This window comes from Peromyscus leucopus, chromosome 8b, assembly GCF_004664715.2.
Source record: "Peromyscus leucopus breed LL Stock chromosome 8b, UCI_PerLeu_2.1, whole genome shotgun sequence".
Taxonomy (NCBI): domain Eukaryota; kingdom Metazoa; phylum Chordata; class Mammalia; order Rodentia; family Cricetidae; genus Peromyscus; species Peromyscus leucopus.
The window spans coordinates 48556156-48700334 of NC_051086.1; the positions used below are offsets into that span (position 1 = coordinate 48556156).

At 40.7% G+C, this 144179-nt stretch overlaps 2 protein-coding genes and 1 pseudogene across 7 annotated transcripts in view; 2 read left to right on the forward strand and 1 right to left on the reverse strand.

Annotated features, from left to right (window-relative positions):
- Positions 1-7740: 7740 nt before the first annotated feature.
- Map2k4 (mitogen-activated protein kinase kinase 4) lies at positions 7741-103262 on the reverse strand. Of its 5 annotated transcripts, XM_028869353.2 has the most exons (12): positions 103042-103262; positions 91172-91204; positions 73081-73183; positions 50545-50719; positions 37908-38027; positions 28794-28913; positions 26292-26343; positions 23967-24094; positions 15780-15857; positions 13394-13542; positions 11268-11313; positions 7741-10215 (listed from the first exon to the last, which is right to left on the reverse strand). In XM_028869353.2, the coding sequence occupies exons 1-12, from the start codon at positions 103151-103153 to the stop codon at positions 10102-10104; spliced, it is 1230 nt and encodes a 409-aa protein (XP_028725186.1). In that variant the 5' UTR covers positions 103154-103262; the 3' UTR covers positions 7741-10101. The 5 variants fall into 5 exon arrangements, with proteins under 5 accessions (XP_028725186.1, XP_028725188.1, XP_028725189.1 ...); XM_028869355.2 differs by lacking the exon at positions 91172-91204; XM_028869356.2 differs by lacking the exons at positions 73081-73183; positions 91172-91204; positions 103042-103262 and adding an exon at positions 60714-61195.
- On the forward strand, positions 67421-68465 carry LOC114693222 (annotated as a pseudogene).
- An 18770-nt stretch (positions 103263-122032) lies between the features above and the next one.
- Positions 122033-144179, forward strand: part of Znf18 (zinc finger protein 18) — a 31089-nt gene continuing 8942 nt past the window's right edge. For both annotated transcript variants that reach the window (XM_028869361.2, XM_028869362.2), the window contains exons 1-4: positions 122033-122117; positions 133419-133912; positions 135013-135202; positions 135575-135666. In XM_028869361.2, the coding sequence (XP_028725194.1) occupies positions 133520-133912; positions 135013-135202; positions 135575-135666 (675 nt within the window). In that variant the 5' untranslated portion in view covers positions 122033-122117; positions 133419-133519. The remainder of the gene's footprint in view (positions 122118-133418; positions 133913-135012; positions 135203-135574; positions 135667-144179) is intronic.

Genomic DNA, 144179 nt, shown 5'->3' on the forward strand with positions numbered 1-144179 from the left:
TGTAAACCTGCTTCATTGTCTCAGTATATCCCAGTTCAGAAGGAAAGAATAAATGCTCGGAGCATTCATTGTCATAGCCTAACCTATGGCTTGATTGACTTGCCGTAGTCCAACAAGTTAGTAATCCGTAGGAAGGGCTGGAGGTCCCTGGCTAGCTGCTGCTTTCTCTGCCAAAGTGCTATCACTGTTGGTTGACTCTGGAGCTGGAGGCAGGAAGCCTTTTCTTCACTGTTGTAATACAGGAAGGGTTTCGGGGCTCACTGTAATGTCCCTCTGGAACAGTAAGCCAAAATAAACTCTTCCTTCTATAACTTGCCTTTGTTATGTAATTTACTACATCAGCAGAAAAGTAACTGATACAGAAAAGTAACCAGGCTAACCTCAAACTCATGGTGATCCTCCTGTCCCATACTGCTGAATGCAGGGATAGTAGGTAGGAATCACCACACCTGGCTCTGACATTGCTTTTAATTCTTTTGGATTTATAACCAGAAGCAGAATTACCAGATCAGATAATTCTCAATTTGTGTGGACATGCCACATGCTTTGTTCCCAGATGCTTACCCAGGCACATAGGTTCATTTCCTTTCTGGTGCTCTTTTGTTATGATAAGTAGCTATTCTAATTGATTTGCATATGTTGGGGCCAGGGTCTTGCAATAATTGGGGACAGACCACCAAAGTCTATTAAACCAGAAGTAAATTTTACTCCAGAAAAAAAACAAGGGGTGGGGGTGGGGGGAATCACGATGGGGCACAGAAGCTTTTCAGGTAGTGTTCGCGATTCTGAGGCTGTGGCAATGGAGGTGGGTTCTGGCCCCCTTTTTATAATAAGGGGGAAAGCAATCAGGCATGGGGTACATTCTAGGAGTCATGTAGAAACATCAGGCATGGGATGCATGCTAGAAGTCACTAGAAACATTAAAAGTTAACTTTGGAGCCGGGCAGTGGTGGCACATGCCTTTAATCCCAGCACTCAGGAGGCAAAGGCAGGCGGATCTCTGTGAGTTCAAAGCCAGCCTGGGTTACAGAGTGAGTTCCAGGAAAGGTGCCAAAGCTACACAGAGAAACCCTGTCTTGAAAAAAAAAAAACAAAAACAAAAATTAACTTTGGTCCAGTAAGTTGTTGGCTAAAAGGGGCAAGGGGGTTAAAAGTTAAGCCCTGGCTGTTGACAGAGGAGCGGGCTGTAAGCAGAGAGCCATTGTTAGCAGTTAACTAGTTAACTTTTAGAGCTGATGATTGTCAGCTTTTTTTTTTTAGGTTTACAATTTTGTATTTCTATATTCCTGGACCCTTCACATATTCTGAATGTTTTTCTAAATTCTTTTTCCTTTTAATCAAGTTGGTTATCTTATTGCTTTTGTTTTAATTTTTTCAAAATATTCCATGTGCTAATTCTTTAAGCTTTAAAATATTTCAATGTTATTTGTGCACATGAGTGATGTGCGTCTGTGGAGGCCAGAAGAGGGCATCAGATGGAGTTACAGGACGCTGTGCACCTCTTACTAAGGCACTGGAACAGAACTCCTCTAGTCCCCTCCAAGAGCAGCAATTTCTTTTAACCACTGAGCCACCCCTCCAAGCACATCTACATATTCTTTATCATATACATACTTTGAAATTTTCTCCCAGCATCATTAAAAAGGTTGTCTTTTCTTTCTTTTTTCCTGGCCTCAAACGCACTGAGATCTGCCTACCTCTATTTCCCCAGTGGTAGGAGTAAAGGCATACACCTCCACCACCAGCTACACCAGCTAAGGCTGCCTTTTCTTACTGGTCTCTTACCAAAAAATCACATTTGTATATTGTACATTTCTGGACTTTGTATACTATTCCATCTATCCATACACACACACACACACACACACACACACACACACACACACACACATTATATCAGCACATACCACTGTTTTTCTTAGATTCTTTCCCCTGCCCCCGACCAATTGTTTCGGCTATTCAAGGTCTTTCTAGATACTGGAGTTCAGGCTGCACCTTTCTTTTAGGTTTTATTTACATATCTGTGTGAGTGTATGCTATATGTATGCATGTCTGTGGAGGACAGAGACAGCAGATCCCTGGCTGCAGCTACTGGTGGTTGTGAGCTGCCTGAGAGTGCTGGGAACCGAACTCAGGTCCTCTGAAAGAGCATCAGGAGCTCCCAACTGCTGAGCCTTCGATAGGCTGAGCTTTCCTATTTGTAAATACAAGTGCCATTGAGATTTTACTATTAGCCTTGAATCTATACTGTTTAGGGGAATGTTGACTTTATGAATGGAACTACATATATGGAAATAAAGGGAGGTGGCTTGTAATATTTAGCAAAGAGTGCCTCCAAATTGAATTGAGAAAACTGTAATGGAAATGTATAGGTTTTTTGTAAAACTAGGTAGTTTCTTTTAAAAGTATGCAGATAAGCTGGACATGGTAGCTCATGCCTTTATTCCCAGCTCTTGGGAGGCAGAGGCAGGCAGATCTCTGCGAGTTTGAGGCTAGGGAAGTCTACACTCTGTTCTCTCTTCCACCATATAAGTCCTAGGGAATGAACTCAGGTCATCAGGCTTGGTGGCCAAGTGCCTGTACTTGTCCAGTCATCTTACAGGCTTGTAACTTATTATGTATCCTACTAATTTCATAAACTCCATTATCAACTTTAATAGATTTTATGTGAAATCTTTTGGGGGTTTTTATATATGATCATATCACCTAAAAAGAGATATTACTTATTTTCAACATAGTTGCCTTTTCTTCCCCTAATTACTGCCTGTGATTTCCAGCATCATACTAATATTAAGAGGAAGCATTGTTAGCCCTTTTCCTTGGAGAATGATGCTGTTTTTGTTTGAGACAGGGTCACATGTGGCCTATGCTGGTCTCCATCTCCCTATATAGCTGAGGATGATCTTGAACTCCTGGCCTTCCTACTTCTACCTGGACTGTTGGGGTTCCAGGCATATACGACCACACTGGCCTTTCACTGTGGGTGTTTTTAATACGGTTTTCACTATGCTGCATGTTCTCATCTACAGAGGTTGGAAGGGAGGCTCCTGGTCCCTTACATCTCTTGAAAAAAAAAAAACACACACTTCAGTGGAGTGAACAGGCTTACAACAGAGGCAAATAGTGTAAGGACATCTCAGTGACCTAAAGCATCGACCCTGCAAAAAGAAATTTCTCTTCCTATGGGAAATGTGTGGTCAGGCATGTCTTAGTAGGAGATATAGAAAAGGCCAGTTCGGATCAGTATAGCAGACAAGCACAGTGAAGGCCAATTTTCCTTGAAGTGGCCTGTCAAGAAAATTCCAACTCGTGTGCATGGTGGGGCATCTAAAATAAAATTTACAATCAGTGTCAGGATCCAACCCATTCCTGCTCCAAGACTGGCTCCTCCCTCCACCTGGGCTCATTAAAAAAGAAGCCCAGAAAAGGACTCAGGGCTCTTGAGCTATGTGCTTTCTGTATCCTACTCCCATTCTATCCTGTGGAGCACATTCAAGAACCTTCTATACTTTATTCTTATGTTTAATAAAGCTGTACTTTAGCAGGGCGGTGGTGGCACACGCCTTTAATCCCACTCAGGAGGCCAAGGCAGGTGGATCTCTGAGTTCAAGGCCAGGCTGGTCTACAGAATAAGTTCCAGGATAGTCTCCAAAGCTACAAAGAAACCCTGTCTTGAAAAACCAAAAATAAATAAATAAATGAAATGAAGCTATACGTTCACTGTGTCTTCTTCAATATTTTCTCCAAGACACAAAGAACCTGGACATCACACTGCAGTGAGGTCCGAGACCCCTCCAGTATCACAACAGTGAAGAAACAGCTTCCTGCCTCCAGCTCCTGAGTCAACCCAGAGTGACAGCGGCGCTCTGCTCCTCGATGTTAAAATCAGGGCTCTTTTTGCTCCCCTGGCTCCATTCTCACCTTTCTAATCACTGTGGTACTGGCAGTCACAGCCAGAGTAACAACACTGGGCAAGTTAAATTGATGATTAAAGAAGGAAATAAAGTATTATTTGTAGGTGACTTGACCACATAAATGCAAACCTGAAAACTATCAGTCAATTATTAGAGGCAAAAGCAGAAGTGAGGGAGGGAACAGAGGGAAGATTAACATCAAAATTCAGCTTCTTTACATAAAAATCACATTTATATTAATGCCCGATAATATAAGTATCTGATAATAATCTTATTTTGTGCTACATCTCCATAGAAAAACTGTAATTGTATTAAAATAGTAAAGATTTCAGAAAACAGAAGAGATTGCAGATGGAAAAAAATAAATTTCATGAAAATAATCCAGCTCATTACTAAAAGGAAACAGGCAAATAACCAGTATTCCCAACATTAGGAAGCGTGGGGAGGGTGCGTGCATGATTATGTATGACTCTCTATGTACCACCCAGCAGAAAGGGAAATAGGCATAACAAAGTAAACTCTCTAGGAATCACTGGAATTTAGTGTAAACCTGAAGTTGATTACATTTAATGTGCATATACTAAACCCCAGAGTAGCCACGTGAAAAAAATCTGAGTCTACATGGTAAGAAATCAGCACAGAAATTTAAATGCTATGTTAGAATATAATGTAAATCAGAAAGATGGGGAGACTCAAACCTGCATTTATAGGTAACATTATTTTGTACGTAAAGAGCCTAAAAGGATCTACTTTAATACTATGAGGATAAATTAGTTCAGTAGGGTGGCAAGATATAAGATCTATGGGAAAACAGATTATAACCCATGTACTTACAATCAGTATTTGAAATTTAGGCCAAGAAAACAATCCTGCTCATAAGACCATCAAAAAGTATGCAGAAATAAATCTAACAAATTCAAAGTACAAAACACTGTTTAGAATGAAATGGAAGACTTAAAGAAACTAGAAAACATTCCCATTCATAGAAGTCAAAGCTTTAAGAGGTAAACTGATCCCCACACATTCATCTACTCGTGGAGGACCACCCCTGTGAGGTCCTCAGGAAACTTCTCTGCAGAAATTGCAAAGCACCTGATGCTAACATCTGTATGGAGTTGATGAGGTACAAAGGACCCTGAAAAGGAAAAGAGCAAAGTCAAAAGTTACTGCAAAGCGGTGGCAGTCAAGACAGAGAGGCCAAGCAAAGGATCTGAGGTTAGTCTAAATGCCTGTGACTAGAAAGTTGTCAGCAAGAGCACTAAGAGTGCTCAATGATGAGGAAAAAATGACCTCAGCAGAGGTGCCCGGACAGTGGGATGTCACAGATCAAAGTATGAAGTATAAAGTGATCTCTTCATTCACGCCATCCAACAAAGGTGGAAAGTGGGCCGAGATGTAAAGATATGAACTATAACAACCAAACTCTTGAAGTGGGACTATTCAATGATGTAAAGGTCTGGCAGCTATTCAAACCATCAGTAAGGTCAGGCCCAGAGCCTTCAGGTTTAGAGAGATAAAACACATGCACACACACACACACAGGAGTATGCAGGTGAACAGTTATAAAAGGTGGAATACAAACATTCAAAAAAACAGAGAAACAAGAAGCGACATGCTTATATAATGGCTGTTAATGAGTACCAGAAAGGCTTATTTCACATTTCCTGGAGACAGACTCTTAGTCAATAATCTAGGCTGGCCTTGAATTTAAGATCCTCCTGCTTCAGTCTCTTCAGTGATGGTACTACCACATCCAGCACACTTCAGATCTTGAGACCATGAGGATCACTGGTGTTCTATACATTTTTTCAGTGTGTGTGTGTGTGTGTGTGTGTGTGTGTGTGTGTGTGTGTGTGTGTGAAGTGCACACATGTGGAAGCTGCCAAGGTTGACACAAGATGTCTTCCTCAATACTCTTCACACTCATTTATCTCCTCCCTTCCAGCATCCCAAGGACAGATGTGTGTGCTGCACTTAAGTCTTTTTTCTAACATGGGATCTAGAGAGTCAGACTCAGGTCCTCATGCTTGGCAAGCAAGGCCTTCTATGACTGAGCCATCCCCCCAGCACTGACACTATTTTAAATTATCAATTAAACAGTCACAGTAATCATTCTGCAAACTGCTTAATGTAAAATTTCTACACATGTAGGTAAGAACTGTGGGGCAGGACCTGTAGTTTTCAGTCCTTGTAAGTGATGTAATGTGAACACAACTCTGTGGTAGACAGGGAAGGATGGTATTGCTGCCTCAGACTTACACGGAGCTTAACTGTACTAAACAATGGATGACTTGTCTGATGTAAAATATCAAAAAGGTAACTGGCTAAGAACTAGGGATAAACCACTGCTAGGCCTTCCAACAGGCTGGGCAGCAGCCAGGATTGCAAACGTGCCCTCACGGCCGGTGTCTGTAATCTCCACATTGCAGCTCCACGGCTGGGTAGTTATCAATCCAAACTCTCAAAGGACAGCTGGAAGCTCCTCTTCTGCACGTCATGCTGGTGAAAGGCAATCTCTTACACTGAACCCCCTAAGTGCTGTACTTAATAAAAGGACCCAGAGTTCTCAGATAACCTCATACCTGCCCATATATGTGTGACCAAATCCACTAAGCCCACAGAACCTCTACCTTCAACTCATTTCACAACAGAGCAGGTCCTGGGGAGGTTTACCAGCACAGGACCTCCGACAACTTTTCAGTGGCACACTTCTTTCTTTCAAGGTAGTGGGGGTTTTATTATTGGTATGGGGGTGGGGGCCCATGCCACTGCATACCTGTGGAGGTCAGAGGACAATTTGCAGGAGTTGGTTATCCCTTTCTATTATGTGGGCCCTGGAGACTGAATTCGGGTCATCGGGCTTGGTGTTGAGTTCCATTGTCTACTGAGCCATCTTGCCTGCCCCAGGTAGTGGCTTTAAATTAACATTTGTTTTATAATCTTGGGTTAGACTCTCCCAGCTCTCTGTTCACTACTATTACCTGAGCTAGATCTTCTCCAACCCCTTTTATTTCTCCTGTCCAGAAAGGGCGACTGTCCTACCACCTGATTTTGGTGGGATGCACTCAGAATCAAGAGATGAACAAACATAACGTGGAGTTCTATGAAACCTGGAGTGCACTCTGTCCCTCCAGCCAACCTGAGCTCAAGTGGAATGTGAAACTCTGAGGTATTGTTTCCCTCAGCAGCTGACACTTAGATGAGGAGCAGACATGGGAGGACACAGGATGCAGCGCTGAACTACTACTGTATGATCAAGTAGGCATTGACTCCTGTGGTAACATAACAGAGAAATTCAGCACCTGGAAATGCTTCCCGCCATTTCCAAGCTCCTATGGCTTTTTGTTCACCTTCATTACCACACCCCCCACCCCATATGCTCCCCAGGCACGACCCCTGTAACTCTTTTTAAACTACAAGTCCCCTTACCCTGCTCTCTTCTCAGGTAGTAGTGAGAGATTACAACTGACCTCTCACCTGGGAGTCACAGCACCAGGAGCCTGGCTGGTAACACGGCTTAGGGTGACACCTGTCAACTCTGAGACAGACAGAACTGCACCTGCTTCTTGCAGCATTTTACATCAAGGTGGGGTCAGTAAGCAACCAAGCGCAAGCTCGAAAAGAATGCAGCACAGCTGCTGAAAGAAAAAGCGAGCTGTGCCACACTGTTACCTCAAAGACAAGCACTGAAAGAGGAGGAAAAGAAAAGAGCCAGAAACTTCCAGAAGGAGAAAATGTCCTTCCATATGAAATGCACAGATAATTTAATGTCTTTTTTTTTTTTTTACTTTCTCAGGGTATGACTGCAGAAAATCAAATTACAAGGTCATCATCACATCCTAGATTTATTACAACTGACCTGCAGGCAAAAGGTAGACTATTCCATAAACATGTGGATTCCATGGCTATGTCTTAAATAGAGGAGGGATTCAAACAATACAGGATAAAATATTCCAAAGCTCCAAGAAGCAGTTATGTTACTGAGCTACATTTTTACAGACAAATAAGGCAAAATCCCTGCACATCAGCTTTTTTGATATTTTTTATATACTTTCATATGGTACAAGAGAAAAATAACCAGAGCTCACAATGTACAGTTCTTACACTATTTTCACAGTTTGTGAACACTATACACCCTTTTGTTTTAATAAAGATACATTGTAATAAACTCCTTGCCCTTAAGTTTATAGTTTATAATAATCTATGATTAATACACTAAAATTGCCTTTTTTTTATGTGGTCACCCACACAGCAGAAAGTGAGATAGCTCCTGGACAGTCAGAATTGCTTTGATCTCCATTTGCATAATGGCAGAGTGAGGCTATACTAAGCCAGACAGAAGCTGACAGCAGAGAAACAAATTCCTCTTGAGTCCTGGGAGCAATGGAGGACGATGGCTTGGTACAGCTTAAGGAAGACATCCAGTAATGTCTCCTAGTGAAACTCAAGAGAACCTAAGGGTTAGGGGGCCAGGGGTAGAAAATGGAGAAATTAGGCAAGTGGACCAAGAGATAAACCATTTTAAAATTCTGCAATGAATAGGGATGTAACTTTGAACAGCACCATTCTCCCTTTATTGTTTTATATATTGATGAGTGCCACTCTGGGAGACGCGGCAGTACCTACCAGGGCTTGATTCTGTAAGGGCATCACCTGCGTCTCAGGGCACCTTCTAGTGCTGGCTAACTGCTATGCAAAACCTGATGCTCAGTGCCTGGCTAGAGGGTAAGTGAGGACGAGCAGCACATGAGATAAAGCGGCTTACTTTATGTTTTACCTGGGGGGGGGGCGGGCGGGGGGAGCGGAGATGGGAAAAATTTCACATCCAAGGGAGACAATGAACTGGTAGAGGCCCCAACAGGTGACACACCTATCTGAAAGGCTGCCATTTCAGATCTTCATTCCGCTCAAAGTGCCTCTCCAACAGACTGCCTCTTTCTTACCTACCATATCAACTGAGGCCGGCTGTCTCAGCTTTTCAAACGTTAGAGCACAGGAGAGATGCAGGGCTACAAGTCCTCGGTAAGTAGCATCCCTGGTTATGTTAGGGTTCCAAATGTAAAAAACAAGGGGAAATACTGGATTGAGCAAAAGTCCTGTGGTGACAACAGATTATGGGGAAGGGAAAGAATTAGAAACTGAAGACCTGGCCCATGCTGGCAAGAAGCAGAGAATTGTGATTTGGTGTTTTGCTGCCTTCAGAAATCTTCATCTAATCATCAAGGCACATTGCTACTAGCTACTTCTCCCTGTTAGTGAGTTATAATGGCTCAAGTACCAGGCTTGGGGCCAAGGGAAAATCTATAGCTGCTACACACTGTTCTGGAGAAGACTCCAGAATCAAAAACATTTGTAAACTTTGCCCTCAGTACTGCTTCCTTCGTTCAGTCCTGGCAGTCGGTGGCAGGCAGAGCATCAAGTTGGCAGCACCCTTCTATGACAAGTGGCAGTCTCCTGTACCTTCCCAGTGAAGAGCAGGGCTGGAAAAGGACAAAGAACACATTCTGTCCCGTCTCAGTATTTTAATGTTCACCTCTCTGAAAGCAACAAGGTTTTTGGTAAAGATAGATTCATTCTAATTTAACATGATTATTTTGAACAGGAAATTTGGCTGAGCACATTGATCCCCAAACATCAACTGTGACTGTAAAGCAACAGAATATCAGATCAGGAAATCTATTGCACTTGGTGAAAAAAAGGAAATCCCTCCTTTGTCTCCCAGCTCCAGAAGGCAATGTGTCTCACTGGCTGTGCAAGCTCTTCTCACTCAAGCCCAAGTCTCTATGTTCAGACAGTACATCCACCACTGTGTCCTTCCAGGCATTGGAAGTCTGACGAAACACAATTCCAGTAGCTGCGTCTCCAGGTTTTGAGTCTAGAAATGAATTTAAGGTGTGATCTAATCACAGTCAACAATTTGATCGTACTGACTTCCACACGTCATGAGTATGTTCATCACAAAAGAGCAGGATGAGGTCTCTGACCAGCACTAACACTGTGATCAGTCAGGAATTACAGGGATGCATATTCTAGGTGACAGAAGTATACAGACATGATGGAAACGAACACCAATCTTATTGCACATGGTGTCTGGGCGAGCAATAAAAACACTGTGATACAGGATGAAAACTCTTTACGTCTTGCTTCCTCTCAGCCCTTTTTTCTAAAGTCTGATGTAGCAGCGGTATCAGTCGACATACATGGGAGAGCTGGGAGTAGCTGGCATCTGATCCAGGATTTTACAAACATAGCATGCGACCTCTACAGTACGTTCTTCATACATCAAAATAAAGGGATGTTTCTGCAAGAAAATTGAACAGAGAAAAGCATCAAACATTTATATTAGAGCCCTAACTCAACCTTTCTCAGTTTCTATATAGCACAGAACTAAAAGCTCCCACCCACATAGAGCTTCTGCATATCATCGGAGAGGCATTTATCACATGCACATTTCATTGGATGTAGATACCCTAGATGTGACATACTAGGTTCCCATCTGGAGGTTACACCCTGGCAGTGAGGTCTCAAAACTTAGCTGTATACAGAGAGCATTCACTGAGGAAGAGACGGAGTTGTTTGTCCCTCAGCATGCAAGAACCGCGTGAGAACCAAGAACGACAGGCCTCTCAGTCCAGCTTCTCAGGACGCCAGAGGAGATCACAAGCCTCCACTTCCCCCATTGGCAGCTTACAAGGATCTTTCAAAGAGGTATTCAGTTTCAAACTTTCTGATTTCTACTCAAAAAGAGGGCAAAACAGACTTTCCCTGTGTTTTCCAGAGCCCATAGCCTGGAATCTGCTTCATCAAGCCCTTTTTGTCCTCTGTCAACATAAACAACAATTTTTCCTACAATTTCTCTGGTTATAGCACCTGAGTATCTTTATAGTCATTGCTGGGTTGACCACAAGTTTGGCTTGACAGCCTTGGAAAACGCTAAATGTGATAAGCAATCTAACCTTGTCTTAAAACAGTCCCACACCATTGGACCACAGGCAATACTTTCTTCTCTGCTCAGAGGAAAGCCACACAAAGGAGACTGCTTCTCATGAGATGAAGGGGAACTCCTCTGGCAGAGTGATACACATTAGCAGAGGGAGAGTATGCACAATGAATGAAGTTCCCACTGACTTTCTTACATATACTAAAGACTATGCAATGAAATGCTTTAGGGGAGTTTTCTGACACGTTAAGTGCAAATTCTTTTTATGAGAAATGAGCTAGTAAATTATAAAGAAAATTATAACCACCAAGTTTTCTCTGAGTAAAGTCTGTTGTCTGAAACACTCTGCAAGGCCAAGCCTTTCTATGGAGACATATGCTGCTTAGTGAACTAACTATGGGGTCCATACTCACCAGAAGCTCTTTATACTTTGGCCTTTTGGATTCGTCCTTTGTAAGGCTAAAATAACATGAAAGTAACAGTGTTAAGATGAAGTCACATTGATCCAATTATTTTGCTTTTTACAAATGAAAGGCAGGACCAGGTCAAGATCATCTTTGGCTATATAGAAAGTTCAAGGTTAGACTGGGTTATATAAGGCTTTAAACAAAGCTCTTATGAGGGCAGATATCCTTCAACTGTAGATATAATTATTTAGACAGCAATTTTGACATACTAAGAAACAAAAAACATGGGACACATATTCACCACTGCTGCCTACTGTGCCACAGAGGAAAACAAGAAGAAAATGTAACATAAGCACCACACACACATATATAAAAATAAAACCACAAGGAGGTCTAGGAACCAAAACAAAGCAGAACTGGGGAAATCTCTCAGTGGGGGAAAGCAGTGTCCTGAAAGCCTGCTGCCTTCAATCCAGATCTCTAGAAGCCAGGTAAAAAAGTCAGATGCAGTAGTGTACATGTGCAATCCCTATACTCCCAAGAGATGGGAGACAGAGGCAGTCTGTGGATCAGCCAGTCTGGAATACACCACACAGTGGCAGAAACATGAGACCCATCTCACAAAGCAAGGTAGAAGGTGAGAACGAACTCCCAAAAGTTGTTCTCTGACCTCCACATATGTAAGCCTGGCACACAACACATACATAAAAATTTAAATGTTTGTGATAAATGCTTGATTCTTTAAGCAAGTATTCATTAAAATGGAATATACCGAAAGATCAAGTTTATGGAATTATACAACTGCATATAATATGTGCAGATTGATAAAGAACAGACTGCTTTTCAGTGAGGAGAGGGAACCAGCCAATTGTCATCCACAAGCTTTCTTCTATCTAGTTCTTGAGGCACTCTTTTCCCTTTCTGAAAGATCACAAGAGGCAGAATTTGGTCAGAGAAGATGAAAGAGACTTGAAAACTCCAGTCACCAAATGTTTTCTCATTATTCAGAAAGAAGACAATGTTAGAGCCTGCACTAGAAGTCTTATAAAACCCAGAGAGAGTACATACAGAGAGATGGCATTCCTAAAGCATGCTCAAGAGTAAATAAGGCATCTTTAAATCATGCTGAATAAAATGAGCAATTATCAAAACTGTCTAAATGCTAACCTAAAAATGCTATTTAAAACAGAATATAGTACTACCAGTCGTATCCATATACATTTATTCTTTGCCTGTGGTCTGCAAGCATATACGTATGCATGCTCACATGTGTGTGGGTGCATGTGCACACAATTGTGTGTGGAGGGCAGAGGTTGACATACTTTTTCCTCAATCATTATCTACTTCATTTATTGAGGAAGACCTCTCTCTGAATCCAGGGCTCCCTGACTCTGTTGTCTAGTTGGCCAGTTTGCCCTGTCTGCACAGAGAAGTGCCGGCAGGACAAGCAGGCCACCTTGCCCACCTGGCTTTCAGTGGGTTCTGGGATTAAACAGAGCTCCAGTGGCAGTTCTATCTGCAAAGCAAGGGCTTCACCCACGGAGCCATCTCCCTCGCCCTACACACTTGTGTTCTTAGGTGCCAATCACATAGAAAAGAACTGCTAGACTAGACAACATGTCAGACATGGAGCTCGTGCCTTCTTTGGAACAGGATTACAAAGAGCCAATGGATACATTTTAATCAATTAAGCTTTGGGCTTGACCTTACTACTCCTACCCATACCCAGCTATGCTCTAGGTTTTATCAGAGCAGAGATCCATACCTTAAAGCCTGGTCTGGTGAGTTAATGAGTAGTAAAAGCATTCAGATAATCCTGGCACAACTTTATCATGATAAGATTACCAATCTCACCTAGACATTTAACCTGGTAACTTATACCAGGAACTGGTGATTTGGACCAGCTGCTTCTCCAGCACCCACAGCTGCTTATCACCAATACCTGTAGTAGAATAAGAGGGTGATGCCTCCTCAGGCTGGCTGGAATTTCCACACAGCAGTGAGCCATAGGCCTAGCTAGAGGTAATGTAACAAAGGACCTTTTTCCCTATATAAAGTATCCATGTAACTGAGATTAAGTTGCCTGACTTGCCCACCACGTGGGTCTGAACACTGGTGAATAGAGTACTTACCACAAGTTGACAAAGTTGATGAAACTGGGAGAGAACTCCCTTTCTTCGGAATTACTTAGTTGTGGAGGGTCTCCTTTTACCACTTGTGTTAGCTGATCAAATACACTATTCCACTTTGGATAAGGAAATCGGCCTGTGGCCAACTCGTACTAAAGAGAACAAAAACAAAGACACTAGGCATGATTTACTACTCCCTATCAAAAGCGTGATGTCAATCCAAACATCCAGCAAAACTTTTTTAAGCCCTCCCTCAAACTCTGTCAAGTTAGGGAGGAATCCTTGAATCCTAAGGCTAAGTGGAGGACATAATGTAGAGAAGTGTGCCTCGACCAAACTCAAGGACTTGAACTACAGCCGAATGCCAAACTCTGAATCTAGGGTCAATTATACCTCCATAACGCAGGCCCAAGCCCTTTGTATGAAAGGCTCTGAGAGGCTTAGTCTAGTCTTCTACAGCAAACAATTTCACACTCTGTAGTCACCTGCATAGGAGTTCTCAGTCCAAACAGTGGCCAGATTCCTTTATGAAGTAAAAAGAACATTTAACAAACGAAGACCCAGTCTGAATTCAGAGGCAACAGTAAGCGAATCCTAGAGTTACTTCAACTGCAGCCAGACTTTATAATTACTGAAGAAACCAAGTCAGGCTTGAAGAGCCAATAAAGGGCACACACCAATGTCATCAAAGACACAATACATATCTAAAGAGTACTATGGCCCTAAAACATTTGCTAACAAATGTATGTGCTTTGACAAAAGACTGATAGATGAGGCTGAGGCTCTAAATTTGTACAGAGAATGGTTCCTAAGAAGGAACATTCTTAGACAATCAGTTCCACTTTCTCCTCAAAACAGCTGTCAGCTCACTGGTGTCTCCACTTAGACACCAGTGCACAGAGAAGTGAGAAGCCGAAATGCAGGCATACACAGGGGAGGGCAGGGTTACAGCTTTGGCTGAAGTTTCTTTTCAGTAAAGGTGGAAATGCTTTGAAAGGCTAACCCTTACCTATGAGGAATAACCTCCCTATGCTCACTCTGGAGGACAGGCTAGATAAGAAGTCTGTGGGTTCTATGGTAAAGGACTACTTACTTTAAGATTATCCTAGGAAAGTCAGCAATGAGAAGATTCTAAGTACTGAAACACTGTTTCTAAACAAAGCTTTGCTGAGGCAGCTTCATGGAACCTGTGTAAATGTTTCTCTACTACAACCTTACACGGGTCTGGGGTGCCTATCATTCAGTGACAGAACTCTCACCTATTATGCCTAAGGCCACATGGACATGTTTGTGAATACCTGCCCCTGCCTTCTCAACTCTAGCATCACAAATGCAGCCATTATGCCTGGCTTTTTTGCTCAGGGAGGTACTAGGCAGGCATTTCTGAATTTAAAGTATGAATTACATGCAAAACATCCCCTAAAAGTGAGAGCAACAGGTCTGCCTATAGTCTGTGACTGTTTCATGACAAGAAAAAGGGGAGACAGCTGTAGACCTGCAGAGGCAAACTGGAGAGTCTCCCCTCTATAGGAGAGAATCCATTAGTCTGTCAACGGTTCTCACCAAAATTAACAAGGATATATGTCAATCTGATTACAGGAAGAAATTCCAATTTTAAAAGATGAGACTGGTGAGCTATAAAAAGCCCATTACTCTAGATCTGAACTAAGGGGTTTTGGCTCAAATTGAAAATGGGAGGAAAATGTAAGCAAAGGCATTTTATGTTGTCTACCTCATAGAACCCATGTGGGACAGAAACTTCACAGATAATGTAGAAGCTACAGAAGCCATTCAAAACCAGAAACAACAACAATCCTAGCATGATCTAGAACAACAGTAAACACAAGAAAATCAACTTTGGAGAAGAAGAAATGAGTACATAAAAAAGTACGGCTTAGACTATGTCCCCTCAAAGTCCTTATGTAGAAGCCAAGACCCAAGGTGAAAGCCTCACAAGAGAGGGCTTGAGGAAGTGACTAGGTCACCAGAGAGCTTAGTGCCTCGCAAACAGGATTAGTGCACTTACAAGACAGACCTTAGACAGCCATGTCCCTCACCCCTTTGCTATGTGAGAACAAGAAAGACATCAGTTCACTGTATAAAGTATGTCAAACCCTTGATCTCAGACTTCCAAGTCTCCAGAACTGCAAGAAATGCATTCCCAGTCTTACTAAGATAACCATCTTACAGTATTTTGCTAAAGCACTCCAAACTAAGGCAGATACATTTAAAATTAAACCAAAATTTCAATAGTGTCTCTAGGTAAAAATGAACAGTTTCTGCTTGTTACAAATCATGAAGTTTCTCATCATCCCTTTTCAACATTTTTTTACCACTTAATCTCTTATTGTTTCATTACTATGACAAAGCTGTGCCAGCAGAAACATACCAATGTGATCCCCAAACTCCAGACATCAGAGCGGACATCATATCCTTGTCGTGACGCACTTGGGTCTATTCTTTCAGGCTGGAATACAAAGATAAGTCAAAGTCATTTATTATGTGAATCCTAAAGATGCAGGTGAATGGAAGTAGTAACTGGGAAGGGAGATAAAAAACTTAGCATCTTCCTAGAAGAATTCATGTCCAAGGCCATGCTGGGAGTAACAGGGAAACATCACTGTGTTAGAAACAACCAGCAAAAGACTGCATTGAGGTCAATGGCTAAGTCAGAAAGTCTGTGCTGTCTAGTCTTATGTTATCTTGACACAAGCTAGAGTCATCAGAGAGAAGGGAGCCTCAGTTGAAAAATGCCTCCATAAGATCTGGCATTTCCTTTCCTTTTCTTTCTTTTTTTTTTTTAAGATTATTTATTTGTTATGTATACAGTGTTCTGCCTGCATGTGTCCCTGTGCAGGCCAGAAGAAGGCACCAGATCTCATTACAGATGGTTGTGAGCCACCATGTGGTTGCTGGGAATTGAACTCAGGACCTCTGGTAGAACAGTCAGTGCTCTTAACTTCTGAGCTATCTCTCCAGTCTGGCATTTTCTTAATTAGTGATCAAGGGGGGAGGGCCCAGCCCATGGTGAGTGGTGCCATCCTTGGACTGGTTCTCCTGGGTTCTATAAGGCAGACTGAGCAAGTCATTGGAAACAAGCCAGTAAGCAGCACTCCTCATGGCCTCTGCATCAACTCCTGCCTCCAGGTTTCTGCCATGTTTGAGTTCCTGTCCTGACTTCCTTCAGTGATGAACATCGATGTGGAAGTGAATAAACCCTTTCCTCACCTACTTGCTTTTGGTCATAGTGTTTCATCACAGCACTAGTAACCCTAACTAACATGGGGACTATAAAACAGTCCTTCTGAATTTCTCCCCTAAATACTCAAGCACCAGCAAAGCTGAAGCAAATGAGGTAAATAGGAAGGAGCAGGAGGAAGGCAATGGCAGCATTCTGATTCTCTCAGCCTTTGCTCAGTGAGTAAGACAGATCACAAGGTACTTGAGATAAAAAAAGCAAAGCAGGAACTGCCATCACTGTACTATCCCACCCTTTAATTCTTCTCAATAAGGTTAAATTTATTACTTGAATTACCTTTAAAGATACATGCCTATGAATCATTTTAGCCAAATTAAAGCACATCATATAATATATCATCTATGAACAGTAGAACAAACAAACAAAAATTTTAGTAACTTCTATGAAGGGAACATTTTTCTAAGTCCTTGAAATTAGGTACCATTTTTACAGAGTGTGTCAATGGATGCAGAGGAACAGCAGTATATCAGTGGCTTGGAGTTAACAATGGGTTATTCCTAAAGGCTCACAGTAACTGCTACTAAAAGAAACATCTCAAAAGTGTGATAGTTGTACTATACCACTAATTTGGAGACATGCATTTTAATTTGAAAACAAGTACTGTGCTGCAACAATATTCATTGAAAGCTATTTACATTTTGTTATAAATATCATTATTTTACTGAAAATGATACATACTACATAAAAACACTGCCTATTCAACCACAGGAGAAAACATTGTCCCAGCATCACTAATCCACACTAGTACAGACCTAGTGTTCTGAGGCATGACACATACCTTCTTATGTAGAATGGCAATGCATAGCACACACTGAGATGATGAGATGATGAGATAAACTAGAAATCATGAGTACCTTCAAACCCTAACCCTATCTTTGAATATCACCAAATATTTACAGAGGAACAAAAAACATCCTAAGTAACATGTGGATTAAAGGAGTCTCAAGAAGCAGTAAAAATCTATTTTGAACTACATAAAAACGAGATACCAGCTTAGCATGCGTTGCAGAATGTGGCTGAGTCTTACTCAGAGGGAAATCATCTCCTTAAAGCAAATAATGGAGAAGATGTCTCAGATCATAACCAAGCTGTACAGATTAAGGAACTAGAAAACCAAACATCAAAGAAACACAACAGCAACAATAACCTCAAAAAGAAGAAATCAGACCCAAGGAACTGAGCATCAGGAAGTAGCAAAGACAGTGAGTTAAATGAAATAAAATTAAAAAAAAAAAAAAAAAGAAGTCAACAAAGCCACAGCACTTCTTGTGCAACAGCAAAATCACACAGTGAAGGCCAGAGCTAAGCAGACCAAGAGAACAAGAAAGCCTTGACATTTCTAAGATTGAAGGCTAGGAAATCCTATTCATCTGAAAGAAACAAACAGATGAACCTCTCTGATATGAGATGGGAGAGGTGCCATATAAGCCTTCATGTGGAACTGAGGAGCTAGTGACAGCTGCTGGCTACTGGGGGAGAGAAGGACAGACCTTTAGGAGGGCGTGGCCCCTGATAGGCCAGCCACACTCCAGTGGATGATGGCTGCACATCTAGGAGGATATGGTCAGCACAAACTGGACTTGGTGAGCCATTTACAGAAAAAGAGGATCTGAAGTTCAGAGCAGGTGAGAGAGTGGGTCCAAGAGGAACTGGGGGAAGATAGAGGGGTGAATATGATCCAAAGCACTATGAAATTCTAAAAGAAATAACAAAAATGTATTTTTAAAAGGAAAATGAAAGCCTATCAAGACAATAAAGAAATACAAATAACCTTAGAAGTATAATTTTAATGACTTTATCATTAAAAACCTTCCCACAAGCTGGGTGTCATGCTCACACCTATAATCCCAATACTGGGGAGGCCAAGGCAGGAGGGTTATCATACGTTCAAGGTATGCTTGGGCTACATAGCAGGTACCATGATAGTCTGGACTACAGTGAAAGACCCTGTCTTAAAAGAAAAATGGAAAAACAATGAACAAAAAACCCACCTTCCCAGAAACAGGCTGACATTAAGATGGGTTCACTGAGCCCTTTCAAATCTCCAAGGAAGAAATACCAGCCATCTTATACAAATTTTATTTCAAAAGATGAAAGGAAGGGAGGGAAGGAGGGAAGGAGGGAGAGAGGAGGAGGGAGGGAGGGAGGGAGGGAGGGAGGGAGGGAGGGGAAAGGGAGGGAGGAGGGAGGAGAGGGAGAGAGAGAGAGAGAGAGAGAGAGAGAGAGAGAGAGAGAGAGAGAGAGAGAGAGAGAGAGAGGAGAAAGGCAGACAGACGGACAAGACAGACAGGGTTTCAAACTCATTCCAAGAGGCCAGCTCTTAGGAAAACCTGACACCGACAGTGCAAGACAATGTCTCCCTACACAAAGGTACAGAACTCACTAGCAACACGAGTAAATCCAACCCAACCACAGAAGAGCTAATGCATTAGAACCAGTGCATTCTGTCTCAGGAATGCATATGAGCCTTATACACGTAACATGAATGGAATACATATTCATATAATGGGGAAAATCTGTATGACCAATAACTTTAGCTTCTGACAAAACTCAAATGAAACCCAGTAATAATGGCAAGAATAGCAACAAGTCTTAGCATATTAAGAATAGATAAAAGTGCTCATTTCATCAAAAAAATTCAAAGCAACCTAGAGTTAATTCTGGAGACAACACTTTCTAATGGAAATGTTCACCCCTGCTATTTCAGCACTGGGTTCCAGCTAGGGCAACAAAATCAAGGTAGAGGTGGTGCTCTTATACAGAGACATTCAAATTTCTACAACTCTCTCTACACAGGAAATCCCTATTAAAACTACCAGGGGATACTAAATTAGCAAGGTCACCAAGATACAGTGCCAACATAAGCCAACTATTGGTATTTCCACATAACAACAGTGAAATGTTAAAAAATGTTCATTCCATTCTCAGTAATATTATCCAAACCCATGAATTCTTTTTGTTTGTTTGGTTGGTTTTTTGAGACAAGGTCTTACCATGCAGCTGTAGCTGTCCTGGAACTTACTATGTAGACCAAGCTGGCCTCAAATTCACAGAGATTTGCCTGACTCTGCCTCTGCATCCTGAGCACTGGGATTAAAGGTATGTGCCACTACTGGCCAAACCCATGAACTCTTTAGGAGTTTAAATGATTTCATACTAAACTCTATGAATACCACTGAGAACAAAAATATTTAAATGAATAGGGAAAGTGAACTTTTAAAGAAGATATAACAGATACACTATACACCAAATAGTAGGGCCATGCAATTTATGAAGTAAACAGTGACAGAACAGAGAAAAGCTTTGATAATAACATATTTCAAAAAGTACTTCTTTAAAGTGTATCCTTTCTTTCACCAATGATCTAGCACCATTTTATATACTGTATAGAAAGGTGTCTATAACACAAGAAGACACACAAGAGGAAAAGACAGAAAAAGGAAGCTGAGGTGACTTTTATTCACATATTTTGTATCTCTGTGTATGTGCATATCTGTGTGCATATGCCTTGTGTATGTGGGTGCTCACAGAGACCAAGGTATGCAGTCCCATGGGGCTGAAGTTGTAAGCCACCCAACATGAGAGCTGGGAATTAAATTTAAATTTAAATGAAACTTAGGTCCTCTGGAAGAGCAACAGATGTTCTTAATCCATGAACCATCTCTCTAGCCCCTGTAGTAACTTTCTAGAAGTCACTGTGTTGAAGGGTAATAGAAGGATGAGATATCTTCTGGAATTTAGATCATCAGGTGTGTTCAAGAGAAGAAAAAGTAAATCAAAGAAAGAGGACACTACTTTGCAACTGTTCCCATGGTCTTTCAAGTGTTCTAAGTAGTCATCATGATGTGCTTTGTCATATGGTGTAATATAAAGCAGACAACATCTATGAAGTTGGCATCCTAAAACAATCTATGGTCTGAATCTAATCACCTGGGGGACCTGGACTCACGAAGAATGCAAACTTCTAAAGCTACATCCAAAAAGGTCAATTCCATGGAGGGGAAAAAAAAAAAGGAATGGTCCAGGTCAGCTTAGACTCAAAAAAAGAATGCAAAAGCTGAAAATGAGGCATCATTTTAAGGTGACTATTTTTCAGATATTTAGGAACTGTAAGTATTGCCAATGTAATAAAACAAAATTCTTGACTATTTTATTCATTTAACGTTATTGTGTTCATGTAAAAGAATGTACATCTTGGAAAAGGGACACCTGAGTGTTTAGAATAAAATGGTTCAGCAAGCATGCAAGTGTACAACGCACACATGCATACATTCACATATTTATATGTGGGGAAAGAGAGCTTGGCAAACTGTAAACCATTTCCATATAAAACATTATGCAAAAATTCTATATTTCAGATCTTCCTTACATTCAACAAGTTAAAGAGTAATTCTAGCTTCTCTAGGCTGAGAAAAAAACTCTAAAAGCCTACCATATGGAATTTCGGGTGATTCCAGTCCTTATAAAATGGAGGTTGAAGTAGGAAGATTCCAAATTTGAAGCCAGCCTGGGCTTCATTAGACCTTGTTTCAAAAATACAAGCAAAGGGCATTTCTGATATGTTACAATATATCCAGGAGAGTTAAGCTACTTCCAGGCTTTCAAAATTAATGCTCTTGTCTATGTACTAATGTCAGCCTCTGTAAACCAATTAATAGGACTATTTCATTTGATCCAGCAATATCAGAGCTGCAGAGGTTACAGTTGGCCTGTAGGATAAAGTTGTAGGATAGGATAGGCCTGTAGGATACAGTTGTCCTAGAGTTGGGTAAAGTCAGGAAGAACATTGAGTCCTTAGGCTCCTTTTCTTGGTGGCCTCAGAACAATATCTCTACGCAAGAACACGGCCTGTTTGTTTCTTTAAAAGTTATCTGAATTCAGAACAGTTGGCTATATCTGGACCATAGCTACATCTTTAAGACTTGCATGAATCAAAAGCAATTCTTTTTTTTTTTAATTAATTTATTTTTTTCTTTGCCCTGGAGGAGATGAGAATGGGGGTAGGCTGGGGGGGAAGGCCAGGGATGGGGAGGGGGGAAGACAGGGGAATCCGTGGCTGATATGTAAAATTAAATTAAACTATAAAATTAAAAAAAAAAAAAAAAGCAATTCTTAAGGAACATCATACTGTGCTAATGTTTGGGTATGTCTTGTTCCTAAGTGTTCTGGTGCTAGAGGCTTGGTCCCCAAGATGTCAGTAGTAAGACAGTCAATTATTTAGACAACAGACCATTAAGAGGTGAGGCTTCTAAAGAAGTTAGCTGGTCAAAGGGGGACTCAGAAAGGATTGGTGATGGGCTCTTAAGTCAGGTCTCCTGGGAAGAGGTTGTTATAAAACAGGGCCCTTTAGCCCTCTCTGCATGCAGACAATTCCCTTTCCATTTCTCTACCATACTGTGGTAAAGCTGAAGGCTCTCACCAGAAGCAAACAGATGAGAGCCACTCAGTCTTCAACTTTCAGCCTCTAAAACTACAAGTTTAACATTCCTTCCCTACAAGTACTCAGCTTTAGGTGTTCTGTTATCACAAGAACAACAATAAAACCATATTGTTACAGAGAACATTGTTCCAGCTAATCTTCGCACTAAACCAGCTCTGAGCCAGGTAACATGCTTAGTTATTCTCTGGGCTGTATGCTTACTGAATGTGTCAGTTATGGCAGTTACCAAATGTGTCCAATCATTCTGATTTCTTGTCTTTAAATCTGCTATGCCATTTGTTCCTAATTAACATGATGAAAATAGGATTTTGTAAATTGTATCTATCGAGTGAGACAACATTCACAAAGCTCAGATTCTAAAAGAAAATGTCTTTCTACACACACACACACACACACACACACACACACACTCTTACATTTTCATTTGTAGAAAAAGTGAATCAAAGAATCTAATAAACAGGGTACTGACAATGCAACGATTCTAAAGTACTGTCAATACTGAAACATTTCATATGCAACGCTTTCCAAACACGAAGCCCGTGTATACCAAGCAACAGAACACATGTAAAGAACAGGCAGCACTGTGTTCCACATGATCACACACTGAAGTAAGAAACAGAATTGAAGGCAAACTGATTTCCAAGTAATGTAGGGAAGAAAATGTATTCAAGGTTTTAAATGAATATGAAATCTGAAGAAACACCAGGCCCATTCATCCAGAGCATGTCAGAAAATCTTGAACATCCAGCTTGTGATTATTCTGACTAAAAACTTTTGTGACACTTATAGAAGCAATCATGAAGGAAACAAAGGAGGACAAACTATATTTTAATTCTTGGAGGCATGATAGCTCAGTGAGTAAAGGCGCTTGTTAAGTGAGACTGGTAACGTTGGTTCAATTCTTGGAATCTATTATGTAAAGGTGGGAGGAGAGAACTGACTCCATGAAGGTGCCCTCTGACCTCCACACATGCACCACGGCACACATGCCCCCATGCCTCCATCAAAGAGGAGGTTTTAAAAAGTCTCCAGTACTGAAACAGATTGAGAGAAAAGGCTCAATCAACACCAGCAAACCTTATCATCACTTATAGGAGTATGCTGCTCTCCTTTAAAGGACCATGGACACTAAAAGAAGAAACTGGTGGTGGCGGGGGTGTGAGGGGGTGTGTGTGGGGGTGTTAAAATATAGACACCAAACACCAATCAAATGCAGTTCAAAATCTGGCCTGTGGAATAGGCCATGCAAATATACAGGGATATAGCAAACAGGGAAGCTCTGAAAGGAGAGTGTCCATCTGTCTTCCTGAGGTAAAAGCTGCTTCCTGCTAAATGCCTAAGGTCTCTAGCTTTGCATTTATTGCTATGTTCCATCCATCCCTGAAGTAAGAAATCACAATTGGAGCACAGCTTCTGACTCTGCAAGACACACTGCATTCTGCCAGGGACTGTGTTCCTGTACCAAGTTACTCTTACTGAACTTCTAATAGCATCCTTCAGCAGCCTAGAATATGTATCTCTCAACTGATACTGATTATCTATTATGGCCAAGAAAGTACAAGAGATAGAAAGAACACAAAGACATGGACCATTTATCACCTGGTTGACTGGGTGAGTTGAATACAATGAAAACAAAAATCAGGAAAGACCGTAAATCCTAAATGCCAAACAAGAGGATTAATGTGTATAAGGAGCACACTGAAATAATTTAGCAATGTTTCCAGAAGTTAAAACTTAAGCTTGGAAATGCTTAGGGAGAGAGATATTCTAGCACAGTGAAGCTACATGGCTGAAGGCAGATTCCTTATACCTAGCACCAAATGGCACAGACTCTCTATGCAATGACTGCCAAGCAAGAGACTTGGCTGCACACTTACTGCCATATATGGCCTACACCCAGCATCTCTTGTCTTGGCAATGGAGTCCACAAGCTGTCCACTGATGCCGAAATCACAGAGCTTAATATTTCCACTTCTGTCCAGAAGAATATTGGAAGGTTTGATATCTGCAAGAGATGCATGCCATTCAGTATACAACTGATCAATCAAGCAACTCCAAAGTACTGCAGTCGAAACTACTGAAAATTTCGAGTCCTTAAATTGAGATATACAAGAAACAAAACTTCACTTAGCACATGCAATCATTTATTTATGTTTTAAACACACATCAATAACTAAGACCAAAAGTGGTAGCTTATTCCTGTAATCCCAGCACTTGTGACACTGCTGGGGGAACATTGCCAAGAGTTTGAGGCCAACCTGGGCTACAGAGTAAGACTTTGTCCATGAAACTAAAAAGAGACTAGGACTGTAATATAACAGGCCAACTCCTTTCACCACTATAATTTAACAAGCTAGAAGATATAACATCTTCACATGTATAAAACACAAACAAATCATGGTTTTCAGCAGTCAGAATGAGGAATGAACTTTATCAGATAATAGACTAAGACTAAGCTAATTTTCAAAAAATGTCAACAATTACAAAACAAAGTATAAGGTATACCAACCTAGCATGAACCAACAATTTCATTAAGTATTGCTTTAATTTATGAAAGTGTTATTTTAAAGGAAGAAATTATTTATTTTCAAAAAATGCAGTTATTTCTAAGAGATTTTTTTTTTAGGATTGATTTTTATTCGTGTGTGTGTGTGTGTGTGTGTGTGTGTGTGTGTGCGTGTGTGTCTGTGCGTGCGCGCGCCAAAGTGTAGGCTGAGACCCTGGTAGGTCGGAAGCTATCAGATCCCCTGGAGCTAGAGTACAGGAGGCTGTGAACCACCCAGGGTAGGTGCTGGGAACAGAATTTGGGTCCTGTGAAGAGCAGCAAGCACTTTTTAACTGCGGAACCAATTCTCTAGCCCCTCTCAGGGTCTTTTGATCTTAAATGGCTTTCTCCAGTTTCTCCCAACCAACTTTCCCTTTGACTCATTTCTCTGACTTTCAGAACTATTGTGCCTTGTTCAGCATGCAAACAGCCAAAGGTCCTCCTCATTGATAATCACTACCAATGTGCCAATAAGCTGACTGTCAAAATTTCCCCTATGCTGTCCAATTTCTCTATTTCTATCACAATCCTTCTATCTATTTCATTACCAGTGTCATGGAAAACTTAATAAATTAAGACACAGAAAACATCGATATATCATTCCAAAAGTCTAGAAAAGCTCCCCTATGTTAACAGACCCAGAAGATCACCTCTTAAAAACACCCATTCCTAATCCTCCCATCCCAGGTTTCTCGTGGAATCTGCATCTTGTCAAGGCTTCTATCCACACTTCTAAACGTGGCTCCTGGCTAGTCTCAGCTTTATCAGGATAAGTCTCTTGTTCTTAGAGCAGGGGACAATTCTAGTGAATGTGACATAGAACACAAACATGAAAAAAAAAAAATGTTCCTGCTGCTAAAAAAGTCATCCAGGAAGTGAGAGTCCTTTCTTCAGTATTGCTTCTGTTGGGTCTAGAAGTAATACTTGGAGCTGAAATGGTCATTAATGCCACACAATCAATGCTTTTACAAACGGGTCATGTTTTAGGGGAGTTTCAGTTTATAATGTGAATTTTAAGTCTCTTTTACAAACACATGCTCTAAAGTAAGAAACATTTCATAGGAGAAATACCATGGCTTTAAAATGCTTGAGTATAGGGACTAGGAGTGTAGCTAAGTGGTAGGGAGCACTTGTCAGGCATGCACAAGAACCTGGGTTCAATTTCCAGCAACGGGGGTGGGGGGGATGCCTTAAGGTACTGTCTCCTCAGATTCTTCTTTGAATGTCTGCATGGCCACTCTGATGCTCTGACCATATGCAGTCATCAATTATACTGGGCAATGAGTGATTTATTTTTAGCCATTTATGTTTCCCTTTTATCAATTTTATTGGTACATCTGAACTGTACAAAAGGTTTCATTATCAACAGTAACTATTTCTAACTAAGATCAAGAATCTGCAGCAAAATGTAATTGTAAATCTAAAACACTTACTCAGTTAGATGGACATTTAAAGAACCCCTGATGCTAGAAGGTATACACCACCTGGGGTTTCTCTGTGTTTGTTTGGTAAGTTGGGTTTCTTGTTTTGTTGGCCACAAACACAAATATTCCATGAAAGTTTATATAGTATTATGGTAGTTTTCATTAAAAAATGTTTTAACCAATTTAAGGAGAAAAAGTTGACTCCTAATCCACAGAAAGCAATCCATACCCACCTCTGTGAATAATTTTCAAGTTTTCTTTTAAGTGGTTTAGTGCTTTCACAGTCTAGGGAGAAAAAGAAGAGGTGGGATAAAGATTTTTGTGTTTTTAAGAAAATAGCCCAACCACCTATCACAAGCAATAGCCTGCATGCCCTCTGTATGCTTTCTCAGCTTAGCATTTCAAATGCTATCTTCTGTATTTTGAATGACAATGGCATACAATTTTACATTGGAAAGTTGCCTTTTCATGGTCCTCTCTGACCGTTAAGAAAACAGTAACATGACTTACATATTAAGTCACTAAAAAGTTGTATATAGTTTTTGTACCTCAAGCCTGTACAATCATAAAAATAGCACAAGTTCACTGGACTGGTTCTACTATCCATGATGGTGATAATTTCCATAAATCCTCAGTTCCTCACACTCATTCACTAAACCCTTGATGTAAGTTCTGCAGATCTGGCATATCTGCTCAGCCAGCAGCAACTTATCCTGTCATGGGTCACACTACTCATGATTAGAAATCATAGGCTTCTTCAGAAAGGGAGGCAACAGAGACTTGACAACAGGCCAGTACATTTGCTGTTTAAAATAAGGAGAAAGGAAAGAAAAAGGAAAGACAGAAAGAAAAAGAAGTCAAGTCTTTGCTGTCAGAGGAATTATAAGAAAAATGTAGAAATTACCACCTTGTATTATCTGTAAAACCCTTCCTGTGTGTTCACTGGTCAATTAATTAGCAAGAGATTTTACAGAAAGTAATTTAAAATGTGCTTAATATATAAGGTGATCACCTAGTCTAAAAAACACAAACACACATACTAATTAAGCTATTCATGTACATACTATATACATTACAATACATGATAAAATAATTTTATATTTGTTTTCCAAATTTCACAGCTATCCTGTTATGCTGTAGTTAAGTGGGATTATGAGATCAGGCTATGGAGGTTTTGATCATCAACAACTTAAAACTGTAAATACCAAGGCAAATTAATATTTCAATGCTTTTGGATTTACCATCTATAAAAATGGGATATACTTACCATAGAGTTACCAAGAAAATTATGTTATAAAATCTTGGCTCAACACAAATAATATTCACTCACCATTAACTACTATATTAATTCTATTATTGTATGGTGCTGCAGTACTATTCTACTGTATAGTAATATTGAATTCTAATACTGTGAACAGTGGTGAACAGTGGCAAGTTCTAAGACAACAGTAGCTTGGTACAATGGAGGGGTGCTAAATCAATGTAAGATTTACATACTCATCTGAGCAATCAATAAGTTTTTAGTTCAACTCAGTTTATAGTATTATATGAAAATATATCTTAGGTTAGCTAGCTAATGAAAAATTTTAAATTTAATCATTAATTTGGCAGTGACAAAATTTTAACAAAATTATCCATCTTAAAGTAACTTATTAACTATGGTTTAACCAAAAATTTAGGCCGGGCAGTGCATGCCTTTAATCCCAGAACTAGGGAGCAGAGCCAGGCGGATCTCTGTGAATTCAAGGCCAGCTTGGTCTACAGAGCAAGATCCAGGACAGGCACCAAAACTACACAGAGAAACCCTATCTTGAAAAACCAAAAAAAAAAAAAAAAAAGTTTCAAAAATTTAAGTCTACTAAATGCACACATCTTTTACAACTGAAATAGAGTCCAGAAATTATGTTTTTAAATCAGTTTCATTAGCTTTAGAAATCAATAAACTGGCAACTGAGAAACTAGCTTGGGGAAGGGACTGATTCAAATAAATCAGAAGTAACATGCAACCACAGTATGATTTAGCTCACACACCAACTAACTAGACAAGTATATCTGGCTCAGGTTCTCAGGGATTCTAATGTCTTATCAGTTTTGCTTTATAAAAAATAAGTTGCCTTTTCCACTGTAAAATAAAATGTACACACTCATCAAATAAAAGACGAGAACAAGAAAGAAAGTTATTGTGAATCCAGTTTTCAAACCATAACACATATTCCCAAGAGAACTCTTTCCCTTTTTGGTCTTCTAGTAAAAGTGAAGTGATCAAATTAATCATTGCTGGCTACTAAGATTGCAAATCAACTTTTTTAAGATGGTTTAAATTGAATAATCCTCAATCTTAAACTACAGCAAAACATACCTTGTCGAAAAGCTTCAATTAAGGGGCTTCAAAAAGACTTCTGCCACTCTGATTAGCTTAGGGATATAATCTACTTAAGATAGTTAAAACAACAAGGGAAACAAATATAAAATTGCATTTCTAGTTTTACTTAAGCCAGTCTCTTATAGCTCGTTGAGATTTGAATAAACACAACAATGTAATACTCACAGATCATATTTTGAAAAGTGTTCCTCAGACCTATTATGTTAATTATGGCACAGAAATGACTTTATCTCTTATCCTACTAAAAATGATTTTCCCAGAGAGGCAAGAAGACCAATAGCTTGTGCATTCAGAAACACCAGCAACTTCTTCACCCAGTTACACATCAGTGGTGTGAAAGCCAGATACTTACTGCTAAAGTGATTTTGCCTAAGATCTCTTCCGGAATAACGTCATCTAACACACTATATACATATTTGTAAAACTTATCGAACGAGGTAGACATGAGCTCCATACAGATCCAACAGTCGCCCTGTAAAACAACAGAAGCTTGTCACCACTAAAATCCTAATATTAAGCACCGGTGCCTCCCCTAGTTAGGAGAGAAACAGAATCCAGAAGGAAGACATCTTGCTCTGCTTTTACACTGAACCTCCAACTCATGATCATTTTTTATTCACCATTAAGGATCCGGGAATAATAGCCTACCTGCATTTAAATATAATTATGTGACTAAAGCCTGTTTTACCCACTCTTTTTTTTTTTTTTTTGTATTTTTAAATTTATTCATTTTTTTCAAGTATGTCTGTGTGTGGGAGAGTGCAGTACCCTCAGAGGCCAAGGGAGGATGTCAAATCCCCTGAGACTAGGGCTGCATACAGGTAATTGTGTGTTGGAAACTGAACCCGGGGCCTTTACAAGAGCAGTCAGTGCTTCTAATGGCTGAGCCATCTCTTCAGCACTATTTTATCCACTCTTAACTTACACAGAAAACTTTTTGTACTTTGATAAAAATTTCAAATTTTGCCATAACTGAGCAAAAAATTGGGAAATATATGGAAAACTATCCTTTCTCCTTGACAAAAGAGTTTATCTTGAGAAACTACTAAAACTTCTCAAACTAGAAGGCTAGAAAGGAATAGCAAATGCCACCTCATTCAGACCAGAAGTCTTCTTGGTGAGGTGAGTCAGCTTGCTCAGTGTTCCTTTTCCCTGTCTCCTCCATGCAGCAGGTACCACTGTCTACTGCAGCACAACTGTATTTTTTTTTTTTGCTTGTCTTCAGGAAATCAGTGCTGGCAACCATGAAGACAGGGTAGGAAAACAATTTTATCATAGAGAAGCAGGAAAAAGTTCCTGCTTTCCTGCAGTCACTGTGATCTGATAACAGCACAACCAGTGTTCTAGTGATAAACAATTCCTAAGTTTCAAATTGTGTGTTTACCTCCATAGGTGAGAACACCCTGTGATGTCCTACCCCATGCCACCACTGATGGGAGTCAGCATTTCACCCTATGTAGCCGTGTTTTCTATAGTACCTAGTATACATGTAGCCATTTTTCTACAGTAACCACACTAGTTATTAGACCAACTGTCACAGTAGTTGTGCTTCAAGTAACCCTAAGGTATTATAACTACTACACCTTATGATTGGTATAATTATGATTATCACTTACTGTGTCAATATTATGTTGAATTTTTTCACTGGTATATGTGCAGGAAAAAACAATATAAGAATTTGGTAATATCAGAGGTGTCAGGCTTCCACTGGATACACCTTGGGATGTACCTCCTGCAAATAAGGGGAGCCTACTGTAGCCAGACTGACATTTGATAGAATCACCCCATGAATAGGAATACATCTTTAATATTCCATAAGCTACGGAAACTAAACAAGTCAAACTGAAAATGGTGTACCACACTGAGAGAGTATCTTAAGTTCCTTTCCTTGACACCGTGGTCATAGAGGTAGGCAGGAAAGGTAGAAGAAAGCGCAGGGCCTTAGCAGGAAAGGAACTAGCAGCTGCGTCCATGGGAACAGGGTACACAGCACTGACCAAAGGAGAAAAGCTACCATCAGAGATAATGCTGAAAATCATCTTCAACAACTTTGATGCTGCCACTAATTTATGGAGACAGTTGTAGTTTCAAAGGTTTTCTACCCAGTAACCTCTTAACTCTCAAGCCTGTTCTAGACTAAGGAAGTTAATGCCCCTTAAGGGAAAATCATTCACTAGTGACTGAGCTTTGCACTAGAGAATGCAGCTTCCCTGAGTCTTTTCTTCAGTTAGGCCTCATAGCACAAGCACATTCACCTCACAAGTGTGAAGAGCATACACTGAAGAACACTGAGATGAGTAATGGGACTAGAACATTTATGTCACTAAATGACTGGGGAGCATTTTTAATGCGTATTTGACATAATAAACCTTTACATTTCCTTTCTTCTCAATGTTAACTTTCTACAGTATTCTCAGAGAATAGTTCACACAGAAAAATCAAAACTCTCCACCAAAAACACACACAATTTTATTGTCTTCTAAAGACACCTCTCAGTAGATTTACTATATCTTTCTATTAGAGAAAACTACAGTGCACTCAGACCCCCATCATCAAATAAGTAATTTTGGGGTGGAAAGATCCCTCCTGCTGAGAGCCTGGGAGGCCTGCCACTTTCTGTTTATGTAGGCCTAGGCCTCCTCCCTGCTCCTCTATGAAATGAGACTGCCCACTACCGTCTATGGACTGTAATAAAGGTCCTGTGAGTTAGCACAGGTAAAACATAAAGTGCCTTGCATGTGGATGGTGAGGGGTTGGGGGGTGGAGGTGTGTGGTCAGAGCAGACCACCACCAGGAGGGAAGAAGGAACTGAGAACTGAGGATGAGATGGAAAGACAGCAAGCAGCTGCAGAAGGACATCCCTGCAGGTTCTAAGGGACACAACCAAGTTCTACCCCTCTGCCATCCCCTGTTGTCCATAGCTACAAACAGACCAAAGCCATGAGCCAGGCTTGAAGAAGGAACAGGAAGGAGGGGTAAGAATGGGAGGAAACCACCTGCGCTACCAGAAAGAGCAGTGACAGTGACAGCCTGTCATGTTCAGCCAAAGGTGCCTGGAACACACAACAGAAGAAGGGAGGTGGGCGGGGAGGTGGGGGGAGAAGACCTGTGGTTGGTATGTAAAATGAACAAAAAATTTCTTAATTAAAAAAAAAGAAAGAAAATGGAAAAAAAAAAGAAATTCCTGAATGTGAATTTATTGGGAAACAAAAGCAGAAGATGATAAAATACTGAATTAACAAGATGAGATGTCAAAGAAAAAATTCCTAAAGATAAAAATTCCTAAAGATGAAATCTAGATAAACTCAACAACATAGTTATACACCAACAACAACCATTTAAAAAATAAAATATTTATACATACATCATTGACAACAGAAAGTAAAGCAATAAGGCACACAGGAACGAGTCTAATGAGACAGGAAAAAGACTTACACAACAACCAACTATAAAATGTTGCCAAAGACCCTAACAGGTCAAGCAAATGAAGACTATATCATGGATAAAATGAACTTAGTAGGTATCTCTAGAATCTTCCATACAACAGATATGGAATCTGAGCAGCCCAGTGAACCTTCTTTATGACTGGACACATTCTAATTTACAAGCAAGTGTTCACAAAACAAATAAACAAATCAAAATAACAACCCAGACCTTATCAAATCAGTAGAAAAACTAATAAACTATCAATAGCCGGAAAAATCACAAAATCAAACAAACACCCAAGAGACTGAACAATTCTTTCTGGAATGAACAGTGTACCAATAAAGAAATTAGGAAGAAAACCAGATGTTTTTCAGAACCAAATGAAAATGAAAGCAGTTTGCCAGAACTTCAATATACACCTACTGCTCTTCTAAGAGGAAAATACATCGCTATGAGTACTTACACTAGAAGAAAAATCAGAGCAATCACTAATAAGAGCCTAATACATTCCAAGAACATTATTCATTCATGAATAATGAAAGTCAAGGCAAAAATTACTGAAAGAGAGACAAAAAGAATTATACACAGAAGCAATCAAAGAAAAAGTTGGTTTTGCCTGGTATGGTGGCCACACCATTTGTAGTAGCACTTCAGGAAGCAGAGGCATGCAAATCTCTGAGTCTGAGGTCAGACTGGTCTACAGAGTGAGTTCCATGTCAGCCAGGGCTACACAGACAGAACCTGTCTAAAAGAGACAGTCAGACAGACAGACAGACAGACAGACAGACACACACACACACACACGAAAGAAAAGAAAAAGTTGGTGCTCTAATAAACAAAACTGGTACACCCCCTAGTCAATCTAACTAGAGAAAATTAAAATTAATAGAATTGGAAAGGGGTATATTACAACATATGCCAATGATAGAGGATCACTAGGAATTGCTTTCAAAATACATATTTTTTTTTCTTTCTCAAGACAGAGTTTCTCTGTGTACAGCCCTAGCTGTCCTGGAACTCTCTTTGTAGACCAGGCTGGCCTTGAACTCACAGAGATCCACCTGCCTCTGCCTCTGCCTCCTAAGTGCTGGGATTAAAAGCATGCACTATTACCACCTGGCTAAAAATATATTCTTAAAAGACTAGAAAATCTAGGAAAGATAAATTTATAGACATATACAGCTTAACAAAATAAAGTCAAGAAGATAAAAGCAACTAAGCAGATCCACAAGGAGCAATAAAATTAAAGTGGTAATAAAATCCCCCAATAAGGAAAAGCCCAGGAGCAGAAAGACTGACAAATGAATTTGACCAGGTTTTTCCAGAAGAGCCAGCACCAACATCCCAACATCCTCAGACTGCTCCATAAAATAGAAAGGAAGGATCACTATTCTACAAAGTTGCCATTACAATAACACCAAACCCACACACGCACAGGGCATTTCAACAAAATACTTGCAAAACAAATTCAAGAACCCATAAATATCAAATCAAGCTGGTTTCATTCCAGTAATGTAAGGATTGTTTCACACATACACTTATGCATACTACTTTTCTGTAACCATAACAAAGGCAACTCTTAGAAGTTTATTTGGACCTATGGGTCTAGAAGGATAAGAACCCATCATGGTGGGACGGTATGGTGGCAAGCAGCAGCAGGAACAGGAAACCAAATGTTTTTATCTTTAAGTACAAGCACAAAGCTGAGAATGAACTATAGGTCGAATGTGAAGATATACTTTCAAAGCTTGTCCCAGTACAATACTTACTCCAGGAAGGCCATACCTCTTAAAACTCTCCAAACAGTGCCACCAACTGGAACTGGGGACCAAGTATCAAATGCCTGAGCCTATGGGGGACATTTTTCATTCAAGTCACCTCATACAATAAAATAATGCAGCACATTAATAAAACTCAAGGAGAGAATCGCATGATCATCTCAATAGATACAGACAAGGCTTTTGACAAAGTGTAACATTCCTTCAGGATGAAAGCCCTAAAGAAATTAAGGTTAGAAGCACACATAGCAAACTTATAGTCTAGACTACCGTGAATTAAGAGAACTGAAGGCATTTGCTCTGACATCAGAAAAGAAACAAGGGTGTCCCCTTTTATTTGACATAATGTTCAATGAGCAATGAGACAAGAGAAAGAAATTTAAAAGGATACAAATAATAAAAAAAAGAAGTCAAACAATCCCTATTTACAGATGCCATAATCCCTTTTCTTTCTTACTTTCTTTTTTTGAGACTAGGTTTGTCTGTGTAGTCCTGGCTGTCCTAAAACTCAATTTGTAGACCAGGCTGGCCTCGAACTCACAGACGTCAGCCTGCCTCTGCCTCCCGAGTGCTGGGATTAAAGGCATGCACCATCATGCCTGGCTGACATGATCCTATTTTTGAAAGACCCTACAGACTCTATCAGAAAACTCTAGATGTGGTAACCACAGTAAAGTAGCTGTGGTGGTCTGAATAAGAATGGTCCTTATAGGCTCAGATATTTAAATACTTGGTCCCCAGTTAGTGGGGGAAGGATTATTTGGGAAGGATTAGGAGGTGTGGCCTTGTTGGAGGAAATGTGTCATTGGGGGTGGTCTCTGAGGTTTCAAAAGCCCACACCATTCCCAGTAAGCTCTCTCTGCCCTTCTGTCCGCTGCCGTGCTCCCCACTGTGATGGTCATGGACTCACCCTCTGAAACTGCAAGCCTCAATAAACCCTTTCTTCTCTAAGTTGTCTTGGTCATGGTGTCTCTTCACAGCAAAAGGTAAGTAACTAAGACAGAAACTGTATTTATATCTACTACAAATATAAAACTCAGTAGCCTTTCCATATACAAACAATGAACTTGCCCAGAAAGAAATTGGGGGGTGGGGAGAAGGGACCAAACAAACAAAAGCAAAACAAAATAAAACAAAAAAAAAACAAACCCTTCATTCATCAGTTTCAAAAACTAAGTAAAATACCTAGGAAAACCCTAACTAGGAGGGTAAAACTGTAAAGCCTGGAAGGAAGAAACTGAAGAATATACTAAAAGATGGAAAGACCTCTAAAGCACGAATGAATAGAATTAACATTGTGATAATTGGATATGGCCCAAAGCAACCTACAGGCTCAGCACAGTCCCTGTTCTGGCTAGTTTTCTGTCACTTTTACACAAGCTAGAGTCATCAGAGGAGGGAGCCTCAATTGAGAAAACGCCTCTGTAAGACTGGGCTATAAACAAGTTTGCAAGGCATTTTCTGGATTAGTGATTGATTGAGGAGGGCCCAGTCCGTTGTGGGTAGGGTACCCCTGGGCTGGTGGTCCTGGGTTCTATAAGGAAGCAGGTTGAACAAGCCAGTATTAAGCAGCATCCCTTCATGGCCTCTACATCAGTTCCTACCTCCATGCTATTGCCCTTCTTGAGTTCCTGAACTCACTGCTTTTGATGATGAACTGTTCTATGGAACCGTGAGTGAAATAAACCCTTTCCTTCCCGAGTTGCTTTTTGGTCATGGTGTTGCATCACAGCAATAGTAACCCTAACCAAGACAGTCCCATCCAAATTTCAGTGGGATTCCACATAGAACTAGAAAGAAAAGCAAAATAAAAATCAAACAAATGAATACTAAGCAATACTAAAAAGAAGAAACAATACTGGAGGCATCATAATACCTGATCTGAAACTATATCAACCAGAGACACACAATGGCAGAAATAGTGGTGGTACAGCACAGAGACCAATGGTATACAAAACAGGACCTAGAAATGACTCTAGAAAGCTACAGCCACGAAATCTTAGACAAATGTGTTAAAAATATAGTTACAAAAGAAACCTCTTCAACAAATAGTGCTAGTAAACTGGATATTTAACATAAAAGAAGGGAAATAGGTCCGTATCTTCTTACACACACACACACACACACACACACACACACACACACACACAAATCCAATATTGACTAGAACAAAAACCTTAATCTAAGACCTACAGTTGCTAGAGAAAAACAAGTAGAACATTCCAAGCAGAGGTGCAGGCAAGGCCTTTTTAAAAGGACTTCAACAGCATGTAAGCAATTCTAGGAGAACTGACAAATGGGATTACATGAAATTAAAAAGTTTCTATATGCCAAAAAACAAAAACAGGAACAGAGCAAAGTAACTACCTACAGAATAGGGGGAAGTCTTTGCCAGCGATATAACTGACAAAGGATTAATATCTAGAATCTATAAAGAACTACAAGTTAAACACAACAAAATAAAATCTGATCATCCAATCAATAAGTAAGCTAATGAATAGACAATTCTCAAAGGAAGAAATACAAATGCCTAAGAAACATTTGAAAAAGGGTTTTCAAAATGCTTAGCAATCAAAGAAATAAAAACTAAAACTGCTCTAAGATTGCATCTCACCTTGTCAAAATGGCTCTCATAAAGAAAACAAATGTCGATGGAGATTAGGAAGAGAGTAACCCTTATAAACTGCTGGTAGGAGTGTAAACTTGTACGGTCACTATGGAAATCAGTATGGAGGCCCTCAAAAACGCTAAAAGTAGAACTATCATATGATACAGCCATAGCCACTCTTAGGTACACATGTGAAGATCTGAATCAACCTATCAGATATGCTACCACATTCACATCTGTTGTACATTCACAGTCAAAGTACAGAACCAGCCTCAATGTCTACCAACAGATGAATGGTCTTTTAAAAATATGGTGCAAATACACAATGGAATTTTATTCTTTTGTAAAGAATAAAATCATATCCTTTGCAGGAAAATGGATGAAACAAGAAACAATCATATGAAGCAAAATGAGCCAGATTCAGAAAGATAAAAACTGCATATTTTATGCCACATGCAGAATATATAATACACACACACACACACATACACACGCATATAGACATATGTATGTATACATGTATATATACACAGAAATGACATGAAAGTAAATTAGGATCTGAGAGGGGAGGAAGAAGTCTGAAGGGGGGAATAAAGTGAATAAGAAGGGGTACTAACTACTGACATGAGAGCAGAAAAGGAGACAGTTAAAAAATGGAAGGTACTCAGCAACAGGGAATGTGGTGGGTTGAAAGAAAATGGCCCCCAAAGGGAGTGACACTATTAGGAGGTGTAGCCTTGTTGGAGGAAGTGTGTCACTGTGGGGGTGGGCTTTGAGGTCTCTTTTGCTCAAGATTCACTTAGTGTGACAGTCAGTCGACTTCCTGCAGCCTTTTGGTCAAGATGTAGCCAGCATCACACCTGCTTGCATGCCTCCATGCTTCCCATCATGATGATAATGGACTGAACCTCTGAACTGTAAGCTGCCACCTCAATGAAATGTTTTCCTTTATAAGAGTTGCCATGGTCATGGTGTCTCTTCACAGCAATAGAAACCCTAACTAAAACAGGGAGGAAGAAAAACAAGGAAGGGCAGGTGGGTGGGGCAAATAATAAAAAAGTGTAATGAAAGATACACATAAAGGGGGCTAGAGGAAGAAAAGGGAAGGGAAAAGTAATACAAGTTTATTTTAATTAAAAATTTACTTTTTAAAAAAAATAAAGGTGTCATCATGACACCAATTTCATTACTAACCAAAAAAATTTAAATATAATAATTCTTTAAAAAATCTACACTGAAGTACTGATACACAGATGTGTCACATTCTTAATAGAAAACATATTAATATAAGCATTCTTAATAGAAAACATATGGGATTCAGAACTAACAACTACAAATATACAGAACTATTCACATTTGTATAGAAGATAATCATCCTTTAATGTAAGAAGCTGTGAGTCCAAATTTCACTGGAGTTCCTCCCTAGAACTAGTAAGGAAAGCATAACAAAACAAACCAATGAGTGGCCAAAGCAATCCTAAGCAGAAAGAACAACCTACAGGTTAACTTGGATGGCTCTGTACTACAATAATGAGAGACAACTTCCTTGTTAATGGGTCACTTTGCTGAAGATCAGAATTTAATCCTGCCATCTTCTTACTCATCCAAATTAAATATGCATTTATCAGCTAAAAGCCAAATAGTTTACCCGTACCTCTCTGAAGAGTGCACCATAGAACTGAACAATGTATGGGCAATCACTACTCCGCATTACTACATCCAAATCCATGAGAAGTTGTTTTTGTTCTTTTTCATCCACAGTTGACCGTATTCTCTGGAAAAGAATGATAACAGATGTCATACAAACAGAATAGTTTCAGAAACTTGAGTAAAACTTTACCACAGCACTGAAAATTACCAAACTTCATAATATTAACCAGACAGGAAAATTACCATATTTCTTTTACTTTATATTTGTAAGTTTGATCAGAGAACATTTAACAAAAAGCACTCAGGAATTCTTTTAAGGGCACAGGACTCTGGATCACACATTCACTGATGATAATGGGGGTTACACAACAATGCTCTTAGGCTCTGAGAATTACACCCACATGCAAATACAAAGAAAATCATAGAGTATAGAAGTTTTCATATAAATAATTATAGGCAGCTTCACAACATATATTTTTAACCATCATCTCAGAATTGTATAGGCTCTAGCATCCAATGCAACACACAGCCTTAACTACCTAGGAAATTTATTCACTGGATTGTGATGGAAAACAGTCTGGGACAGAAAAAGTGAGGACCAGTATGGGGAGCATAGAGATGAGAATCCAAGCTTTTCAAAGCCTGATGGGGGTCTTCCTTCACTGAACTTCCTCTACATTAAAAACAGGAAGTTCTCCCTGGCTTTCTGTTAATGGTTTGGCATGCAGGTCAGCGGAGGGGAGGGGAAGGGGGAGAAGAAGACACAGGACACGACCCCAAAATGGAGCAACAACAGAGGGCTCCTTTTGCCTGTTCCTAAGCTGAAAAGTGAGTCCTCTGTACACTACAGATCTGGGGCAGAGTCCTAACCAAACTGTACAACTCTGCACATTTCTAAGACTGTCAGAAAACATCTATACTCCGCCTCCCAACCAGAACACTATAAAATACATAGGCTTCAGCTGAACACTCCCTACTACACTATTAAGATAGAACAGAATCAAGTTCAGAAAATATAAGACATTAATAACAGAAGTACAGTTTAACATTAAAGCATGCAAAGAACTTTTATTCTCATAAAAAAGTTCACAATGTCACACTGTGTCACTGTACACAACACAAAGCACATACTTACAAGGTAAGTTAGTATCAAAAAATACACAAGGTAGCATTTTGTCCTCCAAGACTTCAAGGTATCTGTCCTCAATGTTCTTGCAAGGGGTGAAGGCAGTCAATTAAATTCTTGAGCCCATTTTACAGAAGAGAAGCCAGAGGCAGAGATACAAAAGAGTATTCCATGTGACACGAGAACAAGCAGTTAAAGAACAGAAGTGGGTTCTCTCAGTTTTATGGTTTGACACTATACCAGGCATCCATCCCATATACTCCAAATATATTTTTAAACTGTATTTCATTAAAATGCATACCTTGCTAGCTACAGTGTTTCATACAAAAGGAAATGTCTTGACTTTAATTTAGAATGTTACATTGACTATCAATGTCATAGAAATAAAAATAAAAGTAAGAATGAGAGACAGAAGAGACAAGCAGCCCCCTTAGAGGTGAGAACAGTTTCCTTCTTTTCTCTTAATTTCTCATTTTTCATAGTTTGAGAATAACTTTGCTTCTAAATCAACATTACCATCTTGCTGCAAAAGGAAACCTGGTAAAAGTCTAAGTAAGCAGACATGTGATTTGTGTTTGTTCAAAACACAAACATGGCAAAGATAATTTTAAGTAATTTTAATTAATAATCAGTAATTATTTGAATTAACATTTATTTCTATTTTAACAATGTAATTTCAATGTGTGGCTGTAAAAAGTCAATGTGATTTTTAAAAGAATTTTATTATTTCCACATATCAGAATTTAAAACAAAGAGCTGATAACGAGAGAGAGAGAGAGAGAGAGAGAGAGAGAGAGAGAGAGAGAGAGAGAGAACTCAAACTACTCTTAGATTGAGACTTCTATGTAGTAGCTTATGTATTCTCACTATTCAGGCTTTTTTTAATGATTACTTTTCTATCTTTCCTACATATGTATATTAGTAAATATAACTATACTAACATACATGATTAGAAAACATGATTTTTAAATTTTGTTTTCCTGAGTTTTCTAAGTTTATATTTTTACAAAGTTTATCTAAGTCTAAAAAAGAACATTACAGTGAAAAACCAGAACAGTTCATATCCATGTCTGACTTCTGGAGGCAGATTTCCAAAACTTGGCCATAGCTAAAGCAAGGAAGCGTGCTGCTCCACAGTGTTGAGGCCCAGCTGAAATCCCTAGCAACACTGTTACTAACTAGAATGTGGGGACAGTTCCTGGGCAGCTCTAGGCTTTGGCAAGAGAACTGTACACAGTTCACTTCTGTACATAAAGGAACACCACCACTGATGGCTTCAGGTCCAACGTGACAGTGGTGTGCCTGGGACTCTGCACTAGACTAACACCTCCTTATGTTCTCACTCTGTTCAAGAAGCACTGTGGGTAGAGGTGAGCAGCCAGCTGCTGGGATTCCACCTGAATGATTCTGGACTGAGTACGCATAGCTCAATAACTACAGTAAAGTTCTGAGGTTGAGTTGTAACATTTATCTCAGTGAACACTTTATAAACTAAACCAATTCAAGAGGCCTAACGTTCCTCCCAAAAGAGAATTAACTACAAGTATATACCTAGATTAACAGTATATTCAAGTTGATGACTCTAATTCAGGACCTTGATAAATAACTCAAGTTAGAGAATACCTACGGATTATGAGTACTGTAAAACTGGTTGTAACACAGTCACTACCAGGACACTTGCCTATGGATATCAGAATAGTAGCATGGGAAAAGCTTCCACCATTTGCAACAAATAAGGCCAATGTGGGCTAATACCAAGCAGAACCCCAAAAAGCTGAACATGTCAGTAAGAACCTTTCCTTCCCTTCCCTTCCCAGTCTGTCCTTATTCCCAGCCACAGGCGAACAGAAATGCAAAGATAAAATAACACTCACCATGCTCAGAGGCTGAACCAGGGAATGCATGCATTGGTTTCTAAGAAATGCTCACTTACTTACATCTTAAATTGAAGCTGAGTGGGAGTGCTATTAGTTTGGGTAGCACAAGCCTTTATCTTTTTCTTCTCTTCTTTTTTTCTTACTCAAAGAGTAGGGGAAATGTCCATAAGAGACCATGAAACACTTTAAAAAGTCATCTCATGATTGAACAAGTTTCATTTACAATCAAATATAGGGAAATTCCACAAAATTTTTTATTCTAGGCTTTCCATTGGTCACTATTCTATTAACCATGTTTAGTTAACACATGCCCCTGGGAAAATAGCTGTCATTCTTGAAAAGCAATTCACATCTCTTTCTAATACAAAAGTATCTTTGAACTATTTCTATTTTTACTTTAACTGAATGTAACATAGTTTAAATAAACATCTAAAATAATAATGGAAAATTATAACTTTCGTATACAATTTTTCAGTGAAGAAATTATATTCATGGAGCAGCAAAAATAATTTAATTGTCCAAATTTGTATTCAAGGTCATTCAAGCATCTGGTAAGACTTTAAAAGCAGGAAAACATCAAACAACTAAGCATGTAGGTATGATCAGAAATGCCAAGTGGTTCCACCAGCATCACAGAGGAAAGATAATAAGTTAAATGTGTAGCTCTCTAGCTTTTGGAATAGTGCTTTATTTTATGGTTCTTTTTTTTTTTTTTTTTTTTTTTTTTCTTTTTGGTTTTTCAAGACAGGGTTTCTCTGTGTAGCTTTGCACCTTTCCTGGAACTCTTGGTAGCCCAGACTGGCCTCAAACTCACAGAGATCCACCTGCCTCTGCCTCCCGAGTGCTGGGATTAAAGGCGTGCGCCACCACTGCCCAGCTATTTTATGGTTCTTTAAAAAAAAAAAAAAAAGACCTTCATTCTTCTAAAACTACTATAATAGCATGTGCCACTAGCTAGAGATGCAAATTCAGGTAAGAAACTAGAAAAGGAGATGCCCTGCACCTGCTACAGTCCCACTACTCCATACAACCTTCCTCTGGGCCACATAAAATCTTAAGAATTTTTATTTTCTGTCTTCTACTGACTCATATTCCTGCTAAACAAGTTCATGCTTAGAGTCTCTATACAGATGACATACTTCAGTTCCTAAGACATTGCATAGCACCATGACCAACAAGGACAAACAGATGGCAATATCATCCAAAATAGACAGGGAAGATGAGGTGTGGGGAGAAGCATGAAACAGATCAAAGATACATTTGTTTTCATGTTCAAAAGTAATAAATTTTATCTATTGAGTATGAAATTATCATGTATTTACAGTTACTAAGTCCAGAAGAAAGGTTGTGAAGTTTAGCTGTAAACTCATGGACCTCTTTTCAATCAATTTATAAAATTCTAGTTTTATCTTCACCAAATTAACAAATTAATATTAGTACTTCCAATTTTTCTCATTGAGGACACTAGAGCCTGATACTTTTATATGTTCTGGCTGTGCACTGAGAACTTGTGAGAATATGTCATATCCAGCCATAGGAAGAGGACAAAGTTAATGAAACACACTTGATAAGCTTGATGAAGGGGCTTCTTCCTCTCCACTAAGCACATCATGTGCATTCAAACAGCATAATACTGACCAGCACTAATGTTTCTAGTTTCTCTCCACTAAGCACATCATGTGCATTCAAACAGCATAATACTGACCAACACTAATGTTTCTAAGGTCTAAAGATCATGTCATCACTCCTGTCCCTATAAAATTAAAAGAGACAATGATCCAAATCTAAAGGATAGCCAGGGGTAAGGTCTCAGATAGCAAGCAATATTAGGAAATATACCAAATGGTAGTTCAGGTGTCCCCATGGAGAGTAAGACATAATAAGCCTAGCATAGCTATGTATGCTGGGATATAATTCAGTATCAGATTCAGATAGGTTTACTAAGCAATGGTCAGTTTCAAAGACTAGATTCAAGTATGACCTGAAAAACACAATGAGTGGTTAAAATTCACCTATAACAAGCATTTCCAAACTTCCTTTGAACTGGTATTCTGAGGGCTTTCAAACTTCTTCCCCCATGATCCCAACACCTTCCCTCTTATTTTATTTGTTTGTTTGTTTCATGGTAAAGACTGAACCCAAGACCTCAGGCATGCTTAAACACATTTACCACTTTCCTATATTCTCAGCCTCTTCTAACCTCTACTGATTTATCTATTTTAGTTACTGAGTTTCATGTAAGATTTTTATAAGAAAGAACCCTTGTTATGAAAGCACTCATTTGAAGCTACAACAGAAAAGGCACAAATGTAATTTGAATGGAGGCAGCTTTGTCGTATCTGGAATTCCCCACTCTTGGGCAGCCTCAGTTTGTACTGTGCATAGGAAATACCACACCTCTAAGCAACACTAGGAAGGTAAAGGCTCAGTCAATCATGGATTTCTTAATTTAGCCACATGATCTAACCAATAAAAAGATCACAAGATAATAAAGATCAAGCAACACAGCCACAAAGTCTGCATCCCTTCCAGATTTACATAATCAAATGTCGTCACTATGGTCTTTCAATTGCCTAATGAGTACTCTGATATCAAAAGGGAACTATCCCATTAAAGTCACCTCTGTCACTATCACATTAGGGCCTTCAGAAGAATATGCAAGATATAAATACAAACACTAAAAGAAACACTCTCCCACAGTGATTACCGGCCACCAATATCTACCAAAACCATTAAGGGATGGAACTTTTAACAGAAGTGTTGGCATAGTCTCCAGAGTGGTGGAGAAACAAGCCAAATTGTACTTTTATAATCCCTGTCTTCCCATATGTTGAAGCATTCTCCCTGGAGGGAAGAGAAAGGTTCACAAGACTCAGGAAGCCCCTGCAGCTCACAAGATTTGTAAGTCGCCCCCCTCCAACACACTTCCACCCTAGGGTTATACAAGCAGTGACAACTGCCAGAGAGGAGGCTCCTGCTGGCTCTGACACCTACAAGTTGTGCAGGGAACTCAAGGAATGCAGCTTCCATGAGTCATCATCCACTCTGGGGTGGGGCTTTCTGTGGTATGGATTCCTCTGAGTCACCAATGCTGCTCTAAGTAATCCCTCACCTAGGTTCCTGTGAGCAGCCCTAATGAACTCAGTAGCTCACCAAGCTACACTTGGGTGAAGCTGTTTCTCTGGTCTGCTGCTGCTGTCCTATCTAGGGTAGATAATTGTTCTCTTCTCCCCAGGCAGAGTAACTCTGGGAGTAAATACTGTTGCCCTGGTTTGGCGCCCTTTCAGCAGCCAGATGTGGCTGACGGCAAAGCAAGGGCTACCCAGAGCTTGTCAGAACTGAGGCACCAGCTCCAGTGACAGACACAAATGTGGCCTTGCTCTCCTGGGATTAAGCCAGGCCAACCAGAATAAGCTGGTCCCACAGAGACCAAGAGGGTGGAGTAAAGCACAGCACCTTAGGTTGGGTCAGTAGATGATTCATGGAAAATGAGTGGATTAGAGTGCCAAATAGGTGGTGTTTCTCATCCATACTGCTGTACCCAACATTGTTTTTTAGTTATATTTTCCTATTTCTTTACTATATTTGCCGTGGAGGGAGGGGTGTGTGCATGTACAAAAGGCAGAGAACCACTGGTGGGAGTTGGCTCTCTTCTTCCCCTATGTTTGTCCCAAGGTCTGAACTATGGCTATCAGGTTGGCAGCGAGGGCCTTTACTGCTGGGCCATCTCATCCACCCAATATGCTCTCATAAGGAAAGATACAAGTGATGAAATCTTTTCATGCTGTACTGGACCTTCAATAGTCTTTCTTTTTAAATATTCTTAGCCATCCAAAAAACTAGTACTTGCTTGGAACAGACAGTAGGCTTTCAGGGATCCTGTCTACCCTCTGTAAAAAGGTGCATTTGATCTAATGCTAACCCTTGAGTATCTCAGAAGCACTGTAAGAGTGGTTAAGGAGTTTAAATGAGAGCACCCTGTTGAGTGGAAGATGGCCCTCTTAGAGCCCGAAGGTTGCTGGCTGAAAAATCAGTACCAGGAGTTGTGCTTCCATTTAGTCAGTTATTGGCCAGGGTGGCCCTAAGCCCCACAAACCATACAATCTATTGCCACTACTATTGGTTACATGTCAGAACTAGAAGTAAAACCCCATGCTGATGACACCACGGCCTTTGACTCAGACATGGAGGGATCAGACTAGGACTGTGATGGAAGTCCCTTCCCTGCTGGCTGACTTGTGTGGTACAGGAGGCACTAAGGTTGCTAGGGGCTGTTATTGACAGTGTTGCTCAGTTATGGACTCTCTGAGCTGTACCACCATGCCAGGTATTACTAACTGGAGTAATAGTGCATTGCACAACTGTCATGGGTGCAACCAACTGCCTTCTGACTGGATTTAAGTCCCTTTACACCAGACAGAACTTGTATCTGCTAAGCCAAAAGCCCACAGTTAGGGAGATAATGGGCCCCAATATGGGGAAAAACAAAGCAAAACTGTTGTTTTGTTAAACAGATATGATATGCCTGTCCAATTACCTTAATATTTGTATCTGCAACCACAGGTTACTGCTGTCAGCCTAGATGACTCATGAAAAGAAACTTCTTCCTTGCAACGGGCAGTGTTTAGTGCAGATTCATAGCCAGTCGAGCTTACGAGAGTAGATGACTGTTGCTGTAGCACAGCAGCCCAATGTTCAGTGATAGGTGGAGTAATCAGATACACCCATTACCCCTTCCACACAACAGAGAATTTGGAGTAAGAGGAAGCAAAAACATTGAGCTGGAGGAAGAGGTAGAACAATGTGCAGCTCTTTCCTTCCCACTGAAGTGTTTTATTTCCAACTGGGAGAGAGGATGGAGGTTAAGGCTCAGAAAACAAATGAAATGCAAAAGGTCCCGGAAACTCTTGAAACTTAAGACTCACATAATCCTGGGGGAATATATAAACAGTAACAACTGCTCTCCACGGCAGGCTGACCTATCTGAAAGATATACAGAGAACACCAGGGATGCAGCTTTCCTAAGTGCTGGGTGGGGCTTTTCTCTAATACAACTGCCCAAGTCCTCCTACTCCTCTAATCTCACCTTACATGCCCCATAAGGAACTCCAATAAATACACTACCTCACTAAGCTAGGCTTGGGTAGGATCCTTTCTTGGGTCTGTCATTGGTGCCCTAGTTCAGGTAAATGTTTGTTTACATCTCCCTGGAAAAATTAGACAACACCACACCTCTACTGTCTGCATCAAGGCAGACATACCTAACCAGTAGATGGTAGGGAAGAGCTGAGCTGCAGGGCTGCTGATACTGTCACCAGAGGAACCTTGTCCTTCCTACCAAGCATCTAGGTTCTAGTTCAAGAACACTGAAGTAAAACTCCAAAGATCAAAGATCAAATGGCCAGTATTGCATTAAAAATAGTTGAATAAAACAAAAAAAAAAAAAAAAAAAAAAAAAAAAAAAAAAAAAAAAGCAAGGGAGCAGAGTTGAGGGTAGAAAAAAAAAATAGGACAAATTAGGCAGATCATCAACAAAAAGAAAATTCCTAAAGCCCTAAAGCACAAACACACCACTCTCAGTCGGGTACAAAATCCAACCTAAACAACTGGCCTGTTTTCCTGATTAGCCCAGATAGCTCCCCAAGCAGAAGGATGAAACACCATCACAATACCCATACTCTCTGGGCATGCAGGACTTACTGTGGAGTAACCTAGGTGGATGACCATCTTCCTTCTCATAGTTAGCGTGTCAGACCATGAGCTGGTTCTTTCTCATCTCCTCTCACATCCCAGGAGTTGCCTTGTCTTTGATTCTGATTTACCTACATCCTGATGCTGCTAGATGTTTCTCCCAGACCTGAATTTCTATAACCCTAACTAAAATATCTAATTCTAATAACTTCTTCATAGACTGGGTTCAAACCTTGAGAGTTACCTACTACAATCACCCTTGAGGACAGCTATGCAGAGAAACCTTCTTTATTACTTAGAGGACAGTGATTTCATGTTTGCTTCATTCAGTGATTACTCCACCATCAAGAAAAATAGGCCAGCAACCTCAAAATTCACTGCAGTGCTGTTCACAGCAGCCACAAATGAAAACAACATGCACATCCACCAGCTAAGAAGTAGATAAAAAGAATGCAGTGCATTCACACTGTGGAATACTATCCATCCATAAAAAAGAACAGAGTCCTGGTCAGAAAGGCATTGTTGGATATTGAATCTACTTTTAAAAGACAATTACTAGTTTTAAATACTTTACATTGGATTGGATTTTTGTAGATTGTATACAAATTATTTACACTGAGATGGATATTGTTGGGAAATGCTGTACGTATATTTCAACAGCAAGCCAGCTGTTGTGCAGGCAAGCTGCACAGTTCATTTGTGGAGCCTGAAAAAGTTTCTCTCAGAAGCTGAGAACACAGTAGTGGATACTGGGGCAGTAGGGGCAAGAGGTTGATCAACAGTTATTACTATAGTTGGAACTTCTAATATGCATTTTATTGAATAGAAATTAATATCTTAATAGAGAATGTGCTGTGTATTTCAAGAAACTAGTTTATATCCACCATAAAAAGTTATAAATTTAAGGTAACTGATATTTTTAAATTAATTTAAGCACTGTGTGTGTGTGTGTGTGTGTGTGTGTGTGTGTGTGTGTGTGTGTGTGTATTGCGGGAGTTGAGAGAATATTTCCTCATTATGACTTTTTGTTTTTATGGATTTGTTCTAGATTTTAATTTAAAAATTTTAATGAGACATTAAATAAATGTCATTTATAGAGAACACTGATCAAAGTCAAGAGTTGACAGCTGCCCTCCTTTTAGAAGCTTCAGGAGACCTCACTGCCAATATTGACTTCTCCCTAGGCAGCTATGGCCCAATCATCCTGGCATGGGTTGACAGGCAAATGGTATTACTCACACTCACTAATGAGCTCTTTGCCCAGTGTGTGCAATTAAAGCTTTGAGATTAAAACTGTCCACATCTGTCTACTAACACATCAAGAACTGTCTAAAGACACATTCTACATGTTCCTTGTTGAATCTGATTTATTACACCTCAGTCAATTTTCAGATTAAATTTTTGAGATAATTATTTCAGGTAAATATGAAGACACCTTTCAACCATTTCTTATACACAGCAAAATCAATCTGGGAAAAGGCATTCTCACAAGGAAAAATGAGAAATCATAACATGAAAAGAAATTCCAGCTCACTTTTGTATGGCTACTCCAAGTAAATTCTGGAGATTTTGTAAGGTAGACCTAATGTCTAATAAAGCAATCCTTCTCCATAGTACCAAACTACATATGCAAATGCCAGCATTGAGCTACTTCAGGAAATGTTTCTCAGTTAACAACAATAAAAAGTTATTCACTGTGTGGCTATCTCTCTTTAAATATAACACACCAAATCTCACTCACCCTTAACCACTCATCACTTCTATATAATTATGCTTGTCAGGGTGGTCTGTGTGCCTACATGATGACATGTGACAAAAGACTCTGTTTCTCTAAAGAAATCAACAATAAATATGTTTGAAATTCTATAGTAGGTAGCATCTATCATTCATCAACTGGTATCAAATTAATTACATGTAATTACAATAATTGATCTTATTCTTCCAATATTAATGATGTCATGGAATCCAATGAAACTCACTCACCTATGTCAAGTTATGCCTTGCTGCTATCCTCTATGTACCAAACTGCTGTGTGTACTCAATGACTTACAGGGACAGTTCAGCTAGGAAGTGTACATCTGATGGCAAAAGGTGTAGGCTCCATAACTGTCTCTGAGCACCTCATATGAGTTGGTTCATATGAGTTCATATTAGCACTCCAATGTAGATCTCAAAACAGTCATTGGTATTATAATAGTATCTATTATGAATGTTGGACAATAATTCAATATTTTCACCCTCAAAACTTGAGTAACCATTATACAATCCCAAATATGACCAAATTAATTACCGAGAAATGTGAAAATGAAGTGCTTTCTTTTCCTTTAAAGTCTTTTACTCATTTTAAAGTTTATCCACATTACTAAGTAACATATGGTGTTGATCACCACAGATGAAGTATATTCAGCACTAAGAAAAAGCAATAATATTTAAAAGTACTTTGCTTCGTACTTAGGAGGCAAATTTAGAACTTGAGCTATCCATGAAGCCTTCCCTTAAGTCCCCGTCAACTGAAGTTGGATGCCACATGCAGACAGTACAAGAACTTAAGGACAACAGAACATTCATCAGAAGCATCTAAATCAAATGACTTCCTTCCTCTCCTTACACTGAAGGAGCACAAGGTAAGAATATAGAAACCATTCTAAGAAACACAGTTTGTTTTGATGGGTATTCTAGAGCAGAAGTCCCAGTCTGTGCATTTTTAGGTCTTTGGACTATCTGCAAAATTTCATGAATGTTCATACTTCTTCCTACCAAAAGCACCTTTCTCTCCACATTATAAAAATATGGTCAAAAACAAGAAACTAGAGAGAAACATAAAATGTTTCTTCAACACTAGTTTAACATTATCCTGATATGACCCAGCAGTGAGGAAACATTTAACTTTGGAGAAAAATAGCATCAAGTAAGATGCTGCTACAACAGGCCTGATAGCATTAAAGTTCTGTGAGACAGACACACTCCCCAATGTCATCTCTTCATGCCATTGTGACAGACTCAAAATAGAGATTAAGAAGATTAAATTAGACTACCTGCAAGGCCACTCTCAACTGTTAAAACTGAGATGTTATTTGTTCTCATAGATATCTTAACTTTAGTGAGAGTATGGCTACATCTTGTTTTTCTTTTAAAATTTTCCCCAAATTGCTGATGTTGCCTTGAATATCTTAAACAGAACATAATACTTTTTAAATATTTGAACAAACAAAGTACAGTTATACAAATCCATTAAGAGTGAGACAAACACTACCAGTTCATCACAAGTACACAGAGGCCTGCTAGATATGGCTTATAGACAAAATCTCTACTTCTGGCCCTTTTTAGGGGAAGGAGGTAAATGAACAAATTAAATGGCACAACACAGTAAGGACAGAATGTGACAGTATTATCACAAGGTACGCATTTATATACAACTTTTAAACCAGGGAACAGGGCAGTACTGAGTAGAGATGGAATAAACCAACAGAAGCCGAGCCGGTCAGGACCGAGTAAGGTTGAGGTTAGTGGCAACAGCATGTGTGTGGTTTCCAGGAAACCTTCAGTAAGACTGCTGTTAGCCCTAGCCCCGCACCTTGCCCAGCCCAGTGTGCTGCTTCTTCCTCCAGCTCCCGCCTGGCCTGGCTCAGAGCAGCACTGCCCTGCTCCCAGGGGTGCAGTGGCCCAGCCTGAACTCACCTTGGCAGTGAAGGGGCCAGAAGTTTAAAACCTGTTAATGCATTATGGCAAAAGTGCAATGAACACGCACACTTCACATACTCACGTTCCAGAGCAAGAAAACACACAACCAATAAGACAAGCTCTACACAAACACCCTCAGGGAAAGCAAAGACAGAATTTGAACACCCATTATTACCACAGAGGTAAGAACAGAGCGGTGGTGTTGCTGCACCACAAAACTTCAGCTAATGGATCAAAGTTCCGAAAGTAATCATGGCGTCACCTACTTTAACTGCCATTATCTGCCCACTTGGTTTGTGGACCATTTTGTTGACAGAACCATAAGCTCCTCGTCCAATTTCTCCAAGGTCTTTCAAGTCCTCTGCAGTGAAATCCCAGTGTTGTTCAGGGGAGATCTTCAGTTTTCCTGATGACTCAATGCTGTGTGTTCTCAGTCTCTCTCTGTTAAAATATTGGGAAGCAATTTTTCCACATTTTAAATAGGTTTTAACTTTTTTTCTTTTAGCTAGCACTGAGTAAGGTGTGGGAGAGCTCTTTAGCTCATAAGGATACAAGCAGCATGATCTCCAGTTCTGGAGCCCTTTGCATCATCTTGCTTTTTACACACTGAATTTTGGCAAAATACATTTAGGTATCCCGAAGGCACAGCTTCAAAGACATTCCTATAACCCAATCTCCTGTTGCTGGTGAAACTAACACTGTCTTCCAGTTTGGATTACTCAACAGTAGACCCTTTTCTAGCCTACAAAACTGTATTACCAAGCAAGAGGCCCAGAGTTGAGAATTCATTTCTACAAAATGCTTACCCTATCACATCCTCTAGCTGGTAAAGCTGTTTACAAAATTTGCTGTGCCTGAGGATAGCAATATCCAAACTCCAAAGCCCAGGAAGCAGCCTATAGCAGTTAAAGCAGAGTGTGTGGGATAAACTGGAAGCATTTCTAAGTATTCCCAGTGGTTTTAGCAACATGTAGGAATGAGTACTTTAATAAACTATCCTGTTATTATTTATACTGTGCTGGAGTGGGTAAGAGATAAACAAGTGCCAGCTAACTAAAAGGAAGTCTGTACTGTCTTATTCAAACCTTTCAACCTCTGTTCAACAGCAAGAGTAATGGGCTGAAAAGGGAGTTGGTTACTAGAAAAAGCAGAGGTCACATTGCATTAAATACCACACCCAAATCCCAACACAGAAACTACAGTTTCCTTTCTCCTGTCCCTCTCCCCACATATGAGAACAAGCTATGTCAACCAAGAAAGTGCAACATGTACAGACAACTGAGTATCAACTAACTGGTTTTCAATTTCATACTAAATTACCAGAATCTGTTTCAAAGTCTAGCCTTGTCGTGGAGCAAGGAAGGTTTAGGGGCTTGGTTATCTATTTTGTTATGGCAGAACTCTTGGAATGTCTCCTGTATTTTGTAGATTTTGTTTCCTCTGGCTAATTCTAGGGGTCTCAAAAACTTTAGAATGCTAAAAATCTTTTTTTCCCAAATAGCTATACTGGCTAATGTTAATAATATCAAGATTCAAGAGTATAGTTAAAAGCTTTGTATATTTTATCTAAATGACTTAGGGAAGCCATGCTCCAAATAAGAGGGTCTCACACTGAAGGCTTCAGTCCCAAGACAGCGGCTTCCACTCACACAAATGCTTTTCACTTCCACCCTGCCTTGGCAAGGCTAGTTTCCAATGGCAGAAGCCCAGCAGCAGCAGCCAAGTGACCACTTCAGTCCTGATCAACCAGCACTGATCTCTGAAGATGAGAAATATATTCAGGCAATAACAAAGAGATTTTTCTCAGGAATCTTTCTCCTGATGCAAAGTAAGACAGGAAATACTCTAACTTAAAGAAATTCCATTTATAATGACCGTTGCTCTATAATCATTAGTAATATCAGCTCGATGGCTCATTTTTTTTTTCTTTTTTTTTTTTTTTCGAGACAGGGTTTCTCTGTGTAGCTTTGCGCCTTTCCTGGGACTCACTTGGTAGTCCAGGCTGGCCTCGAACTCACAGAGATCCGCCTGGCTCTGCCTCCCGAGTGCTGGGATTAAAGGCATGCGCCACCACCGCCCGGCACGATGGCTCATTTTAATCATTGATGAAACACAGCACTGGCCTAACAGTTAACATAGCTAGAAAAAGTTAATTGAAATTACTTGTAAATTGGAAGCAATATTTTAAATAATTGCTAACATGAGGGCCACATGGTTGCAAACACTTTTTCCCTCTTGGCCTCAAGCTGTTTTCAGATTTCTCTTTTTGGAGGGGCTGATCTGTGACTTGCTTTGAACCAACAGAATATGGTAGAGATCATGGGATACCACTTCATGGCTGCATGATATCACACGCATATGCTACCATCCTTAAGAATGGAAATGAATGCACCACTCTTATATAAAAGCATGGAATAGCAACAGGCATAATGCTCTACAATTTTTAGGGCAAATTTTAGCATTATGGAAAATTATAGCTTTATAGCATTACTTTAGTCAACTATATAGTTTTGAGATTAACCTCTATTTTCTTTTTGAAAGTGAATAGATACAAAATATCTTATTAAGCTAATAAAATGTCCCAAATTGAGTAAACCACCAGATATTCAACTTTTTGTACATACTACAGAATCATAGAGAACATTCCATGGTTATGACATCACCACACCATATTCCCACAACCTTCACTCATGCTGGGCCAACAACCTTTCCAGGAAAACTAAACCTTTAGCAGTTTCCACTTCAAAAACCCAATCTTAATGGTTCCCAAAGAATAGTAAGTATAGCACTAGCTTAGGAAACCTGCCTGAACCCAACCATGAATTCCAGATGTCAGTCAATTTCTGCCCTAAACTACCTTAGAGGCTGTGGTAGTTTGAATGACTATGGTCTCCATAGGCTCGTATATTTGCATGTTTGATTCCCAGTTCTTGAGACTTTTTTGAGAAGGATTAGGGGGTGTGACCTTGTTGAAATGAATGTGGCCTTACTGGAGGATGTGTGTCAATACAAGTAAGTTGTCAAAAGCCCAAATCAGGCCCAGTCTTTCTCTATGTCCTGCCTGTGGATCAGGATATAAGTAAGCTCTTAGTTACTGCTCCAGCACCATGCCTGCCTGCCTTCCTCCATGTTCCTCACCGTGATGGTCATGGACTGACCCTCTGAAACTGCATGTAAGTCACCAGGCAAATGCTTTACTTTATAAATAGCCTTGGTCATGGTGTTTCCTCACAGTAATAGGACAGTACTAAGACTGGGGTCTAGGAAAGAAAGCTTACAAACAACAGAAAGTACATCTATTGGGAAGCTTGGCAAGGGGGCCAGCATTAAGGCTCAGTGGGTAAAGACACTTGCTGCTAAGCCCAACTACCCTGGTTCAATCCCTAGAGCACACATAGGAAGGAGAAAACCGACTTCCACAGGTTGTGCTCTGACCTCAAAAAGCATGTCATGGCATGTATCCATGTACAAATACATACACACACACACACACACACACACACACACACACACACACACACACACACACAGTTGAAAATAAATGGTAAGAAAAAAAACAGAAAAAAATGTTAAGTTCATACTCTTATGACTTCACTCTTGAAGAGGAAGAAAGTACCGACTCTCTAAGATAACCCCCCTTTCTTGAGAAAACTAAAACTAAACTGTTTTATACACACACACACACACACACACACACACACACACACACAAAAAAAAAAATCTCCCCAATAGCCTTCATGTTCTCTTCATAGTTTTCTATAGATCACCCTAAGCTGCCTTCAGTGAATAATCCATAATGTCCCAACTACAAGCCCTTTATTAGCAAGCTGGGAAACTCAGCCAGAGTATGTGGCAGATGTAACCGCCATCCTGCCCAGCACCCATTCTCTTCTCCATCCTTCCTACATGAGGCAGTAATGCTGTATGTTCTGACTGCTTATGAACTAAACTATGTTCCCTCTCAAAACTCACATATGAAAGTATCCCTGGTATGACTGTATTGTAGACAGGGTCTATAAAGAGATAACTAAGGTTAAATGAAGGTTAATAAGTGTGGGGCCTATTCCAACAATATTGGTGATCTTGTAAAAGAAGACACTAGAGAGCTTGCTTCATTCCCACATCCACGAAGAAAAGAGGTCCTATGAGCAGCCAATGAGGTGGTGCTACCTGGAAGCCCTGGGAAGAGACCACTGAATGGAACTATCTTACTAGTAACTCGATCTTGGACTCTCCACCCTCCACAACTGTGAGAAATGGTTTCTGCTATCTAAGCCACATAGTCAATGGTGTGGTTTCAGTTTTTAAGCAGGCCAACCTAAGATACCAACAACCCTTGCAATTAGAAGTGATAAATAGGAATACAGCACTTAAAAGGAGTTGATGCAACTCCCTCCCCTCCTCTGTTGCTACAGGCTCCATTAAGGCCCTTGAGAATGGAAAGAGTATCTTGAGAATGACAGGTGACCACAAAAGCACTCTAGACTTCACCTGTGACAACACAACATGAGCCCTAGCCTACTCTAAATGAATCTATAGAAAGGGGAAGGAAACTATGAGGCTTATGCCATTGTCTCTGTACTTGATGCTTGTATGCACACAAATTTACTCTGAACTTATTTATGAAGTCCCTAATGTTTTCTAGTTCCCAGTGATTCTCAAGAGAGGGAGAGTCCCATATCCCCAGCATCTGGCATGAGAGGAGCAGGAAAGTTCACTCACCATATTGATGCCAGACAACAACCCCAAACATATTCAAACCCACAACAATTCTAGCCAAAAGCTCTGCCTTGAAAGGAATCCTCAACTCAAGTATCTCTGGTTTCTTCAAGACCTAAGTCTTATACATCCTCACATAGAGAAAAACTGACACACTTCATAAAGGTTGGAGAACATACAAGGTTATAAGTGAGACATTTGATATCGAGCTGAAATTCATTCAATACAGGCCTCTGTACATCAATGCACAGAGATTAAAATCTGAAATCACAGGCTTACTTTGTCACCTGAAAATCTGCAAACTGTCCCTTTTGATCCTACAAATTTGTACTGAACTCTTTTCAGATTATTTAGCTTTTGAACAGATACAGCCAACTTGTCCATTTACTATTTAACACTGTGTCTAAGACAGCTATCATCTTTTCACTGACCCATACAGAATCTAAATTTCCCAAAGCCTACAGATTTAAAAAACAAAGAACTGTAACATTGTTATAGAACATTAATCGGACCAAATTAAAAAAAAAAGTTGTATTTGTTTGCTTGCTTGCTTGTTTTTTTGAGACAGGGTTTCTCTGGGTAACCTCAGCTGACTTAGAACTCGCTCTGTAGATCAGTTCAAGGCTTACCTTGAACTCATAGACATCTGCCTCCTTCTGCCTCCCATGTTCTGGGATTAAAGGCATGCACCACCACCACCACCACCACCACACCACCACCACCACCACCACCACCACCAGGCAAAAAGTTGTATTTCCATCCCACGTGACTGATAAAGCTAGCTACCTAGGGATTTCTATACAGGTGGGTAGATTTCATGTTGTTTTCTATGTAGATGGGTAGATGTCACGTTGCTTGTTTTATTTTAAATACAGTGACACAATCAAGAAGTGCCAGCCAGCTCCAGCCGTGCGTGAAACTTCACACTTGCCCTCTGTTAATATTGCAGTGGTGTCTGCTTTGCAAACTCAGCAGCAAGACACGTTTCTGAGCCACTCCTGTGTAACCAGACAGCCTAAGTCAACACCCTTGCCAGAGGGAGAGAGAAGGAAAGCCTCACTCACAATTCGGAAAGAAAACACTTTCTGTTTGTACTTTTCTATACAGCATGTATAAATAACAAAAACTAGTTTACAAAACTTCCACTAAAGTATCTTATTAAATAGCCACATTTTGGTCAGGGCTACACAGCATGGTTGCATGGACTTGGCAACCAACAATACCCACCAGTTAAGAGCACACTTTGCCTTGCATTCTAATTTGAAACAATACTAAGATTAAGTAACTTTCCCCTCGTTTTGAGGCAGGGTCTATACAAACGCCTGAGCCGTTCTCAAACTCTTGCCTCAGCTCCAGGTACTGGGGTTCAGTCATACACCACCAGTGCTGGCTCGCGGTTCTTTCTAATGGCACTTTACCGTGTCACTGGTGCACTTGAACAGTTCTGCTCCTTCTGCTGATAATGAGCATGTCTTGTTCTGTTAACTGCCTGAAAGAGCACCACTGAGACCCACTAGTCCAGGTGTCTGTTTTGTCGTTGGTGCTCTGCCTAACAAGTTCTTTATCAAGAACCATAAATCCTGTCTGTCATAAGTGTTTCACTGACTTTTTTACCTTCTAAATGAACTCAAGAATTTATATATGCAAAAATTCAGTTACTTATGTTTTGAAATCAGCTACTCATTCATCATCTAAACCTAGTCTCACATTTTGATTGTTCAGTCTCATTTTTTATGTATATTTCTTTAATTTTTTTATATTAACTTTTATATATGAGTGCTTTGCCTGCATGTATGTATGTGCACAATGGGCATGCCTAGTGTCCACAATGGCCAGATGAGGGTGTCAGATCCCCTAAAACTGGATTTATGAATAGTTACAAGCTACCATGTGGGTGCTGGGAATTGAACCCAGGTCCTCTTCAAGAGCAGTAAGTGCCATTAACCACTGAGCCATCTCTCTAACCCCTACAAATTCATTTTTTTAACATTATAAAAAAACTAGTCATTGCTAGGGGTGAGGGAAGGAAACTATTTTGAATCTTGAGAACTCTTACTGAGAGATAATTGTTTTCTATCTACTCCTACAAATCCTGTTCCCCTCTCTGTATCAGTGTAGCACCAAGTTTCCCATTATGGAGTATGGAGAGAAGGTTGACTCTCACAACAGAAAAGACAGACACAAGGCATCAGGCATGTAGGTGGTAGTAGGCCCCGAGAGACAAAACATCTGCTACTGTCCTTAGCTGCTGCCTGGAGTACTCAGACTGCTGCAGGGAAAGGAGAGCCGGGAAGGTCTGGCAGTAGCCTTGCGCTGAGGACATGGATCTGGGAGTGTAGGTAGACCAAGGCAACAAGCATTAGCAAAGCAAGGTACACAGAAAAAGCATCTCACAGACATGCAAACCTTCCTTATTCCCTATCACTGCATGTGAGGAATGATACAAGCTATGAGACCCCAGGGCCTGGGGTAGTTAGGAGAATCTCCACTGCTCCAGTGAAAATTCTCCCACCTCTAGTCTCCTTGCTCTTTATACTAATAAACTCTGAACTGACAGCAGAGGATTCTAAAGCATAAATCCTGGTGAAATGAACACAAATCACTGCCACTACAATCTTCTGCTTCCACCAACAATGCTTTACTCATGATGAACCACTTTCCCAGATGTGGATGGATGTGCCCCCATTCTTTTCTCCCCCATGAAGAAAAGAACTGTTATTTTCTGCCAAGAGAAAAGATAAAAAGGGGACTTGGGCAGGGCAGAGGGGGCCACCCTTCCACAGGCAGTCTCTGCTTGAGGAGAAAACCTGGATAGAATTTTTATTTTGGTAGCATTATAATGAGCACAGCTGCCAATGAGAGGTCAGCATGAGAAGTAGGTGTGCTGGTACACACCTGTAAGTACACACCAGGGGCTGAGGCAGGAGGATCACAGATTCCAGACCAGCCTAGGACAGACAACAAAACCTGTCCCAGAAGGAGTAAAGAGTATCTGTAATAAAGCAGCTTAATCTAATCCAGACTGTATGATGAACTTGACTTCATTCTATTTTCTTATCATATTTCTTACCACATACTCATGAAATAAATAAAACTGTTACTGCATTCACGAGAATTTTTATATTTCCAGAAAACTATTTAGGCTTAAGAATATAATTCAACCACATCATAAATGTTTTGATAAAATGAAAAATTTATAATATTCTCATGGTCTTCTACCATCTCAATTTGGCATCCAATATGAACATATTTATAGACTAAAGAATTCAACTAGAAAAGAAGACTTCTTTTTATCTTTTCTCTCTGGGAAACTTTCCCTGGAAATACTGGACTAGGCTTCATGTTTCTTCACTGCATCTATGAATGGAATCAGAACACACTAGTCCTTAGCAGATACTTGATCTATAATCCCAGCAACATTATCCAAAAGTATGGAGTGATCGTTTAGTACTTCCTACTTGTAGATCTTAATTTGGGTCTCCTGCTAATCATCTTTGCTTAATTCTTATGATCACCTCCACAGTTTAACTTAAGGCTATAGGCACTAGCCTATAGATAAGGCTATATATAGATGATATACATATGGATAGATAGATAGATAGATAGATAGATAGATAGATAGATAGATAGATAGATAGATAGATAGATAGATAAGGCTATAGGCATTAGCCCATCAAAATAAATGCAGGAGGGTTTTTTCTCTAGGGCAGCATCCACACTGGAACCCTAGTTTGATGCTTCACCATATATATTCATCCCTTTTCAAACATGCACCCAAATATAGTGATTGAGATTTCTAGGGACAACAAGGGCAGACACCATTATCCTGACTATGGCTCATGAATGTGCCCATTTAGTAAGAAAGAAGCACTGCAGACCTCCCAGGTTACTCAGACACTCCCACAGTAGAGACATCCCAGGAAAAGCCAAGCCTCAGGCTCTTGCACTGGTGTGTTCCTTTGACACTGCCATCTACCATTTGCTTACTTGGTGCTTCTTTTGAATCAGTTTGTTTCCAATGGCACAGCCATGAGTCTCATCCCTCATAACTCAGATTCTTGCTTTGGTTCCCATCATTTTTCATTCACTAAAACTCCAAGTGTGATGGTTACTGTTTGGAGTTTGAGAGCTGCGAGTTGAGGAAAGACGAAAGAGATGAGAAGAAGACATATGAACATTCTGGCACTGTTTTCCGAAGTCCCTGTGAATTCTGGTCCTCTCCCTCTAGATCATCCTAGTGCTCATCTCATCTCCACTGCTGTTCATACCACATGGCCATACTCCATAGTTTATATGGCCCCATACTTGAAAAGTAAGTGCAGGATCTTTCCCAATAGTTCAAGCCTCCTAAAGAGTGTATTCTTTACAGCTGTCCAAAGGAAACTGGCCAGGAACTGACTAGCCGCCTTAACACAGAATATAGTATAAGGAAACAAAACCCAGTTCTTCAATAATCCCCTGTACTCCCCAAATACATGCCTATGCAGAGCCTCAGAATGTCACCTTATCTTTACAAATCTATAGTACAATCACTGAGTGTGGAGGCATATACCTTTAATCTCTGTACTAGGCAGGCAGAGGATCTATGAGTTTGAGACCAGTCTGGCCTACATAACAAGTTCCAGGCCAGCTTGAGTTCTGTGGTCAGATCCTGTCTTAAAATAAAATAGACAAACAAACAGAAAGCCCTAGACTCTTGCTATTCATATACTTGTATGACTTTTCAGACATTTCAAACAGTATGACTTTCCTTAAAAGGAGACAGAGAAGAAGAGAAGGTGTAAAATGAAGACAAAGGCAGAGATTATAGCTCCTCTGAGACAAGGCCAGAAAAGCTTGAACTACCAAAAAGAGGAAGACAGGGAGGGAACCTTCTCTAGAGCCTGCTTGAGAAGCATGGCCCAGTCACCACCTTAATTTTCCATTTCTGGTCTCTAGTACTGTGAGAGAATAAATTGTTATTGCTTTAAAAGACCAACTCTCACAATTAGTTATAACAGACATCAGAATACATTATCAACCTTTTCTGTACAGAACCAGAAAGTAACTACTTCAGGCTTCACAATACAATCTCTGCCGTAAACATGCTACCAGACCATTGTGGCTGTGTTCCAATTAAACTTCACTCACAAGATCAACCTAGCCAGAAGCTACAGCACACTGACTACATGACGTGAATGCTGCCTATCATTTAAGCACCTAAACCACTGTGTATTTTCCTAGATCCCTTTTCTCTTTTAAATTTCTAATCTTATACCATAAGAAAGCCGAATTATCTACTCAGATCCTACAGATTTATTTCCAGAATTTAATCTCAAAATGCATTTGAGGTTTTTTTTTTTGTTTGTTTTTGTTTTTGTTTTTTCCTTAAAAATCTTGCTCCAACATCAACAGGATTAGGGATCTGTTAGCCCTTTCTAGGCTTTCTTATCATTTAGTAAGTGCACTAAGAAGGCAGCAGATCTCCTTACTAGTGTGTTGGGTGCCTCTCTTAGCTACTGTCTTTCAGCAGGTGATAATAATTACCTTGATGGAGTTCTTGCTCAAAATCGGAACCTGATTTCTCAAACATGCTAACACTTTTCTTTTAAAGAGCAAAACCCACCTTCTGTCTAGGCCCACCTTCCCAAAGAGCCTTTCCCTGTCTACTGAAGCAGAAGTGTGCTCCCCGGCTGCTCCCCGGCTTCCTCACTACTCCTCTAAGAGATGCACTTACCTGATTCTCTCCCCACGTTACCAAGCAGATCTTCCTTTCCAAATCACTTTTTCCTTCCTGTCTTTAAGCAAGCTCCAGGTTAATGAACCAGATATACAAAATGCCTCAAAGTTGTTTTACTCTCAGCATACAAACACACACAAACACACATACACACACACACACACACACACACACACACACACTCTCACTCACAAAACTGCCAATGTCCCTTAGACAAGAAAATAAACATGCACATATCCTGATCCACAGCAACTGCTCCTCCCTGCATACGCTGTGAAGCTCTCTAGATGAATACTGCTCTATGCATCCTTCTGCAATGCAGCTCTGTTAATTCCGGAAATTTCCACAGTAAACTCAGCCTGTCGGTTACCATGGAAACTGCCTGCTTCCTGGCATTACTAACAAAATGAGTGTCTTTCCTTAGACCTAAGAAGCAGCAACAGGAAAATCTGAAAAAAGTCAACAAAAAATTTGCTCAAACAATCCAATTAGAAGTACTTACGTTCTAACATTCTTAGTTAGAAAAGAGTAAGAAGCTGGGTGCACTGTCGGCACCTATAACCCCAGCGTTTAGGAGACTGCAGTAGGAGGTTGGAAGTCCTCAGCCAGTCTGGGCTAGGTAGTGAGACCCTGTTTCTTGAAAGGATGGGAAGGAGGAAGAAGGGACAAACTAGAGAAATCTCCAGTAGTTGGGCCAATACTAATTTAAGACGGAAAGATAAATGTTCCTCACCAAGAAAAAAGTGAGGTTAAAGAGGATGAGACAAACATTCCTGCTTATATATTGCTGCTACAGCCAGTGTATTTGCTAAGAGCTGGCCCTCTACCAACCATACTCAAAGCTTATCACTATAGTCATTTCCCTGGGCTATATGTTTCCAACCCGTACCCCCACCACAACACTTAAGAGTACTTAAGGAATTCCACTAAACACTCTCTTGGCATTACACATTGCTAATTGGTCCCTTTCCAACTGCTTCCTTGAAAAATGCTGGGCTGCTATGATATCACACACAACCAGTTCGTCTTCCACCTCTCAAGCATCTTTTCTTATTCTCTGCATGTTCCTTAAGCCTCTACTACATTTCTTTGGAGTTTGGCCCTATGTACCATCTCTCACCAAAATAACATCCTACCTTTTTAACTAAGCACCTTTATTATCACTATCCTGACAAATCTCAGCTTCCTTTAAATCTCAATTTAGTACTTACTTCTCGTCAGGCCCATGGATGTGACCAGGTCACATCACACTCCTACCCACAAAGACACATTTGTTGCCATGATGGAGGTAAACCCTCTGAAAGGACAGATCAAAATCAACCCTCCCTCTTAATTGCTGCTGTCACACACTTGTTACAGTGGAAAGTCCACTGTACATTTTGATAGCTGCTAAGTTTTCCCACAAGAACATATATATGCATATTCTAGTAGGGTTTTTTGGAAAAAGAGGTAGTAGCACAAAGCTTACTATTTTATAATTTTCTGTATCAATGGAATATCCTTTTGTTGTTGTGTTTTTTGAGACAGGGTCTCACTATGTAGTTCTGGCTAACCACTCATTATGTGGACCAGGCTGACCTTGAACTCAAAGAGATCCACCTGCCTCTGCCTCTTAAGTGCTGGGATTAAAGGTGTGCACCACCACATCTGGCCAAATTAGAACATGTATTAACTTTTTAAAGGTGATATGTTCAATCTAAAAGGTAAGATTATACTTATCTATATTAAAAGAATGTGATAACTTTGTTTATTGAGACAGAGTCTAACTATTCTGTCCAGGCTGGCCTTTCTCTTGGGCACACGGGAACTCCCACTTTGGCTTTCTTAGTAGCTGGGACAATAGGCGCAAGACCACATCTAACTCAAAAACACTCTTTTGAAAGTACAATAAAGACAAGTCCCAATGTTATCTAAAGGCAGCCAACAACTCAGGCATACACTAGACTTGGAATGATACAACAAGTGCTCCAGAGTAGACTGAGTACCAGATAATATTTGATACAACTTGATAAAAATTTTCCCTCAGGCTGGAGAGATGTTTCAGTGGCTAAGGGTGCTTAATGCTCTTGCAGAGGACCTATGTTCAGCTCCCAACATCTATATCAGGTAGCAACCACCTGTAACTGTAGTTCTAAGGGGTCCGACACCCTCTTCTGGCCTCCACAGGCATCAGCACACATGGTATACATAAACTTACACAAGCATACCTACATATATGCACATAAACTAAATAAATAAACTTTTACACAAACAAATCCCTCTGTAGCTGGGTCTGCCCAATGGTAGAAACGTTAATAGTAGCTTTTAAGGCCCTAGATGAAATCGCTAGCACTGCTAAATACATTAAATAAATAAATCATTCTACATTTCTTTCAAGCATCTTAGCAAGGGAAATTGAATGAGCAGAAATGACATTTGTCATATACTTCTCTCCTAGCATAAGAAGTGAATTCAACTAAGACCTGTGTTCATATGTTTATCACCAAATATTGAGTGCTGAAATGCGTGTGTGATTTGAGAAAAATGACAGAAAAACTTTTACTGTTGAGTAGGAACAAGCAATCTATCCATATAACTTTATTGTTACTGTTCTGTTTCTTTAAATTATAATACCATTTACATATAGTGAAACATCCAAATCATAACTATGCAGTACATTAAGTTTTGGCAAATTCATACACACTTAGGTATTGAAAGATTTAACAAGACAGAAAACCTGTCACCCTAGGTAGCTCCCTGTGCCATCCTTGTCAATCTCCCAAATCAGATTGTTCTGATCTCAACCGCTACCACTGATTTCAGCCTTGTCGACAGATGAAGACAGATGAACCAGGGTGTGTGCTCTCCTTTGTGCCTAGCTTTGTCTTAGTACTTCTGGATATACATATGCCTATGTGGATCAGTAATTTTTATTGCTTTCTAGTAAGATACAATTTATACATCCATCCTCCCATTACTAGACTTTTGTATTCTTTCTAGTTTTGGGAACCACAATGAACAGTTACTATGAATGTTCAAATGCAATTTTTCATACATTTTTACCATGGGCAATGAATACAAGGCTAGGTCATGTTTAATCCATAAGAAACCATCAAGGAGTTCCCTGAAGTAATTAAACCCTTTTCTATTCCCTCAACAATATATGAGAATTCTGATACCATCCATTTAAGTTTGGGCCATTCTGGCAGGTGAGCAACATCATTCTTATTTTAATCTATCTCTTCTGATCACTAATGTTAAACATGTCTTCCATTTCCATGAATTTATTACCTAGTCCTAAGTTTCTTTGTGAAATGTCCACATAAGCCTAAAACCCAATTTGTAAATGGGGTCATTTGTTCTGAGTAGTTCATTATATATCCAAAAGTCCTTTGTCAGGTAAATGAAGAATTATCTTCTTACTGCATGACTGGCCTATATACTTTCCTAAGAAACTTCTAGTAAGCAGAAATATTATCTTCAGTGAAGTTCAATTTATCTCTGATGGCAATTTACACTACTAAGTATATTCCTCTGTATGTCAATTAAGTCTTTACCTGTGCCAGATAAATACATTAGGATATTTTCCTTCATAAGTTGACTGGAATTTCTTCTCTACCCTTTAAGACAATGCTGTATCTCAAGCACATGATGTGAAATAGGAACTGGGGTTCACTCTGCTATAGATCTCATCCCAGTTTGCTCCATCAACATAAAAGGTCTGTCCTTTACCTAGAACTGTACAGGCACCTTAGACAAAAATTAACAGACTGTACATATGTGCTCAAGTACTGAACTTCTATTCCATCTTATTAATGTATTTGTCTAACCATAATACCATTCTTCTACAATGCTTTAGTTACTGTATCTTCATACTAAACCTTGAAATCAAGTAATGTACATTTTTTATAAAAGTATTTTTCACTATTCTACATCCTTTATATTTCCACATAAATTACATAATCAAAATGGCTCTGTGTGTGTGTGTGTGTGTGTGTGTGTGTGTGTGTGTTGCTAAGTTGCTAAGCTATTCCTGAGTTGAATTAATAATGAATGTGATAAGGACAGCCTAGTGATACTGTACTTTCCAATCCAGGAATACACCATTCCATTGTTTGCGTACACGTACAGTACATGTTAAGGTTTTAAAGGTCCTCTTGAGTTGAATTAATAAATGAAAGTGAGTGATAAGAACAGACAGCATAGTAATCCTGTACTTTTCAACATAGGAATACATTTGTGTGTGCATGTATGTGTGCATGACTGTGTATGGCTGTGGTGATACGGGGACTTGGCACATGCTAGGCAAGCACTTTATCACTGAGCTACATACATGACTAGACCAGAACAAGACATCCTGACCATGTATTCAAGTCTTTCATTTTCTCTCAGTAACTAATGTGTTAGAAATTCTTAATGTGTTTTCTTCAAGTATATCTATAAAGAGTTTGTACTTTTAAGGCCTCTTTATAATCATTCGAACATTTTACTTTCCAGTGTTTATGTATACTAACAGATGGTTATAGAAAGAATTGATTTCATTACCCTGACCCCTTGCTCAAGTCACTTCATAATTTTAGTAATTTTGGTAGATTAAGGTTTTCTACATATGCAATCACATCATCTGTCTGAAAAAAGAATAGTTCGCAATCCAATCTTTAAGTCTTTCTGCTCAGAGACCATAGACAGCACTGAGTCTTTTATCACTATGTGTTCCACAGTGAGTACACTTCCTCAGATGCCACCACTGAGGGAGGAACTACACCCCTAGTTTAACGAAATGTTTTTGATAAGTAATGTCAAATATTTTTCTGTACCTGTTGAAATGCCCATATTTTTCTCCCTTGGCTTATTAATACAGTGAATTATAAGGATCATTTTCAAATACCCAATCAAGATGAATCCAATTTTGTGTTTATGAGGATTTAACTGTGTTTATTAATGCTAGAGTTCCATGGTCTCCTTTGCTTTATAATGTGCTTGTCTGGTTTCTATCAGTGTTATGCTGACTCCAAAGTATGAGCTAAGAAATATTCCTTACTCTGTTGTCTAAAAAGTTCTGTAAACATAATATTGTTTTTTTTTTTTTTTTTTTGGTTTTTTGTTTTGTTTTGTTTTGCTTTGTTGGCTGCTGTTTCTTTCCACCAGGGCCTCACACACATTAGGTAGTGTCACTAACAGACACACTGTGCTGGACCCCACACCTATTCCTTTTTTTATTTGCTCTCAGGTACAGGAAAACCACCAAGGCCCCACATTTCCTTTCTGAGAATGTCTAAAGTACAAATAAATTCAACTTTTTACAAGATGAGGAATTTCTTGAGTCAGCTTTGGTTTTTTATGTCACAAACTAACTCAGCTTGCTAAATTTCTTGTGATTAAATTACTGTATTTCTGTAGTGATAACCCCTCTTTCAATTTTACAGTGGTAGCTTGGAGTTCTTTTTCGTCTCTTTTTTTTATTTATTTCCTTTTAGGAACAACTTTTGAAATGATTGAGTATTCTCTATTATTCATCTATTTCATGTCATCTAAAGTTATGCTATTTTTATCTCCTTTCTCCTAATTTAACACTTGAATTCACTCTTTCCTAGCTCTTCAATGTTACTCATTAATCTTCTAAAGAGACTTTGTGCCTTGCCTAGGTAGTGAGATACTTTGTAACAATATCCTTAGGCACCAGGTGGTGGTAGCACTTGCCTTTTATCATAGCACTTGGGAGGCAGAGGCAAGCGAATCCCAATGAATTTGAAGCTAAACTGGTCAACAAAGTGAGGTCCAGGACAGCCAGAACTGTTACTCAGAGAAATCCTGCCTCGGAAAAACACACACACACACACACACACACACACACACACACACACACACACACACACACACAATATTGCTGTGGGATAATGCTCTTGTATACTGGTTTAATAAAACACCGATTGGCAGGGCAAGCAGAATAGGAGAATGCTGGGAAGAGGCAGGGGAGACTCAGGAGTTGCCAGCCAGACACAGAGGAAGCAAGATGACAAGACAGAACTGAGAAAAGGTACTAAGCCACGTGGCTAAACATAGATAAAAATTACGGTTAATTTAAGTGTTAGAGCTAGTCAGTAATAAGCCTGCACTAATGGCTGAGCAGTTATAATTAATATTAAGCCTCTGAGTGATTATTTTATAAGCAGCTACGGGACCGTGGTGGCCAGGCAGGACCAGAGAAACTTTCGACTACACAGTATCTTTAGTGTTCTTTTTCTGACTCTTTAGAACTTGCATAATTTCTCAGATTGAGTTTAACTGATGCCCATTTCTGGGCGGGGGGGGGGGGCAGATTTGACTTAAGAAACATGTAGGGCCAGGCTTCATGGTATACACCCAGAATCCATACACTTAGGTAGCTGAAGTAAGAGTTTCAATCCAGCCTGGGCTATGTACTCAATTTAAGATCATTCCTAAAATTCTCTTAAACTCTCTATCATTGCAATAAGAAAAGTATTCAGAGATCAGCTTTCAATGGGAACACATCATTCCTTCAATCAAACGGTTTAATTTCAAAGCCCCCACTAATACCAACTTCTAAATAGACATACAGTATCTTCCTTTTGCTCTTCTAACATTAGTGAACAGACGTTTGTGAGGATCATGCTCACAATGTAAAAAAAAAAAAACTAGGAAAGGAGGTAGCACTAGAGAAGAAACAGCAGCTGCCCACACCCCTGGCAGCCAGGTCATCAAGTATGTGTGATGCCTACTGCTCAGTCACATATTGCAAAAACCATGGTAACAGTAAAGAATGGAAGCTGAGTGTTTTGTTAACTCTACATGATAAAGAAAAACTTGAAAAGTGGCTAGAGAATGTGAAATGAGACTCTTGGATTCCCAGTAAGTATCAGTTCCCATGCAGTGTTCATTTAACTCCTGACTCTGTTGATGTCAAATGGGGTATCCTTTATTTAAAGCAAACTACAATTCCAACAGTATTTTTCTTTGCCTGAAGACTGTCAGGAAAAAGATATTTCTTAAAAAAAAAAAAAAAAAAAATACCCAGAGGAAAAAACTGGAACACGAGAAAAAAGTATGCTGAAACCTGAGTCCAAAGGATCATTTGCATCAAATAAAGCAAAAAAAAATGTTTAATAGCAGAGCATACAAAGTAACACATTAACTCTTAAACTAGATACTTTGGCAACATCAAAAATCAAGATTTAATTGTACCTGGGTTTTGTGCATCTTCTGAGAATCTAAATTCTGAAACTGTCACTTTGACAACTTCAAATTCAGAAGATATCATTACCAATCATTACCAATCATCTTGCTAATTCAAACTTTATAAATAATTCTGTGGAAACTGTGTCAGATCAGGAAAATTCATTCCTCTTCAGCACAGTTAAGAATTAAACACAAATAACAAATCTGTTATTGCCATTTTTATACCCATAGAGACTTCAAAAGCTGCAGTTACTCTGTTACACCAGCCCCCAAGTAAGCCATGGAAATGGAGGTTACTGACTTTGACTCCTTAAATAAGGATGCAGAACACAGTGCACAAGTTTTTACAAATTGAACATTCATACTGCAGACAAAACATAAAGAAGGAACATCTTTGGAAAGTTTCTAACCTATATTCAAAGGCTACTCTTCTTCAGCTACAAGAACAACAATCTCTAGCAAGATTGAAGACTTTGGAAGCTAAGACAACTAAGGCAGGAGAACTGGCTATCTGAAGAAAATGTCGAGATAATAGAGAACCATTTCACAACATATGAAGCCACTGTGATGTAAGTTTTAAAAGTTATTATTTTTATATAAGCTTTTTCCAATTAAATCAAAGTGATATGTAGTGAACCTTGTCCTGTAGATAAAGTTCTTAATGAAGCTATGAAAATGCACTAATGTTACAAACAACATCCTGTTCTTATAATGCTCATTATAATAGGGGAAACTAGAAGAGGTGGTTGGCTGAAGAAATGGTTTTATTACTTGATAGTGTCCATAATTAGAGCTAAAACAGTAAGATGTATTTATAAAAAACAATGAACAAAAACACAGTCAAAACTGCCCAGACTGCATCAATCCCAGTTCTGCCACTGGCATATGACTTGAACAAGCTAGTATCTTGACTCTCAAAGGGCTAGGAATGTAACTTGATAGAGAACTTGGCTGGTTGATGCAAGGCCTTAGAGCTCAGTCACCAGTACTGGGGGGGGGGGGAGACTCAGTTACTAATCTGTAAAATAACAGCACTTATTCTATCATTAATAGTCTGTTTCTTTGTAGTTCCTTCCCTTTCTATGAAGATACTTTATCAGAAAAGATAGTTCTACAAGATGATATACACTTATGTAATAGTAGAAGTTGTCTAGAATTTAATATTAACTATTAGATTATCTTCAATATCCTTTGTGTTATGTAACCCATTTGACTTTAATTACACACCTATAATGTTAAGAAAAACATCACTATTAGTATTCTATTTCAGTTGAACTCAGTTGATGTTTTAAACGTGAAAGAGAATATATCTCAGTATTTTATTTATGTGTGTATATATCGCTCACCATTGTAATACAGTCATCTAAGTGCCTGAACATCCTGTATTTGTAAAACTATATTTATAAACCAAAAAGTTTAATCTTAAATATATTTTAGAAATCATAGTTTTGCATCTATTTCTTAATAGGTATGATTTTTTGAAGTATATTTCTATTAATTTTTACATCTAAAATGACAGTATAACACTTAAAACTACATATTCCCTTCTATATATATTTTAGTAAAGCTTATAGGGAAGAAATTATAACTAAATAGCTAAGACTTTATCCAAAGAGAACTGATGATGTTATAAATAAAAATACTGTTAGTATCCATATTGAATTTCAGAGACATAAATTTAAAACTGAAAACTATGGATACAGCACACACAAGAGGAAGAAGTGGCAGGGGCCCTGAGAACAGCCAATAGAACAACTGGATGTGGTACTGCCTGTGGTACTGAGCACAGTCCTGTTAATCTCATTCTCCATTTGTTTGGGGGTTTTGAATTTTGTTTTTGTTGTTGTTTTTAAATGAAATGTAATCATCTATAATATAAAAAAAGATGTCTGGGGACCTAGAAAATAGAAAGTACTCAATAAATATTAGTTCCCCTGAATTATAAATAACTATTTTGTAAGTGGATAGTTATTATTTTTAGCTATATGTCACTTTGCTTCTTCAGGAATAATAAAACTAATTGGTATATTTAACTGTGTTAGATAATATAAAAACACATTATTGTTTTATTAGATGACTATGAAGGAAAATACCCAAAATTAAGTATTCCTGTGTTACATTTTGCTAATAAACAATTTACAGCAGGTCATACAAAAGTGGAGGGGGGAACCTTACATAGAAGTGAAGATCATTCTAATTTCCTATTTTTTAATTATAATTTTTCAGGAATAATGTATATATCTAACTATGTTTCTTTAAACTAAATGGACTAAAATAAGTATTTAAGGTATTTTCTTGATTTGGGTCTAATCAACTGAGAATTTTCTCAATCGAACCCAATTGATCTCTAAAGTTTTATCTGTAGATTCTGACCAATTCATTTTTTTATTTGAACTATTACAAGAGTCTCTTAATCCTGTACATACTGTTAACTACCCTATGTATATAAGCCATAGAGCTAACAGACACTATCATCCACCTACCACAGTTTCCAAGCTCAGAAATGTCAAGTTACTTTCTAATACCTACTAAAATAAAAGCAAAACTTGTTACTCCCCCCCCCCAAAAGGAAGAAAAAATAGTAACAATAAATACTAGGAAGAACAAAATAAAAGTAAGCAGTAACTGAATTAGCAAGGCAGAAAAAACTGAAATGAAGAACTGCCTATGACAGAGGATCAAGAGAGCAGATGAAGGAAGGAAGGAAGGGAGGGAGGGAGGGAGGAGGGAGGGAGGAGGGAGGAAGGGAGGAAGGAAGGGAGGGAGGGAGGGGGGGGGAGGGAGGGAGGGAGGAAGGAAGGGAAGGAAGGAAGGAAGGAAGGAAGGAAGGAAGGAAGGAAGGAAGGAAGGAAGGAAGGAAGGTTGGTTTGCACTGCAGAATATCAAATACAAGAAGCACCAGTGAGGATGCAGAATAGGGTCAATCCCAGAACCTATTTGAACCGATAGGACATAAGAAGTCACAGAGCCTTAGATGATGCCAAGCAAACATGACCCCTTTCTGCTTCAGCAGTGACCTAAGGCACAAGCACAGGGAGGAAAGACATTAGAAGTCTGTAATAGAGATAAACCTCACCTTTCTGCCTAGTTTGAATTCCCAAGTGCAGCAAGCAGCCTCATGCATAAACCTTCCCTCCACAACAGAATCTATTCTCTGCCTATTAAAGGGAGAGAAGGGGACAGAGACAGACTAGACAGAGATCAGGTGTCTTGGGGCTACTTGAGGAATGCAGACAGAGCCCTCTCCCACCTCCAGCTAAAAAGCTCTTTGTCTTTTAGCTGGCAACTTTGTACAGAAGTAAAGAACGCACTTCCACAGAACTTCACTCGCTCTGCCCTCCCACCAGACTCTTCCCACTCTCTCTCTCAATTCACCAAATAAAATAATGAACTGTAGTATTACAGCTCAGAACTGCGCACTACAGCCAAGCCAGAGACAGTGACAGTGCTGAGCAGAAGCCGGCACTTGGTTTCCACCTGCTCAGATCTACAGAAAAAGTTAAAGGCAAAAGTTGGCCAGGTGTGCTGACCCAAGCCTATAATCTCAGCACTGAGGAAGCTGAAGCAGGAGGACTATGGTGAGTTAGAGGCCAATCTGAACCACATAGACTCTGTCTCAAAAAGAAGCTAAAATTTTATACAATGTACCCAACAGTGAATGCTCTTTTCAGTGAAATTTTACTGAGGAAGTGTATTAGAGAATTCAGAGTACTGGAGATTAACATAAGACTTTAAAATGGAATCTTTGTTCCAAGATATCAAACAAAGGGAAATGAGGCCTTGGTCTCAACAAAAGGCCCTGAATTTAAATTGTAGATCCCAGTGCTTAAGCCCCCAAATATCAATACTCATTTATTTTCAGGTTAGTCTAAATATATACTGGGGGAAGGTGGGTGTGAGTGAGTGAGTGTGAGTGGGGGGGTTCACCTGCATGTCTGTTTATGCACCCAGTACCCACAGAGGCCAGAAGAAGGTGTCAAACTCCAGTGAACTGGAGTTACAGATGATTGTGAGACTCTAGCTAAGCTCTTAAGAGATGCTTAACCTGAGTGGATAGCTTTCCCAGACAGCTAACCTTCATTCTAAGATTACTGGCGAAACCCTTAATACATACACACAGTTCTCACTTGTAGACATCACTATGGCAAAAATAAAGTGTTTCAGACACCCCTGTTAAAGGACACTGCACCCACTTGTTACTACTGTTTGCAAAAACAAGGTGTGCCTAACTTCAGAAGAGCACCAGTAACTGTGCCTCTTTGAGAAGACTAGATATATCTGAAGTCCAACAAAGCCTGAATCCAAACATTACTAAATGATTTTTAAATCATCAGATACTCTGTTGCAGCTTTTTAACTGTAACTGTCACCACCTGCTCTCTGCATCTCAACACTAGGACTAGATGAAAATACAAATGGATAAATGTACAGCATCTGGCTGTCATGCTCAGGAAGGTTGGGGGGAAGAGATTACTATTTAATACACCACATCAATTAGACTGAAGGTTTGGTAAATTATTATTTCTGAAGTTATTAGCATGTTCCCAGTATTTTCAGTAAGATACACTACCGTTTCTATCTTTTTAAAATATTGACTAGGGGGCTGGAGAGATGGCTCAGAGGCTAAGAACACTGGCTGTTCTTCCAGAGGTCCTGAGTTCAATTCCCAGCTACCACATGGTGGCTCACAACCATCTGTAATGAGATCTGGTGCCCTCTTCTGGCCTGCAGGGATACGTGCAGACAGAACAATGTATACATAATAAATAAATAAATCTTTTTAAAAAAATTGACTAATAAAAGGCAACACCAACATCTGTACACTAACTTGAACCAACTGATATACCAAACGAATCTTCTAGAAACAAGAATCTATTTCCACTAAGTGAACAGTGGGGATGGAAACAGTGAGAAGACAGCTGAGCTCCTAAATACAACCTGCACTTTAGCTGAAAGCCCAAAGTTTATTAAGAAAGATATAAGTGAGCCTGTGTCTCTGGCTGTATTTTCCAAAGTAAACATTTAAGAAAGAAAACTGTTCAACTTAAGACTACAGAATCAGTAACTTTCTATTTACGTTCAAAGAATGACATTTCAAATTACTGTAAGGAAACAGCAACAGCAGCCCCTTGCTTTGCATCAAGTGCAGCAGTGGGAAAGCTCCGCCCTTAGTCCCTGAGCGTACTCACATGTGTGGGTTCTGGACTCCTGTAGTGTTAGGATGGAGAGTAAACCGTGCTGTCGATTTGACAGGTGGATTGGCAAAATTCAACTTCAGTGCTTTGCGTTTACCTGAGAAATGAGAAACACAAAGTAAAAGTTTCAAATAGTAACCACAAATACATGCAATGATTAAATTCAATTACTTTTTTAACATTCAAGTATTATAAAACTGGTTATTACTTTGAAGGCATGAGAAATTCAGTGAAAGGCAGAGAAACTTGCTTTAATGAATCAGTCACTATAGAACAATGTTTGAAAAGGCAACAAGTATCTTCTAATGAAAAGAAAGTAAACAAAAGCTATCTCATGCCCATGCCCACAAACCACTCTCTGTTGCAGGTCATCAGATGATGCTTGGTGCTTTCTATTCAGAGTCCAGAAGTCTAACACTTGGCAGGAAAAGTACCAGTCTCAGTAGGATTGTCTAACCCACCGTGAGCTCAAACACTGCAGTGTTAGAAGCAGAATGCCTTCAGTTTAACCAAAATCCCCTCCCTCCCTCCCTCCCTTCCTTCCTTCCTTCCTTCCTCCCTCCCTTCCTTCCTTCCTTCCTTCCTTCAGAACAGTGTAAGTGCTGAGTGACAGATCTGAAGCATTCTGAAGCTCTGATAGTAAAAACTGTCACAGCATGGGTCTACCTCAAGCTAACAACACAGGTACCCCAACAGTTACTTCCTTGAAGCAATTTCTTTGAGCTTAAATGCAGGGAAGTATCAGCATTTTTTTTTTTTCTTTTTCGAGACAGGGTTTCTCTGTGTAGCTTTGCGCCTTTCCTGGGACTCACTTGGTAGTCCAGGCTGGCCTCGAACTCACAGAGATCCACCTGGCTCTGCCTCCCGAGTGCTGGGATTAAAGGCGTGCGCCACCACCGCCCAGCTCAGCATTTTTTAATACACAAGTAAACTCTGTCCATTATAGAAAAACCAGAAAATTCAGAGAAAAGTTTTTAAAATGTTAAACATATATGTAATATATAGCATTTATAAAACATGTGTATCCATGTATCACTCCAAAATAACAATTTGTTGCTTTCTGTTGCAAACTGTTTCCCTAAACATAGACAGACAAATGCTTTATCTCAAAATTTCACTCAGGCTATGGTACTGCTTCAACATGCTTTTCTTGCTACCTATATTTCCTTCTGGGTGAATGTCCCACATGGAATCACTTCTTTAGGGTTTCTACACATATTCTGTAACAGAATAGGGCTTTCACTCATTCTGGTTTCGTGTTCATTTTAGGGATATTTTCTCCGGTACTTCTGTCTCCAGAGCTTTTCATACACACGTCTAGCTACTCAGCCAGTCTCTACAATCAACACTTGCCTCAGTCAATTCTACAGGTTTACTAGAACACACCAAGTGAAGATACAAGATTGGGGAGTGAAGCAAGTGATGTCAGACTGACAGCATACAGCTCCTGGGCAGTACTAAGAGCAGCTGTGTGGGATGGGCCTTTGACGATCAGGAAGATACTAGGCACAGCGCTTCAGAAATAAGTATAGTACAGGAGTTTTCCACATGACCTGCTCTTTCAGTTACCAAACTTTGCTTTCAAACCACTTTCATCTTACTCAACTAGGGTCTTTCAAACTATGTGTAAGAGGTGGTCTGTGTACAAGAACATCAGATTTCATTTTAAAAGTATATATTACTAGGGGGTTGGGAAACAAAACATTTTTGATTGTTTGTTTTGATATAGGGTTTCATGAAGCCCACCTGGCCTCAAAGTCACCATGTAACTGAGTAATGAGTTTGATCTGTTAATTCTCCTGTCTCCACCTCCTGAGTGTGAGTGCTAGGATTATAGACATAAATTACCACCCATAGTTTAAAACTTAAAACCAAAACTAGGAAAAATCATTTGGACAAAGCAGCAGGCTAAAGGATGGGTAAAAATTTTTACCAGCTACACATTTGATAGAGGGCTAATATCCAAACTGGACATCAAGAAAACATAATACCATTAAAATGAGGTACATTCTAAACAGAATTCTCAAACAAAACTCAAATGACTGAGAAGCACTTAAAAAATGTTCAACATCCTTATTCATCAGGGAAATGCAAATCAAAACTACTTTGAGATTTCATCTTATATTAATGAGAATGGCAACAAACATGGCTGGTGAGGATATGGTGTAGGGAATTCCCATTGCTGGTGGGAGTATACAGCCACTATAGAAATCAGTTTGGTGATTCTTCAGAAAGATGGGAATCAATTTATCTCAATTTCCAGCCATACCACTCTTGGGCATATATCCAAAGGATGCTTCATCCTACTAGAGAGACTTGCTCAACCACGTTCACTGCTGCTCTATTCATAATAGCCAGAAATTGGAAACAACCTAGATGTCTGTCAATGGATGAAGAAAATGTGGTACATTTATACAATGGAGTATATATTACTAGGGGGTTGCCATTAAAAAAAATAAATAAATAAAATCCTCAAGTTCACAGGTAAATGGATGGAACTAAAAAAAAATCATAAATAAGGTAACTCAGATCCAGAAAGACAAATATGGTGTGTATTCACTTATATGTGGATGTTAGCTGTTACGTCATTGATAAGCAAGCTATAACCCATAGAACCACAGAGGCTAGGTAGAGAGTAGGGGACTGAGGGTGGGGATGGACCTCCCTAGGAAGGTAAATAGAATAGTTGGAGGGTAGACTGGATCAAACAGGAAGGGGGACACAAAAAGGGGACAAGGAAGGGAATATGGCAAGGGACTAAAACTAATTTGAGGGGTCATATGGAAACAGTAGAAGCTTCCTATAATGTATACATATATGAAGGCAATCTAAATGAAATGGCCAGATAATGGGGGAGAGAGAGCCCCAACTGGGCACCTCTCATAACAAAATAAAACTTCCAGTACTGGGAATAGGTTATAGCTAATCAAGTTCTTGGCCAAAGGGATCCCTATGGGAACGCCCAAAAAACCCAGACTATTGCCAAGTCTCCACAAACTGACAGTAAGCCCCTATGGCTGAAGACAACATCTACATAACTCACTGAACTCAGACAGGTCAAGCTGGTGCTTACCTAGAGCCTTCACCCCTATTCATGGTAACAAAGAAGAAAGGTAAATACCAACCCCGCTACAAACCCTTCAATCTACAGGAGTGACCCACCTGCAAGATATGCTGATGCAATAGTGGCACAAAGCTCCTGGGAGTAACCAACCAATATCTACTTTGAGTTAAGGCCAATTCCATGACGTGGACCCCCACACCCAGTGATGCTTGCATGGCCAGGAATCCAGGAGAGAACCAAATGCTACTATTCTGCTACAGGAATGTAGCAATAAAATGACTCCTAATGACATTCTGCTATACTCATAGATCTCTGCCTTGCTCAGCAATCATCAGATAAGCTTCCTCCTGCAGCAAATGAGAACAGATACAGACACCCACAGCCAGACAATATGCAGGGAGTGAGAGACCTTGGAACCCCAGCCCAAAAAGGGAGGTCTCCATCAAATTCTTCCTCTCAGGGATTGGGGACCTCTGTGGAACAGGAGGCAGAAAAAGTGTAAGAGCCAGCATTGATGGTGGACACCAAGGAATCAAGGCCTTCTAGTGACAATGGGGCTGGCACACATATGAACTCACAGAGACTGTGACAACATGCACAGGGCCTGCAGGGGTCTACACCAGATGGTATTCTAGAGCTGAAGGGATAAGTTATCTCTAATTGACAGTCACTTACAAATGAAAAGTTAGTTTTCTCCTAGGGAGTCTCACTGGGGGAAATTACTCTTAAAGGTAGGCCCCATGCCCAGCAGTAGATGGCCAACACAAAATGAACTCAAAAGTATCTGCCCCGGCCAGCAGGGCTTCAACGGGTTCTTGACCACCCTAAGGACGGAATGATATGGACAGGAGATACAAAGGAAATACACCAAGACAATATTCTGATCAAGGTGCCACTTTATTTTTCTCCAGGAGGGTTTATATAGTTCCTGCAGGGTGGGGGAGCAAGAAACTGTTATCTGCATAGAGTGGGGCAAGCTAACAGGATGTTTATGTAGGATGTTAGAGGGTGAAAGGTCAAGGACTCTGACTCAATGTCCTTTTGCTAGGCAACCTGACCGTAAGATGTTCTAGTTCCCTGTCTTATGGGGGCCTGTATTTTTCCACTAACTAGAGATTCTGTCCTTGTCCCTGACAGTATCTTTGGAGATTGTCTCATAATGGTAAGTCAGGGAGGGTTTTATTTTTTGTTTTTATTTCTGTTTTTTTCTCTTACAAAGTCCTTTGTGTATATATTATAATTTCCAGTTTGGGGTTTTTAAGAGTGCATGAGCATGTGTGCCTCTGCATCTATATGTGGTTCTTGTGCTTTTTCTTTGGTTCTTTTTCTTGACTGTTTTGTCATAGCCCAATGTTTTTAAAGTCATCATTGTATTGCACTGTATTGTATTATTATTCCTTAGATGACTGTTAGTTTTCTAAGGGGAGACACAAAGGGCATGGATCTGAATGGGAGGGAAGATGTGGAGAAACTAGAAGTCAGAGGAGGGAAAACCATAATCAGAAAACATTGCATGGAAAAATACATTTTCAATTAAATCAAATCAGCTAAAATGCTTTCCTGGACGTGTGGGGTAGGGAGGGAAACAGTGACAGAGTAACCTCAGCCAAACTGGAGCCTGTTAATATAGACCAGGCTAGCCTGAAACTGACAATGAATAATCCTCTCCCGCTTCTGCCTTTGTGTGCTGGGATTACAGGTGTCACCACCACATGTGGCACTACAAGGTGATCTTTAACATTTAGAAACAAAGCAAGAAACAAACTTGTTGGGTATGGTGGCTTGTGCCATCACACAGGAAGCTGAGGAAAAGGAATTACCTCAGGTATGAGGTCAAGCTGGTCAACACAAGCAAGTTCCAGGCTGCCAGGGCTACACTGTGAGCCTCTATCTCTCTCTCAAGCAAAATAAAACAAATTTGACAAAGAACATTAATATAAACAAGAAGAACTGTGTGAAGTTCTAATACCAGAAACATTCAAGATGTTTTATTTGTTGAAGTGGCCCGTCTTAAGCACAAGCTTGGCTAGAGAACACACTGGTCAGGGTGACTAGGTCAAACCATCACCAACAGAAAATTGCTTTAAAATTCAGCAATATGAAAATATTCTTTTATGAAATTCTCCTTTCTTCTTGAAGAGCTGTCCTTGTGAGTCTCAAAGGCAAGGGATTTGCCCTGATGATACTCGCTGTGTTGGAGTCTAAACAGTTTCTTCTACTTTGTCTTCAGTGAATGGGAACAGTGTTCAAGCCACCCTCTCACCACTGAAGTGTGGAATCAGGCCATTTGTCTTCCAGTTTCCAGGTCCACAAATACAAATTATTGAGCCAGGATGGACAATACACTGAGTCTCACCACTATATGACTGAAATGATCCTGATGATTGTGTTATGTTGTAATGTGATTAAACTCTGGGGATGGTGAAGTAATATACATGTATTTTACACATAAGCTATATATGACCAATTTAGGACAAGAGTGTAGCGGGCTGAATGGTGATCCCTAAAGATACTAATTCCTATTCCCTATAACCTATGAATGTTGGGTTATATAGCAAAGATAGCATTGAAAATTAAAGACGAGCAAGCATGTATCTTAATGAGCTGAAACCCAAAAAGTCCCCAAGTTAAAAGCGAACATCATTTGTCACATGCTGTGCTTAAAAACAACTAACACACACATCATGAATGATCTCTCTAGATGAATAAAAACTGACAAAAGACAGAACAAAGAACTGTTATGAAAGCAAAACACTAAACAACTTTCTCAATTTGTGGGTGAGGGGCCAGAAACAGGCGAACTGCAGGGAATGCTGAAGCAAGCTGCTACAATGAAAGTTCACTTGAGCTTTCTTGATGATAAAGATAGTTAAAGCACACAGAAAAGAGGAATTATTTTTCAGCACTGTAGCTTAACAAAAATCAAATTGAAGGAGAGGGGCTTTAAAGGCAATTTACTTCAAAAACAAACGTACATAGTTCAATACAATGTGATTTATGTTAGTTAGATTTAAACATGGTCTACACTCAATCTGCAAATAAGTATCTTTTCCAACCATTCACTAACAAATATATGAAAGAACTGTAAGTTTTCAGTCTCTCCAGATGCAAAGGTCTCAACTACAAGGAGACTAAGTAAGACCAGTTGTCCTGCCAGCTCTCATGCAGACAACCCTGCCAACCATTAGCTGATGATGAACTTGAAACTAGTCTTGAGGAGGAAAAGGACTTAGGCTGAGGAGACTAAGGCAGGGGAGGAAGAGGGTGGCCTTGCAGACCCAAGATGCTCCTTCCAAACATCCACAGGTAATCAACTTTTCCTTCAAAGCATCCTCTTCCCTCACCCATCAGTGCTGATTCCTCCTTTCCTCAAGTGTCCCCACTGCTGCCATGTATTCAGGTATTTCCTGCTGATGGGTTGATGTTGAAAATGGAACCTGAGGCTTCCTGCACACTAAGGACCAACTCTGACACTGAGCTAGAACCTTGGTTATTTGTAATCACTAAAAATACAAACACACATAACACTACTATGAATTTTTTAAATTAAACTGAAAAGAAAGAAAGAAAGAAAGAAAGAAAGAAAGAAAGAAAGAAAGAAAGAAAGAAAGAAAGAGGGAAAGGGGAAGGGAAGGAAAGAAGAAAAGGAAAGAAAAGAAAAGAAAGGAAAGGAAAAGAAAAGAAAAGAAAAGAAAAGAAAAGAAAAGAAAAGAAAAGAAAAGAAAGGAAAAGAAAAAAGAAAGGAAAAGAAACCAACAGAAGGCTAGAGATGCCTCAGGGATTTCCTATGAGAAGATCAATGCCAGAAAAGGAAAATGATCCCAATGCTTACTGATCTGGGAACATATATGACACACATGGCCCCAGGTAACTCCACTTCAGCTGCTCAAGTAACTGGAGTAGAAATGTGAGTATACATTGCACTCGATGCTTTTGCTTTAAGCATAGATCAGTATATATATTTCCCAAGAACTGCTCTAGATCCCTGTTGGAAACACTGCCTAACTTTGGTTCTCCTCATGGCTTGTGGAAAGTGAGAACATTTGTTAATACTAGAAAAATTAAAATCATGCCTGGCCCACCAGCTGGCCTGGGCAGTTTGGCAGCCCAGGACCCTAAGGACTGAGGGGAGCACCCTCTTGGCACCACTCTTAGAGTTCTGCTGTCCAGTCTGTCTGAGAAGAGAACACCCCACCCACACTGGTCAAAATGAGCTCACTTCACCTACACATTGCTCTCCTCAAAGTTCCCTTAAGAAAGGCACTGTCAACAATAGGGCCATCAAGGTTACTAAGAACCACGAATCTGAAAATTGGGGCTCCAGGAGGAATTAGGGAGGGAGGAGGTGAGTATGATTAAAATACAGTAAATATATTATATGCACATATGAAATTCTCAAAGAATACAATATTTAGAATTCTTCATCCTTTTGCTTAGAGCTAAGTAAAGTTGGGCATATAAAGAACTCTAAATATTCTCCCTGAACTAACCGCTCAAGCAACACAAACCTTTAACACCATGTTCACAATCAGCTTCACATATCTCACAGTTTGGCCCTCCCTTCAAAGACCCTGATGAAGGAGTTGACAGTCTTCTACTCATGTTCTGTATCTACAGTCATGATAATCCAGGCATGAAAACAGCTTCACTCACCTTCTACAGATGAGGAAAACACTCTTTTCCTCATGACTCATTAAGAACAAGCATTGTGTTTGGTTTCAAAATCATCAAAACTGGCTCCATGGGAAAAGTACTTGCTATACAAACATAAGGACCGGAGTTCAGGTCCCCAGTACTCACACAAAAAGCCAAGTGTAGAGGTGCCATCCCATAACCCCAGGATTCCTGGGCTCACTGGGTTATCCAGTCAGTGAATTCCAAGGTTCAGTGAGAAATCCTGTCTCAAAACTGAGGTAAAATGTGTATGAGCAGCATATCCAACATCAACTGCAATGTACATTTGCCTCTACAAATGTACACATAAGAGTGTGCACTGGCTCAAATGCACACATACATCCTCATCTTCAAGTTTGTTCCCAGAGAGACTCTATGCTCACACTGGTCCACCCTGCCTCCCTCTGATCCTCGAGTTTGTTCCTGTGATTCAACTGTTAACCTTCTCTATGTTTAACTATCCTGATTTACCTCTGAAATCTGCAAATGTGCTATACATAATAAATACCTAAAACAAAGGAGTGTTAACAAGCATTTACTGGATTTCAATTTTATTATTTTACTTGCTGGTATCTCAATGTCCTCCAACTCAACCTAACAGGCTTGTTTTTTCTCACTGCATCATAAGAAAGAAGATTCTATTATCCATATGGCCAAACTGGACAACATAAATTCAATCTTGTAAGACTAAAGACCATTTACAATTTATAAAATGTCAGCAAATCCACATATCTCCAACACCACTGATTCAAAAAGTGAGAAGATCATGGTTAATATTTATTACAGTTATAGCCAAAGTCTTCACCGCCTTTAGGGACGTATGTGGCTAAGGGTTGTTATTACTTTCCAAGCCAAAAATCTTTGAACATCTCTGAGTTTTAAGTGAAGTATGTCAGCCCACAGGAATCCGGGATCCAGGTATGCTGTCTACCTAAGAGACTTTCTAAATGAGCACATGCTGAATCCCTTCTCTCTGCTTCCTGTATGAAAAAAGGCGGGGAACTTTCCCTGACACATGCTCCCACTATCACAATGACTTGTCTGCCCAAACACAAGGGGCCAAGCCATCACAAACTAAACATCTGAAACCATGAACCAAAATGAATTTTTCCTCCCCTTACTTTTGTTTCTCTCTGGTCATAACAATAAGAAAAATAAAACAAATTAAAACATTTAATGCCACCAAAAATAAATAGATCCTAGTGTCAATATTAGCAAAAGAATGCAGCAGTAGGCATCCTCTTCAAACTTGCTCAATCTGTAACTATCTGAGAAATGAGTACCTTTCCCACCATAACCATGTCATCTGCCAGGAGGGCAAAAATTCATTTTCTTCTTATCTGTCTCAGCACTTGTTATCATGTCAACCACACTAACCTGCAGCACATTGTCACTACGACTGTAAACTTGTTCAAGTTCCAAAAGGCAGCATGTAGCAAACATTTCAAAATATCTTTAACTAATAACTCCATTTCTACAAAATTATGCTAAGGATATTAAAAAGTATGCAAAGAAGATGTTCAAAGCAGTGATATTTATGCTACATTACGTATAAAAACTGTGGCACATCCATAACTGGAATATTACATTATTGTCAAGAAAAAACACCATTAAAAAACAACAACAAGAGAAAGTGCAGGCATTTGCTATCAAGTCCAATAACATGAGTTTAATTCCCAGGAGCCAAATGGTAGAAGGAGAAACTCCTCTAACCTTCACATGCTTACAATGAGACTACTAGTATATGGATGCATGTGTACACACACACACCATAAAAAAAATGAAACCACTAACATTAGAAATCATCAATGCACTGGAGAGGCAGAGAGAGGACAATGCCTAGGGCTTGCTGGCCAGCCAGCCTAGCCTACTTAGTAAGATCCAGACCAATAGGAAACTGTCTTTGTGGGTTTGTTTGTTTGTTTGTTTTTTTTTCAAACTCACAGAGATCCACCTACCTCTGCCTCCTGAGAGCTGGGATTAAAGGCATGCCCCACCACCCCCAGGCAAGACACTGTCTTAAAAAACAAAGTATATGGAACCTGAGGAATAACACCTGAAGTTGACCTCCAACCTTCACATACACTAACAAATCATGAACATACCTGCACACACATACACACTAACAACTTATTTGCAGGTTTTCTATAATTAGCATTTATTATCACTTATTCCAGATCTTTCTAAAGGAAAACAGTCAGTTCTCTAAACTCAGTCATACTGAGGCCTAAAGAACAAGTTGGGTTTTTAAAGTCCTTAAAAATACAAATATACACATTTTCACTGATCTGCTAGAACAATCTGAACATTCGTGCTTCTATCATTTCTCATGTTTCACAAATGATCCCTGGTGAGTCTCAGTAGTGCCTCAGTTAGATCCAGTGACACTGTCATCATTAATGTAATGGAGACACGTCACCCAACAGTAACTACCAGCCCTAACTCCAAGTATGAATGGTTCAGCAAACAGACTTTACTGGAGTCTAGAGTTGAAACCCCACAGCTATATCATCAACCTATATGATACCAAATAGACACCTAAAAGATAGCAGCTGTTAGTTAGAACATCCCCAGCCTAAGTGCAAGGGAGGAAAGAGGTCTTTATCTTTCCTATGTTTTGTGGTACTGGGGATCAGGCCCAGACCTTACTTAATGGAAAGGGAGGGCTGTACCACTGAGTTCTACCCCACAAAACTCCTCACAGAAAACACTGAGTACCTTCATCACATTTCTTACTATTCTATCAGTATTTTGTCAGTCAATATTATAAAACTGTGTGTGCCATGATGGGATAAAAAGAGTTGTTCAATGCAATGAAGAAAAACAAGAATGCTTGTGGCTGAAGCACATTGGCCTGCAGCTCCATTAAGTCCAAGTAACAGGCCAAGGAGACCTATATGCAGCAAGCAGGTAAAACATTCACAGCAGCACATTAGCTGAGAAGCCACTAAAACCTCCAGTTATGATTTCTCCTCCTTAAGAAGTTTGCTTAAGATATCATTATTAACCATATAAGAAAGTCAGATTCTTGTCAAACGTGAATGTGATCCACTCTTTCCTTATCTGCCCAACTACCATCGGGATTCCCATCAGCCATTAAGTAATTAACTCTTCTGGACTTGCCAATTCCGTAAGAACTTCATTAGCAAACAGAATAGGATAAAGCAAGCTTCAAGATGCAGACAATTCACAGTGAGTGCACCCATTTGCTCAAAGAAAGACAGTACAGTCCAATATTAACTTAAATCTAAATGTGTTATTACCAAGGCAAACAAGAAAGGTGGGAAAGGAGTGAGCTCATCCATGCAAAATTAGTATTATGTATGTACAGTTATCTTAGCACTGTTCTACCTCTTTCCACAATACAAACAGCTTCTTCTGACCCTTATTAAAGGCGTCCTATCTCAGTCACTGTTCTACTGCTGTGAAAAGACACCACAGCCAAGGCAACTCTTATACAAAAAGGCAAGCAAACTCTTAAAAAGAAGGTATGCGTGCTGTTTCAGGGTTTAGTCCATTATCATCATGGCAGGGAACATGGCAGCATGCATGGTGCTGGAGCAGGAGCTGAGAGCTACATCCTGATCAGAAATCAGAGGGGGAGGGGAAGGTAGAAAGACAGAAAGACTGGGTCTGGCATTGGCTTTTGAAACCTCAAAGTCTTCCCACATTGACACACTTCTCCAACAAAACCACATCTACTCCAGCAAGGCCACACCTCTTAATCCTTCTAAAAGAGTGCTACTCCCTGGTGACTCAGCATTAGAACATATGAGCCTATGGGGGCCATTCTTATTCAGACCACATCTTTCATTTCTTAGGAGACACAATTAAGCACTATTTGTTGCCCATAAATATAGTCTATGATATGAACTGATGTCTTTGAAAAGGTTAGATTCCATTAAGAATAGCAAGAAGAAATGGCACTCTACGAGAACATACTGCACCCCACTGCTTCTTATGCATGTAGTACATAAACAGATCCTGACTGACTGACACGTTTCTTTTCTGTCACATACACCCTCAGGACCCAAGAAGGAAAAGCAAAAGATCAAACCACTTTTAGAACATTGTGGGGGGCACACTTTACACTTTCAGAGTCAGTGTGCTAATCAGAGTGTTAAGAAAGAAGTGGAACAGTATTATTGCTGAATTGTGAATGGCACCTGCTGGGTTCTGGGGAAAAAATAAAATAAGAAAATTAAAAAGCTAATCTCTTGATTTAGAAGGCCAGTATTGTTCATGAAAAATGTCTTTTCACTTAATGTGACTTTTAATTAGATTTAGCAACTAAAAGGTATTTTTCTAAAAAAAATTAGGGCACAGAACCTTTGATTAATGAATAGGCCAGGGTGATGAGACCCTGTCTCAAATCATCATCATCATCATCATCATCATCATCATCATCATCATATCATCATCATCATGACCACCACCACCACCAATTATTTCTACCACATATCCTGTATATACATGTCCACTCTAAGAATATAGGGTTCTTCAAAGGGAGCTCTAGATTTATTTCAGCTTCAAAGTCTCCAGCACTCAGACACAAGTATAGGTGGGCCTCAATCATGCAGAGAGTATTGTTATAAAAGCCACTCTAAAGGGGAGATATGCTTGTCTTCACTTAGTCCTCACTTCAGGTTAATGTTTGCTTGGCATTCCCACGTGATAAGATCAATACCAAGACAACAGCCACAAATTTCTGGTGGTACAGCCTACCTCCTTGGACATTTTTGTCTGGATTTGGAAAACACACAGAAAAACCAAGTAGTGGGGATTCTAGCATTTACCACACCTTATGTGAAAACCACCACCCTGAATTTGTAAGCAAACCTGAAGAGCTTTGAACAGTAATGCAGCCAAGACTGGTCCCTGGAACCTTTCCCCATCACTTCTACTCTCATCCACTCAGCCACACAAGTTCTGTCAAACACTTCTCCATAGTCAGTAATAGCAACTGGCACACGAAGGAAAACTGTAATGTGAGAGAATCCCACTTAAATACTTTCCTTAAACGGTCGTTAATGTAACGACCATTAGAAATCTTCCTTCTAGTAACAAAAGTAATTTTCAGGGAGAAGTTGTGTTCTACCAACTTCCAAGGTGGAAGACAATTAGGCAACATCTCTTGTTAAGAGAGAACAAATGGACCTGACTCAGCCCATACATCACAGATACATTTCTGGAGCTTTAGCACAGAAGTGTTTTTGTTCCAAGGAGGATTGTATGCTGGTATTTTATCATGGTCCTCAGAGAAAGTGATGAATATATTGTGTATTAGCCTCTATAGCTTATGGGCCAGCTCTACAAAAATCTCTTTTGTCAACTAACTTCATCATCTATATCAATCTAAATAAACTATACTAATACCCAAAAGCAGTAAATGTATTCATTTTGTTTCCTAAAAAGAAGCTCAGCTGAGGTCAGTAATTTCTAAATGACAAAATTTTAGTCATTAGTTGCAAGACTTTTACTACAAAAAAATACAGATTTAGAAATGTAATCAGCCAGAGCTGGGGAGATGATTCAGCAGTGAAGAGGCCTTACTGCTCTTGCATAGAACTAAGCTCCAGTTCCCAGCACCTACCCATATCAGGCAGCTCACAGTCACCTGTAACTCCAATGCCCTCTTCTGGCTTAGAAGATCCTGTATGTATATGATTCAGACAGACAGACAAGTAGGTATACATACATATATATAAAATAAAAACAAACAAATATTTTTTTAAAGAATGAGTTTTTAAGCCTTTAGTTTATTTAAAACATGAAGAATTGGTCCTCTCTCCTCTACTTCATTTCCCTGGTTCTCTACAATCCCATAAATAAAGCCAAAACACCACCTTTTTTACAGACACTCTTATCAACTCAGCAAACTATGAATATCTAACACAAACTTATGAAAAGATTCAGGAAACAACCTTCCTCCAGTTTTATTATTGCCATTTTATGACCACCAATTTAACACAATAAGAATAATTACTGTAAAAGAAAGGTTTCACAATTCAGGGTACAAGGTACATGCTTGTAATCCTAGCACTCAGAAGCTGAGGCAGGAGGATCATAACCTAAATGAGTTCAAGCTAGCCTAGGCTACATAGTGAGCTACATCCTGGCTCAAAAACTAATTTTTAAAAAAGAGTAAGAAGAAGCCAGGCGGCAGTGGCGAACACCTTTAATCCCAGCACTCGGGAGGCAGAGGCAGGTGGATCTCTGTGAGTTCAAGGCCAACCTGGACTACAGAGTGAGTTCCAGGAAAGGCTCAAAGCTACATAGAGAAACCCTGTCTCAAAAAACCAAAAAAAAAAAAAAAAAAAAAGAGTAAGAAGAACAAGAAAGCCTCTCTTCCACACATAAACCTTTCCCCATTATATCCATGTGCAGCATCACCAAAAATGGCTACCACTGTAGTCTAATGCCCTTAATACTACAGAACAACGCTTACCTCTGGAGCACATACTTTCTACATAACAATTTGGTTGTAAACTAAGAGTTAAAAAACAGGTTTGTAATCCCAGCTTCAAGAGGCTAAAAGCAGGGTTGCAAAACTCCAAGACCAGTCTGAGCTACAAACTGAATTCTAAATCAGCCTAGGTTATAGGTAGAGACACAAAGAGAGGAAGTGGGGGTAATATTCTATTGCTATGCAAACATTCCCAAGTAAAACACTCTTAAAATGAAGACACAAGAAGTTTTTAAAGCCACCAAAAGTGTAAAAGGCAAAGCTACAGAAACCAAATTTTTTTTTTAGAATCCGAGAAGTCTTCTGCTATGGGCTGATAAATACACAGAAATAAAAACTAAATTATTGGACAGCCTCCTAAAAACTCTCAATTTGATTAGCACAGGATTTCAGATATTTTTCTGAGGAAAACCCTATGTCCAGGGATCTGTGATAGCATTGTTCTTATCCCCTAGCCACCCCAAAGTCAGGTGGTTGGCAGACCTCGGGCAAACTTGATATTTGGTTTTTGTTTTGTTTTGTTGTTTTTAAAAAAAAACTTCAAAAATATGTTTCCAAGTAAACCTTTACCTTCACTCCTAGAGATTGGTTTTTATAAAGCAAGCAAATCATACTGTGAAGTTCATCTACTAAAGACAAAAGATTCATTCAAACTTGGTCATAATGAACACATATTTACATGAACAAAGGTACTCTATGAATATGGTTAACCAACAGGCTCTAAATGAAGTTTAGTGTTGGGAATGTAGAAACTGTACATCTAGAACTCTCACAAATGAAAAGGTATTTCTTCCTCAAGTAATTTTATGTTCTGAAAAAAAAAAACAATGATCCCATAGTATTTAAAAAAATATAGTTACCATAAATAACTTGTTTTTATTATCTAAAATATATTATCTTAAATATTTATAAAATCAAAACTCAGACATGCACAGACTGTAATTTATTTAAAAAAAAAAAAAACATGAGGTACAAAGTGAATATTCAATTTCTACCAAATTCTGGACCCCAAATTAAAATTGGAATCTCATACTATCTGTGCATGTGAATATACATATACACATTTCCAATAACCTTTCACTAACTTAAAACAGGCAATCACAAGAATTGATTCGAATAGTGATATAGAAACATAAAGAACAGAAATGTGCATGTCAAACAATGGAACACTAATCTCTCAGAGCTTCCATTAGTCATGATCATCTTAGAACAGTCTTGATTGTGATGGAGAATTGGTTATTGCTGCTTCAAGGACACCTGGAAAATGTCTAATTTTCTGTCCTTTGCTACATTCTCTCCTATAACTACTGTATGATGTATATTTAGTATTAATGAATTAGATTAGTTTCCCCAATTCTGAAATATCCTTTGGCATTTCTGGCAAAGTATGAGCCAACTGGAGAATAACTACTCAAATGATGATTTCAAATTCTTAATTTTAAAGAAATGGTGATTACTTTAACAAACTTAACATTTGCATCTAAAGCAAACTAGAAAACTGCTGCAAACATTACAAATTGTACTTTAAATTTTTAATTTATAAAATCATGGGAAAAGTGTTTACATATAAGCTTATCCTTATCCTAAAATATAATCATTGATTTGTACAAAAACAAATGCTGTTGGCTAAAGGCTGGGCATCCCTACTAACTCTCCAGCTCCCCCTCCTCTCCCTGATATGTGCACTCTTGTCCTGAGTCCTCCAGAGTCAGTCAACACAGACAAGCTAGCTCCACCTAACTCTGAAGTAGGTTAGGCCCACAGCAGGATCCCCAAGCCTCTAGATCTCATTAAGAAAGCAGTAGCTGCAATGGCATAGTGGAATGTACCTACAGTTCCAATTGCTCAGAAGGTTGAGGCAGAAGAACACTTGAGCACCAAGTTCAAGGCCAACCTCAGCAAAGTCAGACTCCCGTCTCAAGGGGGAAAAAAAAAGGAAGGATGGAAGGAGTGAACAAGAGACACAGTGTTCTTAGGCTCGTTCTCTCCTGAAATGAGCAGAAATAAAGTTGCCCTGTACACATCATCTTCTGTAACCATTCTCACCCTGGCTTCAGTTTCTCAGGAGTCTGCATGTAGCATTAGATATTGATAATCAGTGGGGAGTCAACTCTGTCCACTACACTGTGAGCCTGCCAAGGGCAGGTACCTCCTGTTATTCTTTTCTGTACAGGAACCTCACTCACTGTACAGTTTTTAGTATCAATGTGTACTTCATGGAGAAGTGAACATGATGATACTGAATCTCAAAAGGCAGAAAATAAAGAGAAATGGCAAAGACAAAGTGGGAGTTGGCGAAAGTCAGGAGAAAGCAGGACCAGTGAGAAGCAGCATGAAAAAGTGAGTGCAAAAGTGTGTCTGCATATCCCCTCCCACACGATCAATCTCCCAGAGGTTCGGGGGCTCAACCTCTCTAATTATTAGAGTCAGCCATGTCCAGCACATCAGGCAGAGCTGCAGCAGGAGAAGAGGGCAGAGCCACTCACAGCCCCACAGGACTGCTAACCTATCCTCAAAGCTCTTTGCAGCACTACACACATTGTAAACTTAACATAACCATGGGCCTCTTGTTTTATACACACACAGCAGACTAAAGGCAAAGAGAATACAGTGAACACAATAATAAATTCTAAATAGATCAGCCTTAGAATGTATAATATAAATTTTTAATTGCTAAATATTAAGCAAATGTTATGTTAAAAATGTAAAGGAAAGCTAAAAATTACCATGAGTGTATTAAAAATTAGGATATCATAAAATAGAAACCACAACTTCATACCTATATAATTGTAGGTTTGCTATGGGCAGAAACTCATATATACTTTTGGTTTAGTACTTAAGCTAAGAGGATGATAATAGTGTGCCTACTAAAAAAACTTTTATCCTAGTATATTGTTGCCTCGACTCTATCATGTATCACATACTCACATCATGGGTAACCCATTCAAGAAATAAATTTTTGTTCAATGAATTAGAAAGAAAACCACAATGTCCAGCCAATAAAAATTAAGCTTTTTGATCCCTAAAAAAAAAAAACATAAATAAGAAACTTTAATATAACAGAAATGCTTTTCCTCCAGGTTAAACTCTCCCTACAAACTAATTTATTAAGAATGATAGACTTCAAGTGGTCATCATTCTTTCCCAGACATGAAGAAGCAGAAGAGAAAACCATTTCATTTTGGAATGTTTTCATGTAAACTGGAGTAGTCTCCTTGAGATGAGCCTTTTTAAAAAACTGCAATTTTATAATCTGTTTAAAGTTCAAAATATATTTTACTGTTTTATTTAAACAAAATATATGTTTACTGTCTTTTTATTTTACAAAAAATCTATTCTATATTCTATGAACCCAAACATTTTATTTGTTTTTTTATCTGGTGCTGAGACTCAAATCCAGCAGCTAGCAAATACATGGCCAAAAAGCTATGGCTGAACTAAGCCCAGCCCATGAGTCTATGAAGATGAACGTCCTAATGGAGGAAGAGGTGCAGAGACAGACAGACACGACTGCAACAAGATTTGTTTTAAAGAAAAAGAGTAAGAGCATTAAATACTTTTAAATAAAAGACAGTCTTTACATGCAGTCAAGACATTCTGCACCACAATCTTAGAGATGAACTTGCAACTTGTGATTTAAATTTCAGTAAAGCTTGAATACTTCTCTTTCTATACACACCTTTTTCTTATTTGAATTTCAATAAAAACAAGAACAATTTATGGCCAAGAATATAACAAAGAATGGGAAGAAACAGAATGAAAAATGGAAGCTCTTTCAGTGTAAAATCACCATGGTCTGTTAGTTGAAACAACAGTGGACACATTCCCAATACCAAGATGGATATGAAAAAAAGTAACAGAATATCAAAATTTTAGCTTACTTTGTGCCTTTTCACAGAAGTTTATCTGAAAGCCTAAAGTAAAAGAGATAAGTTGCAGTTCATTTGCTGTAAATCAAAGAAACCAAATCAAAACATGACATTGCATCTCTATATTACATTGTGAATAAAACTAATGCAAGAACAGTTCAAACCACTTTACCCCACCATAGACAAGGACAGCAGAGGGCTTCCTGTAAAAACTCAGCTCTTTCAAATGCACTGCAGTACACTCAAAGTTTAATTAAATCATCTTTTAACATTAGTCTTTATTTTTCCCATATAGTCAATAAAAAGTTTTAAAGACTGTCATCAATTTTTTAGCATTTTCAACCTACAAATTCAGATTACAATTTATTTTACTAGCCAAAATTATTGATTTAGAAATGCCCAAGCTAATTATTACCCATGATTAAGAAACTTTAGTAATTCATAAGCTATAAAACTTAAACAAAATTTTCTAAACAATTTGCTAACTTCAAGCAGCAAGAATAAAATCACTGAATAAAAGGTAAAATTCTTCTATAGCAGGTGTGGGGCAGTCCTTGCTAGGTGCAATGGTATGCTTTGTAATTTCAGCACTCATGAGGGATTGTCTCTAGTTTGAGGCCAACCTGGCCTATATAGCAAATGAGACCTTATTCCCCTGCCCCATCGCCGCCCCCCCCCCAAAAAAAAGGTATCCTTGGGAATGCTATGGTAGCGTGGATCATTAGAACTTATAGAAAGAAAATCAGTACCCTCTCATATGAACTTATCTTCAGTTCTCATAGGATCTGGTGATACCCTGTGTATGCACCATATCCATACATCATTATCTGTCAAATGGCCCTGTACAGTAAGTCATTTACAAAGTAAAGCAGCTGCAAGTCTCAGCAGTCAGGACAAAGTGGAGGTTACAAGTTTGAAGCCAGCTAAAGCTACATAGCAAGACCCTGTCTTACAAATCAAAATGAAGCCCAATCCTTAACACTCTAAGAAGATACAATTAACATTTACAATGAATAAAAGCTGGGAAATGCTTATGCAGTTACTTTCACACAACTAAGTAACCTATTGCTGACCATTTAATCTTGAAAATGGTAATCAAAAAGGAGACAGAAATGGAAACTTCAAGAGAACAAAGTCCTGGGAAGGCTGGACAGCAGTGTACTCAAACCCTACATGAAGGTAAGGCGCTGTACCATCAACTATGCAGCAGAAGAGAATACAGGACAAAAACTAGAAATCCAGGGTCTTCACACTGGAGCATCCAAAAGCTAGCCATCCTCTTACTGGGCAAAACGAGCAGAGTCCAAGTCAGGAGGAAAGGGCTCCCTGGAAACAGCACTGGAAGAGAACCCTGAGAGAGACTCCCAAGTTCAGAAGCAAGTTTAGTCATCCCAGCAGAAGAGAGTGGGAAACAAAGTAACAAAAATACTTCAGACAACAGTTAACTTTCTCTTCAAAGCAAATGGCTGTTATGGGGGGAAGGGGGAGGGGGTGAAAGAACCATGAACAAAGTAGCAATGTGAATGGTGGAGCAAGCAGAATAGTTGTACAAGTCTTTAATCCTAGCACAGGGAAGGCAGAGACAAAAGCAAGCAGATCTCTGAGTTAGAGACCAGCCTGACCCGCATATCTACACAGCAAGTTGCAGGCCAGTAATAGCTACACAGTGAGACCCTGCCTCTCTCTCTATATATATATATATGTATATATATATACTTGAAAGGTGCATGTGCATGTAAAAGCATGAGTCAAAATTGAGTACAAGGCTTCACATGCACAAATACACAATAAAGTCTGATAAAAACAAACAAACAAAAAACAGAGGGCTGAGGAGTGGCTCAGTGGAAGAACATTTACCTAGCATGTAAAGAAGCTGGGGCTGAGAATGGCGAACTACCACCAATTATTACTGCTCCACATTAGAACTAACCTAGTTTGAGTGCTAAACAAAATTCCTAAAACTTTAAGTTCTGCCATCAAGCCAGAGTTGTTCAACTGAAGGTTTGAAGGTCTTGATGCAGAGCTATAAACTTGCTCGTTTTACGTAACTATGGATGAGATAACTAAGCGTCTGAATTCTGAACCTTCAATTGTTCACTTCTAAGAATTACTTCTCACTCATGGCAGACATGTGGCCACTGACAGGCAAAGAATAACCAACTACAACACAGTATTTCACCATTTCCTTGATAATTCTACCACTTTTTAAAAACATCAACTAAATATGTTAAAAAAAAAAAAACTATTCTAGCTAAATTATTTTATGCCCCATGTGAAACACTTGTACAAGTCAGGAAGTTAGTGACCAGTGGATCACTGTGCTCATTATACTCAAAGAGCTTGTGCAGCTGGTTGGAGTAAACGGATAAGGAGACCCCAATACCTTCACCTTTGTAGTGTGTGCATTCCCACTAATATACACACATTTGCTCAATCTGAGGCGTCTCCTATCACCTAAACTCTATCCTGCCATTCATCTACACTAAGTCTTCTATCTCAGGAGTGCTAGCTGTCGGTCAATCTTTTGATAGTAACTGATCATGCAAGTCTTCCCTCCGTTCTTTATACTCTTACCTACTCTTTAGGACTCAATTGTATGACCCTCCACTTCACTCTCCCTACTGCATCCAGGGGAAATCCTTCTACTTTCCTGGTCCCAGACAAGTAAACCTTTGCTTTCCTCTAACCAAAGAGGCAGTATCCAGACTCTACAGCACCAAATGCTAATAAGGCTACAAAGGAAATAAAGCTACATGAGGATTTCCCTCTCTCTTGCTCTGGCTCATCCCAGGCTTTCCCCTCATTCTCAACTTCTCCCTTCAAGTATGAGATTTCTTAACAGGCCATTACTGGAAATCTGTAATTTCCTGTAGGGAGATGGTCTATAATACTTTAAAAGCCTGGTCATGCTATAAAATAAAGGCAGAACCCAAGCAGTATTTGACAAGTGGTAAACAAAATGAGGGGCATCATCACACCAGCACTGAAGATGCTCCATTAACAGCTCCAGATTTCTTGTTTATATATAAAGTTAAAATTCCAAACAGGAGGATCTCCATGACAAGGACAACAACAGGATATCTAAGAGGAGCCCCAGGGAGAGCCCATTACTGAAGCTGTACCAGAAACCAGAGGCCTCAAACCAGAGCAGTGACTCATAGAGATGAACACTTTCAAGTAAAGATGTATGGACTAAAGGGTAAACTGTGTGACTCACTGGGCCACACCACAGCTTCTCCAAAATCCTTTTTCATTTTTGTTTTTGTCTTGGTTCTTTGTTTTGTTTGTTTTTTTGGTTTTTTCTTTTAAATTTGGTTTTGTTTTTTTGAGGGAGAGGTTGCAAGGGCAGAGGGCAGATGCGAGGGGACAGGGAGATAAGTGGGATCAGAATGAATGATGTGAAATCAACAAAGAATCAATAAAAACTAAAAAAAAAAAAAAAAAAAAAAAAGAACTGACAAAAAAAAATAATATCCAGTAACCTCTGGGGTTGAAAGTTGTGGTTAAGCCTAGCTTCGGCTGTGTAGGGCCCTTACAGAATTATGCAGTTGTCTCTGCTCTCCTTCCTTTGGGTTGGCAGTATAATACAGTACACATCCTCCTCATCTGAGTATTTTAGGGCTTTGAGTTGCTGAAATACATCACGAAGCCACATTAACGTAAAAGAAATCAGAGACTCCTTACTGGCTCATGCCACAGCCCAAGTACAAATCCTTCCTTCTCGCACAAGCCTGGAGATTATTGTTGCTGGCCACCTTCCAGCTTCCACCTCAAAATCCTGGCACGTCTCTGACAGCACAGCTACGCCCAGCACATCACTATCGCCCTAAAATCAAGCTATCTAGACTTGTCCTAACTTTGTATTTTCACTATACTTCAGAGTAACTTCTACAAGACTTCTTTCCTGATGGGTTGTTTCCTTTTTATTTCTCGTTGTTATCAGAAGGGAGCTTCCCTAATTTAGTAATTCCAGGTTGTCTAACTCACGGAGACTCCAGTCATCAAATTCTTCCCATGATTTTTAAACTCAGGATTTTGTAGTCCATATATGCCCGCTTTTTTTCTCCTTGTGACCAACAGCCACCCTCTCTACTTTGTGAGTGCACAACTGAATACCACATTGTTTCAATGTAGCATCCAGGGTGAACGATTTAAGATTGTGTGACATTAAATAAGGACCTATCTTCCGTCAGATTCAGTAAGATCCAGAGTGTTCTGGGATGATCAAAATGTCTAGTAAAGAAGCCAAATAGAGCAGGTTTTCATTACTGTAGAAACAGTTTTCCTGTTCCCTCCCTTGGATGAGCAACACCAACAGCACCTTCTCTGCCTTTCCAGGTGTTCATCAGAGCAGCTTACACTACTCAAAGTCCATCCTCTTTTTATTCCCAGGAACCTAACAGGATAACAAGGAAGAACTCTCCGCCAACCCCACACCAACATTCTATGCTATGTTTTGGTTTCCACCTACAGTTTTTAGCTGGTAATTCCCTCCCTAAGGCAGGCAGGCCATGGAAATAAGAGTTTCTCTTCCTCAACAGTCTTAAGAGCTCTAATCGTCCTTGACTTCTCAGCCCTGGCACTGAATTTCTCTGGCTGCTAGTGATGCCACCAAAGTGAAATAGCATATGCAATATCCTCTTCTGGCCTTCCAGACACCAGGCATGTTCATGGTATACATACATACATGTACACAAAATACCCATACACATAAAATAAAATAGAATCAGGAGACACTTAATAATGTTACTTCTTGGCAAAGCCACATATTCAATACCTATAAATATGTCATTTATGTGTGTGTGTCCCCAGCCCCATATGCACCCCTGTGCCTGCAGTCAACACACACACACACACACACACACACACACACACACACACACACAGTAGCACTTTCCTTATCCTTCTTAAAAACTGTTTCAGCAATTTTGAGTAAGATGAAATACAGCAGAGCTGTAAAAGGTTCAGGTACTATCCACTTCTGTGCTCTTCCCTAGTGGTGGGTACCATGTGTTGTTCTTGGACAATCAAGCTGCACATGGTCTGTTTTCTCCTTGGAAAGGCCCACCTTGGGCAGTGTTAGCTATTAGCTGATGGCTCCTTGTACTGGTCACCGGTTTAGCTGATCTTAGAGCTCCTTTCACCACACCATCACTCCAAGGAGCATTAGACAAAACGAGAGAAAGTATATATTCTAAAAGAGTATTTCTTACTTAATCTTATTAATTTTGCTCTCACTTTTAAAGGCATATAAGAGAATGTCAACATATGCTTTAGGGGGGAACTAATTTACTACACTGTATTCATACCAGGTCATGTTAAAAAATAATAAAAGAAATGCTGTCTGGGGCTGGGAATAAAGTGCATAGTAAAGTGTTGCCATGTGTGATGGTTAATCTCAGTTGTCAACCTGATGAGATTTAAAACTACCTGGGTGGAAGAGTATCTTGATTAAGTTAAAAGAAGTGAGATGTCCCAAACACACACACACACACACACACACACACACACACACACACACACACACACTCTCTCTCTCTCTCTCTCTCTCTCTCTTTCTCTCTCTCTCTGTGTGTGTGTGTGTGTGTGTGTGTGTGTGTGGTGGTGGGGGGGGCTTAGAGGGGGAACAACATTTCTGGGCTAGGATTCTGGACAGTATATATAAAAAAGAGGAAGTGAACTGAATACAAGCATTCATTGCTCCTTCCTCGTGACTATAGGCACAATGTGGCCATCAACTTCAAACTCCTGCCACCATGACTTCCCTGCATGGCGGACTAAACCCTGGAACTGTGGGCCAAAACAAACCTTCCTTCCTTCCTTGAGTTGCTTCTGCCAAGCCATTTTATCACTGCAACACAAAACGTAACTAAGCCACAGTGCAAACACAAGGTCTCAAGTTCAATAGCTAATATCCATATAAAAGGCCAGGTATAGGTGGCATATGCCTGTAACCCCAGAGCAGGGGTGACAGACAAAGGGCTCCCTGACTCATTAGCTAGCCAGTCTAGATTAAATGAAGGTCCTCAGGTCCCAGGAACACCATTTTTTAAAAGAATGGCTATCTCAAGGCAGATTCCTGACCCCTGCCTCTATGCATCCTTACACACACATATGTACTCACAACTTGTGCACCCCACATGTACACACAAACAAACAGTATTCTAGGACAAACAGGCAACTATAGGATTTGGAACTTTCACTGTCTACAATCAGGATCTATCGTTTGTTGTGAGAGCATACGTGTGTGTGTGTGTGTGTGTGTGTGTGTGTGTGTGTGTGTGTGTGTGTAATAGTCATATATTCCAGGCTAGCCTTGAACCCACTATGTAGTGGAGAATGAAGCTGAGGTTCTGTTCCTTTGGCCTCCACTTCCCAGGGCTGGGTCACCCAGTTGAAACCCTGGGTCATCCAGGGTTTCTTGCATGTTAGGCAACACTCTACCAACTCAGCTACATTCCCAACCCTGAATTCGGTTCTTTAAACCACACACTAAATCAAAGTCAGGTTTTCATGTATGTTTTATACATTTAAATATTGCTGGGAAGAGACAGCACAGTGATCTTAATTCTCTACTTTCTCTTAATAGACACACTTCATGACATTTTAAAGTTTATGTTCCTGCATAAATTTATCATACTTTTACTTTAAGTGGAACATATAAAATGCTCACCTGAGAGCTAAATATGTGGGCATTAATCACATACTATATACCTTCACTTAAGACCTAAGGAGAAAATAAAGAAAAATTGCCTAGATCAACACATTAAGAGAACCTGAGGTACATTTCTGCTTACAGCTACTTGTATAGCAAGTGCTTTACAAATGGCTCAGTGTTTCTCAGAATCAATGGGATTCTAAACTGAACATGCTGGTCCACACCTGTAGTCTCAACCCTTAGAAAGATTACAAGTCTAAGTCCAGCATACAGGGCAAGACCCAATCTAGACAAACAAATAAAAACATGATAAATTATAACTATGCTAACTACTTTGGAAAATAGGCATTTTAAAAGTGAAAGTTCCTAACTATGAGTTTAAGGCTCTATTTTTTTTTTTTAACAGTCTTCTTTAATTTATTGTATATGTGCATCTGTGCATTCAGGTTTGTGTTCATGTAGAAGCCAGAGGTCAACATACACTATCTTCCTCAATTGCTCTCCAACTTACATTTTGAAACAGCATCTCTCACTGAGCCTGCTGGCTGGCAAGCTCCAGAAATCCTTCCGTATTTCACTCCCAGGGCTAGAATTATAGGTGCATGCTGCCATGCCCAGCCTTTCACATGGGCGCTGGGGGTCCAAACTCAGGGCCTCACTGCTGCGCAACAAGCACTTTACAGACTGAGCCATCTCCCCAATGTCCCTAAGCCTTCTTAATAAATTTAACTTCTCACATTTTTAAGAGATCTTTTAAATTCATTACATATTAAATGACTAGCAACTAAAGCAGGTAAATATCATTTCTAATAATCTTTACATATGCAAAATATTTTATGATTTAAGGCATTTTTACATGCAATAACTTAATGTGATTCTTAAAACAGTCTATAAGCTGTGTATTCTCTATTTTAATAGATGAAAACTTACAGGAAATTACACAAATCTGGTAATTTCCCAAGGGTGCAGAGCCTGCATATGGCAGACTCTAAGCCTTGGTTTTTCCTAGTCCAAATCCAGCATTCTCTCAACTTGGATGTCCTGTTTCTAAGACACTGCTCCATGCAAAGGTAAAGCCAGCACAGAAGAAATCATCCTGCTGTGTTTCCAGTGTTGAAATTGCTCACCTCTCAGCTGGCAAGCTTTATTCACCAGAATATTTGTTATTCTCGAACACACCCGTGGTGACTTCATGGAACATTTGGTCCTAGACTTATGCCCAGCTCACCTGAGACTGACCGCCTGACATGCTTCCACTAACTTGGTTAAATACCTAGGCTTTTACAAGCCACCAAGAGAAATGCTCTTGAATATTAAGATGGCAATTGTACATGTGTAAGTTCACTATAAGTTCTTGAGTTAAAGAATTACACTATTACTTAGTACTGTACCATTCAAGAAATCTCTCAGTTAAAATTTGTCTATGATGACAAATTATCAAGGAAATTATTTTTCAAATTCTCAGATTACTGAGGAAATAATTTTTCCAATTCTCAACTAATTATTGAGAATAAAAGCCCATTCACAGTAGCTCATTTGAGTATTTTTTCTTTCTCAAAAAAAAAAAAAAAGCTTATCCTAAAGTCTAATACATTTTTATAATACTATTTACCCAACTTGGTAAGCAGATCTACATTTTGATAGTTTTAGTCACCAAATAATCAAGGAAGGAAAGGTGGGGGGAAAGGCACATTCAGCTTGTAAATGTTTGTCCTTCTGTATATGGGCATAAGGAAATTAAAGAGAAAGAACATGAGTCAGAATGAATGAAGACTCAAATGTATGAGTAATAACAAAATCAGCTACTATTCTCTGTTAGCTAAGACTTTGTGGGAAGAATGCTTTAAAAATGGCCAGATCAGAAATACAACTTCTTTGTGAAAATGTAACTAAATGAACAAATGGTGACTGTTAAGAAGCCAAAGTCACTACAATTCCCATTCCAGCTAACCACAGCCCACAGACTATTTACAGCTACAATAGTACCTCATAACAGCAACATTATCACCATTTGAGACTCTCAGATCCAGAAAACAACAAGGATTTAGTGTTTGAAGTAGAACAAAATATCTTCCCTGGAATTCTAAAACTAGGATCCCTTAATAGTGAAAAACGGTAACATCAATGAGTTAGAATTGTCTAACCTACAGATAATAAAGCTTAGAAAAAGAAATGTGCAAGTTGGGTCATAAGGGACTAGGGACTCATGGGGGAGAGACAGAGATCATCTCAAGTAACAGGATGAGAACTGAGAATACTGATGGTCAACACTCATGGCATTCTTCCAGAATGCCAAGCCCACACTCGGTGTGCATATTCTCCTTGTGCCTGCAAGCAAGCATTATTCTTACTTTCTAAGAAACAGAGGTTTCAAGAGGCTAGGTAATATACTCACAGAAAGCTTAAGTCTTGGTGGAGTGGAGTGAGGATAGGATTCAAACCCAAGACCCCAGAGCTCTGGCCATTAAGCATTACAATATAAAGGAAATAATGTTTCCAGCTTTGGACCACAGTTGACCACAGATGTCAAGTCATGAAACAGTACAAAGTCCTTTGTCAAGCATGGTGCCTATCCTACAGGAGACTGTCCAGTGACTGCTGAAGTGTAATCTATATGCACTAAAACTGAATCTGCTGCTCAGTAGGACCTGATCATGAATGGCTCCAAGAAAAACAGTCTTTTGGATAGCAAGTATATGAAATGGGGGTGAGGGGACAGCCTGGGAAATACAGGAAGACTTCACCTCAAAAAGAATAAGTAAAAATAAATCCAAAGAAGGCCAAAGAATGGGAAGTCTGGCTCAAAACTAGAAAGAAAAAATTATTCGTCTGCTGCTTAAGCTCAAGCTTTCTAATTCAGATTATGCTACACATCATCTTGAACATTTCAAACACTTCTCTTTTCTCTGAGCAATCGAAACCGATTCAAAACACAAGGTATAACTTAGCATGTTCCTCCATCAATCAAAGACTAAAGATTTTTTAAGTAAAGATTTAAAAAAAAAAAAAAAAAAGCAACAACTCAGGGGCCAGAGAACTGGCTCAGGAGTTAAGAACACTTGTTGCTGTTGCAAGGGATCCGGGTTTGATTCCCAGCACCCACATGGCAGCTCACAGCCATCTGGAAAGCCAGTCCCAGGAATCTGATGACCTCTTCTGACCTTTCCAGCACCAGGCATGCATGTGGTGCTTACACAAACACCCATGCAAAACATGCACACACACAAAATAAAATGTCTTCTTAAACATTCAGCCACAATTCAAAGACAGTTTAGGGCCCTTCTCCCTTTTAAAAAGGATTCCAGAAATCAAAAAGCAGAGATAGAGGAGACGAGAGAACACCAGACTGATTCCTGGCCATGTGACTTTGAGTTTCTAGGCGCTCTTCCCGACTGCAGAATCTTCACATTCACTCTTCTCTCTGCCTTGGCCCCATCTCTGTTCTTTCCAGACAGGCTTTCTCCGTCCATCTGATCAAGGAGACTGCCCTGTTACCTTCCATCACAAAACCCAGCTTGCTGCCTTCATTTTTCTTAAGCAACCTGTACTATTTACCTACATGTCTTCCCTTCTCCATTCTCAGAGGGACATGCTCCATCAGACGTGAGATGGCTGTGTTCACAGGTGTCTACACACTCAGAACAGCACTGTGCTGGCTCTAAGCAGTTACTCAATATTTTCTGAACATGAAGAAAAAAAATTAACACAGGTTTTCCAAACTGTCAGCCTCTTCCCTCAAAAAAAGACAAAAACAAACCTTGAAATATATATATATATATATATATACATATATACATATATAATTTTACTGAGTTATTTATTGTGTGTTCAAGTGGAGGTTAGGGGACAACTTGAGGGAATCAGCCCTCTCCCCGCCATGTAGGTCCCAGGGATTGAACTCAGATCAGGCTATGTCTCTACCCTTAAAATATTTTTTAAAAACTTTCAGTCACCCATTGTGGACAAGACACAAGACAAGATAATACTAAATTATCTTAGCAGACAGTAAAAGTATGAGATCAAGAAATCAACCTTAGATTCTATATAATGTAATATGCAGCAGAGCAGGCATCCAATAACTAACTCAATTTGAATTAATTAACTTAGGGGCCGCACAGAATACATCTTCTGAATACTGAGCTCCTCTGTTGATGTGTCTATCATAGTTTAATATATAGACTAAATTTTTCTTACACGGAGGGGATGCAAACACAGATCGTATTTCTGCTGCCTGAATCATGGTATGCGATCACAAACACGAAATATTCAACATACAATCTGTTAACCAGACACAAGAAACCCTTATGGAGAGTTTAATCAAAAAGAAACCATGGTCATACTGATAACAAGGATATCCAAGTGACTCTTAATAATTCAACATGAGTCGTTTGCTAAAGTTATCAAGAGATTTCTGGGTTTGTCTGTTTCAAAAATAGCACTACTATCCCAAATCCCTCCAGTAAACTTAAGATATGGTCCATAATGAGCCCAGGCCTGTATTTTCACATCACCTGTCAAAACCCACATAGAGATACTAAGGCCTCCCAGTGGGGAAAGGCCATTACAGGAGAGCTGTCTCAGATGCCCAGACACGATCACTTTGACCTCTGCCATCCGGTTTCCTGAATCTCTCTCCCTTTCAGCCGATCTCGGTCTTCTATTTTTATCTGATTTTCTTCTCTGCATGCGAGGAGAACACACATCTCCAGCCTGGGTCGAAACGCCTCTCCGGGGCCAACGGCTGTCTCCCCACCTTACAGGTGGCACACAGCCCTTGCGAACCCTCGCCCCTCCCACGCAGACACCCTGCAAAGTTTAGGGGACGGGGGCGCAGCGCAGGGGCCCGGCTCCAGCGACGCCCAGCGAGGCGCAAGATGGCCCTGAGCCGGCCCCACTGCGGCGCGCGGGGGCGGCGGGGCCGAGGGCAGGGACGCGGCCGACCTGCGAGCTAGAGGCCCGGGCCGCGCGCGATCCCGAAGCCCGCGGGCGCCAGGTGAGCGGCGGACGGGGGGCAGCCAGGTGGGCCCGAGCCGGCGAAGCCAGAGCCGCCGCAGCGGGCAACTCACGCCGGGCCCGGGGCGGGAGACCGGGCGAGGCCGGGCCCGGGACGCGGAGCTCGGGCGGCTTCCTCAGACAGCCCCGGGGACGCCGCGGCTCACAGGCCGCGGTTCAGCCGAGCGCCTCGCGAGGGGCCCCGTAGTCTCGGCGCGCCCGCCGTCCTTACCCTGCATGCTGCTGACGGCCGGGTGGCCCGGGGCGGAAGGCCCGATGGGGCCCGGGGTGCCGCCACCGCCCCCGGAGCCGCCGCCGCCGCCGCTCGGGGTCGGAGCCGCCATTGTTGGAAGTGAGGAGCCGAGCGGCGCCGCGGCGGCTGCAATGCAGCAAGCTCGGCCTCTCGCTCCGCTGAGGGCGCGGCGTGCGCCGCCTTGGCCCCGCCCCGGGCACGCCTCCGACACGCCCCCCTCCAGTGCACGCCCCCGCCAGAGCTGACGCGCAGCCTGCAATTCAGGCTGAGCTGCCTGCAGCACCCAGGACTGAGGGCAGGGCCTGCAGTCCTGGATATGGTGACCCTCTACCCTCCAGGGACCCAAAGTAGGTGGCAGAATCAGAAATATTTGTGCATTTGGGGGGAAGGGAGAGACCTACGACCCCAAAGCTTTAGAACTACCTTCTTGGAACCTCAGAACCCAAAATCAGAGCAGTAGCTCTGGAGGTCAGGCTTCCTGTCCAGTCTCTCTGATCCCATCCATCAAAAGAGTCTGCTGTAGCTGTGGTCTCAGGCCAATGCTCTCTGCACTGCTGGAAGCTGGCAGGGGTCTTTGAAGGAAAAAGGAAAAGTTCCAATTTAGGCTTTTCAGCCCAAAATGCATGCTAAATATTTTGTCTATTTATTTATTCTGTGTGGGAAAAGAAGAGCAAACAACAAAAGGAGAGACTGGTGGCTCGCAAGCTTATCTCCTTTTCAAGTGCAGGTGAAAAGGCGGCTTTCTTCGAGGGAGGCTATTTTTTAGTTCCAGGGGAAGAACCAAAATCATAAGGCTGACTGTGGTGATGCATGCCTTTAATTCCAGTACTTAGGAGACAGATCTCTGTGAGTTTGAAGTTAACCTGGTCTATATATTGGTTCCAGGACCTTGTCTTAAAAAAAAAATTAAGGATGAAAAACATCAGATGAAATTCTCCTTCCAAAGCAACTTGTCATATTAGAAAACATGGATGGGTGCAAAAAAATAAAAAAAATACAGTTGTGTATTTCTTTTCACTTGGACACTTCAACACACAAGGGAAAAGGCATCAAAGGCCCCATAATTTGCTAGCAATGACCCAAATACCATATTCTGTCATTACCAGACTCTAACTGCAGTGTGTCGTGATATCTGCCTCACCAGGAGCATTTCCCATCCAGCTCTAACATCACTATGCTGTGTGCTGTGGTGTGTGGTGTCATCTCTGTTCTCAGTTCCAGTTCTTTAGGGTCTGGAGTGATGCCAAGAAATAGTTTGGAGGGATTTAAATTTCCCCATTCCTATAAGCACCATGGGCTTCCCACTCCCACTCTTTGGTGTGAATAATTAATGTGTTCACCGTCTCATGAAAAGTACTTTTGTCAAGCGCCCCCCTTCCAACAGGTACATAGTTCTTTAGTAATAACTTAATATATATGTAGCTATACCAATCTCTTAAAGACATTGCCAGAGTTTGGATGAGTAGCGGAAAATGTATATATCATTGTTTCCAATATTGCCTTAGAGGGTGAATAGGTAGTACAAAAAAGATTTTAATCTATGGGAAATATTGACCCAATATAGGTAGATAAGCATGAATGAGAAAAAATTAACAGAGAAACCTGGGTGTGGTGATATATTTGTAATCTAAAAAATAAAGCTTGCCTGAAGATCAGAGGACAGAGCCAGCCACAGAGTTAACATAGAGGCCAGGCAGTGGTGGCACACACCTTTAATCCTAGCACTCGAGAGACTGGATCTCTGTCTCTCTGTGAGTACAAGCCAGTATGCTGGGCTTCATGAGATTGATCCAGTCTAGGAGAGAAACAGAGCCAGGCAGTTGTGGCACACACCTTTAACCTCAGTTTTGGGAAGCACACACGCCATTAATTCCAGCCCTAGGAAGGTTGAGATAGGAAGTAGAACGGCTGGACGGAGAACGGCATATAAGGTGTGAGGAGACAGGAACTAGAGAGCCTTTCAACTGAGGACTCAGGGGCATTCAGTCAGAGGATTTCTGGAGGAGTTGTCAACTGAAAAAAATGGGTTGTGAGAGGAGTTTGACCCATCCTACCACCAGAAAGCCAAAGCTTCAACCAAAGTAAGATGGCCATTCAGGAGACGTTACAAACTTTAACTGCTAATAATCATGCATCTGTGAAGAACTGCAGGCAAATGCTTATCACGACATTGTTCGTAGCAATAAAAAAGGAAGTATTAAAACTCTAGGTAATTTCCACCCAGGGAAAAGTAATATTGATAGCTCTGGCCATGGTCTGAGTAGATACAAATATACTTCCAAAGGATGTGATTTTATTCTACCAGAACTACATCAACACCCAGTGATCAGAACCTGTGTTCTATTTCTTTAACTTTACTTTTAAAAAGGAGGGAGAGTGGAGCTGAGTGCTGTGTTGTATGTCTGTATCCCAGAACACTAGAAGGAAAGTTAAGGCAGGCAGATTAAGACTTCCCAGCCAGCCTGGGCTACATAAGGAGAAACTGTCTCAAACAGAAGGAGGGGGGTGGAGACTATATGAAAAAGAAGAAAAGGGGAGGGGAGAAGGGAAGAGAGAAAGGAAGAGAGGGAGTGAGGGAGGAAAGAAGACAGGAAGACAAGAAAAGTCAAGTCAAGCGCAGCTCATCATGGCTACATACAGCTGTAATCCCAGCAGTGGGAGGCTGGGGCAGGGAAATCATAAATTCAAGGCCAGCCTGGGCTACAAAGTGAGACGCTGTAGAAAAAGGAAGGAGGGCAGGGGGAGATCAGAGGGCAGAAGAGAGGAGAATGGGGGCTGGGGCGGGGACAATATGTGTTCTTCTGGGAGCAGGGAGTTTGGAGATGAAACGAGAGAGTAAGATGGTCTATCCAGGGATGGTGGGACTAGTCTATTTCTTGATGTTTTGTTACACATGTGTACACACATGGTAAAAAAAAAAAAAGCTATAAATGTATACTTAACATTTGTGTATTTTTGTGTGTATACTTCACATTAAAAAAACTAACAAATGTGAAACTCTAACCAATTCTATATTGAGGTATTTAAAGAGGCCATGCATGGCCTGAGAACCTGCAGGAGACTTTGAAAACTGGTTGAGTTGAAGAACACAGGGATGGAAAGATGAATAGATGCGTGCTAAAACGAGCTTTATAAAACATTAGTGATAATCTAGAGGATCAATATGCTGATCCAAACTATAATATTTTCAATTTCATGTCTGAGATTTTTTCATAATATCACAAAAATCAAAAGCACAAGATCACTAAAAACATTCCAAAATTAAACATGTTGCTAAATTATGCTATCAATAAAATTATAAAAGAAACAATGTAATTGAAGCCTGTGTAAAGTCTGGACCACTGGCTAGTTCATGGATGGAGAATTTAGTCATTGTTTAAGGGGATGGGTGGTACATTATTGTTGCTTTCTGGTGGTTTTTGTTGTTGTTGTTTGGAATTAGGTAACAATATATGGTTTGAACTTAATAACATGCTTTAGCTCACTGTTTCTTTTGCTTTAAGGCAGTCTTGTCATACAGCACAGGCTAGTTTTATAGAAATAACTAGTGATCTTTTCGGTAATCCCAGGCTTCCTCATGCAGGATTATAGGCATGTGTCCTCTTGCCTGCTGGGGCGGGGGCTCAATACTGATTGTCAACTGAATGGATGCTAGAATCATGTAGGAGATGAACCTCATAGAGAATCTATAAGAGAATTTCCAGGTTGGGTTAATCAAGGTGAGAACTCTCACTCTAAAAATGTGGGTGGCACCTTCTCACAGCTTGGGGTTATGGTCTGAATAAAAAGGGAGAAATGAGTTGAACATTGGCATTCATCTCTCTCTGCTCCTGACTGCAGGAGCGATGTGACCAGCAGATCCATGTTCCTGGTGCTGTGCCTTTCCCATAGTGATGGACTGACTATACCCTCACTCTGGGAGCCAAATCCTTTCTTCTTTAAGCAGCTTGTTCTCCAGTGTTTGGTCACAGCAAGAAGAAAAGTAGGGATGCACATTCTGTCTTTCTGTCAAGAGATTTAAACTACACTCCATATACCACATAGTTTACCCACTTAAACCGCATAATTCAGTGATGTATAGTTGTTGAAGTATGCAGCCATCACAAGAAGCATATTTAGGACATTTTCATCACCCCCAAAAGAATCCTATCCCTTTACAGTCACCCCCCAGTGACTACCAGCCATGCCCTCTGTATTGTCACTTGACACAGGCTAAAGTTGTCTAGGAAGAGGGAACCTCAATTGAGAAAATGCCTCCGTCAGACTGGCCTGTTGGCAAGTCTGTGAGTTAGTTATTTTCTTGATTGATGATTGATTGGAAGAGCCCAGTGTAGGCTCTGTCATGCCTGGCAGGTGATCCTGGGAGGTATGAGAAAGCAAACTGAGCAAACCAGCAGGAATCAGCCAGTCAGCAGCATTCTCCCATGGTTTCTGCTTCAGTTCCTGAGTCTAGGTTCCTGCCTTGGGTTCTTGCACTGACGTCCCTTCATGATGAACTGTAAGTTGTAAGGTGAAATAAACCCTTTCCTCCCCAAGTTGCTTTTGGTCATGTTTACCAGGTGGATAGAAATCCTAAAACTGACACACACTCCCCAGATCTCGGCTAGCACTAATCTACTTCCTGTCTACACAGATCTGCCTGGTTTTCATACTTTGTTCCTTTTGGTGACTTGATAGTAGTGTGTTGCATTAATGTGATTATTTTGTTTATCCATTGATGGGCATTTTGGGACATTGTTACTTTTTGGTTATTCTCAACAATGCTGCAGTGAACATTTGTGTATGAGTTTGCCTGTTGGGCATCAATGATCTGATCTCTGGATATGTGGAGCGAAATTGGTGGCTCTTAGGGAAACTGTGTGCACCCACTTAAGGGACGATCAGAGTCCTTCCCAGAGTGACTGAGTCATTTGTTTTCCCAGAACACCTGAGGTACAATTTCACCATACACATACAGATTGTTATCTGTCTTTTTGTCTGTAGCACCTCTGGTGAGTCTCATTATATTTGGGGGGCATTTTGCCTACACTAGCCAATGAACTGAACATTAACAGGTATTGCATTTATATATATAAACTATATAAAGAATATATAAGAACTACAAAGGAAACAGGTACCATTGTGTGCCCCAAGAGGGACTGCCATGAACTCTGAGGCCATTATCAGTCACTTCTGAATGAATCAGATCACAGCAGATTCAACCAATCAGAGCTCAAGAAAGAGGCACATGCAGGAAAGTTGGGCTGTGTACTTATGAGATACCAGAAATTAAAATCTGCTGGTAATGGGGGGGGGTGCGGAAAGCACTTTACCATCAGCATAGATTAGCAATTATTGCTGGACACGTAACTATTTTTGGAATGTGGAAAAGAGTGGATTTCCCCAACTTTAGGGATTCACAAAAAAATACAGTTATACACTGCACAATAATGTAAATGAGCAAGAGAAATATCACAAGAGGAAAAAAACTGAATTTGTTTTAAAGAAGTATTACATTTGATTGGCTTCGATTTTTTTCAGATGTAATCTCTGTTCTCACCGAAAGCCAAGATGACCTCAGACTCCTAGCTTTCCTGCCTCAGCTGCTTGTGTGCTGAGAATACAGGTATGCACCACCATGCCCAGCTACCAAGAATGCTTTATGTTCTTCTTTGTGTAGGATCCATAATTCATAGAAAAACATTTAATTATTTTAATACCCAAAGATCAACAAGCCAATATGCTAACACAATGCAATAAAAATGAATAAAACATGAATGACTGTATTTCATTATTTATAACCTGTGATTACAACTCTCATGTGTAATTATAGTAAGGCACATTAAAACAATGATTGATTATAATATTTTGATTATAAAAATAGCCAGCACTCGGGAGGCAGAGGCAGGCGGATCTCTGTGAGTTCGAGGCCAGCTTGGTCTCCAAAGCGAGTTCCAGGAAAGGCGCAAAGCTACACAGAGAAACCCTGTCTTGAAAACCAAAAAAAAAAAAAAAAAAAAAAAAAAAAAAAAAAAAAAAAAAAAATAGACAAATAGAGAAATGTTTGACTTTTTTTTATTGACTCCTCCTCACCACCACCTTTTTTTTTAGACAAGGTCTCACTATATAGCCATGCCTGGCCTAGAGCTTACTACATAGACCAGTCTGGCTTTGAACTCTCAGCAATCCACCTGCCTCTGCCTCCTATTGTATAGCAATTTCCTCCAAGATGAAACTTCTCATCTTGAAGGGAAGCTCATTAAGCCTCAAGATGCTCTAAAGGTGGGTAAAACATTCTATTCTGCAGGGAAGCTCCTTAAGATCAAGAAGTATGCAACTCAAAAGCTCCAGGAAGCCCCTGAAACTGACCAGATCACTAGTCCCCTTCGTCTCCAAGCATATACAAAAGGAAAGGATTACACTCTCAGACCATCAGAACAACCTGAAAAAGGTAGTCTCTAACCTGTTGAGCTACTTGCAGGTTTTCAGTGCACTCTAAGTTTCCAGCCTTTGTGGGCTGCCATCCATGCCGGTACGGGCTTTGGTAATGTAACTGTTTTTGAGTAATTTCTGTTATGGTAATTAACCCCTCACCTACAAATTCATTGGCTCACCAATTGGACTTTAATGGTATCCTGCTTTGATCCGTTGTCTGTTTCCTATCTGGGGTGAGTAGATATTTGTTTACATCTCCTCAGGAATAGTATCACACAATAATTCCCAACATCCAGGGCTTCTTTCATTGTTGTTTTGTGGGTTTTGTTCATGACAGGGTGCCTCTATGTAACCTGTGCTGATCTGGAGCTTTTTGGAAATCCTCCTGCTTCAGTCTCTCAGATACTGGGGTCATAGGTATACATCTAGCTTCTCTTAGCTCTTTTAGCATATGAGGTATCTAAAAATACAAGCCCTAGAATTTCAAGGGCAACTCATTTAACTAAACTCAACTCCTATCAAAATTCTTCCCTTTCTCACTCTATTCTAATTGTTAGCTAATAGCTAAAAAGACTGACCTGGGATTATTGCTCAAAGAAAGAGTGGTTCCCTAACAAATGTGTGACCATAGGTTCAATTCTCAGCATTGGAAAAAAAATGGGAAAAGAAACAGACCTCATCCTGCAGTTTACATAACACATCTTAATATCAACACAGAACTACACAGTCTTCTGGTTGTAAAGAGTTGAAATTTGGACTGGGGCTGTCCAAATTGGGCATAGTATATCTCAGTTGGTATAATGCTTGCCTAGCATGCACAAAGCCCTAGGTTCAATTCCCAGCACCATGTAAACCAATGTGGTGACAAACACACCTATAATCTCAGCATTAGGCAGGTAGAAGCGGAATCAGAAGTTCAAGGTCATTCTCCTAGATAGTGAGTTTGAGGCCAGTCTGGTTTATTTTAATACCTAGAGATTAGAGGTTCTTAATTTTTCATCCTTCTGAAATCAAAGATTTCTGCTTTGATTAATCTTTCCATATAAACTTTTTACAATCAGTCCAGGTGTTTTCAGACTAGGACTAAAAAAAAAAAAAAAAAAAAAAGGCTAACTTTTAGAAAGGGAAATTGTAGGCCACTGAGATGTCTCTGGGTAAAAATGCTTGCTATGGGAGCCTGCTGGCCTGAGTCTGATCCACAGACCCATGATGAAAGGAGTGACCTGGCTCCTGAGAGCTCTGCCATCCACACTGTTGTTAGAGAATGCAGGCACACACACACACACACACACACAACACACAAAGGCACGCGCGCGCGCACACACATACACACACACACACACACACACACACACACACTCACAGACACTCTCATAAAGACACATACACACAATAAATTATTTTAAAAAGAGAGAAGGATTATAAGTCATATTAAATGTGAAAAGTAATTTCATCCAGGTTATATAGAAATGGCAATATGTCAATTTCATTATCATGGATTAAGAGAATTGATGAAGTGTCATTCACCAAATAAGACTGAGAAAATATATTTCAGGGGTTAAGAGTAGTAGAATGCTTCTCTAGCAAATCCAGAGTGTTAGTTCTGACCCTTAGCACTTGAGTGTACAGAGGTACAGGACTAATTAACAAAGCCAGAAATAAACTTGAATGCTTACAACAATATAATTAAAGATGGGCTCTCAAATCAGAGAGAGGCAACTGCAAATAGCTAAACTTTAATTCCTATCTCAAACATTAAATCAGGATAAGGTACAGTGGATCTGGAACACAGATCCTCTGAGCCAAACTGTCATCTTCAAGAGTTCTGCTGCGCTTGGTCACAAAAAATCATCAGAGCTTGGCCTATTGTTTATTTACCTTCCTCATGGAAGGAGAGGGTGAGGAGGGTCATGGAACCCTCACCTGAGTATCTATCCATCTCTCCCAGCCAGTTGTATACATAGACTCATATAACTAAATACTTGGTCCTCATTTGATGGAACAGTTTGGGAATGATTAGGAGGTGTGGTCTTGTTGGAGGAGGTATGTTACTGGGAGTGTGCACTGAGGTTTCAAAAGTGCAGGCCTCCCTATCTCTCTCTCTGTGCCTGGTGGTTGTTGTCTCAAGATGTAAGCTCTTAGCTACTGCTCCAGCACCACACCTGTCTGCTGTCATACTGCCCCCCAAGATGGTCATGGACTTACCTTCTCAACATGTAAACCCCCAATAATCTAATTTTTCAATAAGTTTCCCTGGTCATTGTGTTTTGTCACAGGAGTAGAAAAGTAATTAAGACACGGTTTCCTGGTGAACTCTGGTGGAATCATGCCTTGGTTTGTTATTAGGACCTTAATAAGAGAGACAGGCATTGTTTACCTTTCCCCCAGGGAATTTTGGCAACAGAATAAAAGATGTTAACACACACACACACACACACACACACACACACACACACACGCACACAATAAAAACATTAAATCAATACAAGAGATCCCATCATTTCTGAGGATAGCACAAAAGTGATAGAAGAGAAAGAAAATAATGCTTTATGACAAAAGTTATGGTAAACATATGAGAGACCAAACAACTTATAGGGAAAGTATCCTTCAGTTTATAACAGATAAAGAGCTAGTTTAACTATTAAAATTTCCTACAGGAGTGGTATACACAGGGAAGTGCATTCTTAGCATGTGCAAAGTTTTGGGTTAGAGCCCCAGTACACACACATACACAAACACACACATACACACACACACACATACACACACACACACACACACACACACACACACACACACACACACACACACACACCGAAACAAAATAAAGGAAGGAGAAAGAAAGAAAAATGAAGAAAACTTTTTCTTTTATTGAAAATCAATTTTTGTTATACAATATATTCTGATTACAGTTTCCTTTCCCCTTCCTCCTGCTAGATCCTCCTCACCTCCCATCCAATCCAAATCTACATCCTTCCTGGCTCTCCATAGGAAACAAATAAGAATCTAAGAAATAATAATAATAATAAAATAAAAAATGATCAATCAAAAATAAATACATTGGGTTGTGAAAAAAATGACCGAACAAGAAAAAGAGCACAAGACATGTATATAGATGCAGAGACACACATGTTTGCACACACAGGCATCCCATAACGATTCAAACCCAGAGACTATAATATATGTGCAAAGGACCTGTAAGGTAAAAATAATGATAATAATAAAAATGCCCTGACTTAACATTATGAGACAAAGAACCTCCAAAGATGCTGTTGAGTTTGTTTTCTCTCGGCCATCTACTGCTGAGCATGGGGCCTACCCTTCAGAGTGGCGTGATTCCCCAGTGAGACTCCCTTGGAGTCATTTACAAGTGGCTATCAATTGGAGATAGGTTCTCGGGGATAAAATGTGAGTCCACTTCTCCCTTCAGCTCTAGAATACCATCTGGTATAGACCCCTGCAGGCCCTGTGCATGTTGTCACAGTCTCTGTGACTCCATATGTGTGCCAACCCTGTTGTCACTAAAAGGCCTTGATTCCTTGGTGTCCACCATCACCTCTGGCTCTTACACTTTTTCTACCTCCTCTTCCACAGAGTTCCCTGATCCCTGAGAGGAGGAATTTGATGGAGACCTCCCTTTTTGGGCTCAGGGATCCAAGGTCTCTCACTCCCTGCATATTGTCTGGCTGTGGGTGTCTGTATCTGTTCTCATTTGCTGCAGGAGGAAGCTTATCTGATGATTGCTGAGCAAGGCAGAGATCTATGAGTATAGCAGAATGTCATTAGAAGTCATTTTATTGCTACATTCCTGTAGCAGAATAGTAGCATTTGGTTTTCTCCTGGATTCCTGGCCATGCAAGCATCACTGGGTGTGGGTTCCACGTCATGGAATTGGCCTTAACTCAAAGTAGATATTGATTGGTTACTCCCAGCAGCTTTGTGCCACTATTGCATCAGCGTATCTTGCAGGTGGGTCACTCCTGTAGATTGAAGGGTTTGTAGCGGGGTTGGTATTTACCTTTCTTCTTTGTTACCATGAATAGGGGTGAAGGCTCTAGGTAAGCACCAGCTTGACCTGTCTGAGTTCAGTGAGTTGTGTAGATGTTGTCTTCAGCCATAGGGGCTTACTGTCAGTTTGTGGAGACTTGGCAATAGTCTGGGTTGTTTGGGTGTTCCCATGGGGATCCCATTCCCAGTACTGGAAGTTTCATTTGCTGAAGAGAGGTGTCCAGTTGGGGCTTTGTCTACCCTCATATATGTATATTATAGTTTCTACTGCACTAAGTTTCCATATGACCCCTCAAATGACCTAAGTTTAAGCGGTTCCCTCCCTATGTTCCCTTCCTCAACCCTCCTCACTTCCCCTCCCTGTCTGACCCTCCCATCCCAGTCCTCCCACTTCCTTATCCATCTATAACTATTTATTCTATTTACCTTCCTAGGGCGATCCATCCCCACCCCTAGTCCCTTACTCTCTCTCTAGCCTCTTTGGTTCTATGGATTATAACTTTCTTATCAATGGCTTAACAGCTAACATCTACAGATGCGTGAGTACATACCATATTTGTCTTTCTGGGTCTGAGTTACCTCATTCAGGATGGTTTTTTTTTTCTAGTTCCATCCATTTACTAGTGAATTTCATGATTTCATTTTTTTAAGTGTCTGAGTAATATTCTATGGTAAAATGTACCACATTTTCTTTATCCGTTCATACACTGATGGACATCTAGATTCTTTCTAATTTTTGTTTGCTATGAATAGAGCAGCAATGCACATGATTGAACAAGGTCTCTCCAGTAGGACGAAGCATCCTTTGGGTATATACCCAAGAGTGGTATAGTTGGATCTTGAAGTCGATCGAGTCCCATATTTCTGATGAACTGCCACACTGATTCCCATAGTGGCTGTACGAGTTTGCACTCTTACTAGCAATAGATGAGTGTTGGGAAAAAAAACTTAGTCATGCTAAAATGAATTGCAAATTAGAAACACAATGAGATATGATGTTTCAGTGACTGAATAGGCAAATTTTATTAACACAGTATGTTGATGAGGGTGTGGGTAAGTGGCATTCTCAGATATAGTTGATGGGGATATGGAGAGATGGCTCAGTGGTTCAGAGCTGCTCTTCCAGGAGATCCTGGTTTTGTTCCCAGCACCCACATGGTGGCTCACAGCAGTCAAGTTCCAGGGAATCTGACGACCTCTCCTTGCCTCTGTAGGCACTGCACACATGCAGTGCACAGACATCCATGCAGACACTCATGCACATCATATAAGGATAAATCTTTTAAAATTATTCATTTGTATTTATGTGTATATCTATGTGCCCTCTTCTCTGTATGAATGCCATGTGCATGTAGTGCCAAGGAGGCCAAAATAGGGCAATGAATTTCCTGGATCTGGGAGTTACAAGAGGCTGTGAGCTGCCAAATGTGGGTGCTGGGAACTGAACCTGTGTCCTCTATAAGAGCAACAAGTGCTCTTAATTGCTGACCCATTTCTCCAGCCCAAATCTGTGTAAGCATTAAAGCATTCATTCCTTGCTGGTTTGTTGGTAACTAGCGTCTTCCAACACTGGGCCTTATATTTGGTACCTTTGATTACAGACGTGTCTCCACAGGCAACCCCAAACTCCCTGAATCATCTGTTTAAGCCTTTCTAAAACAGACCCCTTTTGCTGATTAACTTTTCATTTCTGCTCTGTTCTCCTGATACACTACATTCTGAGAAATAGTAGTTTAAAGAAAAGAACCTTGGAATCTGTTAATACCAATCTTCGCCTCTCAGTGTGTTCCCCAGTATTCAGACCTGCATGCTAATTAGCTGTGACAGATAACTCAGTCTTGTCATCTCTCCAGGGGAAGAAAAAGCTTGCTTCTTCTTTGATCCAGGCGACCTTTGGGAGCCACCACATTCTCTGGGAGGCTTCTGTTGGAAGGAGATAAATTCAGTCCAAACAACCAAATCTCAGCCTGGGCAGGCATCCAACCATCCCCAGTACAAGCAGCAGGGACAGATGGGACCTCCCACTGCTCACTGCTAAGAGAGAGTCCTCCTCATCAAGGTGAGGTTGATGTCACAGCAGGACAAAGTCTGGCTATTGGAAGTTGGCAGATGTGCAGGTACAACAAGGAGTTGGGTACCTTAAAGCGAAGGAAGCACTTTGAAGACACTTAGACTGAACTTTCAAGGAGGTTAGTTAATGAGAGAAATAATCACACACAGGCACAGTGCGGGGCCCCGACTGAGCTGGAGGCTCTGCTTCCATCCCCAGGCAGCAAGTCTGATGACAATAACAACACCATCAAAAATGAAACAAATAACACAAAGAGGAACCGCCTATAGAGTTCAACAGCTTTGCCAGTCTGAGTGAAGGCGGCCCTTTCTTTAGCATGAACTGAAGTGTAAACATGGTCAACCAATACAAACATCTTAAGAGTTAAGCCTTGCCAGGCAGAGGTGGTGTACATACCTAATCCCAGCACTTTGGAGGCAGAGGCAGGTGAATCTCTGAGTTCGAGGCCAGCCTGATCTACAAAGTAAGTTTCAGGAGAGCCAGGGCTACACAGAGAAACCCTCTCTGCTTTTATTAGTTTAGACGGGTATCTGGGGCTAAAACTCTAAGCCCTTTCTTAGAGGTGATACTAGGACTTGCTAATTTATTTATTTATTTTTCTTTGAGACAGGGTTTCTCCTTGTAGCCTTGGCTGTCCTGGAACTCACTTTGTAGACCGGACTGACCTTGAACTCAGAGATCTGCCTCTGCCTCCCAAGTGCTGGGATTAAAGGCATGTGCCACCACACCCAGCTAGGACTTGATGATTTATAAGAACAATTAATTAGTCCCAGCACTCTGAATGCTGAGTCGGAGGACTTGGCGAAGTTCAGGGCAGCCAGACTGTGCAGCACAACTCTGTCCAACAAACAAACAAACAATCAACCCAACCCCCCAAAACCTGTTCCCTCTGATTACAACAAAATAATAGTCTCAGATGTGTTAGGACCCTAAAAAAGACAGAAATAACATGATGTAAGTGAAAAGGAGCTTATCATAGAAGCCTGTTACCTGACAGCTAGGCACCCAGCTGTCTAGGCACCATCTTTCTGGTGGGTTTCAACCTGGAGGCCTTTTTTTTTTTTTTTTTTTTTCAGTAGAACAGGGCATATTGCAATGCTCATAACCCAACTCATCTAGCTGAGATTTTTATGGTATTTATGGTCATTATGAATCTCACCTTGGGGTATCATGTTAAAACACCATGACAAAAAGTGTGGTAAAGTCATATTTATGCTCAGTTGTATCGGGAGCTGTTTGAGCCATGCCCTAAAGCACCGCCCCTAGTGAGGTAGCAGGTAGCTGTTACACTTGCCTATGACCTTGAGGTCCATGCCCCTCGGGCGTGGCCGCTGGGCGACCCTTAAGACCTGGGACACACATATGCTGTCTCTCTTCGATACCTCATGGTTTTGGATGCTGGTACAGATCAGGACCAGGGAGAGCTCACCAGGGCCCTTCCAGGATCCTGTAACAAATTCCTTTATTCTGTCTTGTGAGTTAACCCCCCAAATAAATTTCTTTGATCATTAAGCAGGTTCTGTGGATTGCTAGCGATATAATCCCATTACTCAGTTCTAGTTCGTATTATCATTCTCTAAGATAAGATAATGATGTTATTATCATTATTTCCCTTCCTAAAACAGATGCCATAAAGGCATTCTATGAATTACCTCTTGGTTTTACAGTGAACTAGGTATTGTTCTCAGAATTTGACGTCCATTTTCTCACTTGATTCTTGCAATAATCGTGAGAGGAAGATGATTGATTAGTTCTCGTGTTACTGATGAAAGCATGGAACCAATCAAGATAGCTGAGTGTTACACCATTGTAATGTGGGGCTTAAGCAAGAGGATGGCTATGAGTTCTAGGCCAAAGTGGGTAAAATTCTATTTAAAAAGACAAACAAAAGAAATGGTGGTATGATGGGTGGAGGGTCTTGGAATCATTGGGGGCATGATTTTGATTAAAAAATTGTTTTAGATGTTTGTGTATGAGTGTTTTGTTCTGTATGTATATCTGCATACCATGTGCATGCTTGGTGCCCTCAGGGGTCAGAAGAGGACAGTGGATCCTCTAGAACCAGAGTTACCTTCCTCTGTGAGCCACCATAGATTGGTGGGAATTGAACATCAGTCCTCTGGAAGAGCAGTAAGTCCTCTTAACCACTGAGCCATTTATCCAGCCCCCCAGAGGGAATGATTTTGAGTAGAATAGTGGACCCTGACCATATGTTTCTTTTGTTTCCTTGCCATAAGTAGTGGTTTTATTCTCTACACACTCTGTCATGATGTGCTAACTTGTCACAGGCTCCAAAGCTACAAGGCCAAACCACTATGGACTAAAACCAACCAAACTATAAACCAAATATTTCTTTCTTTTGTAAGTTCATTGCCTTGGGTATTTATTACATTACCAGAAAACTCACTAACACTGCAAATAATCATGTTTGTCTTTTGAAGATTGAGGTACTAGCTTTAATGTGTGTGTGTGTGTGTGTGTGTGTGTGTGTGTGTGTATACAAGTGCGTGCATTTGTGTTTGTGCATGCCTTTGAGGGTGCCCTCAGAGCACAGAAGTATCAGATCCCCTGAGCTGGAGTCACAGGCCCTTGGGAAGCATCCAACATTGGTGCTAGGACATGAACTCTGGCATTCTGCAAGAGCAGTATGTGTTCTTGACCACAGAGCATCTCTCCAGCTCCCATGGGTGGGCTAAAACTGTGGTATTGTCCCCCAGATCAGTGACCACAGAGCTGCATTAAAACATCCAGTTGCAGGCTCTGCCTCTGAGAGACTCCAATTTGGAGGGAGGCATAAATGATGTGGTTTTAACCTGCCCCTACAGTATGCTGCATGGCCAGAATGGCGTTAGAACAGGCCTCTGTATCTTTTGTTCAAGCACTTTCAATCTGTTAAAATATTCTGAAGCTAAACTAGTCATTATCTTGTCTCTTGTGCTTATATATACAATGAAATATGCAAAAAAGGGTGGGGAAGAGGTAAAAATGAAAAAGAATACTTGAAAATACTTATTACTTGTTAAATAAAGTTCTCATTAAAATGCAATGGACACTGAATTTGAACAAATACTGTTTTACTATTCGGAGACATGGAAGACTTTTATGGTCTCCTTCTAAGTTTATTTTTCATAGTTTTAACCATTGTCAAAGTAAAAAGCCAAAACACACCTCACAAAAACTCCAAATGGATAAATTACATTATTGGCCACATATTTATTTTTTAATATCATCTGTGGCCATTAATTTCCATAGTCTCACATGTGAGTCAGTAGCTCTTGCATCATGTAGTTTTCATTTTTAATAATTTTAACCAATAGTCTCCCAATGAAAAGCACTAAAATTTTCCCTGTGGAATAACTTATATGTTGATTCTTGCCCATTAGGACTCAAATAGAGGCTGCCGAACATTTTTAATTAGATTTAATAACGTTTCATAAAGTACTTGATAGAGTGCTGTATGACTGCTAACTGCTAAAAAGGGTTTTTTCATGTTCTAGAGCTATACACCTATATACACGCACCACAATATGCATACATATGATCTTTACATATACTTTACATAGATTATCTGTATGTATAACAACTATATAATTTGTATGTTTATCTATATATGCACACACATATGCATCATGTACATATTTTGCTGGCTTCTTGTTCATATATGATTCAGTTAGCATTGCCATTGATTCTTCTATATGTGTAAAGGACTTGATTATGGATGTACTTCAGGGTCTGGGGATAGAGCTCCATTGGTAGAGTGCTTAACTAAGCATGTTCTAAATCCTAGGCTGCAAGCTGGCCACTCAGTGGGTAACGATGCCTGAGTTTGATCTTGGGAACTACATGATGGGTGGAGAGAACTGACTCCTTAAAGTTGCCTTCTAACCTCCATACACAAAGACCTTGTTGGCACAGGTATGTAGCACCAATTCTAATTGGTCTTAATAAAAACCCAGAGCCAGATATCAGGGTAAATGCTGGAAGATCAGAAACAAAGGAACAAGTCACAGCCACCCCTCACCTCACCAACTCCTCAAAAAAGGATTGAATTCCAGTCTCCTTCTACCTTATGTGCCTCCCTCCGCCCAGCCATATTACTTCCTGTTTCAACCTCTCTAGTGCTAGGATTAAAGGCGTGTGTGCCTCCCAATTACTGGGAGCAAAGGCATGAGACCCCAAGTGCTGGGATTAAAGGTGTGTGCCACCACTACCTGGCTTCTATGGCTAACTAGTTGCTGGCTTTGCCCTCTGATCTTCAGGCAAGCTTTATTTGTTAGAGCATACACAAATTATCACCACACAGGTACACACAATACATAAATAAATTAGTTAAATTATTTAAATATATTAATTAATCAATCAATCAATATTCTGCATTCCAGCTTCAGTACTGCACAAAACTGTAATCCTATCGGTTGGAGGTAGAGGCAGGTGAGTCAGAAGTGAGTTCAAGACTAGCCTGGGCTACAACAACAAAATAGGAAATGTAGCTCTGCCATGTTTACATGTATTAGAACTCACATCATTAAGCTGACATTACTATGCAGGGAACTTTTTTAATTAGATGTGCATTTTACTAGGGTTTAGTTAAAACCAAGTTATATAATTCACAAACCTGTTGAACTCAAAAAATGTCAACTTGTCTGTCTCAATAGGTTTAGAACAAGCAAAAATATTGTTGTTTTGTTTTTGAGACAGGATCCCATGTAGCCCAGGCTGGCCTTGAGCTCACTTGCTCCATGAGAAGGATTTCCCCTTTCATCATAATGTTTCCCAAGTTGGCTCAACACAGGAGCCAACTGAGTCCATTATATTTGGTCCCAGGGAAGCCAGATTGCCTGCATACTAGAAATGCACTCCATCTCCTAGTAGTGCTCCCCTTCTCCCTTGGCAAATGCTCATTTGTAGGAACTATTTGTTGGTGTGATCCAGGGCTCAGACCTCATACCTCTTTATTTTCACTCATTGTCTCAGGGCTTAGACATTTGTTATTTCCTATGCCTGGAAAACTTCCCCTGCACACAAGACTTGCTCCTTAACTTAGGGTCTGAATTCAAGGTTGTTTTATCTGTTAGTCCTTCCCTAATCATCCTACATAAACTGCAACCCAACTCTACTACCATTCATCTTACCTAATTAATTTTCTCCACTTATCATTACTCAACTTTCTTATTACCCGTGCATTTATTTATTCATTGTTCAGCTTTCTTCACAAAATAGTCTTGTGCCAGAGCATTGCATGTATAGTTCACTGCTATAATAGTCTTGTAAATGCCAGAGCATTGCATGTATAGTTCGCTGCTATATCCTTAGCTAATGGTATAGCATTGGGCACAGACGAGGCAGCTGGGAAAAATCTATGAAGTAAATGAAAATGGATGGTATTTTTTTCTATTACTTCCTCAGCTAAGTTAGACATGTTTTTATTTTTAAAATGTGTTTTGGTTGGTCTGCTCAAAAGTGCCATGCCTCTTCCCAATTGCCAGCTTAAAAAATTAAATTGCTAAAAGGATATTTTTATTAGAACTGTCTTGTGGACTCCAAGGCTGCCTCTCTTCGCTCCCTGAATTTCAGTACAAAATGTTTCCCGTGGGAAAAAGCCTCAGCGCCCATCAGATTTTCGTAGGTGCATTGCACAATTCAAAGTTTTGAGTTACTCTGATCTTCCTTGAATATTGTTCAACTAAAGCCCAACGCGTTTAACAGGAACCTTATCAAGGTCTCAACCAAGCCACCCGATCTTGAAAGCGAAGTTCCTCGGAATAAAAATAAATAAATAAATAAATAAATAAATAAATAAATAAATAAATAAATAAATAAATAAATAAAAAAATAAAAAATAATCCGCAGGGCGGGTCTCCCCCTAAACGTCTGATCAGTCAGCCCAACTATCCTCAGGAACTGTGATAGACACTTCCGCCTCGGCCAGGCTGGTAACCTGTCAACCGCTCACGTCTCTTGACGTCTGAATTAAGGATTGCTTTAATCAGCATTGTGAAATGCTTTCTTACTAACTACGATCCTTTCAGCGCCAAGGGCTCTGAGAACACGCTCAGTTTTCCAGGCGTGTGAACATACCATGCTCCTCTCGCCCCCGCTGTGTTTCTTGGGAGATGTCAACCCTTCTAACCATGGAGCAGGGAGAGGACATCTCTCTATACCGTTGCTGTCCAGTACATCAAGCTACTTAAATACTGAACTCCCGGCTTTGGACAGGAGGCTCAGTCAACCCGCTTTAGTGTCACGAGGTGACAGCCGTGGCCCAGCGCAGGACGGTCAGAAAATGGACGAAAAGGCTGTGGCCGCTATGTGGGTTAGAATGGAGGTCCGGCCGGGACATTTAGTGGTCGGAACCACCCGCTCGCAGCCCTAGCTGGGGGAGCCACAGGCCCCAGGCGATGAGCTGCGGCGCTTCTCGGGAGCCAATGGGAAAGCCGGCCTCAGGACGCCCCTCACACGCCCCGCCCCTGGCTCCGCCCCGGCGCCGCGCGTCACCAGGGCCGCGGAGGCGCGCAGCTGTCCAGCTTCCGGAAGTGCTCCAGAACGGGTGGCTCGGGCAGAGGTAAGACGCTGAGTTGGGCGGGCGGGTTGAGTCGCCGACGCCTGGGGTCAAGCCTGCTGTCGCTCCAGCTCGCTAACTGTCGGGAGCGAGCTGCGGCGGAGACAGTGGTCTCGGCCCCCCTCCGGTGGCGCTCGCTGGCAACAGGCGCGTGCGGGGGAGGGGACTGGGGCGGAACGGAAAGTGTGCTCTTCCGGGTTGCCCGCCCCAGGAGAGGGGTCTGGACAGTGAGACTCGGGGCTCAGGTTGCAAGGCTGGGTGCCAGCCGCTAGTAACCCTGCCCTCAGTGACAACTCCAGACGCACCCCGCAAATGCCCCAAAGTCTGCCCTAGTGCTTCTTGGGCTTACTCTGCTGTTGCTTGGGAGCCATGGAGGAGCCAGATCTGTAAACTTTAAATACTTTATCTTACGGGGCGGTCAAGAAGGTCCCTTGTAGCACGAGCAGAGCCTACAGTGAGCTGATAAAAAGCTACCTGTGTGTGTGTGTGTGTGTGTGTGTGTGTGTGTGTGTGTGTGTGTGTGTGTGTAAAATTGCTGTGTATAAGAGAATGCTGACCTAGACGCGCATTTCATTTCTGTTTGTTAAAGCGTCAGTAATAACTGATGATCGTTGAGTTCCTTCTGTGAAGAGAATTAAATCCTCACTTGGGTAAAATCCCATAAGTCTCTCTATAAAGTAATTTAATTTTGAGTAAATGGACGTCTGGCCACAAATGCTGGGGGATAGCTAGCCGTTGGCCTTTACTGCACGGAGCAAGTAGTGTTAGTTGCGTAAGATTTAAATACGTAAGATTTAGTGCTAACGTTTTCTGAATGTTCTCCAAAATAGTTTCAAGAACTAAGTGTGACTAAGGTTATAGGTGGAAATTTTGCCAAGTGAAATTCCGCTATTTTTGTAAAACCCAGGAAATAAGTTCACTTACATAGCGAAGGATTTTTGTATAGATATTCACTTCTAAAACGGACTTCTTTGTAAGTTTTCCCTCTAAACTAGTGGTTCTAAACTTTCCTAGTGCTGCGCAACCCTTTAATACAGGTCATCACGTTGTGGTGACCCCGAATCATAAAATTATTTTGGTGCTAATTCATAATTGTAATTTTGCTACTGTTGAGAACCACTACTCTAAGCTCAGAAAGCTTGGTTTATTGTGATTTCATGATCATTTTGTGTGAAAATATCTTTTAATTTCCATTGTGATGTCTTTTGACTACTAATTATTAATTTCTACAAATTAGAATTTCAAGTTCCCTTATTGGTGTTGATTTCTAATTTAATTGTACTGTGTGTGCTGGCTGGATTTATGTCAAGTTGACACAAGTTTTGAGTCATCTGAAAGGAGGGAACCTCAGTTGAGAAAATGCCTCCATAAGATCTGGCTGTAGGGCATTTTCTTAATTAGTGATTGACCAGGGAGGGCCCAGCCCATTTTGGGTGGGTTCATCCCTGGACTGGGGGTCCAGGGTTCTATAAGAAAGCAGGCTGAGTAAGCCAGGAGGAACAAGGCAATACGCAGTGCCCCTCCATAGCCACTGCATCAGCTCCTGCTCCAGGTTCCAATTCTGCTTAAGTTCCTGTTCTGACTTACTTCAGTGATGGAATATGATGTGGAAGTGTAAGCCAAATAAACCATTTTCTCCCCAACTTTTCTTTGGTCGTGGTGTTTCATCATAGTGATAGTAACTCTAACTAGGACAGAAATTGATACCAGCATAGTGAGGTATTGCTATGACAGACCTGACCATGTTGTTTTGGGAGGATTATGGGAAGACTTTGGAACTTCAGGCTAGAAAAACCATGGAGTGTTCAAAGCTTGGTGAATTGTTATGTGGGAGCTTGGAGCATAAGAGTTTTGAGAGAAATGCAGATGATAGAGGTCTAGCTAGTAAAGTCCTAGAGGGAAGTTTGAGAGTCATTTAAAGACTATATCAAGGCTGTTGCATATTTTCAGTTAAAAAAAAAATCTGTGGTTCTGGTTACCTGGGGCTGAAAATCATCTGTGGTTAAAAAGAGACCAGAACCACTAAAGCGGTGATTCTTAACCTGTGGGTCATGACTCCAGGGTCAATGACCCTTTCACAGGGGTCACTATCAGATATCTTGCATATTAGATACTTTCGTTATGATTTATAACAGTAGCAAAAATACAACTATGAAGTAGCAACAAAAATAATTTTATGCCGGGGTCACCACAACATGAGGAATTGTATTAAAGGGTCTTAGCATTAGAAAGTTTGAGAACCACTGCCCTAAAGTAAAACCTTCACTTTTCTGGGACAATTGATGCTGGTCAGCTGTAGCTAATAAATTAGTGGTGGTTAAGAAGAGACCAGTATCACTGATGTGCAATGTTCTGGGGAAGTGTTTTCTCAGGGTCAGCACACAGAAGCTGTGTTCAGAGGTGGCCAGGGTTCTGTCTTGTGCTGGCAGCTGAACCTGGTAGTGCTAAGAATTGAGAATCATCCACATAGTGCTGATTTTGAAGGCATGAAGGGATCAGGAAAAGCAGCTGAGGTTTGGCACTGTGAGAGGCCTGGATAGGCCCTTGGAGAAGGTGCAGCTTCAGTAGCCCTTGAAGTCCCAGAACAAGGGGTCATGGAGAGAAGTTGAGGCTTGGCACCATGAAGAGAGTCTTGGAGAGGCTACTCAATTTTACAGGAGCCTATAGTTGAGAGGCTTTGAACTTTTAAGCAATTTTGGATGATGATGATGATTATCGAGACAGTGTTTCTTTGAGTAGTCCTGGCTTTCCTGGATCTCACTCTGTAGACAAGACTGGCCTTGAGCTCACAGAGATCCACCTCCCTCTGCCTCCTGAGTGCTGAAATTAAAGGCATCCCTACCACCGTCTGGCTTGAGATTTTGAAGTTTTTATAAAGACTTTGGATTTTAGAGGAGACTGAATATTTTAAAGAGACTAGATTTTTTTTGTTTGTTGCTTGCTTTTTTTTTTTTTGGTTGCAAGTCTTTCTCTGTTCCACCAGCCAACTCCCAAATAACCACACAGAGACTTATTAATTATGAAAGCTTAGCCAATAGCTTAGGCTTGTTCTAGCTAGCTTTTCTAGCTTTTAATCTACGTTCTTTTATGTGGCTCTTTTGGAGAGTGTATTAGTGTTTCTGAGGATCAGTTATCTTTTTGAGGGATGTTGCTGTTTGTTGGAGCAGGCAGTATACTTACTCTAGGCTTTAATTTATACTTTGGTGGAGCAAATCTTTGGAAGGAGCAGGGTGCTTCCCCACAGCTTTCCAAGTTGATGAAATGAAACTACTGCCTGTGGATCTGGTAGCAACTTGCTTTTAGGTTTTGTTAGGGCAGGTGAAAGTGGGCCTTACTGGACTCTGTCCTTGTCACTCTTAACACATGGCCTTCCTCCTGTATTTGGATGTCTTTTCAGCCTGCATGATTGAAAATTCAGTGCCTCATTCCTGACTGGCCCTTTGTGTGTGTTCTACTCTTTGTTAAACCTTGGTGTTTCATTCTGGTGATTGGCAGTCTCAAGCCTATACCAGGGCTGAGGGGGACACCCCATATAGACATCTGTCCCCAACCCCCATCCCCAAAGTCCCTCCCTCCCTTGTTCTTCAGAATCCAGTCACTCCAATGGCTTTCAGTTCTGCCCTTGCTGCCTCAGCTTTTGGGTCCATTGTGCACCGCTTGAACTTGAGCTCCCTGCACGGTGGCTGCAAACTTGTCCTCACATAACCAGCCAGATGGTCTTGGGCTTACCTCAGCAATTTCTCTCAGGACTGCATTCTCAACCGCTGTGTGGAGTGCCTCAAACTAACTGCCTGTCTTACATGCTTTCTCTAGCTTGGGAGTTGTTTAGTTGTCTGACTAGTCTGTATTATCACTTATTTTGCCAGGGCCAGAAATGGAATTCCCCAAATATGTATTTTTTACTTCAGTGCCACTGAGTACTGTAAGAGTTAAAGGGCCAGCCAAATAAACCCACCCTGGCCCTGAAACCAGAGCTAGTGAAAGAAACACACCCTGGCCCTGAAACCAGAGCCAGTGAAAGAAACACTTTAGCCCTGAAAACACAGCCAAAGAAACACACTTTGGCCCTGAAACCAGAGCCAACTTTAGTTGGCCCCTGACCAACTAAACCAACCAATTCCTGAGCAGAAAATCTCCCTGGGAAAAACTCCACCCCTAAGAAACCCTGTATGAGCCCCTTTGCCTGTTCAGTTATGGGCTGTCCTTCTCCATCCTGGCAGAGGCAGCCACTCTCCTGGATTCCTCCTTCCTATAGGGAAAAGGAGCTGGCTAAAGAAACCCACCCTGACCCTGCAGCCCAGAACCAGTGAAAGAAACACAGCCTACATCTGGGACCTGAGCCAGAGAAAGAAACCCTTTATCCCTGAACCCAGAACCAAGGAAACATGCCCTGATTCTGAGACCAGTGCCAAAGAAACACTCTTTGTCCGCAGATTCAGAGCCAGTGAAAGAAATATGCCCTGGCCTTAGACTTAGAGCTAAAAAGCTAAGAAAGGCCAGTGAAAGAAACAGTTTGGCTCTGAGATCAGAGCCATCTCTGCCCCTGAATCAACTGACCAGTAAAACCAACCAATCATAGAGCAGGAAATCAAGCACCCTGACCCTGAAGCCCAGAACCAGGGAAAGAAACACACCTTGGATCTGGGACCTGAGCCAGAGAAAGAAACACTTTATCCCTGAACCCAGAACCAAAGAAACATGCCCTGACTCTGAGACCAGTGCCAAAGAAACACTCTTTGTCCCTAGAATCAGAGCCAGTGAAAGAAATATGCCCTGGCCGTAGACTTAGAACTAAAAGGCTAAGAAAGGCCAGTGAAAGAAGCACAGTTTGGTTCTGAAGTCAGGGCCATCTCTGCTCCTAACTCTCAAAACTAACCAATTCCTGAGCAGAAAAAACTAACCAGTCCCTGGACAGAAAATCTCCCTGAAGAAACTCTGCCCCCAAGAGATCCTATGTAAACCACCCTGCCTGTTCAGTTGGGGGCTGTTCTTTCCCACCCTGGTAGAGGCAGCCACTTTCCTGAACTTCTTCACAAATAAATCTCTTTCTCAAAAGAGTTTTGGGTGTGAAGATCTTCATTCGCAGGTGCAGAGAAGAACCTTGCTAAGACATCCCTTAGTGGACTGAGCAGAAAAATCCTTGCAGACATCCCTTAGGAGGCTGAGCAAGGGGGAGCTGAACAGAAGAGCCTTGCTGAGACCTCCCTTAGGAGACTGAGCAAGGGGAGCAGAAAAAGTAACAACTTTTCTCGGGAGTTGGAGGAGATTGCTACATTTCTGCAGGGGTTTCCACTTGAGCAACATCTTGGGCTGGAGAAGAACTAGAACTCTGCTGGCAAGCCCCCGTAAGTGGGGGCTGAGCAAAATTCAGCTGTAGTGGCTCTCCAGAAGAGGACCAGGATTGCTATATCCTTCGGGGAGACTTGTCCTCACCACACCAGGTATAGCCTGACTCCTGAACAGTCAGGATACCCTTCCTTCCAGAGCTGAGCTGTCCTAGCAGCTCCAGGTATTGCCTGACTCTCCCGAGCAGTCAGGATACCTTCCACTCCAGAGTTGCAATATTCACCTACATTTTGGTGCCGAAACCTGGGATGGACTCTCTTGGTGCCTGTGCCCTCCCCTTGTGGTCTGAGTCCACACTAGGACTCTATCCCTTAGCTCCAGTCTATCTGCAGCCGACCCAACTTCCAGCTCAGCAGTCTCTCAGTGTTCCATCAAACAGCGGCAGTTAGGTGAGTTCCCCCTTTGGTCGATGTGAACATTTCCCTGGGTCTGAGGAAGTGACCATTGAGTGTCCGGCACCCCTCTAGTACTCTTGGAAGCAGAGGTACCCCCAGCCACGGTCTTTAAGGCTGCGGCAGGCCCTCTTCACCCGACTCCACTCCTCCACCCTCAGAACTGCAATCAAGCAGTTTTAAGTTGTGGCATCCCTTCCTGTCTTCCCTTGTTTTCCCACAAAAGTCTCCCTTTCCCAGCCCTTTCCTCTGGATGAGTCCCTCCTTCTAGAGCTCGGTTTTCTCTCGCCTTCTCGCTTCTACAGAAGCCCTGGTGGTACCAGGCACCCGAGTCTCTCCACTAGCTTAGCAAGGCAACCTGTTGAGTTGGGTGATGACCCTCTAAACGGCTTGGTCCCTGAGTCCTCCCTGAGTCCAGGGGACACCGGTGACTACAGGCTACAGTGGCCTTTTCCCTCACCTCTCATTCATGGGAACTCTGCACTCCATACCCTCCCATTCCCCTTTGGGATGCCTCCTAGAAAATCTCAAGCCTTTATACTTGGCGCCTGATTTGAAAGGCCCTAAACTTGTTCGCCTTTGCAATAAAGTTTGTCCTCAATATCCCTTAGATAACCAATCTAAATGGTGTCATAATGGCCCACTAGATCCCAATATTATTCGGGATCTTTACAACTACTGTGAGCACTCAAGGAAATGGAAAGAGACCTTTTATGTTAAAGTTTTTTCTTACCTTCGCTCCAAGCCTTCTTTCTGTGCCTCCTGTTCTCCCCGCCCCCAGCTCCGGCTAGTTATGAAGTCAGAATAGGATGAATCTATTTCCTTGGATCCAGCTAATGAGCCTCCCCCTATAGACCAAAGCCCACAGCTCCCTCTCCTCTGGTCCCTTTCTCCCTCCTCAGTGACAGGTTGTCCACCAGTCAACTCTCCCTGGTACCCACTTTCAACTCACCTATAGCCCCTATTCCTCCTGCTCGCTACTCATTCCCACTCTACCTTGGGGCCTCCTGTCCCTCCCTAATAAACCAGCCTCAGTTCTCCCTTTGCGAGAGGTTGCTGGGATGGATGGTTTAGTCAGGGTAAATGTCCCCTCCTTATTATCTGAGCTCTCCCAAGTAGAAAGAGATTAGGGTCCTATACTGCCAATTCTTCCACTTTTATTAAAGAATTCCAGTATACTACCCAATCCTGTGACTATACCTTTCACAATGTTTATATAATCCTTACCAACAATCTCTTCCCAGAAGAGCATAGGCGAGTCTGGGATCAGGCTAGGGCCCATGCCGATGAACTCCATCAAATGGATAATACCCACCCAGTGGGGGATAGGGCAGTCCCTGATCAGGAGCCTGTATGGGATTACAATACCCCAGGAGAAATCCTAGCTAGGAATAGATTTATAACTTGCCTCCTAGCTGGTCTCCACAGGGCTGCCTTTAAGGCAGTAAACTGTGAAAAGGTCCAAGAGGTCATCCAGGAAAAACAAAAACAAAAACAAAAAAATCTCAATTCCTTAACCGCCTTACAAAGGCCTTCTTACAATATACCAACCTGGATCCTGAGATCTCAGATGGAAAACATCTCCTTTTGAAGTTAACCTTTGGGTCACCCATTACTGTTCTTTCTCCTCACCACCTGTCATACCTTTTAACTTACAAGGGCCTTCTAACATTATCCCCCTTCCAAGTTCTCTCCCTTTAGGTAGCACTGGTAGAGGATGCAACAAGGACTTTTCATCCATGTCCACCTCTTAACATTTCAAATTTTCTCCCCCAACAAGTTCTGGAATACTGCCCATCACAGTCATGCATCGACACCCTAGAAGAGTTATTACCTTATCTTATACATATATAGGAAGGAGCACTACCTCAGGCCACTTATACATTCTATACAGATGGCAGCGCCTTCCTATATGAAGGAGTACATGAAGTAGGATATGCTGTTGTTTCAGACATAGTGGCCAAAGCATGAGCCCTTCCAGCCCACATCACAAATCAGCAGGCTGAATTAATAGCTCTTACTCGTGCCTGTCAATTAGCAAAGGGACAGTTCCTAAAACTATATACAGACTACTAGCCTGCCTCTGGTCTCAGAATAAGAGACCCCACAATCCTGTCAATACTCAAGCCCCACCCTATTGGGTCATGCCCTACCTCTTCTTTTACTTCTTCCCACTCGCCCATATTGCTATCAATTTCTATGTATGGAGATTTGAGATTCAGGAGACACATGCCCAGAAGTTCAACGAGACCACTCATGTAGTAGGGTCTGGAGACTGCTCACCCACAGGTTGTCAAAAAGAGATACTTATCTCTATAACACCAAAGTCAAATTGCTAGAACACCTACCTGTCCCCTATGCTTGCTTCCTCCATGATCAAACTAAAGATTACTATAGACGCTGGTCAGAAACCTATGGAGGCTGTTTTTATTGGTCTTGTAAAAGACATCATGCACATTCAGGAAAACACTCTGCCTTTTATGAAGAATGAGCAATCTTTTACATCCTGACTAAGGACTCATGACACCCCAGATGGGAAATGGGAGTCATTGGGAAGTTTTCCTATAGCATTTATCAAACCTATTTACCAGATATTCTCAAAATACAGAGGGTACACATTCCACTCTCAACTCCTAGGTATAGACACAGTAGAAGAAGTGGTCCAAAGCTCCTCAAAGGTTCTTACACCCTTAATGTCATTCTTTTTTGATGATGTTGATTCCACCTCCCTGTCACACCATCTCTTGTTTCAGACCCTAACTACTGCATATCAGTTACTGAATAATGCTCAGCCTGACCACTTTGGAGAATGCTGGTTGTGTGTCCCTCCAGGGTCACAGTCTCATCCACTATATGTGGTCTTACCCATTGTCCTGTTAGAGTCTCGCACCTTACCACTTGTTAATTGCTCCAAGCCAAATGTCACTACTGCCCCTTATCTTTCTCACATTCCTCTCTTTGGCATTACAGACTGCTTTGACTCCTCAGGAACATGCTTTGTGGGTACTCTGGATTCTGCAGACTGCAGTAACACCATTACCCTTGGTACTGTCACCCAGCCCCTATGTCCAAACATTCACAATGCCTCTATTCTCTGTGATACTCAAGTTTATCACTGCTTACCTGCTAGGTGGTCTGGGACTTGTGCCCTGGTATTCCTGTTCCCTAAATTAGGGGTGGTACCTGGTGAAGAACCCTTGCCAATTCCCATTGCCAAGTTTATAGCAGCACGGCATGACAAACGAGCAATCTAAGTAAATCTTTCTTAAAAGAGTTTTGGGTGAAGATCTTTCACCAGTGAGGAGCAGAGTCTCTGCCAGTAAGCTCCCTTGGGAGCAGAGCAGAGCAGAAGAAGAAACCGATACTTCTGCTGGGAAGCTCCCTTGAGGGGTGGGGGCAGAGCAGAAGTAACAAGTTTTAGCTGGAGCCAAAGCAGATTGCTACATGTCTGCAGGAGTTTCCCCTTTAGCAGAGTGAAGAAGAAGTAGTAGTAGTAACATCTTGGGCTAGAGCTGAGAAGAAATGGATACCTCTGCTGGGACATTCCCCTAGAGGAGCAGAGCAGAAGAAGGAATGGATACCTCTGCTGGGAAGCTCCTTTGGGGTGGGGTGGGGGCAGAGCAGAGCTCAGCTTTAATGGCTCTCTCTCTTGGAGGGGGGAGCAGGATTGCTATCCTGTGGGGAGACCATCCCCCACCGCACCCCATCTTCAGGTATAGCCTGACTTCCTGACAAGTCAGGATATCTTTCACTCCAGAGCTGTAGGTATCCAGGATACCTCCCTTCACAGCTGTAGGTATAGCCTAACTTCCCAACTAGTCAGAATACCTTTCCCTCCAGAGCTATAACACTTGCAGATATAGCCTGACTTCCTGACAAGTCAGGATACCTTTCCCTCCAGAGTTGTAACACTTGCAAGTACTACCTGAGTATATAAATGAAATGTATAGGCTCTTTAAAACAACAAAAACCAAAAAATAAAACCCATAAATTTAGTGAGGCCCACATGAAAAACATGCCATCAAATTGTTCTTACCTGTCCTTTTTGGCACCCTTGAAAAAAATGGCTCTGGTTGAATTTTGAATGTTACACTTATCTTTCCTTTCCTCTCTTAGTCCCTCCTTTCCATTCTTTTCTCCTCCTCTCCCTCTCCTTTCAGTCCTCCTTCTTCTTGTCCTTTTTTAAATTTAATTTGTTGTTGTTGTATATGAATATGTATTGTATATGGTGTGTGTGCATGCACCCCATTAGTGATACAGAGAAATGGTGGCTGTTCTTGCCTTTTTCATGACATTTTAAGGGTCAGTCCAGTGACCCACTGTTATGAGCACCTGGAATAAAGTCAGCTATTAGAGTAAATGATCCTTTGAAAACACTTAAACTTTGGCATTTAGTGTTCCCCTTTTCACTGCTTCATTTGCTGCCTTCTAAATCCGATGCTGTGTTAGTTAACTTTGTGTCATTGTAATACAATACCTGGGATAACAAGTTAGAAGAAGGAGTGGTTTGTTTTGGCTCACAGTTGGAACTGCAGACGGTGGTCTGTGGTCTCTTGGCCCCATTGTTTTAGCCTTGTGATAAGGTGGTGTGCTGAGACAGTGCATGATGGAGGAGACCTGTGCATCTTACGGGAGCATATGATCCTTTCAGCATTAGCCTAGATTCCTAGGGCACTATAGCTCTCGTCTAGCTTTATTGATTTATATTTATTTTGAGATAGAGTCTCATGTATCCCAGGTTGGTCTTGAACTCATTGTGACTGAGGATGGCCTTGAACTACTGAGCTTCTTGTTTCTACCTCCTAAGTGCTGGTATTGCAGTCATGAGTCACTCTGCCAGTTTACAGATGCTATGGGTGGAACCTCAGACTTTGCTCATGCTGGGTTGGCACTCTACTCACTGAGCTGCCTCCCCAGCCCTGAAGAGCATTATGTGTTTGCCTACAAGTATATAGGTACAGAGATACAGAAGTATGTGTTCACTTGGAAACAGTGAACATGATTTCGTGTGTGCATTTCTTTCATGTTTTTCTTTTTGAAAGTTTAAACTATCATGTATGTGCAGATTCGCATGCACATAGTACGATGCCTGTATAGAGGTCAGAGGACAACTTTTGGGAGTGGCTATCTCCTCCTTGGGCTCTGGGAATCAAACTCAGTTTGTCATGCTTGCATAGCAAGTGCTTTCTGCTGAGCCATCGTGCCAGCCTCTTGCTTTCCTGTTTTGAAATAGAGCCTTGCTACGTAGCCAAGGTATACCTTGAACTTATTATATAGCCCAGGTTGGCCCCAAATTCTCCATCTTCTTGCCTTCACCTCCTAAGTCCTAAGATTACAGGTGTGTACCACCATGCCTGGTCTATTCCATTCTTCTATAGAGTCTCTAGACATTTGAAGATGAATGAAAAATATAAATATGGCCAGGATAAATGTGTAGGTTGCTCTGTAGCTTCAAGTTTACGGTGTCTCAAAATCGAATTGTATACACATTGAACAGTTAGAGCTTGTAGGCCTTTCATGAGTCACACACATATGTTGTTCTTGACCACGTGTTGTTGTTGTACAGCATTGGCCCTCATTCTCCAGCATCCCTAGAAGACACATTGCTCTTCAGAGACAGCTCTGTCCTGGAAGCCCCTCACCTAAAAGGCCCCGTGAAGTCAGACAATGCCTGTTGACTTGGGGCAGGCCTTGGGCCTGCTGCCTTCTCTGGCCAAGGCCAAAGCGGAAGACACCACATTCTCTGGATCAGATGCTACCCAGCAAAGAGAGCTCACCAACTCTGAGACTGCTCGCCAGCTTTTCAGGCAGTTTCGTTACCAGGTGATGTCTGGGCCCCAGGAGACCCTGAGACAACTTCGGAAGCTCTGTTTCCAGTGGCTGCGGCCAGAAGTTCACACCAAAGAGCAGATCCTGGAGATCCTCATGCTGGAACAGTTTCTGACCATTCTTCCTGGGGAGATCCAGATGTGGGTGAGGGAACAGTGTCCAGGCAGTGGAGAAGAGGCAGTGACCCTTGTGGAAAGCTTGAAGGGAGATCCTCGGAGACTATGGCAGTGGGTAAGCATAGTATCTTGTCTGTGAGTTAAGCCCAGGTTCCCCTGGAGCTTCTCTGTTCATTGCCTTTTCTTCTTTTTTTCCTGATAGTTCTTCCAACTGCAAATATGTAGGGTTTCCAAACCAATAACCAGTCCTTTGGTTCTCTGATACAAACCGAGCATTAGCAAGTCAGTCCAGTTCTGACAGCTGTCTGTACAGGTCCAGAGCCTGGCCCCACAGCTGCTCTTGCACTTCAGATGCCACGCACAAATGCCCCAGACCAGATGTCTTAACAAACTGTCAGATTTGATGATTAGTGACTACAGGACTCAGGAAAGAGCTGTCATTACTGTTAGCAGTTTATTGTATGGGGGAAAACTCAGGAGCAAACAAGTCCTCTCCCAGGGTGCTACCCCTTCAGAACCTCAGTGGGATCACCAGCTGGCAGCTCCAGAAACCCCTCTGTTTAGACATTTGTCCAGGGGTTTCACCAGTCTAGTACAGTTAGTTGCTTAACTCATTCGCCATCAGTGGTGGGATGTTCCTGGTCCCTCTCCCTTGGGGGTGGGGTCCACTGAAAGTCTTAAGCCTGGAATCCCATGGTGTGCTCATGTGGCAACCAGGCCCCATCCTGAAGCTATTTAAGGGCCACCAAGAGCTGGCTTCCCAGCATGGCCTCTGAGGTGGATGAAAAGTCTTCATTAGGCCTAATGGAAAATTCCTGTGCTGAAACAAGGGTTCAAGGCGTTCTCAGAACAGAAAACGGAGACTACAGTATGTGCTGCTTGTATTAAATCTGGGTCTCCTCATATCTTAGTTAGTTTTGTGACTTAGACGTCTCCCCACACCACCTAAGAAATTTCTGTTTACTAAACAGTGGCCTTGAGTTTTAATCATTGGAGGCTGTACAGGAGAACATATTAGTGGTATGAGTTGAAGGTCTCCCAGACCTGGTGCAGGCCTCAGCTACTGGTCCTTTTTCTGGGTTAAGAAGGGGTTTTCTCCTTTCTTTGCCCTATGGCCATAAGATTGTCTGTCTCATGGTCTGTTTTAGAAGGCCAGTTCCACTAACTGTCAGCAACATCGACATCCTTTGCTAATTAACACTGTTTCGTGTCCAGATTGGCATCCAAGTTCTAGGACAAGAGATCTCGTCTGAGAAGGCGAACTCGGCACATTGCCAAGGCAGTGAGCTAGAGCCCAGACTGGAAGTGGTGCCTCCGGACCTGCCCCTTCAGAATTCACCCTCAGCTCCTGCAGAGCTGCTGAGCCATGGTGTGAAGGAGGAATCAGACATGGAGCCAGAGTTAGGTGAGGGGCAATTATCCTTTGTGCTATGTGGTGCTTTCTGGGAGAAATTTGGGGGGTTGTGGTTAGTAGGGTTAAGTGTACGCTGAAACTATATAATGCCCCTGGAAAGTGTGGAAATGACCCAGGTCTGTATTTTAAACCATTCTGTGATTGGGCCACACCATTTGGGTTTTGGTTCTTTGGAGGGAGCTGGGAGAAACATGGGTGAAACTGTTTGGAAGTTTGGAGGGGGTTGTAGTTGTTAGGAGGTAAATACAAGCCTTTGAATTCGATTGACAGCACAAATTGTTATAATTTGTGAAGAAACCATGGTGCCCCTTGGGAAGTGGTTAAAGGAACATCTTCATTCTGAAAGCCTGTTCTTTGCCACAGCTCTGGCTGCTTCCCAGCTTCCAGCCAGACCAGAGGAGAGGCCTGTCAGAGACCAGGACATGGGAACAGCATTTCTCCCAGCAGTACATCAGGTGAGCTGGGTCCTCTGCCTTTCTTCCCCTAGGTCAGGAGGATTGATGGGGCCACAGACTCAGAAGAAGAGCATGAGGAGATGAGGCTCGGTTCACACACACTGCAGCTGGTATGCAGCCATGCCCCGAGTTGAGTCCTTGCATCTCTAGTCAGTCGTCTTGACTGATGGGATCTGGCCTCTGGGAAAAGGTGCAAGTTGCTGGGAAGTCTTTGCCCAAATATGGTAGTTTCTGATTATTACTATTATTATTGTTATTATTATTATTATTATTATTATTATTATTATTATTATCATTACTACTACTACTACTACTACTACTGCTACTACTTTGAGCCTATGCTAAGAAAGGGCATTTCATTTCCTAGTATGAGATACCCACACGGGGGTCTGTTAGAAACTTGGAATGGTTATTTCTCATGTGTGACAAGTCAGTCTTTTCCTCTCTGACATCATGGGAGTATTGTTGATAGACTGCACATACTCAAAATATATAGTTTGGTAAGTTTTGATGTACATACACAGCGCTAAAACACAAGCACAATCAAGAATACATATCTCCATCACATTCAGGTTGCCTTTTAATTTAAAAAATTAAAAAAAAATTTTTATGTGTATAGATGTTTTGCCTGGTGTGTGCCAGGTGCATCCCTAGTGCTCAAGGAGGCCAGAAGAGGGCAGATTCCCTAGGAACTCTAATTACAAATGGCTGTGAGCCACCATATGGATCCTGGGAATTGAACCCAGGTCCTAGGGAAGAGAATCTAGTGCTCTTAACTGCTGTGCTATCTGTCCAGCCACTCTTACTTGAATTCTTGTCTCTTGTCATTTTTTTTTTTCGTACCCCAGGCATTCTGAGATATCTACTAACTACCTTCTCTTAGCACACATTTGTTCATATTTCCTAGAATTTTATGTAAAATGGAACTTTACCAAAAATTCATCTTCCTTTTCCTTGCATGTAATATATTATTTCCTGGGTTTTTTATTTGTTTATTTGTTTTGTTTTTAATGTTTTCTCACTGGTTTTGTGTTGTCCATTCCAGGGGTGGCACCCAGGTCTTCATGCATGCTCAGTGACATCTACTGCTGAATTATATCTTGAGAAGTTGCTGGGTATCTTTGTTTTTTGTTTGTTTGTTTGTTTGTTTTAATAAATATTCTTGGGCTTTGATCGGGGATGCAGTTATCTGGACAGAGTGTTTTAGTTTGGCCAGATTTTTCCTTTCGTGTGTGTGTGTGTGTGTGTGTGTGTGTGTGTGTGTGTGTGTGTGTGTGTGAGAGAGAGAGAGAGAGAGAGAGAGAGAGAGAGAGAGAGAGAGAGAGAGATTTCATAGACCCTAGTGGAGATCTGTAACTATGGATAACACTGCATATCCTGTACATAGACTGGGGCTTTCCTATCCCATCAGTCCCCTGATAAAGATTAATTTGTAAGTTATGAAAGGTAAGAGATTAACATTTACCTCTAATAATGGAATAATTACAATGGCACACTGTAATGAGAGTTACACGAGTATGGTTTCCTGTGTCACCATGTCTTACCATGTAACAGTGAACTCACCCTTTGTGCTGATGTCAGATGGCACAGGCCTGTGACATGGAGTGAGGTGGCCGATAGTGCTGTCATCTACTCTGGCCATAACTTCACAGTTCATAGTGTAACAGCAAAACTTCTGTAGTCAGACTTTTCTTTGGGCCATTAGCTCACAAATAAGATATGGAGACTTATTCATTATGGAAGGTTGGCCTTTAGCTTAGGCTTGTCTTTACTAGCTCTTAACTCAAATGAATCCATTTATATTAATCTATGTCCTGCCATGTGGCATTAGCTTTCTTCCATCTTGCATCTCCCGTTTCCTCTGTGTCTAGCTGGTGATCCTGCCTTTCTTCTTCCCAGAGTCCCCTCTGTTCTAGAAAGTCTCGCCTAACCTCCTCCTGCCTAGTTATTGGTCATTCAGGTCTTTATTAAACCAATCAAAAGGCACCTTGGCAAAGACACAAATATTCTACAACATTTCCCCCTTTTTGTCTAAATAAAAAGGAAAAGGTTTAACTCTAACATAGTAAAACTTTATACACTGAGAACAATTATCAGGTAATAATTACATTTACAATGTCCAGTTCATTTGCATTTGGCAAATTCAGAGAAAGTACTCCATTATCTATCTTATCTTGTTGAGTCAAAAGTTTTGTACCTAATTCGCTTTCTATCCTAACTTATATTACCAACCCAAAACTGTCTTTTTAGACCTCAAAACATTTCTTTAGATAAACAATTTAAGCTTTTATGTGTCTGAACCTTGTACATTTTACACCTCGTTTGTGAGGTTTTTTTCTGAATTTGGTAACAAGGAAATCTGTAACTGTAACTATCTAGTCTTCAACCCCATCAGAGACCCAAAAAGAGTAAATATTACCTGAGTAAACAGAAAATGCAGAGCAAGCAACTTCCAAAACTATAGAAACAACAGAGACATCTGGCTGCCTGGACAGTCACCCAAGGTTCCTCTGCAATGTTGGGGCATCCATCTTCTGCCTATAGGCCTAGAATATCTGACAGACTTTTCTGTGAAGCAGGAATTTTGAAGGTCTGTCCTACCTTGTCTTGGCAAAGTTTGGCAGTCATCTTTTGTGTCCTGCTTGTCCAAATTGGACAACATACATAGTTGAGGCAAGGGCAGTTTCTTGCCCAGTGGCTAACTTTGCCACAATGAAGCAAATTCCATATGGAGGTTCTTCATTGCCCATCATCCTCTTTTGAAGTATATTGGTGCTGCCAGGAGCAGACATATCTCACTGTTATGAAAAGCCTTGTGTTATTAAAACATCTTAAATGCCATATTCTGTAGGTCTCTAAAGTGTTTGTAGACCACCTATCTATCTAAAACATATGACCTTAAAAACATACCTAACATGGCTACAAATTTGATTGTTACATGACTAACTACTAACCTGTATTTATTAATTATCCTAAATAGTTTGCAATAATGGCTTTCAAATGTCATAATAGCTTTCAAGGACTAGAACTTTATATTACTTTGTTAAATGAGCTGTATAGGTACAATATCTTAAACAAGAGTAGAAACTTATATACACTATATATAACAAAAGTAGCCTTAAATTTGTATCAATATACTATATCCCCCCTTTTCAGAAAGAGATCCAACTTCCTTTGTTAAGTTTTTTTTTTACCATGATGAATAACAGCTTGCAACCCCCCCCCCCTCCAAGAACTGTATGACCAGAAACCATACAGTGCACCTCTTGGGAATGTGGGCATAATGTTCTCTAGTCTGATTCCTGTTGTCTGGGGGTGAGAGAATCTTTAGGGTACCCTGAGAAAATTGAGATAATGGTCAAGTCCTGGGGAAACTAGCTGTAACATTTGTTGTCCAGATTTTGTGTAATGGGAACATGCGGGGCTTATCTGAAGTCCTGCCTGGAGTAGTACGTGAGGCCGACCCATCTGAGCTAGCAGCTCTGAAGCTGTTCTGGATGCAGAATTTTGAGGAAACTGTAGTAGAGGCATTTTGAGTCTGGATCTCCTGGGCCACTTGTCTTCTTCATTGATGTCTGATCCTTTTTTTCAGAAAACATGAAGTTGTAAAGGTAACATATATATCTATATTAACACAGGTATGGAATGTGCAGTGTGCACGAATCAGCTAAAGATGATTCTTTTGTTTTATGTTTGAGCAGGTAAAAGACATCTGTTAACTTTTTGTTTTGTTTTGTTTTTCGAGGCAGGGTTTCTCTGTGTAGCTTTGCGCCTTTCCTGGATCTCACTCTGTAGACCAGGCTGGCCTTGAACTCACAAAGATCCCCCTGCCTCTGCCTCCTGAGTGCTGGGATTAAAGGCGTGTACCACCACTGCCTGGCAACGTCTGTTAACTTTATAAGTCTGTTTGGACTCTACAACCAAACTTCTATCCATGCCACATGAAAGGATGGCATGTAATAATAAATCATGAGGATTCTGTAGCCAACAAGACTGATCGTGTTTCATCCAGTCTCAGAGCTGTTCCTGTGTAGAGGGATCAGCATACATGTCACCTGTCCTGTAATTTTTCCTACCTCCCTCAAGTCTGCAGCCAAAATCTTTAGGAGATCTTCCCTGGTCAAATATGATCTTTATTAATTTTGAAGGAATCCATAGCTTTTTATTTCCATGGAAGCAAAAACATCCCTAAAGTGTACAAGCTGGCAATTCAGTACTTCCTTCCACAATCTAATGTCCCTCAGCAGCTGCTGTTCATTCGTCCGCATTAAAAAATTCAAAGTCAACAAAGCAACATACAGGATCCTGGGCACCCTGTGTATTTCCCATTCTTACATGGACTTTTTTTTTTATATATTATTTTACTTTCTTTAAAGACCTCATTATTTTTAAACTATTTATTTTTATGACTATCTGTATCCATTTTTTTTTTCTTTCTTTAGCACCTAAGCACATTGTAACCTGTTCAGAGGTTTTCTTGACCTGGACCTGACTGCTTTTTTTTTTTTTTTTTTTTTTTCCTGAGTCTGTATTCTCTAACCATGTAGCCAAAAGCTTAAACTGTTAGGGTGGCTAGGCACTCTGCTGTGGCTGGCTCTGCCCTCCTTGGTTTCCTGAGTGAGAGTCTAGCCTCATGCTGGCCGGTATGGGCCGCAGAGCGCCATTTACCTGCCCCATCTCTGAGAATGTGTTGTATCTGACCGCAGCAGGCATATGCACCCAGTGCTGACTGCTCCAGTGCTCAGCTGCACAGCAGAGCCTCTTCAAAGAGCTATACCTCCCTAGACCAAGCCTGCTCAAGAGACCGAGGCCACCAGGAAGCTCCCACCTCTTCCTGCCTAGCTACTGACCATTCAGCTCTTCATTAGACCGATCAGAAGACGCCTTGGCAAAGACACATCTTCACAGTGAAGACAAATACTTCACAACATTACTAGCAGTCATTTTTCTTTCTCTTTCACCACCTCATGGGGAGAAGACTCCTTCTTCCTAAAGGTCTCAGCAGCCTCAGTGTATGGCTTTTTTTCTTATTGAGTAGAGACTTTTAATTTTCCACCCAGTTAAGTACTTCATGGCTCCTCTCTAGCCCATCCACCATCTTTTGCACTTCCGTCAAGGGGCCTCGGTGAAGTAAAATAAGGGCCAGTTGAACAGAACACTGCGATACTGCAACAGCGAGTCTGAGCAAACAGCTGCTAAATGACAAGTGGGTGGTTAGCGTAGGCAGGGTGGATACGCTGCCAAATTGGTGACTCACAACCTGTCCACAGATGACACACAGCTGCTGGCTGTGGTGGCACACCTGTAATTCTAGCACTTTAAAGAATGAAGTAGGAGAGTTGTAGGTTCTAGGCCAGCTTACACTCCATAGTGAGTTTCAGGACAGACTGAACTGTACTGAAGAAGCTATCTTGAAAAATAACAAACAAGCAGACAAATTATAAATGAAAGAATATCGTGCAGTTTAAAACCTAGGAATTAATTCTGGAAAGTTCCATTTGATGCTCTCAGTCTGCAGTTGACAATGGGTAACAAACCAGAGATGTGAAAATGTGGTGTGGGAGGATTGCACAGTACTAGAGAAGCCTGCCACTTAGGGCTAAGGTTCATTTGAAAACTGTCTACTAATTCCTTTTTGTTCAGTGGAATTTTCATTCCGTGATATTTAATTTCTGCAGTTCTTTGTAAATTCTGCTATTAGCCCCTGTCTGAAGTGTAGCTGATAAAGGTTTTTCTCTCGTCCCATGGGCTGTGTGTTCTGCTGCTTACTTCCTTTGCTGTGCGGGTTTTGATATTCATGTGGTCCGTCTGTTGACACTTGGTCCTCTTTGTTACTGCCAGTTCCTGTGTTGTTGGTGTTCTGTTCAGAAAGTTCTTGCCTACCCCAATGTCTTGAAGAGTAGTCCCTATGTTTTCTTCTAGAAGTTCAGCATTTGAGGGTTTAAATTAAGGTCTTCCGCCCATTTTTGAGCTGATTTTTGTACAGTGTGAAAGATAAGGATTTAATTTCATTCTTCAGATGGATAAATGGTTTTGCCCACACAATTTGTTGAACAGCTGTCTTTTTTCCAGTGTAACTTTTTGCCTCCATAGTCAAAACTTAAGTGTGTGTCGCTTTGTCATCTGATGTCCAAGCCCTCTATTCTGTGCCATTGGTCTCTCTATTTTTATGATAGTACCAAGCTGTCTTTATCACTTTATCAAAGAATTATTGTTTCTGGAGTATGTAGGGACAGTCCCAGAGAATTGGTTAATATATTTAAAACAGCACAGACACCAACTATAACCTGTTTTTGATAAATTGAAAGTTCAAAGCTGAGCATGGTGATACTTACCTGTAATTCTAGCACTCAGAAGTCTGAGGCAATGGGATTAGAATTTGAGGCCACTCACAAAATTAAACACTAACCAAATATTCAAAACGCTAATCAGCACTGTTAATTATTGGTAGTTACACATACACAGTGCCTGTATTAGGTGATTGGTGATTGTACACACATAGAGTACCTGTATGAGCCAGCTGGTGGCTGTACACATGTACAGTGCCTATATTAGCCGATTGGTATCTATAAACATGTACAGTGCCTGTATTAGCTGATAGGCAGTTATACATACAATACAGTGCCTGTATTAGCTGATAGGCAGTTATACATACAATACAATGCCTGTGTTAGCTGGTAGGCAGTTATACATACAATACAGTGCCTGTATTAGCTGACTGGCAGTTATACATACAATACAGTGCCTGTATTAGCTGACTGGCAGTTATACATACAATACAGTGCCTGTATTAGCTGACAACCACTTACCAAGCACTAAAGCAAACAAGTCATCCACTTTCTGCCTTAGCAAAACATTTGTATTTAATGGAATTCTTTGAAAAATGAAGGGAAGTTTAAATATAAAAAACTCCTTCCTCTAGTCTTGTCTATAAAATAGGAATGTTGCTAATTACATCAGAATACTGAAGGGGTGTGATTACCCCTACACAGTACTTTATTATCAGAAACTATGAATGGGTAGGACTCCTGCCTACACTGAGTCGAAGGTGGCAGAGCTCCTAAGTCCACAAGATGGTGCTCTTTCCACACAGGAACATGATTCCCCATCAGAGCACTTGCTTGCCTGTGTCCTCCAGAGTAGGACCTTGGGGTTTCCAAAGGGAAAGGTGATGGCTGCTGGTACCTTGCATCTCTAGTGGAGGTTACATTCAAGTCTCGGCTTCTTGGCATTCGTGGAGTGTGAGGCTTTCAGCCAGAGGTGCACTGTTGAGCGACCAGACCCTCGGACCTGGGCTGCCTGTTGGCTGAGGGTGACTGCTGGAGCTTTTGGTGCTTGTATTTTTTTGCTTGACCCTGCACATAGCTGCAGCTGTTTCATGTCATAGAGAATGCCCAGTGTCTAGCAAAGCTGGCATTCTGTCAGGTGCTTGTGTGGCGTCCTGTTACCTGCCAGCACCAAAATGAGGGTCTTGTGTGTTCCAACAAAGGACTCTTGCATTCAGCAATGTTTACTCAGGCTGGCTGTTTCTAGGAGTTTCATTCGTTGAACAGTAACAAAATAATAAGTTCAAATTAAATTGTGTATATAAAATGTAGTTAGGTATGTATATTGAGAGAACTTTTGAGTGTTCTGATGTTTTTAATACCAAAATATTCTCTTCCCCTCTCTCTCTCTCCCCCACTCTGAGCATGTGCTAATTTAAGACTCTGCTGTCACTCCTGGAGACATTCCTGACACTAGATGGCAGACTTGCTTTAGAACTGAGGGTGAGAAGTGCGGTGTCCTACTGTAACAGTGGTACTACTTGTATTATTTCTTTCAAACCTCCCAACAAATTGTTGAGTTCAGTGCTAATAGCAGGTGAGGACCAAAACGCCAGAAGGTTAAGTAACTTGTTCAAGGTCACCCCGCTAGAAAGTGGCCAGTCTGGGACTTGGGGTTCAGAGTGTGCTGCTAGTCACTCTGGGTTGCTATTGGCAACTTCTCTTGGGGAGGCTGAAATTTCAGTTTGAAAGGTGGATGGATGTGGGGTAGGTGGCCTTCCCAGTTTTGGGTCTTAAGCTTGCAGTTGAAGAGAAGAAGAAAGGCTTTGGGTAACAGGGGAACACTTTGCTCAGAAGCACTGAGAATCAAACCAACTTCACGTTGGTCCTTCTGTGAACCATTGAGAGTCCAGATACAGCTGCACACCTGATGCTTTTGAAGCCACCAGCTTTTGTTTAAGAATCGGGTTTTGCAGTTGACTTCATTGTTGACTTTTCCTACCTTTTCAGTCATTTATATTTGCTTTTCCTCACTAATTCCCTTTTCATGTCTTTCTTTCCTCTCCGGACTATCTAGGTTTCCAACAGTGGGGTTAGCAGGTCCTCAGTGTCACAAGAGCATCACTGCAGCTCTTGAAAGAGATATGAACAAGGATCAGCCTATGTGGTAGCACTCTTCACTCCTAAATACACGCAGCATAACGCCCCCCCCCCAGTGTAAACCCCTAGTGCCTAAACTAGGCAAGA

Excerpts from the sequence above, each read along its gene's own strand:
- Map2k4 (XM_028869353.2), bottom strand. The coding sequence starts at position 103,153 with ATGGCGGCTCCGACCCCGAGCGGCGGCGGCGGCGGCTCCGGGGGCGGT. Across the intron at positions 50,720-73,080 it reads GGAGTCCAGAACCCACACAT|AGAGAGACTGAGAACACACA; the intron begins GTGAGTACGCTC and ends ATATTTTAACAG. Across the intron at positions 24,095-26,291 it reads CTTGAAAATTATTCACAGAG|ATATCAAACCTTCCAATATT; the intron begins GTGGGTATGGAT and ends CATCTCTTGCAG.